Source organism: Oncorhynchus masou, unplaced genomic scaffold (genome assembly GCF_036934945.1).
Source record: "Oncorhynchus masou masou isolate Uvic2021 unplaced genomic scaffold, UVic_Omas_1.1 unplaced_scaffold_24___fragment_2___debris, whole genome shotgun sequence".
Taxonomy (NCBI): Eukaryota; Metazoa; Chordata; class Actinopteri; order Salmoniformes; family Salmonidae; genus Oncorhynchus; species Oncorhynchus masou.
Genome location: NW_027016552.1, coordinates 122,489 through 254,350, shown reverse-complemented (window position 1 = coordinate 254,350; position 131,862 = coordinate 122,489). Strand labels below are relative to the sequence as shown.

At 42.8% G+C, this 131,862-nt stretch overlaps 1 protein-coding gene across 2 annotated transcripts; it reads left to right on the top strand.

The window, feature by feature from the left end:
* The first annotated feature begins 35,059 nt into the window (after positions 1–35,059).
* On the top strand, positions 35,060–121,525 carry si:ch211-180a12.2 (uncharacterized). 2 transcript variants are annotated; one of them, XM_064964711.1, is made up of 13 exons: positions 35,060–35,167; positions 43,063–43,374; positions 43,731–44,033; positions 55,615–55,923; positions 56,407–56,517; positions 87,467–87,628; positions 89,226–89,459; positions 90,964–91,014; positions 91,302–91,556; positions 102,929–103,273; positions 103,525–103,803; positions 104,217–104,486; positions 121,186–121,525. In XM_064964711.1, the coding sequence occupies exons 1-13, from the start codon at positions 35,116–35,118 to the stop codon at positions 121,215–121,217; spliced, it is 2,715 nt and encodes a 904-aa protein (XP_064820783.1). In that variant the 5' UTR covers positions 35,060–35,115; the 3' UTR covers positions 121,218–121,525. The 2 variants fall into 2 exon arrangements, with proteins under 2 accessions (XP_064820783.1, XP_064820782.1); XM_064964710.1 differs by having other exon boundaries at positions 89,127–89,459.
* Positions 121,526–131,862: the final 10,337 nt, after the last annotated feature.

The window sequence follows — 131,862 nt, the reverse complement described above, 5'->3', positions numbered from 1 at the left end:
ATCATCATTGGAGTCTCATCATACAGCCCAACGTTTGTAGAACAAATAAAGTTACATGAATAACTCTAAAGTAAGAATATAGGAGTAGCCATTTCTTTGGTAACCGCTCAACACAGAATAGCTGCATGTGCGCACTCCCTCAAATCGTCTCAAGAAAATATGTATATTTTATGTTCAATTGTATTCTTCATACTATAAAATAACATGAAATGATGTCACGGAATTATAAGCAAATATTGTCTGCTAAATGAACTAGTGTAGCCCACAGCCATTTGGCATAGCCACATCAGCACAGAACATAAGGACAGCTTCTGCTGAAATAGACTACATTTTCTTCATATCATGCTTCTTTGGACCTGTCTAAAACAAATAATGGATTTATTGTGAAGGAGTAGGCTATATTACATTGATTTATTCGACTTTTGAAAATGACATACATAGCTTGTAGGCTATGTGTGTAAGCCAGGAGATGCTAAATGTGTTTATGTTAATTAACAGTCAATTACCATGAGACCGATTAGTTATTTGCTTGACAATCCCTGGCTGATGAAATTTAGTGACCGCCACAGCCCTAGTTATAACAATGTATTACTGATTCATAAAATGTTTTGTTCATTAGTTTCATAGAAAGATTATTCCTCTCCCGAGTGGCGCAGCGCTCTAAGGCACTGCATCGCCGTGCTTGAGGCGTCACTACAGCCCCTGGTTCAATCCCAAACTGTGTCACAGCTGGCCAGTGACCGGGAGACCCATGAGGCGGCGCACAATTGTTCAGCGTTGTTTATACAGAAAACCTTTTCTCATAATTTTTAAGTTGCCAAATTTAGTTTAGATACAGTATAAATCAGATCAAATTTGATTGGTCACATACACATGGTAAGCAGATGTTATTGCGAGTGTAGTGAAATGCTTGTGCTTGTAGTTCCAACAGTTCAGCAATAACTATCAAGTAATATCTAACAATTCTACAACAAATACCCAATACACACATCTAAGTAAAGGAATGGAGTGTGACTATATAAATATTATTATTATACCTTTATTTCAACAAGGAACACAGACTGAGACCAAGGTCTCTTTTACACTGGGCCCTGCGCATACATGTTTACACATACAGTTTAGCGACAATGATTAAGAAATTACACAAGACAAACAAAACAATCAAAAATACAACAGCAGATTGTTACATTCACACACAGGTTATTCCCCTGATAGCACACAAACTTGCATTACCCGAAGCAGTTACAAACAATACTAAAATAAAAATCCTCCAATAAATTTTTAAAATGGGTAAGGGGTGTCACAGCTTCAATAAGTAGTGAGTGCAGGAGTCGGGCGCAGAGAGCAGGGTAGTTCAAAAGATGTAGATCTGTAATATTCCCAAAAAAACAGAGAGACGGTCACACTACCCACACAAGGGCGCGTGAAGTCCCAGTCCAAACAAACAGGACGAAACTGATCGGAAAAAAGAAACCACAAGAATCATCATACACCATAAACAGAAAAACAAGCCCGCACAAAAGCCGACGGGCCTACTGGGTTTCAATAGCCCACAACCAAACCTAAACACGAAACAGGTGCAACAAATCAGACACAACTAAATGAAACAGAAAAGGGGATCGGTGGCAGCTAGTAGGCTGGCGACGACGACCGCCATCCGAACAAGAAGAGGCACCATCTTTGGCGGGATTCGTGACAGTACCCCCCCACCACCAACGCGCGGCTCCCGCAGCACGCCGACCCCGGCCTGGAGGGCGACCCGGAGGGCGGGGCGCAGGGCGATCCGGGTGGAGGCGGTGGAAGTCTTTCAAGAGGGAAGGATCCAAAATGTCCCCCACCGGTACCCAGCACCTCTCCTCCAGACCGTACCCCTCCTAGTCCACGAGGTACTGCAGGCCACTCACCCGGCATCTCGCGTCCAGAATAGCTCGTATCGTGTACGCCGGGGACCCCTCGATGTCCAGAGGGGGTGGAGGGCCCTCCGGCACCTCACCTTCTTGTAGGGGACCAGCTACCACCGGCCTGAGGAGAGACACATGAAACGAGGGGTTAATGCGATAGTAAGAGGGAAGTTGCAATCTACAACACACCTCGTTTATCCTCCTCAGGACTTTAAATGTCCCCAAACACTGCGGCCCCAGCTTCCGTCAGGGCAGGCGGAGGGGCAGGTTTCGGGTCGAGAGCCAGACCCTGTCCCCTGGTGCGAACACAGCGGTGGCGGTCAGCGCTCTTCTTCTGCAGTCCACCGGCCTGCGTAAGAGAGTCCTGGACTGCCCGCCAGGTCTCCCTAGAGCGCTGTACCCACTCCTCCACCGCAGGAGCTTCGGTCTGACTCTGATGCCAAGGGAGCCAGGACCGGCTGGTAGCCCACCACGCATTGGAATGGCGACATGTTTGTGGAGGAGTGACGGAGTGAGTTCTGGGCCAACTTCGCCCATGGGACGTACCTCGCCCATTCTCCTGGCCGGTCCTGGCAATATGACCTCAGAAACCTTCCCACTTCCTGGTTCACTCTTTCCACGTCCCCATTACTCTCGGGGTGATAACCAGGTCAGGCTGACCGAGACCCCCAGACGCTCCATAAACACCCTCCAAACACGGGATGTGAACTGGGGACCTCGATCAGATACGACGTCCTCCGGTACCCAGTAGTGCCAGAAGACGTGGGTAAATAGAGCCTCCGCAGTCTATAGGGCCGTAGGGAGACCAGGCAATGGGAGGAGACGGCAGGACTTAGAGAACCGATCCACAACGACCAGAATGGTAGTGTTCCCCTGAGATGGGGGAAGATCAGTAAGAAAGTCCACCGATAGATGAGACCAGGGCGGTTGTGGAACCGGGAGGGGCTGTAACTTCCCTCCTCTAGGCAGGTGCCTAAGAGCCATACTCTAGGTGCACACCGAACAGGAGGAGACATAGAGCCTCAAGTCCTTGGCCAAGGTGGTCCACCAGTATTTCCCCCTAAGACCCCGCACTGTCCTCGCAATCCCCGGATGACCTGAAGAAGGTAGTGTGTGAGCCCACCGAATCAATTGATCACGGACACCAAGCGGCACATACCTGAGACCGGTCTGACACTGTGAAGGCGCAGGTTCCAACCGCAACGCCCGCTCGATGTCCGCTTCCACCTCCCATACCACCGGAGCCACCACAAAAGCCGAGGGGCCCACTGGGTTTAAATAGCCCACAACCAAACCTAAACACGAAACAGGTGCAACAAATCAGATACAACTAAATGAAACAGAAAAGGGGATAAGTGGCAGCTAGTAGGCCGGCGACAACGACCGCCGAGCGCCGCACGAATAGGAAGAGGCATCACCTTCAGCGGGATTCGTGACAAGGGGGACAAGAGTCTCAAGTTAAAGTTTGGTCTGCAGGCTATTCCATAAGCAAGGAGCGAAACAGGAAAAGGCAGCCATACCCAACTCTGTGAAGATCGCAGGGGCCTCAAGGGCAATCCAGAATTATAATTCTAATGTTGATAAGTGATGAAAAATAAGAAGGTAGTTTATTCATAAGTGCTTTAGAGACAAACACGAAGGCATGCTGTTCTCGTCTCATGGACAGCGAAGTCCAACTCACATTTGGATATAAAACACAGTGGTGAGTCCTGTAGCTAGCACCCGTAATAAACTTAAGTGCGCAATGATAAGTATAATCCAGCGGTTTAAGTGTGAATGCCGTAGCATGCATGTAAATAATATCCCCATAATCTATAACAGACATAAAAGTAGCTTGCACAATTTGTCTTCTGTTTGTGGAGGACAAATATATCCTGTTTCTATAGATGAAGCCTAGCTTGGATTTTAGTAATTTACAAAGTTCGTAAAAATGCATTTTAAAAGACTGATTATCATCCAGCCATAACCCTAATCATTTACAGTGGGGCAAAAAATGATTTAGTCAGCTACCAATTTTGCAAGTTCTCCGACGTAAAAAATGATGGGGCGGCAGTGTAGACTAGTGGTTAGAGCATTGGACCAGTAGCCGAAATGTTGCAAGTTCAACTCCCTGAGCTGACAAGGTACAACATCTGTTGTTCTGCCCCTGAACAGGCAGTTAACCCACTGTTCCTAGGCCGTCATTGAAAATAAGAATTTGTTCTTAACTGACTTGCCTAGTAAAATAAAGGTAAAAAAAAAATGAGAGAGTCCTGTATCATAGGTACACTTCAACTATGACAGACAAAATTAGAAAAAAAAATCCAGAAAATTACATTGTAGGATTTTTAATTAATTTATTTGCAAATGATGGTGGAAAATAAGTATTTGGTCAATAACAAAAGTTTATCTCAATACTTTGTTATATACCCTTTGTTGGCAATGACAGAGGTCAAATGTTTTCTGTAAGTCTTCACAAGGTTTTCGCACACTGTTGCTGGTATTTTGGCCCATTTCTCCATGCAGATCTCCTCTAGAGCAGGGATGTTTTGGGACTGTTGCTGGGCAATACGGACTTTCAACTCCCTCCAAAGATTTTCTATGGGGTTGAGATCTGGAGACTGGCTAGGCCACTCCAGGACCTTGAAATGCTTCTTACGAAGCCACTCCTTTGTTGCCCGCGCGGTGTGTTTGGGATCCTTGTCATGCTGAAAGACCCAGCCACGTTTCATCTTCAATGCCCTTGCTGATGGAAGGAGGTTTTCACAAAAAATCTCACGATACATGGCCCCATTCATTCTTTCCTTTACACGGATTAGTCGTCCTGGTCCCTTTGCAGAAAAACAGCCCCAAAGCATCATGTTTCCACCCCCATGCTTCACAGTAAGTATGGTGTTCTTTGGATGCAACGCATTCTGTATCCTCCAAACACGACGAGTTGAGTTTTTACCAAAAAGTTATACTTAGGTTTCATCTGACCATATGGTATTCTCCAAATCTTCTTCTGGATCATCCAAATGCTCTCTAGGAAACTTCAGACGGGCCTGGACATGTACTGGCTTAAGCAGGGGGACACATCAGGCACTGCAGGATTTGAGTGCCTGGCGGCGTAGTGTATTACTCATGGTGGGCTTTGTTACTTTGGTCCCAGCTCTCTGCAGGTCATTCACTAGGTCCCCCCGTGTGGTCTTGGGATTTTTGCTCACTGTTCTTGTGATCATTTTGACCCCAAGGGGTGAGATCTGCGTGGAGCCCCAGATCGAGGGAGATTATCAGTGGTCTTGTATGTCTTCCATTTCCTAATAATTGCTCCCACAGTTGATTTCTTCAAACCAAGCTGCTTACCTATTGCAGATTCAGTCTTCCCAGCCTGGTGCAGGTCTACAATTTTGTTTCTGGTGTCCTTTGACAGCTCTCATTTTCTGGAATTTTCTGAGCTGTTTAAAGGCAAAGTCAACTTAGTGTATGTAAACTTCTGACCCACTGGAATTATAATACAGTGAATTATAAGTGAAATAATCTGTCTGTTAACAATTGTTGGAAAAAATTACTTGTGTCATGCACACAGTAGATGTCCTCACCGACTTGCCAAAACTATAGTTTGTGAACAAGACATTTGTGGAGTGGTTGAAAAATGAGTTTTTATGACTCCAACCTAAGTGCAAGTAAACTTCCCAACTTCAACTGTACATGACAGTGTCATCAGCATATAGATTAATTTATACTTTCTTACCTCATCACTGATATTGTTTTTGTTGAGAGTAAACAGTAATGAACCAAGTATAGAAACGTGTGGCACCCCTTTAACCAACTCCAATGGCTCTGACGAGATGCCGTAGACCCTAAACAGCCTGACTTCTATCCTTTAGCTAGTCATGAAACCAACTGCAGGCATCCGATCCCAGTCCTATTGAGGACAGCTTACGCTAAAGTATTGCATAGTCTACAGTGTCAAAAGCTTTAGACAAATCTATGAACAAAGGGGGCACAGTACTTTTAATTATCTAGGGCATTAGCAATATCATTTACAACACGTATAATGGCCGTCGTGGTACTGTGTTTAGGTCTGAAGCCAGATTGATTGCTGGAAAGAGTATTGTTAACAGTTAAAAATGATTGTAGTTGCCTATTCACCAATGGCTCTTGAAATTTTGCCAAACAGGAGAGCTTAGAGATGGGACAATAATTATCCAATTCACTACCATCACCTCCATTGAGGAGTGGTAAAACAAAATATGTTTTCCAAGCTTTAGGAATCTTTCCTACGACTGTTTGATTAAAGATGTGCGTCACTGCACTAGCAATGATAGGTGCCGCACACTTGAGTAAATATGGATCCAGATTGTCAGCGCCTAACGATTTACTTGAATCTATAGCAGATAGTGCAGATAAGACCTCATCTTCTGTGACTTTTTGGAAATTAAAAACCGTCTTACTGTTTTCCACATCAGCTGGGGACCGAGGGGCTGAAACAATAGACAGGTCAGGATCATATTGGCCATTTTTTCTTTTAAAAAACCCAGCAGAAATAAAGTGCCTATTAAAAACGTCACAAATTTCAGTCTAGTCGCTGACGATCCCAGATTCCGATATAATTTGCTTTGACAGGGACGTCGAGGAGTTTCCTCGCTTAAGTGAGTTAACGGTTTTCCAGAATTTAGAGGGATCACCAGCAGACTCTGTCATAGCACTAAGAATATACCTAGATTAGTCACGACTTCTACCGAAGGTAACTCCTCTCGGCGTCGCCGGTTTACTAGCCGCTACCGATCCCTTTTTCTTTTTCTGGTTGTTTTGTCTGTGTTCCTTTTCACACCTGGTTTCAATTGCTTTTATTTCTGTGGGTATATAGGGCACCTGTTACCTGCCGTAATTCGTGCAGGATTAAGTTTGTGAGTATTAGCGTTCAGTATTCTATGCTGTTTATTGTTTTCGCATTGACGTATGTGTAGGGAGTGTCGGAACTGTGGTTGTTCCTCCGTGTACTGACACGAGTTTGCATTCCTTCGAGCACGTTGTTTGGACATTCATCTGGGCCAATTTTGTATTGGTGGACTATGTGTACAGATCTCTACATTAAACACGCTTCTCAAAAAAATCCCTGCTCTCCTGCGCCTGACTCCTACACCTCTCACTCGAGATGCACTTTATCACAAGATTTTGTCTTTTTTTCCCCTCTGGTCAATTTATTTCTCAATTGCCTAAAAAGGAGCCAATCAGCTGTTTTACCAGTTTGCCTCGCCAAAGCCCATGCTTGATTCTTTTGCAGGAAAGGGATTTTCAAATCAGAGGAGAAACAAGGATTAGTTCGATTTTTTTACCCTAAGTCGCTTTAATGGGGCGTGTTTATCCACCATGGAGGTAAACATTTATGAAAAGAACATGTATTGCAATAAATCCACCTTTACCCACTCTGTAGATATTTTGTACCCAGCTAACAGAACATCTGAGTCTGGAACAGAGACACAGAGCCAGGATACAGATATAATCAATATGTCAGCATGTGATTGTGAGACCAGTATTTCAATAACATCTAACTTTTGGATCAAGCTTCTAGCATTCAAATGAATAATGTTTGGGGCTAGTAGTAGGGCTGTTTCGTTGTAAATTGTTTAGATGGCGGGGGATCCACTTGCTTCCGGGCAGAGTTGTTTGTTCCTTTGGGGCCAGCGGCAAAGACCTCCTACTCTTCCAATACCCGGTATCTGTTTCATCACATTGCCTTATCGTTTTCCTGCCAGGGTTTTTTGGTTTCCGTACAGTAATCCAATGACAGAGCGGCAGGCTAAGATGCAATAGATACTATAGAATACAGTATATACATATGAGATGAGTAATGCAAGCTACGTGAACATTATTAAAGTGGCATTTAACATTAGCTAGCTAGCTAAGATTGAGGGGATATCACCGGACTTTAGTTGCTAGCTATTTTTGAGGAACTTTAGTCATATCCTGCTAATATTTGGCTACATTAGCAATGTCACCGCATTTCCAGGGAGTGGCATCAGTTCAGCTAAACCTAGGGTATGCAAAAGTGCCATGCACTTGTGGCCGATACGAGGAGCTGGAATGTACCGCACAGGGCTATGCACACGCACCGGGAACACACGGTGCCTGCCCGGGCCCGGTCCCTCTCACTCTCCGGTAAGCACGGGGAGTTGGATCAGGTCTCCTACCTAACTTAGCCACAGTCCCCGTCTCCCCCCAAGAAATGTTTAGGGCTTCCTCTCGGGCTGCCAGCAGCACTGCCCTGCTGCCTCCTCATACCGACGCCTCTCCGCTTTCGCTGCCTCCAGCTCTGCTTTAGGGCGGCGATATTCCTCTGCTTGTGCCCAGAGTTGCCATCCAAAATCTCCTCCCAAGTCCAGGAGTCTTGTGTTTTCGGCCCCTGCTGCTGCTGCCCGTTACCACGCTGCTAGGTCCTCTTGTGGTGGGTGTTTCTGTAACGGATTTCCTCCTCTTCGTCTGAGGAGGAGTAAGGATCGGACCAAAGCGCAGCATGGTAAGTGTTCATGATGATTTTTAATTAAAACTCAGAACACTAAACAATAAATGACAACGTGAATTTACAAAACCGAAACAGTACTATGTGGCCCAAACACACACACGGAAACAAACACCCACAAACCAAAAGTGAAACCCAGGCTACCTAAGTATGATTCTCAATCAGAGACAACTAACGACACCTGCCTCTGATTGAAAACCATACTAGGCTGAACACAAAAACCAACATAGAAAAACAAACAGACTGCCCACCCCAACTCACGCCCTGACCATACTAAAACAAAGAATAAAATAACAGAATTTTGGTCAGAACGTGACAATTGGGTAACGGATTGGCTCTCAGGACTCAGCTTCTTTCTTCAATATAATCATTAATTCAGAAGGTTAAACCCATAGGCCTTAGGCCCACAGTAAATGAAATTTGATTACCAGGTTCATTTTTCATTAAGTTATAATAATCCACGCCTTCTGGGAATGTTATAAAGTCAAACAGTTATGGGGTTGAGTTAGAAAGTTGGCTGTCAGAAGCATTACAATGGAAATGTACTTTTAATCTGTCTGTTAGCATATTTCAAGACATGGCATATGAGGGTGCAGTGAGATACTTTTCTCGTCAATAATCTTTAAAGAACGTATACTTAAAAAAATGGAAATCAACTAATCCTCAGTCATTTACAAAATGGAAAGATAAAATGCTTTATTATCTAAACATTGAAAGTCCATGGGCAATGGAGAGAAACAAAATGGTGCAGTATGAGGCCATGTTGTGGAGAGTGATGCAGGAGCTGGAGATTTGGGTTTGAGCATGTGGGTTTTAGCAATTATGATGTAGTTGATGTTTGTGTGATGTTGTCGTTTGTGATGTAGTTGACGTTTGTGTGATGTTGTTGTATGTATGTGCATGTTTTGTATTGTAAAAAAAATTCAGCTCCGAACACGAATCAAATTATTAATTATGAATAGGATGTATTTATTTATGTCATTTACATTCTTCATTGTCACACAAAAATTAACACAACATGAGCAAATTAACTTGGTCAAAACATTTATTTCTTAAAGAATATCAGAAAGAATTTCGGTACTTGTTTATTTTGATCGAAAGCCACAAATGAGTGAGTCACTCAGCTTTATGCTGACAAATATAGCTTTATACTGCAACATAGACAAGTAAATAGGCCAAGCCTAAACAAATACATTACATTGCTAAATAACTAGTACATTTCATAAATAAAACAAATAAATTAAATAGCTCAGGTCTTGAAAATATGATAAACATTTTCTGTCCGTATCCTCACTGGACTCTCATTCAGTTTCTTCTTCACATCAGCAAAGAAGAACTCCATGTTTCAGAAACTCACTTCATATAGAGGGGCGATCAGTCTTTCCACAATGTGGTAAGTAAGCCAGTTACATTATGAAAATATTATCCAGTTCCAGTCCCTAGAGGGGAAAACTTTGTAGACAGAGACATAATAGCAACATGATATTCAGTGCTGTCTAATTTGAGTATTATCACGCTGATATCAATGATTCGGGAGACAGACTCAGAAATGCGTAATAGGGTTTTTATAATTATATCCAAATTACTGCAGGCCGTGTAAAGGCACGGGGACGAAGATCAAACAAACACGTAACAAAACAGGGTAGAAACCCAAAACAAAAGAGCAAAGAGTCCCTTGAATAAATTTCACACATGCACAATGATTAACACACAGGACAAGACCCGTAATCATCTGCGCAATCCACTATGGCACGAAAGTCAAAACACACAGCACAGGTACTCACATGCACCAAATGGTATAGTGGGGGGATTTGTTCCTCTTCACATGGGTATAGAATAGGCTACAACCTTTTAGTGTCAATTAAGGACCTCTTACACTGTAAGAATGTGCCCAGTCTGTCATTATTTTATGTTTGGACACTATGTACAGTCCCTTGAGAAAGTATCCACAGCCCTTGACTTTTTCACATTGTATTGTGTTACATCATGAATTTAAAATTGATTAAATTGAGACATTTTTCTCACTGGCCAACACACAATCCCCCATAATGTCAAAGTGGAATTATGTCTTTTGACATTTTTTACAAATTAATAAAAAATGAAGAGCTGAAATGTCTTGAGTCAATAAGAATTCAACCCCTTTGTTATAACAAGCCTAGATAAGTTCAGGAGTAGAACTGTGCTTACCAAGTCACATAATATGTTGCATAGACTCAGTCTGTGTGCAATAATAGTGTTTAACGTGATTTTTGAATGACTCATCCCTGTACACCACACATACAAATGATCTGTCGGTCCTTTCAGTTGAGCAGTGAATTTCAAACACAGATTCAAGCAAGGGAGGTTTTGCAATGCCTTTGAAAGAAGGGCACCTATTGGCAGATAGGTAAAAAATAAAAAATCAACAGACATTGAATATCCCTTTGAGCATGGTGAAGTTATTAATTACACTTTGGATGATGTATCAATATTCGCAGTCACTACAAAGATACAGGCCACCTTCCTAAATCAGGTGCCGGAGAGGAATGAAACCACTCAGGGATGTCACCACGAGGCCAACGGTGACTTTCAAAGTTACAGAGTTTAAGCTGTGATAGGAGAAACTAGCAATGATCAGCAACCTATCAGGTTTCAGGTATGAGTCAGATGCAGACAGTGTTAAAATAACAAAAGTTTATTTCTAGTACAGGGGCAGGCAAACAACAAGTCAAGGGCAGGCAGAGGTCTGTAATCCAAAAGGGTGCAACAGGTCCAGAACGGCAGGCAGTCTCAGGGTCGGGGCAGGCAGGGGTCAGTAATCCAGAGTAATCCACTCTCTCAGTAATCCAGAGAGGTGTGGCAAGGTATAAAACTGCAGGCAGGCGGGCAGGCAGGCAGGCGGGCAGGTAGGCAGGCGGGCAGGCTGGCAAGGGTCAGGGCAGGCAGAATGGTCAAAACCGGGAAAGACTAGAAAACAGGAACAAGAACAAGAACAGACAGGAGCAAGGGGACAACCACTGGTCGGTTTCACGAAACAAAATGAACTGGCAACAGACAAACAGAGAACACAGATATAAATACACTGGGGACAATTGGGAAGATTGGCGACACCTGGGGGGTGGAGACAAGCACAAAGACAAGTTTGACAACCAAGTTGAGAGCTTGAGGAATTGTATATTGTACACAATCCAGGTGTGCAAAGCTCTGAGAGACCTACCCAGAGAGACTCACAGTTGTAATCACTGACAAATATGATTATAACATGTTTTGACTCAGGGATGTGTAAATTATATATTTCTGTATTTCATTTTCAATAAATTGGACAAAATTTTTACAAATATGTTTCACTTTGTCATTATGGGGAATAGTGTGTACAGTAGATGGGTGAGAGAGAAAAAGGCAATTTAATAAATAAATAATAAATCAAATAAAGTGTTACCCTAAAATGCATAATTAATGTGTACCTGTAAGCATGTACTACAAGCTGGAGTAGCAGAGCAGCTTAGAATGAAACATGCAGCTCTGAGAAAACATCAAATATTTTCAGTTAAAATAAACAGTCATTGAATTCCGCAGGAAACGTCCCATTTATCTGTAACAGTCTGGATGATGTACAGTTGACGTCGGAAGTTTACATACACTTAGGTTGGAGTCATTAAAACTCGTTTTTAACAATTTCACACATTTCTTGTTAACAAACTATAGTTTTGGCAAGTCGGTTAGGACATCTACTTTGTGCATGACATGTAATCTTTCCAACAATTGTTTACAGACAGATTATTTCACTTTTAATTCACCGTGTCACAATTCCAGTGGGCTAACAAATGGTTAACACTGAGAAATTTATTCACCTCTGAATCTACAGATCCCTTGTGTAAGTGTATATATTTTTGATACTCACTCCTATTTATTATAACCTTTTGAATGAAGATTTTAGCTTTATTATGAGTCATTATAATGATGTAGTTAATGGAAGCATAACCTTTATTATGATTTAAGCTCAACTGTAATGCTTCCTTTAGAATGTTATTATTATTATCACACAAGTGATAAAAGGATGGAATGTAAAGGACATTTTGTGCATCTAATCTATGATGTCATGAACAATCCTTGGTTCCTGCCTGTGTCTGGTCAATATATGAGGGGAGTGGGGGGTCATGGCCCCCTCCAGAGGAACATCTGGCGGATCACCCAGTATATGTTCTTTAAGATAGGAGACGGAGCCAGTCACATGTAGGAACCATTACAATGAGTCAAGTTTCTGTAAATTTAGGTAGCCGAATATAATGCTCTATGAAAGGAACGCCCTTTGAGAGCTCACTTCAGACTTATGCATCTAAGTTTGACTGCAACCTCTCTAGCTTGCTGACCAAAAAGAGTGATTCATTTAAGATTGACTTTGAGTGTCCTATGTAAGAATTTCCATGTCAATTCAACACATAATACCCCATAATGACAAAGCGAAAACAGGTTTTTAGAAATGTAAAAATAACTGAAGTACATTATTTACATAAGTACTCATGACCCTTTGCTATGAGATTCAAAATTGAGATCAGGCACATCCTGTTTCCATTTATCATCCTTGAGATGTTTCTACAACTTGATTGGAGTCCACCGGTGGTACATTCAATTGATTGGACATGATTTGGAAAAGCACAACCTTGTCTATAAAAGGTCCCATAGTTGACAGTGCATGTCAGAGCAAAAACCAAGCCATGAGGTTGAAGGAATTGTCTGTAGAGCACAGAGACAGCATTGTGTCGAGGCACAGATCTGGGGAAGGGTACTCAAGCATTTCCGCAGCATTGAAGGTTCCCAAGAACACAGTGGCCTCCATCATTCTTAAATGGAAGAAGTTTGGAACCACAAGACTCTTCCTAGTAATGGCCTCCTGGCCAAACTGAGCAATCGGGGCAAAGGGCCTTGGTCAGGGAGGTGACCAAGAATCCGATGGTCGCTCTGATAGAGCGCCAGAGTTCCTCTGTGGAGATGGGAGAACCTTCCAGAAGGAAAACCATCTCTGCAGCACTCCAGACGGAAGACATTCCTCAGTAAAAGACACATGACAGCCAGGTTGGAGTTTGCCAAAAGGCACCTAAAGACTCTCAGACCATGAGAAACAAGATTCTCTGGTCTGATGAAACCAATATTGAACTCTTTGGCCTGAATGCCAAGCGTCATGTCTGGAGGAAACCTGGCACCATTCCTAAAGTGAAGCATGGTGGTAGCATTATCATGCTGTGGGGATGATTTTCTGTGGCAAGAACTGGGAGACTAGTCAAGATCGAGGGAAAGATGAATGGAGTAAAGAACAGAGATATCCTTGATGAAAACCTGCTCCAGAGCACTCAGGACCTCAGACTGGGGCGAAGGTTCACCTTCCAAAAGGGCAATGACCCTAAGCACACAGCCAAGACAATGCAAGAGTGGCTTTGGGACAAGTCTCTGATTGTCCTTGAGTTGCCCAGCCAGAGCCTGGACTTGAACCCGATCAAACATCTCTTGATGTAGCTGAAAATAGGTGTGCAGTGACACTCCCCATCAAACCTGACAGAGCTTGAGAGGATCTGCAGAGAATAATGGGAGAAGCTCCCCAAATATATAGTTGTTAGTTTACATACACTTAGGTTGGAGTCATTAAAACTTGTTTTTCAACAATTTCACATATTTCTTGTTAACAAACTATAGTTTTGGCAAGTCGGTTAGGACATCTACTTTGTGCATGACACAAGTAATTTTTCCAACAATTGTTTACAGACAGATTATTTCACTTATGATTCACTGATTCACTGTAGAGATGAACGTACTTTGGTGCAAAAAGTGCAAATCAATCCTGGAACAACAGCAAAGGACCTTGTGAAGATGCTGGAGGAAACAGATACAAAAGTATCTATATCCCCAATAAAACGAGTCCTATATCGACATAACCTGAAAGGCTGCTCAGCGAGGGGGAAAAAAGCCACTGCTCCAAAACCAGCATAAAAATGACAGACTACAGTTCGCAATTGCACATGGGGACAAAGATTGTACTTTTTGGAGAAATGTCCTCTGGTCTGATATAACAAATATAGAACTGTTTGGCCATAATGACAATCCTTATGTTTGGAGGAAAAAGGCGGAGGCTTTCAAGCCAAAGAACACCATCCCAGCCATGAAGCACAGGGGTGACAGCATCAGGGTGTGGGGGTGCTTTGCTGCAGGAGGGACTGGTGCAATTCACAAAATAGATGGCATCATGAGGTAGGAACATTATGTGGATATATTGAAGCAACATCTCAAGACATGAGTCAGGAAGTTAAAGCTTGGTCGTAAATGGGTCTTCCAAATGGACAATAACCCCAAGCGTACTTCCAAAGTTGTGGCAAAATGGCTTAAGGACAACAAAGTCAAGGTATTGAAGTGGCCATCAAAAAGCCCTGACCTCAATCCTATAGAAAATTTGTGGGCAGAAATGAAAAAGTGTGTGTGAGCAAGGATGCCTATAAACCTGACTCAGTTACACCAGCTCTGTCAGGAGGAATGCGCCAAGGGAGGAATGGGACAGAATTCACCCAACTTATTGTGGGAAGCATGTGGAAGGCTCCCCGAAACGTTTGACCCAAGTAAAACAATTTAAAGGCAATGCTACCATATACTAATTGAGTGTATGTAAACTTCTGACCCACTGGGAATGTGATGAAAGAAATAAAAGCTGAAATAAATCACTATTATTTTGACATTTCACATTCTTAAAATAAAGTGGTGATCCTATCTGACCTAAAACAGGGAATTTTTACTAGGATTAAATGTCAGGAATTGCGAAACACTGAGTTTAAAGGTATTTGGCTAAGGTGTATGTAAACTTCTGACTTCAACTGTAGGTGTGCCAAGCTTGTAGCGTCATACCCAGGAAGACTCAAGGCTATAATCGCTACCAAAGAAGCTTCAACAAAGTACTGAGTAAAGGGTCTGAATACTTATGCAAATATGATATTTCCGTTTTTATTTTTAATACATCTGCAAACATTTCCAAAAACGTTTTCTTGCTATCTCATTTTGGGGTACTGTATGTAAGTGATGAGGGGGAAAAAACAACGTAATACATTTTAGAATAAGGCTTTATCGTAACAAAATGTGGAAAAAGTCAAGCGATTTGAATACTTTCCGAATGCACTGTATATATATAGATTTTTAGCAGGACACAACATATCAAATCAAATGTTATTTGTAACATTTACATTACATTTACATTTACATTTAAGTCATTTAGCAGACGCTCTTATCCAGAGCGACTTACAAATCGGTGAATTCACCTTCTGACATCAGTGGAACAGCCACTTTACAATAGTGCATCTAAATCATTTAAGGGGGGTGAGAAGGATAGCTTTATCCTATCCTAGGTATTCCTTGAAGAGGTGGGGTTTCAGGTGTCTCCGGAAGGTGGTGATTGACTCCGCTGTCCTGGCGTCGTGAGGGAGTTTGTTCCACCATTGGGGGCCAGAGCAGCGAACAGTTTTGACTGGGCTGAGCGGGAACTGTACTTCCTCAGTGGTAGGGAGGCGAGCAGGCCAGAGGTGGATGAACGCAGTGCCCTTGTTTGGGTGTAGGGCCTGATCAGAGCCTGGAGGTACTGCGGTGCCGTTCCCCTCACAGCTCCGTAGGCAAGCACCATGGTCTTGTAGCGGATGCGAGCTTCAACTGGAAGCCAGTGGAGAGAGCGGAGGAGCGGGGTGACGTGAGAGAACTTGGGAAGGTTGAACACCAGACGGGCTGCGGCGTTCTGGATGAGTTGTAGGGGTTTAATGGCACAGGCAGGGAGCCCAGCCAACAGCGAGTTGCAGTAATCCAGACGGGAGATGACAAGTGCCTGGATTAGGACCTGCGCCGCTTCCTGTGTGAGGCAGGGCGTACTCTGCGGATGTTGTAGAGCATGAACCTACAGGAACGGGCCACCGCCTTGATGTTAGTTGAGAACGACAGGGTGTTGTCCAGGATCACGCCAAGGTTCTTAGCGCTCTGGGAGGAGGAAACAATGGAGTTGTCAACCGTGATGGCGAGATCATGGAACGGGCAGTCCTTCCCCGGGAGGAAGAGCAGCTCCGTCTTGCCGAGGTTCAGCTTGAGGTGGTGATCCGTCATCCACACTGATATGTCTGCCAGACATGCAGAGATGCGATTCGCCACCTGGTCATCAGAAGGGGGAAAGGAGAAGATTAATTGTGTGTCGTCTGCATAGCAATGATAGGAGAGACCATGTGAGGTTATGACAGAGCCAAGTGACTTGGTGTATAGCGAGAATAGGAGAGGGCCTAGAACAGAGCCCTGGGGGACACCAGTGGTGAGAGTGCGTGGCGAGGAGACAGATTCTCGCCACGCCACCTGGTAGGAGCGACCTGTCAGGTAGGACGCAATCCAAGCGTGGGCCGCACCGGAGATGCACAACTCGGAGAGGGTGGAGAGGAGGATCTGATGGTTCACAGTGTCGAAGGCAGCCGATAGGTCTAGAAGGATGAGAGCAGAGGAGAGAGAGTTAGCTTTAGCAGTGCGGAGCGCCTCCGTGATACAGAGAAGAGCAGTCTCAGTTGAATGACTAGTCTTGAAACCTGACTGATTTGGATCAAGAAGGTCATTCTGAGAGAGATAGCGGGAGAGCTGGCCAAGGACGGCACGTTCAAGAGTTTTGGAGAGAAAAGAAAGAAGGGATACTGGTCTGTAGTTGTTGACATCGGAGGGATCGAGTGTAGGTTTTTTCAGAAGGGGTGCAACTCTCGCTCTCTTGAAGACGGAAGGGACGTAGCCAGCGGTCAGGGATGAGTTGATGAGCGAGGTGAGGTAAGGGAGAAGGTCTCCGGAAATGGTCTGGAGAAGAGAGGAGGGGATAGGGTCAAGCGGGCAGGTTGTTGGGCGGCCGGCCGTCACAAGAAGCGAGATTTCATCTGGAGAGAGAGGGGAGAAAGAGGTCAGAGCACAGGGTAGGGCAGTGTGAGCAGAACCAGCGGTGTCGTTTGACTTAGCAAACGAGGATCGGATGTCGTCGACCTTCTTTTCAAAATGGTTGACGAAGTCATCTGCAGAGAGGGAGGAGGGGGAGGGGGAGGAGGATTCAGGAGGGAGGGGAAGGTGGCAAAGAGCTTCCTAGGGTTAGAGGCAGATGCTTGGAATTTAGAGTGGAAGAAAGTGGCTTTAGCAGCAGAGACAGAGAAGGAAAATGTAGAGAGGAGGGAGTGAAAGGATGCCAGGTCCGCAGGGAGGCGAGTTTTCCTCCATTTCCGCTCGGCTGCCCGGAGCACTGTTCTGTGAGCTCGCAATGAGTCGTCGAGCCACGGAGCGGGAGGGGAGGACCAAGCCGGCCTGGAGGATAGGGGACATAGAGAGTCAAAGGATGCAGAAAGGGAAGAGAGGAGGGTTGAGGAGGCAGAATCAGGAGATAGGTTGGAGAAGGTATGAGCAGAGGGAAGAGATGATAGGATGGAAGAGGAGAGAGTAGCGGGGGAGAGAGAGCGAAGGTTGGGACGGCGCGAGTAGGGGCAGTGTGGGAAGTGTTGGATGAGAGCGAGAGGGAAAAGGATACAAGGTAGTGGTCGGAGACTTGGAGGGGAGTTGCAATGAGGTTAGTGGAAGAACAGCATCTAGTAAAGATGAGGTCGAGCGTATTGCCTGCCTTGTGAGTAGGGGGGGAAGGTGAGAGGGTGAGGTCAAAAGAGGAGAGGAGTGGAAAGAAGGAGGCAGAGAGGAATGAGTCAAAGGTAGACGTGGGGAGGTTAAAGTCGCCCAGGACTGTGAGAGGTGAGCCGTCCTCAGGAAAGGAGCTTATCAAGGCATCAAGCTCATTGATGAACTCTCCGAGGGAACCTGGAGGGCGATAAATGATAAGGATGTTAAGCTTGAAAGGGCTGGTAACTGTGACAGCATGGAATTCAAAGGAGGCGATAGACAGATGGGTAAGGGGAGAAAGAGAGAATGACCACTTGGGAGAGATGAGGATCCCGGTGCCACCACCCCGCTGACCAGAAGCTCTCGGGGTGTGCGAGAACACGTGGGCGGACGAAGAGAGAGCAGTAGGAGTAGCAGTGTTGTCTGTGGTGATCCATGTTTCCGTCAGTGCCAAGAAGTCGAGGGACTGGAGGGAGGCATAGGCTGAGATGAACTCTGCCTTGTTGGCCGCAGATCGGCAGTTCCAGAGGCTACCGGAGACCTGGAACTCCACGTGGGTCGTGCGCGCTGGGACCACCAGATTAGGGTGGCCGCGGCCACGCGGTGTGGAGCGTTTGTATGGTCTGTGCAGAGAGGAGAGAACAGGGATAGATAGACACATAGTTGACAGGCTACAGAAGAGGCTACGCTAATGCAAAGGAGATTGGAATGACAAGTGGACTACACTTATCGAATGTTCAGAACGTTAAGCTTACGTAGCAAGAATCTTATTGACTAAAATGATTGAAATGATACAGTACTGCTGGAGTAGGCTAGCTGGCAGTGGCTACGTTGTTGACACTACACTAATCAAGTCGTTCCGTCGAGTGTAATAGTTTCTACAGTGCTGCTATTCGGGGGCTAGCTGGCTAGCTAGCAGTGTTGATTACGTAACGTTACGTTAAAAGAACGACAATAGCTGGCTAGCTAACCTAGAAAATCACTCCAGACTACACAATTGTCTTAGATACAAAGGCGGCTATGTAGCTAGCTAGCTACGATCAAACAAATCAAACCGTTGTACTGTAATGAAGTGAAATGAAAATGTGATACTACCTGTGGAGCGAGGCGGAATGTTGACCGGGTTGTTGAAGTTCAATTCGGAAGACGTTGGCTAGCTGTTGGCTAGCTAGCTAGCAGTGACTCCTACGTTAAGGACGACAAATAGCTGGCTAGCTAACCTCGGTAAATTAAGATAATCACTCTAAGTCTACACACTCTAAACTACACAATTACCTTGGATACGAAGACAGCAAAGACAACTATGTAGCTAGCTAACACTACACTAATCGAGTCGTTGAGTGTAATAGTTTCTACAGTGCTAGTGGACGTTAGCTAGCTGCTGTGCTAGTGGACGTTAGCTAGCTGCCGGGCAGAAAGCAGTGTAGACTACGTTAGGACGACGAAATACGATAATTACGCAATTATCTTTGATACAAAGACGGCTATGTAGCTAGCTAAGAAGAAATTGCTAAGATTAGACAAATCAAACCGTTGTACCAACCGTTGTACTATAATGAAATGTAATGAAAAGTTATACTACCTGCGGACCGAAGTGTAGATGCGACCGCTCGCTCCAACCCGGAACCGGAAACATTCTTTGTAAACAACAGGTGTAGACTAACAGTGAAATGCTTATTTATGGGCCCTTCTCAACAAGGCAGAAAGAAAAATGCAAAAATAATAACACAATGAATAAATTCACAATGAGTGGCTATATATCTTGGCTATATACACGGGGTACCATTATCGAGTCAATGTGAAGGGGTAAAGTGACCAGGCAACACGATAGATAATAAGCAGTATTAGCAGAGTATGTTATTAATCAAAAGTGGTGTCAATCCAGATAGTCCGGGTAGCTACTTAGTTAAGTATTTAGCAGTCTTACGGCTTGGGGTTAGAAGCTGTTCAGCTTCCTTTTGGTTCCTGGCTATTTTTAGGGCCTCCATCTGACACTGCCTGGTATCGAGGTCCTGGATGACAGGACTTTTGGCACCCGTGATGCACTGGTCTGTACGCACTACCCTCTGTAGAGCCTTGCGGTCGATTGCCAAGCAGTTGCCATACCAAGCCGTTAGGAATCCAGTCAAGATGCTCTCAATTGTGCAGCTGCCCATGCCAAATCCTTTCAGCCTCCTGATGGAGAAGCGGCGCTCTCATGCCTTCTTCACGACTGTGTTGGTGTGTGTGGACCATGTTAATTCCTTAGTGATATGGACACAGAGAAACTTGAAGTTCTTGAACAACTCCACTAAAGACCCGTCGATGTGGATGGCGGAGTGTTCAGACGTCCGTTTCCTGTAGCCAGCTCTTTTGTCTTGCTGAAGTTGAGGGAGAGGTTGTTGTCCTGTCATCACTGAAACATTTTCTTCTACTGTCAAGCAAAAGGCACACTGTATTTCTGAATAAGAAGTCCAGTTTTTATATCAATTTCTATGTTAGCTCATCTACATGTGTTTTAAATGCCAAAGTATTTCTTTGAGGGGAATCACTCAATTTGGGCACCATTCAATGTGCAGATATTAATGTCTGTGCACAAAGTCTGATTACACTGTGCTGTACTCTTCTGCCTACTCTGTGAAACAGGCTATAGCTGATATTTGTCATACAAAAAGCTATTGTTGACAAACCGGTACTGAATACAGATAAAACAATGTACAGTATATGCTATTCTCAATAGCCCACAACATTGACTCCACAGACATTAATATCTGCACGTTGAATGGTGCCCAACTTGACCGAGTCCTCTCATATACAGTGCCTCAGAAAGTATTCATACCCCTTGACTTATTCCACATTTTGGAATAGGTTGTTACAACCTGAATTCAAAACCGATTCAATATTTTTTTTCCTACACATAATACCCCATAATTGTGAAAACATGCTTTTGAAAATAAAATAGACATATATCATTTACATAAGTAGTCAATACTTTGTAGAATGACCTTTGGTGGTGATTACAGCTGGGAGTCTTTTTGGGTAAGATTCTAAGAGCTTTGCACACCTGGATTGTACGATATTTATCCATTATTCTTGAAAATATTCTTCAAACTCTGTCCTATAAGGAAAATTATACACAAGCACTGTTTGGTGTGGTGGTAACAAATTCACCTTTTGAGTAGACAACCGGAGCTCAAATTGCAGACAGCATTCATGAAATCTTGTTCTACTCAATATAAATACATTGTGATTTAGATTTGGTACCAGACTAACTTTTCTTATGATATTGTTTGCAGAGCATACAGGCTGGCAGCATATTGCCAGTTAACTCTATGGGGACAAGGGACATTTGGACAAAGTGTACGGGCATGTCATCCCTTTGTTTGTCGTCTCTTACATAAAGGTGCACATACCCAGAAGTAAGAGGAATTTACATAGGGTTTGAGTTTGTATCAGAACTCAGGATAAGACCCAGATGCAGACAGCTAGAGCCACAGATGTTTATTGACCCAAACAGGGGGCAGGCAAAAGACAGGTCAAAGTCAGGCAGAGGTCCGTAAATGGGTCAGAGTCAGGCAGGTACAGAAAAGCAGGCAGGCTCGGGTTCAGGGCAGGCAGAATGGTCAGAACCTGGGGAAACAGAAGTTGAGAAAGCAGGGAGATGGGAAACCATGCTGGTAAGACCTGACAAGACAAGACAAACTGGCAACAGACAAACAGAGAACACAGGTATAAATACACTGGGGATAATGAGGAAGATGGGCAACACCTGGAGGGGTGTGGAGACAAGCACAAAGACAGGTGAAACAGATCTAGGTGTGACAGTTTGAATAGAACAAGTTAATTTAGTAAATCTAGCCTTCTGTAATTTTTTCAAGATAGAGTGCCTGAGCCTTATGTAATAATATAATTAGTTAGCTTGCCCACTATAACAAGTTCAAGTGTAACCAGAGAAACTTGCTTTAAAAATGTGTTTGAGTCCATCAGTTGTGTTGTGACAAGGTAGGGTTGTATACAGAAGATAGCCCTATTTGGTAAAAGAACAACTCCATATTATGGCAAGAACAGCTCAAATAAGCAAAGAGAAATGACAATCCATCATTATTACTTTAAGACATGAAGATCAGTAAATACATTTCAAGAACTTTGTCAAGCAAATAACTGCTAGTCTCACAGTAATTTACCAACATAAACACATTTAGCATCTACTGGCTTCCATGCATAACCTACAAGCCACTAATGCAGACCTTTGGAACACATACATTTTAAAAAGTCTAATAAATCCATCAAATATAGCCTACACCATCACAATGAATCAATTTATTTTAGACAGGTCTAAAGAAACATTGTGTGAAGAAAATGTAGTCTATTTCAGAAGAACAGAATAGCATACGGCTATTCTGTGTTGAGCGGTGAACAAAGAAACAGGTACTCCTATATGCTTAATTTAGAGTTTTTTATGTATCTTTAGTTGTGATACAAATGTTGTGCTATATGTTTGGATTTTAAATACATTATAAGGCTGCATGATGGAACTTTAAACAACACAATGTAACTCCAAGTCAATCACACTTCTGTGAAATCAAACTTAGGAAGCAACACTGATTGACAATATATTTCACATGCTGTTGTGCAAATGGTATAGACAACAGGTGGAAATTATAGGCAATTAGCAAGTCACCCCCAATAAAGGAGTGGTTCTGCAAGTGGGGACCACAGACCGCTTTCTGGCTGATGTTTTGGTCACTATTTTAATGCTGCCGGTGCTTTCACTCTCGTGGTAGCATGAGACGGAGTCTACAACCCACACAAGTGGCTCAGGTAGTGCAGCTCATCCAGGATGGCACATCAATGCGAGCTGTGGCAAGAAGGTTTGCTATGTCTGTCAGCGTAGTGTCCAGAGCATGGAGGCGCTATCAGGAGACAGGCCAGTACATCAGGAGACGTGGAGGAGGCCGTAGGAGGGCAACAACCCAGCAGCAGGACCGCTACCTCCATCTTTGTGCAAGGAAGAGCACTGCCAGAGCCCTGCAAAATGACCTGCAGCAGGACACAAATGTGCATGTGTCTGCTCAAACGGTCAGAAACAGACTCCATGAGGGTGGTATTAGGGCCCGACGTCCACAGGTGGGGGATGTGCTTACAGCCCAACACCGTGCAGGACGTTTTTCATTTCCCAGAGAACACCAAGATTGGCAAATTCACCACTGGCGCCCTGAGCTCTTCACAAATGAAAGCAGGTTCACACTGAGCACATGTGACATACGTGACAGTCTGGAGATGCCGTGGAGAACGTTCTGCTGCCTGCAACATCCTCCAGCATGACCGGTTTGGCGGTGGGTCAGTCATGGTGTGGGGTGGGGTGGCATTTCTTTGGGGGGCCACACAACCCTCCATGTGCTCGCCAGAGGTAGCCTGACTGCCATTAGGTACCGAAATGAGATCCCCAGACCCCTTGTGAGACCATATGCTGGTGCGGTTGGCCCTGGGTTCCTCCTAATGCAAGACAATGCTAGACCTCATGTGGCCAGAGTGTGTCAGCAGTTCCTACAAGAGGAAGGCATTGATGCTATGGACTGGCCCGCCCGTTCCCCAGACCTGAATCCAATTGAGCACATCTGGGACATCATGTCTCGCTCCATCCACCAGCACCACATTGCACCACAGACTGTCCAGGAGTTGGCGGATGCCTTAGTCCAGGTCTGGGAAGAGATCCCCCAGGAGACCATCCGCCACCTCATCAGGAGCATGCCCAGGCATTGTAGGGAGGTCATACAGGCAAGTGGAGGCCACGTGGAGGCTTCATTTTTACTTGTTTTAAGGACATTACATCAAAGTTGGATCAGCCTGTAGTGTGGTTTTCCACTTTAATTTTGAGTGTGACCCCGAATCCAGACCTCCATGGGTTGATACATTTGATTTCCATTGATCATTTTTGTGTGATTTTGTTGTCAGCACATTCAACTATGTAAAGAAAAAAGTATTTAATAAGAATATTTCATTCATTCAGATCTAGGATGTGATATTTTAGTGTTCCCTTTATTTTTTTGAGCAGTGTATATCCAAAATATCTATCACGTTCTGACCTTTATTTCCTTTGTTTTGTCATTATTTAGTATGGTTAGGGCGTGAGTTGGGTGGGTAGTCTATGTTTGTTTTTCTATGATTTGGGTATTTCTATGTTTCGGCCAAGTATGGTTCTCAATCAGAGGCAGGTGTCATTAGTTGTCTCTGATTGAGAATCATACTTAGGTAGCCTGGGTTTCACTGTGTGTTTGTGAGTGATTGTTCCTGTCTCTGTGTTTGCACCAGATAGGGCTGGTTTGAGTTTTCACGTTTCTTGTTTTGTTAGTTTATTCATGTATAGTGTCTTTATATATTAAACATGAATAACCACCACGCTGCGTTTTGGTCCGCCTCTCCTTCACCTCAAGAAAACCGTTACAATATCCATTTATTTGGCACGTTTGATCCAGAAAAACACTGGTTCCAACTTGCGCAACATGACTACAAAACATCTCAAAAGTTACCTGTAAACTTTGCCAAAACATTTCAAACTACTTTTGTAATACACCTTTTTTTACGTAAATAATTGCTAAAATTGCAGACGGGATGATCTGTGTTCAATACAGGAGGAAAACAAACTTTAGCTATCTTTCTGGTCACGCGCCTCTATCTAACAGTACACTACAAGTTACCCTCGTTCTGAACAGTGCAACTTCTTCATTACACAAAGGAATAACCTCAACCAATTTCTAAAGACTGTTGACATCCAGTGGAAGCGGTAGGAACTGCAAGAAGGTCCCTTAGAAATCTGGATTCCCAATGAAATCCCATTGAAAAGAGAGTGACCAACAAAAATTGAGGTTCTTAACTGATTCTTAACTGAATTGGTTCTTAACTGATTCCATATGTATTTTTTCATATTTGTGATGTCTTCACTATTATTCTACAATGTAGAAAATAGTAAAAATAAAGAAAAATACTGGAATGAGTAGGTGTGTTAACTTTTAATTGTTACTTGCTTAATTAATTTGATACATTTTATGGTGTTTCTATTCCATGAAAAACCAAAGAACCTCTTGGTTTCTGTTAGAATGGAGCGGAAAATATGGCGCTGTACAACATGATGGTAGGCAGTACAGTACTGGGCTATTTAGCTAAAGAATCCCTGTGTTGTGCAGAGAACAGCGACGGAGAGGAAGGAGTAGGCTGTCTTTGTTCTTAACTGATTCCATATTTGTTATTTCATGGTTGTGATGTCTACTACAGAATGCGGGACAAGTGGGACACTGAGGTTCAAATTCCCGCTTGTTTTCATTTAACCGAGAGTGAGCGAGAAAAAGGCCATTCTTGAACATGGGGTGAGACATTCTCACTAATTTGTAAGTAAAGCCAGTACAACGTGATGGTCGGGAGTAGGCAACAGGATTGGAGGATTGTAAATTGTTTGCCTTCATTAGACATTACTCAACACAAATGAGACTCATTTCGCCTATGGTAGGTCTACAGTATATCAAAAAATATTTATTTCAAAGACGTGACTCTCCGAGGACTCTAAATAAATATCTAAGGGGCACTTTCCATTAGGATCTGTGAGAATATCTGAGAATATCTAAGGGGATTTTATATCATTCTAAATTAATTAATAATAATATTTTAGAGATTTAGTTTTCATTTAACCGAGAGTGAGCAAGAAAAAAGGCAAAAAAATCACACATCACTTGCTTATATTCAGTCAACACATACTGTATCTCAAGAATATAATGGCATATTTGAACAAGTTATTATAATTTTTTTATTGTATATCCTTTTCCAGAAAGGGGATGTATCTCAGTGGTAGAGTGCATGCTTTGCATGTATGAGGTCCTGGGTTCAATCCCCAGCTTCTCTTAAATGTTTTACATTTTCATTTACACAACTCCTGTTTCCAGAAATAACACGTAAAAAAACAAAAAACTGCATAGTTTCCTAGGAACGCGAAGCGAGGCGGCCATCTCTGTCGGCGCCGGAAATAAGGAGGGAACAGAGATGTGCTAAGTCATTTGGTCTTGTAATCTGAAGAACATGTGTTCAATCCCTGTTTGTATATTTATAGGACAGAAGTGGTATTGTTTGCTTTTTTAATTTTTTTATGTATTTTTATTGAATATCCGAAACATACAATATACTTGCAGTGAAGCCGCTCAACAACTACATCATGCCAGTCATCCAACAGACTCCCATTCAGAGAGACACACAGAAGCATCCAGGGTCAATGCCCTGCTCAAGGGCATGTTGACAAATCTACCACTAGGCTAAAAAACGTGAACCCAAACGCTCCAAGATCCCCCCACAGTTCCCCAATAGTTGTCCCTCAACCATTCGAGACCCTTCCCACAGTCCCCCCAAGAACAAAAATGAAAAAATACAATTAATTCCATTCACCACACCAATAACCCCCCCAACCCTCAGCTTCCCTCAGCCAATCCAATTGATCTCTGCTGGCCACCCACTTCGGGTTTCTACACAACCCATATCTTTCAACTATGTTTAATGTACAATTTCAATCTATCAAATTGAATAGAATCCACAGATTGCGAGTTGAAGATAAATCATTTTACTAAGAGTATTAGTATATTAGTAATTGACTGAACGGTCTCTCCAGATCTCCTAACATTACTATTTCTAGGGTCAATTTTAGATCAATGCTATGCATTTTCAGCCATCCCTGAACCTGAGACCAGAAGCAGGCTACCTGACGGCAATACCAAAATAAATGGTCTATTGATTCTGTATCCTCACAACAAAATCTGCAGAGCTTCGATGACTTCATTCCCCAAATATTCAACATTTTGTTGGTGGCAAGAATTCTATATAATCATTTTAGCTTAAAAGCACAAAGTCTTGAATCTTGCGTTGTTTAATATATCAACTCATACACCCTGTACCACAGTGGTGGGCCGTCAGGGCCAGCAAGGCCTTCTCTGCTGGCCTAAACATAATCAGAATATTATTTTTTTATATATATTTTCCCACAAATATGTATTAAATTATTCACCAGAGTAAGAGTTGCACTCTTCATTTCATAACCTTCCTCTTGGTTGCACTGCTTCCAGCCCCAGGTTGAGATTTGGAGGGCTGGTCTTTATGTTAGATATTTTATCCAATCATATTCAGCCATCATGTGTTGCCAGGGGTCTAAAATCTGCCCTCATGCCTTCAGAATCAACAGTGCGGGCGCTTGTAGCTTAAAGTGAATGGAAATTAAAATTTAGTGTCAACCAATCAGCTTTAGAGTTGGCTATTGTACGCCTGCTGGATGGCTCCAGTGTTACACAGGAGCCAGCTAGCAGGCGTAGTGCGTGCACGTCTTTTGATTGGATTACCAATATTGAAAGGCAGGTCCTATATGGGCAGGTCTCAGAACTAGGAAACTGAAATTGATCAACAAATTAATTTGCGTACTACTAAGCTGTTTTTTCAACCCACAATGGTGGAAGGAGAAGATATCGATTTGGTCGAGGATATAATTATAACGCCATTCTCAAGACAAACTTTTCAAGAAAAGTTAGACGTTGTCAGGAGAGGTAGACGCCAACGCTACAAAGCCTGTCACAGGCGGGAAAGGGGTTCGTTCGCCACTTTCAACTGTGGGCGCTATCAATGACTCACAGGCTCAGAGAAGCACTGCAAACTGTACTGCTGGGAATGCCTATTATTTGCAAGTGATCAATTTGGTGTTTGGAGCCACACTGGCTTTGCAAACCTGAGTTGTCTAACCAAGGCAGCAACGAGACACCAAAGTACGGCTGGGCACTTACAAGCAATGGTGCTTTTGAAAACTTTTGGGGACACCCGAGTGGATCTACAGCTCAACGAAAAAGCGCGCAGGGCAACGAAGCTGCACAATGAAAAGGTATTGTACTCTTCCCCTGCAATTCTCTGAATAAAAATGTCAAATTTCAAGGTGACGCAACGCCTGGTTATACTGCGTTTCTGTCTAAATGTATAGTGTCTAGAGCCATGGCATCATAATGATGGTAATAAGAGGTGGATTAATTCGGGTGGGACTGTGTAGGACTTCACTGAAGGCCTAGGCCCCATAACCACGGCACACTACTGCTGTACCATGGAATCTGTACATCAAAAATCTCTTCCCAACTATTTTGCAATCTGTATGGCACAGTTGTCAACATCCTGGTCCTCAAATGAAATTAGTATACTTTCCTATTTATGCTATTTTTATTCCTCCAACAGTTTTGATCCTTTATATTGGGCAGACAGACCAGTTCCCTACCTCCTCCCGCTGCCACATGCCTCTTCCATTTTTGGGGTAATGCTGTAATCAATTGGTTGTACTCTTGGATTGAGCAGACTTTCCAGTGCAATTCTGATAACTCCATGAAGGACATAACTCTACCATTCCAATGTACAATATCATTTAAGAACAAAATACCCTTTTCAGACATCTTTCCCACAAATACAGGTATTTTATCAACCAGCACATTTGAGGTTCGCCATAATATTTGTTCTATCTTTTCAGGGGGATGAAACTGAAATTGTAGCCAGCTCTACAATGCTTTTTTGAAAAAGAGAGATACTTTGAAAAAAATAATTTTCAATTAATTCAAAATGAGACATGGCAATCAGGCCATTTTTTAAACAATGGATGAGCTTTTGTTAGTAATCTACTTTAGGGTTAAAAAAAACTTTTGAATGATTGAAGCTTTTAGAGAGAGGATTAGTGCTTTTATATTTAATAATCTCAACCCACACAACTCAGGGCGGCAGGGTAGCCGAGTGGTTAGACCGTTGGGCTGGTAACCAAAAGGTTGCAAGTTCAAATCCCCAAGCTGACAAGGTACAAATCTGTCGTTCTGCCCCTGAACAGGCAGTTAACCCACTGTTCCTAGGCCATCATTGAAAATAAGAATTTGTTCTTAACTGACTTGCCTAGTAAAATAAAAAACTCATATTCATTACATAGATAGGCATGTTTTATTTTGTCTGGTTTAGCATCCCAGATAAAGTGAAATATTTTTTGCTCATATAATTTGTAAAGCAAATCATCAGGAATTAGGCAGCGCCATAAGTAAGTGAGTAAACTGAGATATGACTAAAGAGTTAATCAGGGCGATTTTTCAATAAATGTCTATTTTTACAAGTTATCTATTGAAATTCATTGTGGAGAGCTTATTTCTATCTTTTGTGATATGAATACCGAGTATGTCTACTTCACCATCAGTCCATTTTATAGGTAAACTGCATGGGTAATGTAAAAGTTGTATTTTTTAAAGATCCAATGTTCCAAAGTTATCTTGATCTTCAATGAGACATTGCAGGTATCTAGCTTGCGGACTTAATATAAAACTTGAGTCATCGGCATACATGGACACCTTTGTTTTTAAGCCGTGGATTTCCTCAGAGTTCTTTGCCATGAGGTGCCATGTTGAACTTCCAGTGACCAGTCAGTATGAGGGAGTGTGAGAGCGATGACACCAAATTTAACACACCTGCTCCCCATTCACACCTGAGACCTTGTAACACTAATGAGTCACATGACAGCGGGGAGGGAAAATGGCTAATTGGGCCCAATTTGGACATTTTCACTTAGGGGCGTACTCACTTTTGTTGCTAGCGGTTTAGTGTCATTTCTTCAGTGTTGTCACATGAAAAGATATACGCAAATATTTACAAAAATGTGAGGGGTGTACTCACTTTTGTGATATACGGTATATATATAGTTAAAGTCGGAAGTTTACCTACACCTTAGCCAAATACATTTAAACTCAGTTTTTCACAATTTCCAGAAATAAGTCTCACTGTTGCCGCCGGTTATAGACCCCCTCAGCTCCCAGCTTTGCCCTGGACACCATTTGTTAATTGATATGTGAATTGACGCCGCCATCTATCTTCAGAGTTTGTTCTGTTAGGTGACCTAAACTGGGATATGATTAACACCACAGCAGTCCTACAATCTAATTTAGGTGCTCTAAATCTCACACAAATTATTAAGGAACCGACTAGGTACAACACTAAATCAGTAAACATGGGCGCCCTCATAGATATTATCCTGACCAACTTGCCCTCCAAATACACCTCTGCTGTTTTCAATCAGGATCTCAGCGATCTCTGCCTCTTTGCTATGGATCCGCAGTCAAACGGCCACCCCTCATCACTGACAAATGCTCCCTAAAACACTTCTGTGAGCAGGCCTTTCTAATCGACCTGGCCCGGATATCCGGGTATTGACCTCATCCCGTCGGTAGAGGATGCCTGGTCGTTCTTTAAAAGTAATTCCCTCATCATCTTAAATAAGCATGCCCCTTTCAGAAAATGTAGAACTAAGAACAGATATAGCCCTTGGTTCACTCCAGACCTGACTGCCCTCGACCAGCACAAAAACATCCTGTGTGGGACTGCGCTAGCATCGAATAGTCCCCGCGCGATATGCAACTTTTCAGGGAAGTCAGGAACCAATACACGCAGTCAGTCAGGAAAGCGAAGGCTAGCTTTTTCAAACAGAAATTTGCATCCTGTAGCTCTAACTCCACAATGTTTTGGGACACAGTGAAGTCCATGGAGACTAAGAGCACCTCCTCCCAGCTTCCTACTGCACTGAGGCTAGGAAACACTATCACCACCGATAAATCCACAATCGAGAATTTCAATAAGCATTTCTCTACAGCTGGCCATGCTTTCCTCATGGCTACCCCAACCCCGGCCAACAGCTCCGCACCACCCACAGCAACTTGCCCAAGCCTCCCCAGCTTCTCCTTCACCCAAATCCAGATAGCAGATGTTCTGTAAGAGCTGCAAAACCAGGAGCCGTACAAATCAGCTGGGCTTGACAATTTGGAGCCTCTCTTTCTAAAATGATCCGCCAACATTGTCACAACCCCCTTTACCAGTCTATTCAACCTCTCTTTCATATCGTCTGAGATCCCTAAAGATTGGACAGCTGCAACGGTCATCCCCCTCTTCAAATGGGGTGACACTCTAGATCCAAACTGTTACAGACCTATATTCATCCTGCCCTGCGTTTCTAAAGTCTTCGAAATAATAATAACAGATCACTGACCATTTCGAATCCCACCGTACCATCTTCGCTGTGCAATCCGGTTTCTGAGCTCGTCACGGGTGCAACTCAGCCACGCTCAAGGTATTAAACGATATCATAATGGCCATCGATAAAAGGCAGTACTGTGCAAGGCTTTCAACTCTGTCAATCACCATATTCTTATCGGCAGATAACAGCCTTGGTTTCTCAAATGACTGCCTCTCCTGGTTCACCAACTACTTCTCAGGTAGAGTTCAGTGTGTCAAATCAGAGGGCCTGTTGTCTGGACCTCTGGCAGTCTACAGTATGGGGTTACCACAGGGTTCAATTCTTGGGCCGACTCTTTTCTTTGTAAATGTCAACGATGTCGCTCTTGCTGCGGATGATTCCCTGATCCACCCCTACACAGACAACACCATTCTGTATACATCTGGCCCTTTTTTGGACACTATGCTAACAAATCTCCAAACGAGCTTCAATGCCATACAACACTCCTTCCGTGGCCGCCAACTGCGCTAAAACACTAGTAAAACTAAATGCATACTTTTCAACCAATTGCTGCCCACACCCGCCCGCCCAACTAGCATCACTGCTCTGGACAGATCTGACTTAGAATATGTGGACAACTACAAATACCTAGGTGTCTGGCTAGACTGTAAACTCTCCTTCCAGACTCATATTAAACATCTCCAATCCAAAATTAAATCTAGAATCGGCTTCCTATTTCGCAACAAAGCCTCCTTCATTCATGCCGCCAAACATACCCTCGTAAAACTGACTATCCTACCGATCCTCAACTTCAGTGATGTCATTTACAAAATAGCCTCCAACACTCTACTCAGCAAACTGGTTGCAGTTTATCACAGTGCCATCTGTTTTGTCACCAAAGTCCCATACACCACCCACCACTGCGACCTGTATGCTCTTGTCGGCTGGCCCTCGCTACATATTTGTCGTGATAACAACACCCACACGTAGCACGCGCTCCAGCAGGTATATCTCACTGGTCATCCCCCAAAGCCAACACCTACTTTGGCCACCTTTCCTTCCAATTCTTTGCTGCCAATGACTGGAATGAATTGCAAAAATCGCTGAAGTTGGAGACTTATATCTCCCTCACTAACTTTAAACATCAGCTATCTGAGCAGCTAACAGATCGTTCCAGCTGTACACAGCCCATCTGTGACCCATCCAATCTACCTACCTCATCCCCATATTGTTTTTATTTACTTTTTGCTCCTCCAATAGTATTTCTACTTGCACATCTTCATCTGCACATCTATCACTCCAGTGTTAATTTGCTAAATTGTAATTACTTTACTACTATGGCCAATTTATTCCCTTACATCCTCACGCCATTTTCACACATTGTATATAGACTTATTTTTTTAAATTATATTTTGTTATTGACTGTACGTTTGTTTATTCCATGTGTAACTCTGTGTTGTTCTTTGTGTCGCACGGCTTTGCTTTATCTTGGCCAGGTTGCAGCTGTAAATGAAAACTTGTACTAACTGGCCTGCCTGGTTAAAAAAGGTGAAATAAAAAATAAAAATAAAAAGGTCTCAGAGCAAATAGCCTTGATTGTTACTCCCATCTCATTCCTCGCTCTCTTCCACGCATCACTCAGCATGCGCGTGGGTGTGCTGGCAGGATGTACTGTTTTTTAATCTGTATATATGAATTACAAAATCATGTTTCTAGTCTATTGCATAGTTACAATTGATGTCCCAGGAGCAGGAGTGTTAAACACCGTTGAAGTGTACATACATATATAGACACTGTATGTATACATACATGCCGACACAGCATCATTCACAGAATGGCGTTTGATACACCTGGTAAAAAACTTGCAAAATAGCGATCTTCGTGAATTAACTTTATGACAAAAAAATATGCTCAATCGTTTGTTTCTACATTAACTAACATATTAATCTAAGTTGTACATTTTTTGCTTGACTCGTTATGATGTTATTAACTACTTACATTTGCCTCCCCGTAATGTTTTGTCAGCCATCTTTGCTGGAGAAAGTCACCAGGGAGGGGTGGCTCGCATCAAATTCGTCATTGGAACCACTCGATATGATTTATCATATAAAAACCTTGTGACCCAAATGCATAATGAATGCTCTAACTCCCTCTTCTGGTGGTCTGGAGCAATGAAGCCGTGACGCTGGGTATCTCTAAGTCCCGTGATATAAGCTCGCAACATTTAAAGGAGGAACCACTGCATATCCCTTATTAAACAATGTATGTAAATTATGCTTTGGTCCTCTTATTGCTCACACAATTTCTATTTGGTGCAAAATGTTTAAACAACATAATTGGGAATCAAAATGGCATGCTTTCGATCTGGAGGGCAACCTTTTGCATCTCCCCAATGGTCCAACTGTGGAATCTGTACCCTGACTGATATCATGGTCAGTAAGTATGACCTTGGCATCCCATAATCTGAACCATTAATTATACATTTTAAGTTTGTTAACAGACTGTATTTAACGCCAATGAAATGTTTTACAATGAAATTGGCCCCAACTCCACACTGTTCACTGTGTCCCCTAAATCAGGTAGGAACATTCCTTCATATGATGTGGGAGTGCCCTGCAGTTGAATACTCCCGGGGAAAAGTTACGGAATTCATTTTGAAGTGCAAAATTTAAATATTCCATGCTTGCCATTATGTTACTTAACATTGGTATTGTTGTGTGGGTGGGCAGGGGGGATTTGGGGGAATCTAAGAGGAGACTCAGGGGATGGATGGGTGGGAGGTTAACTGATAAGGTTGGTTGATGGGTGGGATAGGAATGGGTGGGCGGCATGCGTTCTTCGGGGTGGTGAGAATGGGTCAGGGTTATCTTTGTATACATTTACTGTCAAATAGAACATTGAGTAAATTACATAGAGTAATTGAAAACACAAACTAGCTAGACTGATCATCGTATAATCTCCAAACAGGGATTAACACACAGTAATAATAACGACTGTCTAGTTACTGTCACAACCTGATCTGTTTCACCTGTCTTTGTGCTTGTCTCCACCCCCTCCAGGTGTCGCCGATCTTCCCATTATCCCCTGCGTACTTATACCTGTGCTCTCTGTTTGTCTGTTGCCAGTTTGTTTTGTTTCGTCAAGGCTACCAGCGGTTTTCCCATGTCCCTGTCTGTCTCTAGTTCCTGTTTTCTAGCCTTCCCGGTTTTTGACCATTCTGCCTGCCTTGACCCTGAGCCTGCCTGTCGTTCTGTACCTTGTTATACCACCCTGGATTACTGACCAAAGCCTGCCCTGACCCTGGGCCTGCCTGCCGTTCTGTACCTTTGGGACTCTGCTCTGGACTACTGACCTCTGCCTGCCCTTGACCTGTCGATTGCCTGCCCTCCTGTTTTTGTAATAAACTTTTGTTACTTCGAAACTATCTGCATCTGGGTCTTCTCCTGAACCTTGACAGTTACAGCTAATAAAGTTAATGAATAATTGGTGAGGGAGGTAGTAAATACTTTATTGTTAAAAATTCAAGCAGTGGGTCTGGCTAATGGATAACCACAATCAAAATGAAAGATCATTATATGGGCTGGCCAGATAGCTGAAACAGGGACGGATCAGGAAAGAAAGGTGTGAACTGCTCTCACTGATCTCTCCCTTTCTCCCCCATCAAATTGACAATACAGTCCTTTCCCTTCATTCAAATCCAAGGGTAGCCTTCCTTGGTTGTTTGCCTACATAAGCTCAGTGGGGTTACCCACCAGCATTTACCCACCAGCATTTGGCCATCGCCACGCAGCACCAATGTAAAGTAGCCCAAAAACCTTGGCCGTAGGCCCAAATGAATTTTAAGTGACTGCTATCCCATTTGTGTCTTTGCACATTACTCTCACTCTTCCTTTGCTTTTTCTCTCCATCTGTCAGTGTGACTGGGGGGGGGGTATTTAGCCAACTACAGCACAAACCCCCTCTTTTCTCTTCTGAGGGGCTTCGGGACAAAATGTCTTATCCCCCTGTGTCTCCTCATGGGTAAAAGCCCGCCCACTGCCCCCCACCCCCCATATAAGAGCCGATGAGGAAGAGATGATAAGAAGTTAGTCTTGGGACAAGCTCGGACCATGCAGTGTAAAGTCCTTCTCTGCCTCTACTTTCTGACAATCATAAAGCATGGTGAGTGTTGTGCCATTGCCCTCACACTCATGATAACAAACAAGCCACATTGATTTGCATGTTTGCCCTGGTTTCACATTAAATCCAGGTGACAATCTGCGAGTTTGGCGTTGTATGCGTTCAACTATCTCAGATAGCTGAATGATTGCTGTAATGTCATTTTCTGATAGTGTCAATAGCAGTAGTAATAGTTAAATGAGGATTGGGTAAGTGTTAGACCATTATTCTGGTAAGCATTGGATTTACATGATGTTATCATGCAGGTAAAACTTAAGTGTTGGTAATTTTGTTTATGGAGAATTCTAATGTTTATGTGTCAGACATTGTATTGTTTTTTCCGCAACACCTAATTTTGACAGTTGTCGGACTAGGATTCAGTATAGGCCTACAGTACGGTGGTGACTGAATATGCGTAGTTGCACATTATAGAGAATACATAAATTATTGCTTTTACTACTGTATATGAATATATAATTAATGTTTGTTGGTAACCATTTTCTTTTTCTTTAAATGTGATACATGTCCATGTAAAGAGTTGTTTTAAAACTAATTAAAGGGCACAATCTAACGTTTTTCAGCCAAAAGGCAGTCCTGCCACTTGGTTTGCTACAAAGCTAATGGATGGGGTTGGAGAAATGTAACCACTTTCTGATTAGAGCTATGATGCAAGGACTGACCACTGTCCATGAGATCAACATGTTTAAGCTAGACATTGTCAGTGGCGTGTATTCATGGAAAAAATGTACAAAGAAAGAAACGTAATACATTTTATTTTGTCTCTTTGTGCTCCATAATTTTCCTTCAATTTACAAGAGACTGAATATATCTCACTTAAGAAAACATCAGAGTGAACAAAATAGCGCCTCTCTGTCTCTTTATGTGTAGCCCCTCTATCTGATGCTATCTGGTCAAAAAGAGTATGATATTGTTGCTCTCCATAGCATTGAATACAAAGGAAGCCAGCATTTGGCCTCCCTTGATAAAACATTTTTATAACAATATTAGCCCATCAGCGTTGAACTAAACTGAGTGAGCTCAACTGTAAATGGTTCTGGCTTTGGATTCACACCAATCACATCACACCAAAAGCCAAACGGAATTTAGAGAAAAAACTTGAATTGTTGCATCTTGTTATGTTGTTGTCCTCCGGTGGCTATAGCTAGCTAGCTTAGCTAAAATTGACCCTTTCCTAAATTATCCAGGGATGGAGATAGGGATTTGAACTTGTGGTTTTACTGAATTCTCCGTACAGGCCAATGAATATATCCGCGATTCTGATCCAACCTTAAATACGTACATTGTTCCCCTTGCCTGAGAGGATGGAAGTTCAATATGTAGCTAGATGTAGCAGGCTGATGTCAACTAGCTGGTTCATCGTTGCACATGAAAGGAAGTTAGGCAAACAAGCATTTTAGCCAGGTAGCCTAGAACAACAAACTAAAATCATGTACTGTATGATAGTTATAGACCGTTTTGGCAACATGAAAGAGAGGAGGATGGCATTTGCACTTTTCTACAAGTAGGGCGAGTCAACATGTTACGGCCCTGGATCGCTATTGATTCACTTTGACTGAATGACCTGCAGAAGATCCTGAAACAAACTAATTGTGTTTCCATCTATGCTCAAAAGTGCTTAGGGTTAATAACAGACTCTTGAACTTGCCGAGTACAGTGTATTTGTAATGTCTTATCATCTTATCACTTGTCTTCCACTTCTTACCATGGTCATTCATCTGCATAGTTTGCTTGAATGCTTCTTGGGCTGTGTATAAGGCCTCTCACTATTGTTTTTACATTGCCAGAATGAGCTGCAAAATATTCTGAAACAAACTTAATTGGATTTCCATCTTGCCTGCGGGCAACCAACATCACACTGTGTTGAATGTACACTGATATTGTTTTGAATTATCAACTGAATAAATTCAATGTACACCCAACTAACAAAACACAACTAAATGTGCATGTTGAAACTCTTGTACTTGCCTGGTATTTGTTTTTTGCAATGCCTGATCATCTTCCATCATCTTATACTTTGTCACGACTTCCGCAGAGGTCAGCTCCTCTCCTTGTTCGGGCGGCGTTCGGCGGTTGTCGTCACCGGCTTTCTAGCCATCGCCGCTCCGTTTTCATTTACCCATTTGTTTTGTCTTGTTCCCTGCACACCTGGTTTTCATTCCCAATCACACATAATGTATGTATTACTCTGTTCCCCCTCATGTCTTTGTGTGAAATTGTTTGTTTGTTACGTGTGGCCCGTATTAGTCTGGTTAGCACCGGGTCTGTGTTTGGCCCGTGTGTGTTGGTTATTTTGTACCATTTCGTGTACTTTGGGTGTATATGGCTATTTTCATTGGATATGAATAAAGTGCGCCTATTATCACCCATGTCTGCTCTCCTGCACCTGACTTACCTTCAACCAGTAGCCCACACCGTGACACACTTCTTTACCTTGATCAAGCATTTGCATATCTTGTTTGAATTATTATTGTACTGTTTTATTGCATTGTTGTGTATTAGGCCAATATAAAGGCCAGGACATTACTGTAAATGAGTGCATTATTGCCTATTTTAAATTAATCAGAGAGCGAACAAAGAGACCAAAGATAACCCTGAAGGGGCTACAAAGCTCCACAGCGTGGATTGAAGTGACTGTCCATAGGACCACTTTAAGCCATACACTCCACAGAGCTCAGCTTTACGGAAGAGTGGCCAGAAAAAAGCCATTGCTTAAAGAAAAAAAGAAGCAAACACGTTTGGTGTTCGCCAAAATGCATGTGGGAGACTCCCCAAACATATGGAAGAAGGTACTCTAAAATTAATCTTTTTGGCCATCAAGGAAAATGCTATGTCTGGTGCAAACCCAACACCTTTCATCACCCCGAGAATACCATCCCCACAGTGAAGCATGGTGGTGGCAGAATCATGCTGTAGGGAAGTTTTCATCAGCACGAATTGGAAAACTTGTCAGAATTGAAGGAATGATGGATGGTGCTAAATACAGGGAAATTGTTGAGGGAAACCTTTATCAGTCTGCCATAGATTTGAGACTGGTAGGAGAATCACCTTCCAACATGACAATGACCGTAAGCGTACTGTTACAGCAACACTTGAGTGATTTAAGGGGAGATATTTACATTTCTTGGAATGGCCTAGTCAAAGTACAGACCTCAACCCAGTTCAGAATCTGTGGTATGATCTAAGGATCGGTCTCCCATCAACAGGACAGTTGTAAATCATGCCGCGCGTTATGTCAAGACCGCAAATTTTAGAGAAACGAAAAATGTCGGTACATATAAGTGTCTTATATCGGCTGAAAGCTTAAATTCTTCTTAATATACCAGCACCGTCCAATGTACAGTAGCTATTACGAAAAAATGCCACGCTATTGTTTGAGGAGAGCTCCTAACAACAAAACACTTTTTTCACCAAGGTTTGATAAGTTCACCTCTGAAGGTGAAATGTGTACTTACATTCTGAAATCTTGCTCTGATTTATCATCCAAAGGGTCCCAGAGATAATATGAAGTGTCGTTTTGTTAGATAAAATCATTTTTCATATCCTAAAAAGGTCCATGTAGCATGCACGATCAATTTTGTATTTCCACTCATTCAATTTGAAAAGAAAGGAATCTGTGAAAATCTCACCCTAAAAGTTGTTTCAACAAGTCAAATCGTGTTCGTATATATTCCTCAGAGATCTTAGAAGGTAACAAGACTTCACTATATCATTAGGGGTGTAGTATATCCTATAGGACACCATATTTGGTCAGAAAGCGACGCCTTCATGGCACGCCGATGACGCGGGCGGTCATCACTTATCTTTGTCAAATATGCACCAATCGGGGTCAAACAAAGCTAGCTAGATAGCCAATGTGCTAGGCTGTATGGGAGTTTATGACTTTATATGTCATAAAATGTAGCTATTAACCTTGTGCGACAGCATGCCTTTTCAATTTGGACAAAAATGATAAGGATATTCAGAGTTATGAAGTTATGAAACTGGTTGTTTTTCAAATGCTGAACTTATAATACTTGCTAATACTTGGAAAGCCAAATCAAAGTCCAAGTATATAGATTTGACTATATTCTTGCGGAAAAATGTTATATGAATGTGAATGTCTCCTTCACGATTTGCCCAAATGTACCTGGGAACTTCACACTAAAAGTATTGCAGTTCACTCATACTTCAAGTTATCCATCTGAAACTTTGCACACACACTTCTGCCATCTTGTGGACACTGTCGGAATTACAACCAGGGTGATGGCTTTAACTGTGACCTTTCTCATTTCAAAGAGGGTGGTAGAAAAAAAATGGTTGTTTTTTTTCTTTGTATTTTCTTCTAACAGATCTACTCCTACATTCAATTCACATCTCCACAAACTTAAAAGTGTTTCCTTTTAAATGCTACCAAGAATATGTATATCCATGTTCTCCTGGTCACTCCACCCATCATCCATCCATCATTCTGAAAGTTGTGCTAATATTAATACTTCACCTTCTCCTCAAGTATCAAACTTCACGGCTTGCCTTTAATCCTATCTACTAATATTTATAGCGCTTGTTATTTATTAATATAGGGAACCAGCCTTACCAGTGTTCCTGTAGTGGAACATTGTCTCCCAAGCCTTCCTATTGTATTTAGCTATATTTACCCTATATGTAGCATTCTGCGAAATTGAGGCTAAATTTACCTTTTGAGAGAGATGCTGGACAGAGGTGAGATGAAAGCCTGGAAAGAAAGTATGAAATGGAATTTCACCAACCCTCCTCCTTTTTAACTTGATGGTTTAGATTAAGTGTGTTGTGAAATTGCAGACATGCACTGTAGGCCTACTGTGTGTTCAAAGCCAATAGGAATGCATTTTTTTCACAACAAAAATTTGCTGTTGTAACATTTTGTTGTACGTTCTCTGTAGTTTGTGTTCCTCTTGATTGCTTTAATGACAATGGCTGTTATATGTATTTCTCAAGAAATTCCACTCGTGGAACAAGCAACAGTCAGGAATGTAGTTTGCCATAGGATACATACATCTGATACCATTCTGCAGATTAACGTTTTTCATCATGAATCTTGTTCTGGAAGCAGCTCTGCAGAGTGGTCAGTAGCTGGCACAGCCACAAAGTCATGAAATATCATTTTAAATCTAACTCTAACCTTAATCCTAACCTTAATTACACTGCTAACCCTAATGCCTAACCCTGAATTTTAAAAAAAGTATTACAAATATCTGTTGTTCTGCCCCTGAACAAGGCAGTTAGCCCACTGCTCCTAGGCTGTAATTGAAAACAAGAATTTGTTCTTAACTGACTTGCCTGGTAAAAACATTTAATCTATGAACATTTGAATGTCTTGAAAAATGATTTGGCCACATATAGTCTTAAATCTATACCTGGTACAGCCAGAAAAGGACCGGCCATCCCTTGGAGCCTGATTCTTCTTAGGTTCTTGCCTTTTAGGGAAATTTCCCTAGCCACTGTGCTCTGCATTGATTGCTCTTTGGGGTTTTAGGCTGTGAATCTGTAAAACACTTTGTGACAACTGCTGATGTAAAAAGGGCTTTATAAAATACATCTGATTGATTTATTGATTGATTGTGGTCTGCTGGGATAAGTAAATCTGCTCTAAACTCACTGAATTAACTCATGTTTCATCAACTAAGCTTTCAGTGAGTTGACCAAGATGTATATATAGCTATTGATCTTACAGGTTATGTTGAACTTTACATAACTTCATAATTAAGACGTTGCTGATACTCAGAGATGGTAGTATCTCTATTTCTAGTATTTCTATTATGGCAGTATTTCTATGTATTTGACATATGTATTTCAATTAATTTTGAGTATTTGGTCATTTGTATTTGAAATGTCTAAAAAAACATGTCATTGTAGTAAGATACTTCAGGGAATGGTATTTTGCATTTTCAAATTACTAAAAATACTTTTCTACCATTGTTTATAGCACTTCAAAATGTTGTGGCCCCCGTCATGCCAAATTTGCTGCATTGGTATCAGAGGTCTGATGGCACTGTCGTGTGAGGCCATGAGAGGTGTTGATGGATGAGTGGAGGTCCTTGAAATAAAGTTGTATGCACAGGGATGCACTTCCAGAGTGAGGATAATGGGGTGAATTTAGACCAAAAGTGGGAAGTGAACTCAACTTTGAAAGCAAACACACGCAATGTTATTGCCACACAATCACTACACTCACTCTCATTCGGGTAATGAGTGCCATGACTCTCATTTCTTTCAAACAGCTTTCTACCTGCACCTCTGATATCTCATTTCTGACATCAGTGCAGTGAATTTGGACTTAACCTGTTGTGACGAGCAATCCCGTATCTGGGTGCGTAATTATAGCCTCAAGCTCATTACCATAACGCAACGTTAACTATTCATGAAAATCGCAAATTAAATGAAATAAATACATTGGCTCACAAGCTTAGCCTTTTGTTAACAACACTGTCATCTCAGATTTTCAAAAAATGCTTTTCAACCATAGCTACACAAGCATTTGTGTAAGAGTATTGATAGCTAGCATAGCATTAAGCCTAGCATTCAGCAGGCAACATTTTCACAAAAACAAGAAAAGCATTCAAATAAAATCATTTACCTTTGAAGAACTTTGGATGTTTTCAATGAGGAGACTCTCAGTTAGATAGCAAATGTTCAGTTTTTCCCAAAATATTATTTGTGTAGGAGAAATAGCTCCGTTTTGTTCATCACGTTGGCTAAGAAAAAACCAGTCATTCAGTCACTACAACGTGAACTTTTTTCCAAATTAACTCCATAATATCGACAGAAACATGGCAAATGTTGTTTAGAATCAATCCTCAAGGTGCTTTTCACATATCTTTCGATGATAAATCATTCGGGGCAGTTGACTTTCTCTTCTGAACCAAATGGAAACGTGCATGCACCTGGAGATTACGCAATAGTTTTGACAGAGGACACTGAGTGGACACCTGGTAAATGTAGTCTCTTATGGTCAATTTTCCAATGATATGCCTACAAATATGTCACAATGCTGCAAACACCTTGGGAAAACGACAGAAAGTGTAGGCTCATTCCTTGCGCATAAGGAGACATTGGAACACAGCGCCTCCAAAATCTGGCTCACTTCCTGTATGAAATTTCATCTTGGTTTCGCCTGTAGCATTAGTTCTGGGGCACTCACAGACAATATATTTGCAGTTTTGGAAACATCAGAGTGTTTTCTTTCCAAAGCTGTCAATTATATGCATAGTCGAGCATCTTTTCGTGACAAAATATCTTGTTTAAAACGGGAACGTTTTTCATCCAAAAATGAAATACTGCACCTAGAGGTTCAAGAGGTTAAAGGGTGCCACAAAGAGCTGAAGATTAAGAGGCCATGAACTGTGCCAATTAACTGGACTTTTGGTACTGCTCATAGCGTGTTAGCCAAGGGTCTGGAAGTTTATTTATAACAAATTTAAAGCTGAAATCCGTCAAGTGGGAAACACCGCCACTGTTCGACCCAGCACCTTTGTTAGTGTCCAGCAGCATGGTAAAAATAATTATCGTACATATTCTGGTGTTCTATCGCTTATGCAATGATGTCCGAGGGGGAAAAAACAGTGTTTGTTGTTTGAAGTAACTTGTTTTTTTGTTGTAATATCCCAAAAGGGCATGGCAGTTTTCCCCTTTACGGATTAGAAAATATAAAAAACATTTATTTTAATTGCATAATTTTTTCGGCACCAGTATTTTGTATTTTACTTTGGTATGTTAGTCTTAAGCGCGTTTTGTAACTAGATACATTTTGATGTAACTTCATCCATCTCTGATGATACTTTTGTTTGTCAATAAGTACAAAACCTTTATGAACATGTATATAGACCACTGATATTTTCACATTTTTTCACTCTTTCTTTCAGTCTCCCCAACTGAAGTTTGGGTCCGGCCACATACGTCTGCCCTTCTCCCCTGTTCTATCTCAGTCCCTCCTGTAGGAGACTCTCTCCTGGGGATCAGTTGGACCTTCAACGGATCTCGTATAGCCTCCTTCGGGACGACAGACGACAACCATGTCGACAAAGGCTTCAGTTGGGACACCAGTTTATTTGTCAATGGGACCTTCTCTCTGACTGTGCTTAATGCCACTCTTGACCAACAGGGCGTGTATGAGTGTCAAGTCAGATACAACGTCTCCGAGCTACACTCCAGCAATGTCACATTGGACATCAAAGGTATGTCTTTCCTAGTCCTTTCAGTTTTAAATTAGGTCTAAGGCCCTGCTCAAATACCTCTCTTCCACACTTCCGTGATGTATTGAATGATCTACCATGTTTGGATAGGTAAAAACTTGAGGTCCTCTTCACAGCTTTCACCAATCCAATAACATTCACTAAAGGGAGAAAGGAAAGGATGCCATGAAGTAGTTTCTAATTTGTAGTTGTTCCCTCATGTGACATTCATGTATCCAGTTCTCTCAGACAAGTAAGGGCAACATGAAGTTAAGTAAAAAAAACATTGGACACAACTGGTCATGTGAATCTGAACGCTTCACCATGAAACAAATAAATGAATCTCTCTCATTTCTTAGTTCCACCCACTCTCTCCATTCCCTCCACTATGGTGCTACTGGATGTGAAGAGTGAGCTTCACTGTATTGCAGAGGGTTTTAGCCCTCCACTCATCTACTTCTCCTGGACCAGAGCTGGGGAGGTAGTCCAGCTAGAGCAAGCGGTCACAGCGGTCGACCGCACCCCAGAAGGGACCTACTGGGCGGTCAACATCTTGAAATTTATCCCTTTGGTGGATGACCAGAATGTGATCTATGGCTGTGTGGTCACTCACGCCGCCCTGGACAAACTGCTGAGCTTAGAGTTTCAACTCAGCTTCGTCTGTAAGTGTCAACTTTTCAATTAATTACTATCTTTTGATTAATACAATACATGGTTATCAACATGATACATGTCAAGTGACCATTTTCAGAATTTTTTATATGGTATAGAAGTTCATTGAAAAATATAGGATGTTTTTGTATGCTATTTTAAGACATGAGAATTAACCAATGATATCAGGCCACACCCGGCCATGAACACAGACAACTGTGTGTGTCTTTTGACACTATATAAATGAGTTATCCCACAGTGTTTGTCATTATACCCTGATGAAGACAACTTGTCTGTCGAAAAGTTGGACATAAATATTTTTGCATCTGAGCTCCTAGAGTGTGGGGCTCTCCTTTATGTTTTAAGTGTTCCACTCCACTAGCCAGCATCTCGCTTGAATACTGTAGGTGTGCGTTTCTTTCGCCTCTAGATTATAGAAATTCATTGAACATTAACAATTTCTCATTTAGAATTCTCACTATCCATTTCCATCCGCAGTTTGTGAGTAAAGTCATACCATATATAAAAAATGTATGACAGCTATGATGGGAACAGAACATTTCTGTGCAATTTTATAAATGCTGACAGATCATTTGTTCGTTCGACATGGTGGGATCTTTTTGTGCCAGTAAAGTTAATCATGCCAGAAATGTGTGGAAATGCCTTTATGCGCAAATAATGATATAACCATATTGAAGTAAGTCACGAGATGATATGGTTTGTGGTCCTCCCACTACAATTTCGGGAAACCATGCAATTTAAATTAGGCTACAGATTAAATAAGTGATGAATTTCACAGGGTGGTGAAAGTGCATGGTATGAGCTTGATGCTGCTTTCTGATAAATATCGAGGCTCTTATTCTGCTGACACGATCAATACTTGACTTCAGTTTTGACAAATAAAAACACCATTCCCACTTATTCATAATCCCATTATATAGACTAGCCTAACCACACAGCCTACAAGCACTGTATCTGAGAGCTGTTGCCTAGAGCACAAGTGCCAAGACCAGAGTAGGGCCATTTGATATTTAACGCAACAGTTTGACAAAACTAATCGGTAGAGTTGAAAAGGCACTGGAAACACAATGAACATTAGATTTTAGTCGGTACATGAAAACTTGAAGTGAATTGTGTGCACTATCACCACACTAATTTTTATCTGCAACAAGTCAGTTTGATGGAAACACCACTGGTGGAAAAATGTACATATTTTCTTTATGCGTGTTTGAATAGTCGCGTAAAAATGTTTCCAATTAGATGGAAACCTAGCTACTAACCAAGTTTCCAGCCAACCTTTGTGACTTAAGTAAATGTCAGATAAAATGGAAACAGAAAACATTTTGGTAAACTTTCCGAATGTTAAGAAACAAAATACACTACACAAGGTTAGATATTCTTGTGTCTGTAAAATTAATTATGTGAGAAAACATTTAGGTGGAAACACTTTTAACCAAATATTGATATAATATTGCTAGTAGAGGGGCAGGCAAAACGACAGGTCAAGGGCAGGCAGAGGTCAGTAATTCAGATAGAGTGCAAAAGGTTCAGAATGGCAGGCAGTCTCAGGGTCAGAGCAGGCAGGGGTGAATAATCCAGTCTGGTGTGGCAAGGTACAGAACGGCAGACAGGCAAACAGAATGGGTCTAAATACACTGGGGGTAATGGGGAAGATTGGCGACACTTGGAGGGTGGAGACAAGCACAAAGAACACTGACGGAGACCATGTCCATGGATCCGGAAGACGTGCTGGCAGAGGAATGTGGGCGGCTTTGGAAAACCGAACCACTATGGTCAGGAGGCCATCCAACGGGGGGGACCCATGACAATGTGAGACCAGGGACGGTGAGGGACAGGCAGAGGTTGAAGCAGAGCTTGCCGAAGAGTCTTGTTCTGTGGACAGATCGTACATGCGGTGATGAACACGGAGATGCCAGGAACCATGGTAGGCCACCAAAAGTATTGTTGCATAAAGGCCATGGTCCACCAGGAGCCCGGGAGTCAGGCAAGCCTGGAGAGTGGGCCCACTCCAGGACCAAGGAGCGGACCGCATCAGGAACGAACATCTGAGGCGCTTGGCGGTGTGAAGATATGTCAGATTCTTGTGGGCAGTCCACACAATGAACGGATGTTCCACCCCCTCCAACCAGTGCCTCCATGCCAACACCAAGCTCACGATTCCCCACATCGTAGTTCCTCTCTGGCATTGAGGCGGTGGGAGAAGACGTAGGAATGCAACTTGAGATCCAGGCCAGAACGCTGGGACAGGACAGCCGTCACCCGAAACAATCGGCCTCAACCATGGACTGGCAGGTCAGGATGAACCAAGATGGGAGCTGTGGTGAAACGGTGTTTGAGATCCCGGAATGCACGGTCAGCAGCTGGGGACCAAGTGAATGGAACCTTGGGAGAGGTGAGTGCAGACAGGCGGGAAGCCAGGGTGCTGTACCCTGGATAAAATATGGTGAATCCCAGGAAACATTGCAGTTGCACCCTGGATGGTAGGCTGGGGCCAATCCACCACCGATCCAGGAACCATCTGTACACTCCATGCAACGATGATGTAACCCAGAAATGGGATGGTGGAGCATTAGAATTCGCACTTCCCTGCTTTCTCCAGGAGGTGTTGGAGAACCTGTCGGAAGTGGAGCACATGTTCTTTGGCGAAGCGGGAGAACACGAGGATGTCATCAAGGTAGACAAAGACTAACCGGTTCAACATGTCCCGGATAGCATCATTAACCAGAGCCTGGAACAGAGCAGAGGCGTTGGTAGCCGCACCAGGTGGTAGGCATTCCGTAGGTCCAGCTTGGAGAACACTGGAGCGACTCGAAGTCCGAGGAGATAAGGGTTAGGGGGTAGCGGTTCTTCACCGTTTTGTTGAGACCTTGGTAGTTGATGCATGGGCACAGGGTTCTGTCTTTCTCCACAAAGGAGAACACAGCGTTGACAGGGGAAGGCAGAAGGATGGAGGACCACTGCAGCTAGGGAGTCCTCAATGTAGATTGCCATAACCTTGGTCTCCGGACCTGAAAGAGTACAGTAGTCCCAGGGCGGAGTGGTGCCTGGGAGAAGGTCTATCCCGCATTCATAGGGTCAGTGCGGCATAAACGAAGTAGCCTGGGCCTTACTGAAGACCTCCCGGCGGTCCTGGTACACTCTGGAATGGCAACTTCCAAGCCCCCAGGAAGAAGTCCTGGGGCAGGTTGTGCTGACTTCAGGCAATGGGCCCCAGCCCATGATGGCACCAGAAGACCAGTCAATGCGGGGATTGTGTCGCTGAAGCCAAGAGAATCTCAATACCACGGGAACCTGAGGAAATATAACTTGTTATGGCTGCAATCCCGTTAACGGGATAATTGTCATCAACAACCGCTGAATTGCATAGCGCCACATTCAAACAATATTACTAAAAATATTTATATTCATGAAATCACAAGTGCAATAAAGGAAAACACAGTTTAGCCTTTTGTTAATCCATCTGTCGTGTCAGATTTTGAAATTATGCTTTACAGCGAAAGCAATACAAGCGTTTGTGCAAGTTCACCGATCGCTCAACAAACAGTATGTACACTTACAATCAAGTAGCTTGGTCACGAAAATCAGAAAAGCAATCAAATTAATCGGTTACCTTTGATCTTCGGATGTTTTCACTCCCAATTACACAATAAATGTTCCTTTTGTTCCATAAAGATTATTTTTATATCCAAAATGCCTCCTTTTGTTTGGCGCGTTATGTTCAGAAATCCAAAGGAAAGAGCGGTCACGACAACGCAGACAAATTCCATAATTCCATAATATACATAATTCCATAATATCCACAGAAACATGTCAATCGTTTTTTATAATCAATCCTCGGGTTGTTTTTAAAATATATAATCGATAATATATCAACCGCAACTGTATTTTTCAGTAGGAGAGGGAAAGGCAATGGCTGCCCAAACTCTGTTGCGCGAGCAAAACTCATGCGAACACTTGACGTGATGTTATCTTTCTGGCTCATTTCTTCAAAATAAAAGCCTGGAACTATGTCTGAAGACTGTTGACACCTTGAGGAAGCGAAAGGAAAAGGAATCTCATTGATATCCCTTTAAATAGAGCAAAGGCAAGCTATGGAACATGGAGTTTTCAAAATAGAAGCCACTTCCTGGTTTGATTTTCCTCAGGGTTTCGCCTGCAATATCAGTTCTGTTATACTCACAGACAAGATTTTGACAGTTTTGGAAACTTTAGAGTGTTTTCTATCCAATACCAATAATAATATGCATATATTAGCAACTGAGACTGAGGAGCTGGCCGTTTACTCTGGGCACCTTTTCATCCAAGCTTCTCAATACTGCCCCTGCAGCCAAGAAGTTAATAAGCAGGAATTGGATCGTCTCACAGTGGTTCCCTGACACACGTAGGTTGATGAGGGTGGTATTGTGGGTGACCCGGCCTACAGAGCGGCCGTCCAGTGCTCTAACGGAATGGAGAGGGGCTGTAGGGATGTCCAGCTTAGCGTACATAAATCTCTCAGCCACATAGTTAATGAGTACCTTGAGAGATTGACTGATTCCCTCATAGCAAAATTGCATGAAAAGGGGTGCGAATAAGGGGAGAGGAAAAGTATGGCCCACCAGATTTCTCGCTCCTACCAGTGAGCCAAGTGTTTTAGTGGACAGGTGGAGACGAAATGACTGGTAGTCCTGCTGGAGACAGCCTAGCGCTGCCTATTTGAATTGGCGACTGGGCAGCCTTCGGGGACTCTCTTGGGAACTCAGGTAGCCTCGGGTTCTCTCGGCAACAGAGACTTCCGGGATGCCTTGGAGGCGAGGTGGAATCCTTGGATGGGCGGGTGAAATCTCCTCTCCTTCCCGTGGCCGCCCATCGAAACAAATGGTCAAGGCAATAAGCGAGTCGAGAGCCGTCAGTAGTTTCCGGTTTGCAAGCTCGTCCTTTACTTCCTCCGATACTCCGTGCAGGTACATGTCAAACAGCGCTTCCGGGTTCCAGGCACACAGTTGCAAATGTGCAGAAATCCACAGCATAGTCTGCCACATTGCGGGAGTCTTGCCGAAGCTGATGTAACTTCCGGGCAGCCTCTCTCCTGGACAATGGAGCATCAAAAGTTTCACCTCTGCCACGAACTCTTCCAGACTGAAGCATACGGCCGACTGTTGCTCCAGCAATGTGTTCAATGCTTGGTCATGGCGTTTGGCCAAGGTCTGGAAGCATTCCATAAGACCCCGAAGCACCTCCTCGTACCTTCCAATGGTGGCTCCTTGGGAGGAGATGCGGTTGCGTAGCTGGTCCGAGTTTGCTGGGTCAGTCATGGCCAGTTCGTACTATCACGTTTTAGGTAAGACCCAGATGCAGACAGTGTTGAAGTAACAAAAGTTTATTACTAGGTCAAGGGCAGGCAGAGGTCGGTAATCCAGATAGGGTGCAAAAGGTCCAGAACTGCAGGCACTCTCATAGTCAGAGCAGGCAGGGGTCAATAATCCAGTGTGGTGTGGCAAAGTACAGAACTGCAGGCAAACTCAGGGTAGGCAGACTGGTCAAAACTGGGATAAACTAGAAAACAGGCACTAGAACATACAGGCGCAAGGGGAATACTACTAGTAGGTTTCCTGAAACAAAACGAACTGGCAACAAACAAACAGAGAACACAGGTATAAATACACTGGGGATAATGGGGAAGATTGGCGACATCTGGAAGGGGGTGGAGACAAGCACAAAGACAGGTGAAACAGATCAGGGTGTGACACCATCATATCAATGTAAACTTGGAGTCATGCGATGACATGTTGTGTGGTTCTCCCATTACAACTTGTCGGGAAAGCATGCAGTTGATTAAAATCCACTAATTCCTTTAATTTGCCATGTTAAATAAAACTAATAGGTGAGAACAATATATTTTGTGAACAAATGTTTAATTTTGGCGTTATAAAGAGGTTGGTAGCAACATGGAAAATGATTGTGGAAATCTGTTGCAGGTCAAGTCGATTACAAAATCCACAATGCAATACTCTCTCTATGGTGTGGCTGCCAAGCTAGGTAGCAACAGTGGTCGAAAAAGTACTCAATTGTCATACTTGAGTAAAAGTAAAGATACCTTAATAGAAAATGACTCAAGTAAAAGTCACCCAGTAAAATATTACTTGAAAAGTCTAAAATTATTTGGTTTTAAATATACTTAAGTATCAAAAGTAAAAGTATAAACCATTTCAAATTCCTTATATTAAGCGAACCAGACAGCATGATTATTTTTTTATTGACGATAGCCAGGGGCACACTCCAACACTCAGACACAATTTACAAATGAAGCATTTGTGTTTAGTTTGTCCTCCAGATCAGAGGCAGTAGCGTAACTTGTTAGCTGTAAAATCGCCTAAACAAACTGCATTATCAGATTTTGGAGTCTACAATCTCACCATGTCCAACCTGCAGATTGATATGCCTCACAGACAGGAGTCTGACATTTGCAACGACATATACACTTTTGAGGAGATGGGAAATGTTGCCCATGCTACGTCAATGGGCCGTGTATTGCATTCTGGAAGATTCTGTGACAAGGAGCACTCTCCTTCATGATATGAATTTGAGTTTATTTCGTGCTAGTTCAAAAAACCTAAATTTGCACGAAGTACAAATTTGCAAATCTTTTCCCGAGATGTGAGATAATGAACTTGCTCTCTGTATTATCGTATAGCTCTGGAATCGTGGCGTTACATACATTCGAGGAAAATAAGAACTTTTCTATACATTTCCACTGACTTTGAGAAGGTACTGCACGATCACTAGCTTATAAACCGCGTGAAGGGGCATGACAAAGTGAACGCGATTGGTCAGCAGTATGTTGGGTGTGGTGTTTTACATGAATTGATTTGATTCCTATCCCGTTTCTATAATATCTCTGTCAACGGCACCATGCAATGCACCCTGGACTAAAGAGGCAGGCAAATGGCAAAAAATGTGCTAGACCCTCTTAAATTACACATTTTTCAAGCTAAGAATATCACAGAAGTATGATCAATGGCTCATTCGAGAGAAGATACCCTCCCGAGTTATGACATCGACCAGTATTGAAATCTGACATGTATGGTAGACGTTTTCACAATCTAAAAATCATATTCCTATTAACTTCCAGTGTAGTGAGACTTTATCACGGTGCTACCTCATACACAATGTATATAGATTATTTTTTTCCTACTTGTTTATTGTTTACTCCATGTGATTATTTTTTTCCTACTTGTTTATTGTTTACTCCATGTGTAACTCTGTGTTGTTGTCTGTTCACACTGCTATGCTTTATCTTGGCCAGGTCGCAGTTGCAAATGAGAACTTGTTCTCAACTAGCCTACCTGGTTAAATAAAAGGTGAAATTTAAAATAAATACAGGCCAGATTGCTGCCTGTTTGAACGCCAATAACTCATGAAACGACGCAGGGAGTGTGCAAAACTGTCATCAAAAGGCAAAGGGTGGCTATTTGAAGAATCTCCAATATGAAATATATTTTGATTTGTTTAACACTTCTTATGGTTACTACATGATTCCACATGTGTAATTTCATAGTTTTGATGTCTTCACTATTCTACAATGTAGAAAATAGTATAAATAAAGAAAAACCCTTGAATGAGTAGGTGTTCTTAAGCTTTTGACCGGTAGTGTAGATGGATCATTTCAAATATGTTATTGGACCATAAACAGATATGGCTCATTAACCTATACGGTCCAAATAATGATGATCCATGCTTTGAAAATATAATAATTTTTCAACCTTACAAGCAAACATTATTATTTTTATGGTGGAAGTTTATAATACGGTTTTAAATACCTCTATGGACCGTAAAGGAAATCACAATACAAACTATCACCCTCATGCACTTAAGGAAATCAGGAATCTCATGGATATGTTGGAACTAGTGGATATATGGAGGCTTAAATTTCCTGATGTCAGGTCTACTCCCGCTCGACGTCGCCAGTTTACTAATCACTGGCTCTGACAACCATTACACACACCTGGCACCATTGTTATGCGCACCTGTGACTCATTATCAGACTCACCTGGACTCCATCACTTCACTGATTACCTCACCTATATCTGTATCTATATCTATACACTTTGGTTCATTCCGCAGACAGTATTATGTTTCATGTCCAGACGCTGCTCTTGTTTTGTCTCGTTCCATGTCACCCCCTTGCTTCTTGATTCCCAGCATCTCCGTTACACCTGACCCAGGGAGATATACATGGCGGAGGCTCAATCAAGTTAGTCACCTTGACTACCTTCTATTGTCATTCTCTCTGGCACCAAAAGTTTAAAAAGTGTTGATTGGGGACAGAATGAGGTCAAACCATCAAATAATTGGCATATATATTACTCTGACAGAATTTCCACGTGCGAGAGGATATTGGAAATTTTATCAAAGCCTATTGGATGATAACTTGTTTTTAACTAGGGCAGAAGAATTTATAACTTTTTCCAACATAATATATGTACACAGATCCCCTTAATGTATGGGACACTTTTAAATGTGCCTTTGGAGGCCATGCAATTCAGTACTCATCTCAAAAGAAAAAGTAATTTAGGTCAAGAGTCCATATTAACAAAGGAAAGGGAAGAACAAACAGTACAGATAGCAATCAAAACTGTGCCATAGAGGCTCAGAATAAGTTAGAGGAAAAGCAAAAAGAAATGGAAGAACTTATTCAAGAAGGATCAAGTGTAATATATTATAAAAAATAAAGCAAACTGGAAAATGCAAAATGCACCAAATAATTATTTTATCTTTAACATAGACATGCATCCAAAAATAATTTTCTGAAAGTTGTTACAAATGACGGAGTCACCCATGATTCACCAAACAATATTTTGAAAGAGGAAGTCAAGTACTTTAAGCATATGTTTACATTTGTCTCCATCTCCACGTACCGAAGCTAATTGTATGGATTTCCTTTCTATTAATAATGTAAAATTGACAGCTCTACAGAAAGACTGATGTGAAGGCCAAATTACAGAGGAAGAACTTCTTGACGCAATTAATGCCTTTAAGTCCGGGAAAACTAGGGCTGGAAGGCATACCAGTGGAAGTATACCAAACCTTTTCATATACTCAGAGGGCCGTTATTAGCATGTTTTAACCACTCCTATAAAAATGGTACATTATTAGACACATACCAAAAAGGTCTGATTTCATTATAACTGAAACACGATCCAGGTGGTAAATATAAAGATCCAGTCCATTAAAACAATCGTAGGCCTCTTACACTTCAGCGTTGTGGTGCAAAAATGATAGGAAAATGCATAGAATTAAAAAACTATTGTCTGATGTTATACATTGTAGACAATATAAGACAAGTACTGGAAACAATAGTACACTATGAAAAATATGGGAAACCAGGCCAGGTATTCATAGCTGACATTAAAAAGGCTTTTGATAAAGTATGACTGGAGTATATACAGTGCCTTGCGAAAGTATTCGGCCCCCTTGAACTTTGCGACCTTTTGCCACATTTCAGGCTTCAAACATAAAGATATAAAACTGTATTTTTTTGTGAAGAATCAACAACAAGTGGGACACAATCATGAAGTGGAACGACATTTATTGGATATTTCAAACTTTTTTAACAAATCAAAAACTGAAAAATCTGGCCTGCAAAATTATTCAACCCCCTTAAGGTAATACTTTGTTGCGCCACCTTTTGCTGCGATTACAGCTGTAAGTCGCTTGGGGTATGTCTCTATCAGTTTTGCACATCGAGAGACTGAAATTTTTTCCCATTCCTCCTTGCAAAACAGCTCGAGCTCAGTGAGGTTGGATGGAGAGCATTTGTGAACAGCAGTTTTCAGTTCTTTCCACAGATTCTCGATTGGATTCAGGTCTGGACTTTGACTTGGCCATTCTAACACTTGGAAATGTTTATTTTTGAACCATTCCATTGTAGATTTTGCTTTATGTTTTGGATCATTGTCTTGTTGGAAGACAAATCTTCGTCCCAGTCTCAGGTCTTTTGCAGACTCCATCAGGGTTTCTTCCATTATGGTCCTGTATTTGGCTCCATCCATCTTCCCATCAATTTTAACCCTCTTCCCTGTCCCTGCTGAGGAAAAGCAGGCCCAAACCATGATGCTGCCACCACCATGTTTGACAGTGGGTATGGTGTGTTCAGGGTGATGAGCTGTGTTGCTTTTACGCCAAACATAACGTTTTGCATTGTTGCCAAAAAGTTCAATTTTGGTTTCATCTGACCAGAGCACCTTCTTCCACATGTTTGGTGTGTCTCCCAGGTGGCTTGTGGCAAACTTTAAACAACACTTTTTATGGATATCTTTAAGAAATGGCTTTCTTCTTGCCACTCTTCCATAAAGGCCAGATTTGTGCAATATACGACTGATTGTTGTCCTATGGACAGAGTCTCCCACCTCAGCTGTAGATCTCTGCAGTTCATCCAGAGTGATCAAGGGCCTCTTGGCTGCATCTCTGATCAGTCTTCTCCTTGTATGAGCTGAAAGTTTAGAGGGACGGCCAGGTCTTGGAAGATTTACAGTGGTCTGATACTCCTTCCATTTCAATATTATCGCTTGCACAGTGCTCCTTGGGATGTTTAAAGCTTGGGAAATCTTTTCGTATCCAAATCCGGCTTGAAACTTCTTCACAACAGTATCTCGGACCTGCCTGGTGTGTTCCTTGTTCTTCATGATGCTCTCTGCGCTTTTAACGGACCTCTGAGACTATCACAGTGCAGGTGCATTTATACGGAGACTTGAATACACACAGGTGGATTGTATTTATCATCATTAGTCATTTAGGTCAACATTGGATCATTCAGAGATCCTCACTGAACTTCTGGAGAGAGTTTGCTGCACTGAAAGTAAAGGGGCTGAATAATTTTGCACGCCCAAAAAGGTCGCAAAGTTCAAAAGGTCGCAAAGTTCAAGGGGGCCGAATACTTTCGCAAGGCACTATATATATATATATATATATATATATATAAATGATTGGAATATTTCAATTTTGGAGAATCTCTTATAAAATGGGTTTCACCTTAGGTGTAAAACAGTAAATAATGGCTACTAGAAATGAAGACTATTACAAGATCTTCAGTTTCTTGGCAATTTCTCACCACAAATAGTCTTCATTTCTCAGAACAAGAATAGACTGACCAGTTTCAGAAGAAAGTTATTTGTTTTTGGCCATTTGAGCCTGTAATCAAACCCAGAAATGCTGATGCTCCAGATACTCAACTAGTCTAAAGAAGGCCAGTTGTATTGCTTCTTTAATCAGGACAACCGTTTTCAGCTATGCTAACATAATTGCAAAAGGGTTTTCTAATGATCAATTAGCCTTTTAAAATGATCAACTTGGATGAGCTAACACGGCGTGCCATTGGAACACAGGAGTGATGGTTGCTAATAATCGGCCTCTGTACGCCTATGTAGATATTCCATTAAAAAATCTTCCGTTTCCAGCTTCAATAGTCATTTACAACATTAACAATGTCTACACTGTATTTCTGATCAATTTGATGTCATTTTAAAAACAAGGACTTTTCTAAGTGACCGCAAACTTTTGAACGGTAGTGTATAATTACTCTTTCCTCCCCAGACCTCCCGACTGTCACCCTCTCCGCAATGCCCTTGCCCTCCCGCGACTCCCCACTCACCCTCTCCTGCGACATCGAGGGCTTCTATCCGGAGGACGTCTCTGTTTCCTGGCTACAGAATGGCACGGAGCTCCCCGCACCTCTGCTGAGCGAGTCGGGCCCGGACGGCACCTTCAAAACCAGGCGCTACTACACCCTGAGCCCCGAGCAGAGGGAGCTAGCCGGGGAGGTGGAGTGTGTCGTCCATCTGCCCAGCGTCTCTGAACCTGTGGTCACCTCCGCAGCCCTAGCCGACATCGACCCCATCATAGGTAAGAAAGAGAGAGGGGAGTGGATAGGGAGAAAGAGAGAGAAGAGGGGAAGAGGACAGAGAGAATATTCACAAATTCAAGAAATCCCAACATTGAGTTTGATCAAATTCTTAGCTGGGTTTCCACCATAACCCGCTCTTAGAAACAGCAGAGGGTGGTAAGAGGTTAGAGAGACCAGTAACCAAAAGGACTACTTGATGAAAAAGCGTGAACTGAACTGGCCACAGGAGGGCTTCTGGTGTAAATCATTACTACCAATACTGTTGTTCCCTTGAGCTAGGCACTTAACCCCAAAACTAGCTCTCCATCCAGGGGAGCTGCAACACGGCTGACCCTGTGCCTCTCAACGTGTGTGTGTGTGTCTGAGGTTGGGGAAAAGAGAACAAATGTATGTCCTTACCAAATGGACAATAAAGTATATATTCTATTCAGCCTGGCCTCAAACATATTCTACCCTCCTCCCTTGTGTATCTCCTCTCCCAGAGACACAAACTGCGCTGACCAAGTCTGCCAAGGCATCTGTGGCTCTGATGTGCATCTCTCTGGTGCTGGTCTTTCTGCTCTGCTTTGGCTTCTCCTGGAGAAGGCGAGATGGTGAGTAAAACAGAATATTATTTCACTTTATTAATAATGTACATCATATTTAAATATTCATATATTTCCATATGTACATCTGAATATAAATACAGTATATAATGAATGATGTGTTCATGCACTGTGTACTGTAATACCTGCTAATGCCATCTTAATGAAAGTAGTATACACAGTATATAGATTGGTTGGTGCAACATATACCGCCGTTCAAAAGTTTGTTTTTAGTTAGAAATTCTTGTTTTTTAAAGAAATGCACATTTTTGTTGTCCATTAAAATAACATCAAATTGATCAGAAATAAGATGTTATTGTTGTAAATGATTATTGAAGCTGGAAATGGAATATCTACATAGGCGTACAGAGGCCTCCTGTGTTGTACAGAGGTCTCCTGTGTCGTACTCCTGTGTTGTAATGGCACGTTGGGTTAGCTAATCTAAGTTTATAATTTTAAAAGGCTAATTGATAATTAGAAAATCATTTTGCAATTATGTTAGCACGGCTGAAAACTGTTGTCCTGATTAAAGAAGCAATAAAACAGGCCTTCTTTAAACTTGAAGAGTATCTGGAGCATCAGGGTTCAATTCTTGGACCAACTCTCTTCTCTGTATACATCAATGATGTCGCTCTTGCTGCTGGTGAGTCTCTGATCCACCTCTAAACTCTCCTTCCAGACTCACATCAAACATCTCTAATCCAAAGTTAAATCTAGAATTGGCTTCCTATTTCGCAACAAAGCATCCTTCACTCATACTGCCAAACACCCTTGTCAAACTGACCATCCTACGGATGCTCGACTTCGGCGATGTCATTTACAAAATAGCCTCCAATACCCTACTCAATAAATTGGATGCAGTCTATCACAGTGCCATCCATTCTGTCACCAAAGCCCCATATACTACCCACCACTGCGACCTGTACGCTCTCGTTGGCTGGCCCTCGCTTCATACTCGTTGCCAAACCCACTGGCTCCAGGTCATCCAGACCCTGCTAGGTAAAGTCCCCCCTTATCTCAGCTCGCTGGTCACCATAGCAGCACCCACCTGTCGCACGCGCTCCAGCAGGTATATCTCTCTGGTCACCCCCAAAACCTATTCTTCCTTTGCCCGCCTCTCCTTCCAGTTCTCTGCTGCCAATGACTGGAACGAACTACAAAAATCTCTGATACTGGAAACACTTATCTCCCTCACTAGCTTTAAGGACCAGCTGTCAGAGCAGCTCACAGATTACTGCACCTGTACATAGCCCATCTATAATTTTGCCCAAATAACTACCTCTCCCCCTACTGTATTTATTTATTTTGCTACTTTGCACCCCATTATTTATATCTCTACTTTGCACATTCTTCCACTGCAAATCTACCATTCCAGTGTTTTACTTGCTATATTGTATTTACTTTGCCACCACTGCCTTTTTTTGCCTTTACCTCCCTTCTCACGTCATTTGCTCACATTGTATATAGACTTATTTTTCTACTGTTTTATTGACTGTATGTTTGTTTTACTCCATGTGTAACTCTGTTGTTGTATGTGTCGAACTGCTTTGCTTTATCTTGGCCAGGTTGCAATTATAAATGAGAATTTGTTCTCAATTTGCCTACCTGGTTACATAAAGGTGAAATAAAAAATTGAAAAATTAAAAAATCAGCAGAAACAGACGCCTAACAAGTCCTCAACTGGCTACTTCATTAAATAGTTCCCGCAAAACACCAGTCTCAACGTCAACAGTGAAGAGGCGACTCCGGGATGCTGGCCTTCTAGGCAGAGTTGCGAAGAAAAAGCCTGTGTTCTTTTGCCCATCTTAATCTTTTCTTTTTTTATTGGTCAGTCTGAGATATGGCTTTTTATTTGTGGGTACTATTTAATGAAGCTGCCAGTTGAGGACTTGAGGCGCCTGTTTCTCAAATTAGACACTCTAATGTACTTGTCCTCTTGCTCAGTTGTGCACCGGGGCCTCCCACTCCTTTTTCTATTCTGGTTAGAGCCAGTTTGCGCTGTTCTGTGAAGGGAGTAGTACACATTGTACGAGATCTTCAGTTTCTTGGCAATTTCTTGCATGGAATAGCCTTAATTTCTCAGAACAATAATAGACTGACAAGTTTCAGAAGGAAGTTATTTTTTTTCTGGTCATTTTGAGCCTGTAATCAAACTCACAAATGCTGATGCTCTAGATACACAACTAGCCCTTCTGCTGTATTCCAGTCGACTTGGACCAATTTACAAGTTTTATCTCTGTAAAATGTAGTTCATTTAATCTGATTGTCATGAGGTTCCATGACTTTGTCCACACAGGGCATCTGAACACACAAAATACATTTTGATTATTTTCATTACATTTTGTGTTTTATTTAACTTTTGTACACCTCTGGTGGTCCCGGTCAAAAATGACCGGTCATTAGAAATGAATGGGTGAGACTACAATTTGGGTATAAAATTGAGTTCAGGCACATGCCCATTCATCAGATGGACACACTTCCCAGACCCCCAGATGCATATGTGTTTGAGCGCACACACACACACACCTCACTCCCCTCCTTGACTTCCATGGCAACCCCCCACGGGGTTGCCAATATACAGTTGAAGTTGGAAGTTTACATACACTTCGGTTGGAGTCATTAAAACTTGTTTTTAACCGTTCCACAAATTTCTTGTTAACAAACTATAGTTTTGGCAAGTCGGTTAGGACATCTACTTTGTGCATGACACAAGTAATTTTTCCACAAATAATGTTTACAGACATTATTTCACTTATAATTCACTGTATCACAATTCCAGTGGTTCAGAAGTTTAGATACACTAAGTTGACTGTGCCTTTTAAACAGCTTGGAAAATTCCAGAAAATTATGTCATGGATTAGAAGCTTCTGATAGGCTAATTGACATCCTTTTAGTCAATTGGAGGTGTACCTGTGGATGTATTTCCAGGCCTACCTTCAAACGCGGTGCCTCTTTGCTTGACATCATGGGAAAATCAAAAGAAATCAGCAAAGACCTCTGGAAAAAAATTGTAGACCTCCACATGTCTGGTTTATCCTTGGGAGCAATTTCCAAACGCCTAAAGGTACCACGTTCATCTGTTCAAACAATAGTACGCAAGTATAAACACCATGGGACCACGCAGCCGCCATACCGCTCAAGAAGTAGATGCGTTCTGCTTCCTAGAGATGAACATACTTCGGTACGAAAGTGCAAATCAATCCCAGAACAACAGCAAATAACCTTGTGAAGATGCTGGAGGAAACAGGTACAAAAGTATCTACATCCACAGTAAAACGAGTCCTATATCGACATAACCTGAAAGGCCACTCAGCAAGGAAGAAGCCACTGCTTCAAAACCACCATAAAAAAGCCAGACTGCGGCTTGCAACTGATCATGGGGACAAAGATTGTACTTTTTGGAGAAATGTCCTCTGGTCTGATGAAACAAAAATAGAACTGTTTGGCCATAATGACCATCGTTATGTTTGGAGGAAAAAGAGGGAGGCTTGCAAGCAGAAGATCACCATCCCAACCGTGAAGCACAGGAGTGGCAGCATCATGTTGTTGGGGTGTTTTGCTGCAGGAGGGACTGGTGCACTTCACAAAATAGATGGCTTCATGAGGAAGGAACATTATGTGGATGGGAAAATGATGTGGATATATTGAAGCAACATCTCAAGACATTAGTCAGGAAGTTAAAGCTTGGTCGCAAATGGGTCTTCCAAATGGACAATGACCCCAAGCATTCTTCCAAAGTTGTGGCAAAATGGCTTAAGGACAACCAAGTCAAGGTATTGGAATGGCCATCACAAAGCCCTGACCTCAATCCTATAGAAAATTTGAACTGAAAATTTGAACTGAAAAAGCATGTGCGAGCAAAGAGGCCTCCAAACCTGACTCAGTCACACCAGCTCTGTCAGGAGGAATGGGCCAAAATTCACCCAGCTTATTGTGGGAAGGTTGTGGAAGGCTACCTGAAACATTTGCGCCAAGTTAAACAATTTAATGGCAATGCTACCAAATACTAAATGAGTGTATGTAAACTTCTGACCCACTGGGAATGTGATGAAAGAAATAAAAGCTGAAATAAATCATTCTCTCTACTATTATTCTGACATTTCACATTATTAAAATACAGTGGTGATCCTACCTGACCAAAGACAGGGAATTTTTACTAGGGTTAAATGTCTGGAATTGGGAAACTGAGTTTAAATCTATTTGGCTTAGGTGTACTGTATGTAAACTTCTGACTTCAACTGTAATCTTTCCCCCATTAGAACCACACCTGTTGGGATTCTCACAAACAATCACATCATTGTTTCAGTAATATATAGAACTTTTCTCGCATCTCTGGTATATAAAGCTTTTTTGAGGCCTTGCAAACAATTCATTCTGTGGCAGCACAATGACCAAATGATATACTGTATGTGAGGCGCTTGATCATATCTTTGATCACGACACTGGTGAGGAGGAAAGAAGCCAGGAAACAGTGAAGATGCATTAGAGGAGGAAGTGTCAATAGTTGATGACAACAAAGAATATGATCCAGACCAAGAGACATCCGATGTGGAACAATTTAGTGATGAGAAAGGGGCCCTGTTGAGGTTTTTGTTACATTCCGGTCAAATAATGGGAATTTGTCCTGGTCTTCATCCCCACCTGAGAGGACAGGTCGGCTGTCGGCTGAAATGTTATCTGGATGACCCCAGAGCCAACGAGATACGCCATATCCTGGGTTGATTACATAAAATCCTGCCACTATTTAAAAAATTGAAATGGTTTCGAAACAAATGTCCTTGTTAAACTTTGACACAAAGTAGTCTGTGATAAATAGCACAATATGTTTAATCTGAGTATTTGTTATAGTCAAAATAATCCATACATTATGCAACTCAAAAACGAGTTGTATGAGCTCAGGACAATGAGGCCTACAGGCCATAAATAGCAAATTGAAGTTCAAAACTTCTGTCATTTGAGACTGCCACCACTGGTGTTGCATATAGAGCCAGTTTCCCGGAAACAGATTAAGACTAGTCCTGGACTAAAAAGCATGTTCAATGGAAATTATTGGCACCCCTGTTTTCAATACCTCACCTTGCGAGGTTAACAGCATTGAGCCTTTCTCTAAAATGTTTTATGAGATTGGAGAACACTTGGGAGGGGTCTTAGACCATTCCTCCATACAGAATATTTCCAGATCCTTGATATATTATTTCTGTACTTATGGGCTGCCCTCTCCAATTCAAACCGCAATGGGCTTTAAGTCCAGAGGCAGAGATGGCCATTGAAAAATGATTATTTTGTGGTCAATTAAGCCATTTCTTTGTGGATTTGGATTTGTGCTTGGGGTTATTGTCTTACTAAAAGATATACTTGCGACCAAGTTTCAGCCTTCTGCCAGAGGCAACCAGATTTTTAGCTAACATGTCCTGGTGCTGGGTAGTTCATAATGCTGTTGACCTTGAAGGATATGTTTTACAATGAAATCTCAATTTTGGATGTAAACGACATGTTATAGAAAGGTTCAGACACATTGTTTTGGTGACTTGATTTTGAGAAGCTTACCCCAAACTGCAAATCAACTTCTCATCCTAATTGTGTAGTATGGGTGCCCTTAAAAACATGAACAAATACGTTATTTTAGAAAAAGCAAAGCTCTCATTATAGTGATGCAGGTCTGTAGTTGTACACATGAAATTTGCGAACTTTATGTCCAATGTCTTATTCCCTTTTGTGCAACTAGAGCCATTTCCTCAATACAGCTGTTCCATTCTCCGTGTAGCCTGCTACTACAGGTAACTGCCAAAATAAAGGAAACACCAACATAAAGTCTCTTAATAGGGTGTTACCCAAAATGAGCTGCCAGAACAGCATCAATGCGCCTTGGCATAGATTCTAGAAGTGTCTGGGACTTAATGTGTGGAAGCGCCCCATGCTTTCAATATACTTTTCCTTTATTTTGGCAGTTAACTGTAGAATAAGGGAGAGGTATAAAATGGAATTTAACGCTACGAATAAAGTTCGAAATTACACAATAAAAATGTAAAAAATTACGATTTGTTTTGATCTTTTATAAACAGTACAATACATACACATACAAATGACAACATCAACTACATCAAACCTGCTCAGACCCACTAACACACAGCCCATCTCCAGCGCCTGCGTCATTTTCTGCCACATGGCCTGAAACTGCACCATTTTTTGTTTCTCTAAGTAGCCTACACACTTTCAATATTTAAATAATAAATCATTTTATTTTTCCATTGTGTTAATGATGGCAGATTTATTGATTTCCATGTCTTTAGTATACGCTTTTTTAAAGATAAGTTATGAGAAGAGGATCGTCCAATCCATCGGGTATCTCACTACACCCCACTGTGCCACGTCTTGAAATATGCAGACCGATGGATTAAAAGTATGTTTACATTGTAATACTTCTGACAGCCAACTTTCTTATTCCGCCCACAACTTCTGGATGTTGAAGTATTCCTTGAAAGCATTGATTAATTAGTCATTATTAGTTTTACACTTAAGACATGACTCTGCCGTTGTGCTGTTGTGCTGTAGAATTTCTGAATTTTGTCTCTTGTATAATACATTCTTGGATATGATCTCTGCAAGGTGTTATATATCTTCCCTATCATATGATCATCCTTTTCTGACTCAAATAGGATTCCCTCAAGGTTGCACTGATGTCTGAATGATTTCAAAATTAAATGTAGTGACAGTATATGTAACATTTAAGTTGCATGTATTTTAAACCATCTACATTTGTCAGTCCAAAATTACTTTTTAATACTGTCTTGGAAATAAAGGTATTTCCTATTACCAAGTCATTTACAGTTTCTATGCCTTTAGTCTCCATGTGCACCAATTTATCAGTGAATTCTGAAAAGCTATCCAAGGATTGTTTTATACGTGTGTTTTTAGGAAGACATATTGGTTTTTGTAAAATACGTTTTATTTGATTCCATATTGTTATACCGTTCTTACCTATGAAGTTATTAATGTTCTTAGCTTAATCCTTTGAAAATAGACATGTAAAAATATTCTGGGGATGAGCATGCATGTCTAAGATATGTAACCGTCGCTCCTCTTTAGTGCATTTTATATATGTCGCAAGTAAAAGCCTTGGGTAGCGAGTTGATACAATTCCAAGGTTAAAACCACCCTCAGACTTAGGGAGATGTAAAATGTTCCTTTTTATTCTTCGAATTTTATTTGCCCACACGAACTCTGTTATGACAGAGTATACTTTTTTTAAAGGATGTCTTCGGTGGGGTAATTGGTATTACTGAAAATAAATACAAAAACTTTGGCTGCCATGCTGTTCGAAAAGAGGTTTATTATACCTGTAAGATTTATTGGAAGATGTATTCTATTTAATTTGATCTGCTTTCATGTTGTTGACTAATGGAATACAATGATCTTTATATATTTGTTGTTTGTTGTCACTTATTAAAGATCCTAAGTAGTTATCTATTTTTTTCCACCTAAATTTTATATCCAGATTTTTTGGGGTATTCAGATTAATTTATTTTTTAGCAAAGGGTGCATTGAGTTTTCAATATTGGTCAGGTATATCAAGACATCATCATCAAACAGGTTTAGTTTATAGGGACCTCCCGAGTGGCACAGTGGTCTATCTGTGCCACTAGAGATCCTGGTTCGAGTCCAGGCTCTGTCGCAGCCGGCTGCGACTAGGAGACCCATGGGGTGGTGCACGATTGGCCCAGCGTCATCCGAGTTAAAGGGGAGGGTTTGGCCGGCAGGGATGCTCCTGCCCCATTGCACACTAGCAACTCCTGTGGCGGGCCGGGTGCAATGCATGCTGACACGGTTGGCAGGTGTACGGTGTTTCCTTTGACACATTGGTGCGGCAGGCTTCTAGATTAAGCGGGCTTTGTGTCAAGAAGTTGTGTTTCGGAGGACTCTCCTGAGTCCATTCGGGAGTTGCAGCGATGGGACAAGAATACCAATTTAGATATCACGAAAAAGGGGTAAAAAAAAGTTTATTTTAATTCATGTTTAACAATACTGTCACGTTTGTATCCTGTCTAATTCTTTCTGCAAGTGTTTCAAGGAGGGGGGATAGGGGACATTCCAGCCTTGTGCCCCTTTCTAAAGCAATTTCATCAGATAATGTGTTCCAAAGTTTTGGCTTCCAAAGTTTTGAATAGAAAAGACCATTCAAGCCTTTTCGGCATTAACAACCATTATTGATAGATCAGTATCTTGTTTTTTGCGTATTGAATTAAACTGAAACATGTTCTTGTTTGTAAGTGTCTATTTTTAATAAACCGTGTTTGATTGTTATGTATCAAGTCTGGTAAGACATTTGCCATTGTATTGCTTATAAACTTTGTTATTTTATTTTCACAATTTATTGCATTTATGGGTCTATAATCAGTAAGGCACTCTCCAGATTTTCTTGTTTTAAAAATAACTGAAATTACTGTTTGATGCATGGAACTGGGAAGTACTCAATTGAGTGACGTGTTGTCATTTGTGTAAATAGGGGTGCCACTTTGTCCCAAAATGTTGAATAGAATTCTATAGGAAAGCAATCCATTCCTGGTGCTTTTCTCCATGTGAATGTTTTAACAGTATCTAATATTTCTTATTGGGTAAAGACTTTATTAAAGATAGTGATTTATTTTTCTTTCATTTTAATTTCTAAATCAGATTTAATTTTTGCAGAGCATGAGCTTGTAATCCCCCTAATGTTGTCAGGACCCGGTTTCGAACCTGGGTCTCTGGAGTGAGAAACAGTCACTTAACCAACTGAGCCACGAATAGTCAGCAGAACCCAGAAGATGAGGCAGACACAGCAATACTTAAGACGGTGTATTTAATAAAGTAAAAAACCTAAAATACAAAAAAGGCAAATCCAAAAGGTGGTAGGTAAAGCACAAAAAGGCCTCAAAAGAAACTCACAAAAAATAAACAAAAACAAAAAACAGAATTCCACAAGAGCGTCACCCGGAATCGACAAGAGCACACAGAACACTAGGGCTGGGTGCTAACATACAAACACAGAGCACAGAACTGAAGGAAACTAAGGGTTTAAATACAATTAGAGGAAACGAGGCACAGGTGCAAATAATAATGGGGATCAAGGGAAAAACATAAGGACAAAAAGCACAATGGGGGCATCTAGTGACCAACAACCGGAACAACCCTGGCCAAATCCTGACAGAATCCCCCCCCTAGGAACGGCTCCTGACGTTCCTACCAGCTCTCTCAGGGTGGAGGGCCCTGAACTGACGAATGAGGTCAGGGTCCAGTATGTCTTTGGCAGGAACCCAGGAGCGCTCATCAGGACCGTAGCCTTCCCAGTCCACCAGATACTGCCAGGACCGCTGCACCCGGCGGGAGTCCAGTATCCGATGGATGTATAAGCCGGCTGGCCTCCAATGACACGAGGCGGAGGGGGAGGTCTGTCTGCCGGGACAAGGGAGAAAAAACAACAGGTTTTAACAAGGAAATGTGAAATGTGGGATTAATCTTAAGGGATCTGGGTAAGTGTAGGCGATAAGAAACTGGGTTAACTCTCCTGGCAACCTTAAAGGGACCGATGTATTTTGGGAGAGCTTGCGAGACTCCACCCGTAGTGGTAAGTCTCTTGTGGAGAGCCAGACTCTCTGGCCGGGCGCAGGGTAGGCCTGGGACGGCGACGTCTGTTGGCTTGTTGTTGGTACCTCTGTGAGGAACGCATAAGATTAAGACGGGTCTTCCTCCACATAAGCCGACAGCGTCTGACGAACTTCAAGGCTGAAGGCACTCTGACTTCTGCCTCCTGGTCCGGGAACAATGGAGGAGCATAGCCAAACTGACACTCGTGCGGGGACATACCAGTGGAGGAGGAGCGCAAGGTGTTGTGCGCGTATTCGGCCCAAACAATAAAGGATGACCATGTGGACGGGTTGTCACGAGTCATACATCGGAGGGTGGTTTCCAGCTCTTGATTCATCCTCTCTGTTTGGCCGTTGGACTCCGGATGGTACCCTGAAGATAGACTGGCAGAAGCCCCCATGAGTTGGCAGAAGGCCTTCCAAAACCTTGAGGCGAACTGAGGACCTCTGTCAGAAACCACATCTTGAGGAATGCCGAAGACTCGGAACACATGATTAATTACCAACTCAGCCGTTTCCTTGGCAGAAGGTAACTTAGTCAGAGGGACGAACCTGGCCGCCTTTGAAAACCTGTCGATTATGACTAGGATAGTAGTATTGCCATGGGATGGAGGAAGTCCAGTAATAAAGTCCAATGAGATATGGGACCAGGGTCTGTGGGGAACAAGTAAAGGGTGAAGGAGTCCTTGAGGGCGGAGGTGAGAAGATTTGCCCTGGCAGCACACGGGGCAGGCATTGACGAAAGTGGCAACGTCTTCTCTTATGGTAGGCCACCAGAACTTACGCTGGATGAACTCCAAGGTGCGACCTACGCCCGGATGACAGGTGAGGCGAGAGGAGTGCCCCCACAGAAGGACCTGAGTCCTCACTGCCTTGGGGACAAACAACCGATTGGCAGGGCCTCCTTTCGGGTCCGGTTCGCTAGCTTGAGCACGTCTCACGGTATCCTCAACTTGCCACGAGATCGGAGCCACAATCTTAGCAGCAGGAAGGACAGGCATGTCCGTGTCATCTCGAATGGCAGGAGCGTAGACTCGGGACAGGGCATCCGGTTTGAGATTCTTCGACCCGGGCCGATAGGTGAGGATAAACTGGAATCGATTGAAGAAAAGAGACCATCTAGCTTGTCTAGAGTTCAACCGCTTCGCCTGCTGGATATACTCCAGATTTTTGTGGTCCGTAAGCACTTGAAACGGGTGAGAAGCCCCCTCGAGCCAGTGTCTCCATTCCTTCAATGCCATCTTAACCGCTAGGAGTTCACGATCCCCCACATCGTAGTTCCTCTCAGTCGGGGTAAGCCGGTGTGAGAAGAAAGCGCACGGATGAAGCTTCTTGTCTTCACCCCTCTGAGACAGGACAGCTCCAACACCAACCTCTGATGCGTCTACCTCCACCACAAATGGTTCATCCGTAGTCGGTAGTATCAGGATGGGAGCAGAGAGGACGCGCTGCTTGAGTCCTTGGAAGGCCGTCTCAGCTTCTCTTCCCCACAAAAACCTTGCATTGCCACCCTTGGTTAAAGCTGAGAGAGGAGCTGCCACCAAGCTGAAGTTCTTGATGAATTTGCGGTAAAAGTTTGTGAAGCCCAGGAAACGCTGAACTTCCTTAACGGATTTGGGGGTGGGCCAATCCGCTACCGCCCCTACCTCCCTGGGGTCCATTTGGACTCGACCGGGTTCCACTACAAATCCCAGGAATTGTACTCGGGATGAATGGAATTCACATTTTTCCGGCTTAACGTACAGATGGCTGTCTAGGAGGCGTTTGAGTACTTGTCTGACATGCTTAGTGTGTTCTTGAAGGGAGCTCGAAAAGATGAGGATGTCATCCAAGTAAACGAACACAAATATGTCAAGCATATCCCTAAGCACATCGTTTATGAGCGCTTGGAACACCGCTGGGGCGTTGGTCAGGCCGAAGGGCATCACCAAGTATTCATAGTGACCAGTAGGCGTGTTGAAAGCGGTCTTCCACTCGTCACCAGGTCTGATCCGCACAAGATGGTATGCGTTCCGCAGGTCAAGCTTAGTGAAAACAACCGCTTCCTGGAGTAGCTCGAAGGCTGTGGCCATAAGGGGTAGCGGGTAACGGTTACGGACGGTTATGGCATTGAGTCCCCGGTAGTCGATGCAGGACGTAATCCACCGTCTTTCTTGGCCACAAAGAAAAACCCTGCTCCCGCCGGGGAGGTGGATGGACGCATGAGGCCTGCTTCCAGAGCGTCCTTGATGTAGGTATCCATAGCAGCTCGTTCGGGTGGAGATAGGGAAAAGATCCGACCCCTGGGGGGCAAGTGCCCGGAAACAGGTCGATGGGGCAATCATAAGGTCTATGGGGTGGTAGCATGGTGGCCCTCTGTTTGCTAAACACCAGTTTGAGGTCATGGTAACACTCGGGAACTCGGGTCAGGTCGATGGATTCTAAAGACTCGGGAGTAGAACTCGGGAATTCTGGAAAATACAAGTAGCTTGGCACGTAGGACCCCACTGCTTGATAGTGCCCACAGACCAGTCGATGTGAGGGTTATGGCTGTGAAGCCAGGGGTAACCAAGGACGAGAGGGAACTCGGAACAGGAGATCAAATGAAAGTTCATCAATTCCTGGTGTTGTGAAACTGAAAGTCGCAAGGAGGTAGTGACATGAGTGACAAGTCCAGATCCCAAAGGGCTTCCATCCAATGTAGTAACCCTCATGGGGTCACTTAGAGGTTCAGAGGGAACGCCATTCTCCTTCGCCCAGACACCATCCATGAAGTTACCTGCGGCTCCAGAGTCTACCAAGGCTTGAAGGTGAAGCTTGTGGTTGTCCCAGGAGAGGGTGACTGGAATTAGCAGACAGGAGTTGGACGGATGGGAGGAGGTTATGTTTCCCGTTACAGTTCCCCCCGGTCTGTACGGGACAGAGCGTTTCCCTGGAGCCCGGGACACGTGGAACGGAAATGGCCCGGTTTGCCGCAATATAGACAGCGTCGCTCCCTCATCCGGCGGTCTCTCTCAGCCTGGGAGATGCGTCCAATCTGCATGGGTTCCGGTGGAGCCAGCGATGATAAAGGTGGGGACTCGTAGCTGGGACTGATAGGGGCTAGAGGTCTACGGTTGAGTTCTCTCTCTCTCAGACGCTGGTCAATGCGTGAGGCCAACTTGATCAGGGACTCGAGATTGTCCGGTGGTTCCCGGGTGGCCAGTTCATCTTGGATAGTGTCGGAAAGGCCTTTCAGAAAGCACACCGTGAGCGCCTCGTTGTTCCAGCCACTCGCTGCTGCCACCGTGCGGAACTGGATGGCATAGTCCGTCACGCTGCGCCAACCTTGATGGAGAGTCAGGAGCTGTTTGGCTGAGTCAGAACCACTGCTTGGGCCTTGAAACACTCGTTTGAATTCCTCAGCAAAGGCAGAGTAGCTGGCACAGCAGGAACTATGGGCATCCCACACAGCAGTAGCCCAGGCCAGGGCTTTTTCCGACAGCAGGGTGATGATATATGCGATCTTAGACCGGTCGGTGGGAAACGACGAGGGTTGCAGCTCAAAGGAGAGAGAACATTGAGTGAGAAACCCTTTACAAGCACTTGGATCACCTGAGAACCGTTGGGGAGGTGGAAGACGAGGTTCAGCCAGGGGGTTAACTGCCATGGGTACGTGAATCTGAGGTACTGGGACGGGAACTGTTGCCGGGGTAAGTCGATCAGATATTTGCTTAATGGAAGTCAGCATCTCCGACAGAAGATGAGAATGTCTAGCCATTAAGGCCTCTTGCTGAACCAGGGCGGCTTCGTGGCGTTGGACAGTCTCCTGGTGGTGGGACAGTGTGGCAAAAAGGTCCTGGGAACTGGCTGCCTCTGGGTTCATTTTTGGCTCTGTGTTTCTGTCAGGACCCGGTTTCGAACCTGGGTCTCCGGAGTGAGAAACAGTCACTTAACCAACTGGGCCACGAATAGTCAGCAGAACCCAGAAGATGAGGCAGACACAGCAGTACTTAAGACGGTGTATTTAATAAAGTAAAAAACCTAAAATACAAAAAAGGCAAATCCAAAAGGTGGTAGGTAAAGCACAAAAAGGCCTCAAAAGAAACTCACAAAAAATAAACAAAAACAAAAAACAGAATTCCACAAGAGCGTCACCCGGAATCGACAAGAGCACACAGAACACTAGGGCTGGGTGCTAACATACAAACACAGAGCACAGAACTGAAGGAAACTAAGGGTTTAAATACAATTAGAGGAAACGAGGCACAGGTGCAAATAATAATGGGGATCAAGGGAAAAACATAAGGACAAAAAGCACAATGGGGGCATCTAGTGACCAACAACCGGAACAACCCTGGCCAAATCCTGACAAATGTATGCCTTAAAGGCTTCCCAAATTATATCGGGGGTCTGCTTTTTTCTGTTCTCCATGTCTACATTTGTAATGGTAAAAGTGTAGATTTTTTTCTTTATGTATTTAATACATTTCGGGTCCAGAAGATGCGTTTTGTTCATTCTCCAAACTCAGTCGCTAAGTGTAAGTTCTATTGGTGTAATTAAACATGATACTGGAGAATGATCCGATCACTATATGATACATTTTTTTAATCTAGTAAATTGTTTAGTGCATTTTTGGAAATATAAATGTAGTCAATTCTTCAATAGCTTTTCTTACTTTGAGAAATAAAGGAATAGTATTTTGTAATTAAGTGATAATGTCTGAGAAGACCATTTTTGGAGGATATATTGGCATGGGTGTTGTTAGGCCCGAGGCGAAGTTGAGGGCTGGCAAACCGCGCCAATATATCCTCCAAACATCAGCTTCATCACTTTTATACAATGGGTCACCTAAATATTCAAATAATGATTGACATTTTCAATAAAAAAATGTATTTTTAATTTATTCATACTATTTAATCATTCCACAAGATATAGTCCCGATACAAATCTAGGGTTGCTACCCAAGCCGGCTGGTCGTTCGTTCGTTCTATCGGTTTGGTTGCTGGAGAAGCGACCCAGTCGTTCAGTCTTTTTGTTCTGTATCTATGAACCCGACCCAGTTGTTCATTCTAAATGTTCCACTGCCATACTGGCTGACAACATTCTTATCCCTTGCTTGCTAGCTAGCCAGCTATGGCTAATTTACAGTCACATCAAACATTGCAACCAGAATAGCAACAAAGTACAGTGCCTTGCGAAAGTATTCGGCCCCCTTGAACTTTGCGACCTTTTGCCACATTTCAGGCTTCAAACATAAAGATATAAAACTGTATTTTTTTGTGAAGAATCAACAACAAGTGGGACACAATCATGAAGTGGAACGACATTTATTGGATATTTCAAACTTTTTTAACAAATCAAAAACTGAAAAATTGGGCGTGCAAAATTATTCAGCCCCTTTACTTTCAGTGCAGCAAACTCTCTCCAGTTCAGTGAGGATCTCTGAATGATCCAATGTTGACCTAAATTACTAATGAGGATAAATACAATCCACCTGTGTGTAATCAAGTCTCCGTATAAATGCACCTGCACTGTGATAGTCTCAGAGGTCCGTTAAAAGCGCAGAGAGCATCATGAAGAACAAGGAACACACCAGGCAGGTCCGAGATACTGTTGTGAAGAAGTTTAAAGTCGGATTTGGATACAAAAAGATTTCCCAAGCTTTAAACATCCCAAGGAGCACTGTGCAAGAAATAATATTGAAATGGAAGGAGTATCAGACCACTGCAAATCTACCAAGACCTGGCCGTCCCTCTAAACTTTCAGCTCATACAAGGAGAAGACTGATCAGAGATGCAGCCAAGAGGCCCATGATCACTCTGGATGAACTGCAGAGATCTACAGCTGAGGTGGGAGACTCTGTCCATAGGACAACAATCAGTTGTATATTGCACAAATCTGGCCTTTATGGAAGAGTGGCAAGAAGAAAGCCATTTCTTAAAGATATCCATAAAAAGTGTTGTTTAAAGTTTGCCACAAGCCACCTGGGAGACACAGCAAACATGTGGAAGAAGGTGCTCTGGTCAGATGAAACCAAAATTGAACTTTTTGGCAACAATGCAAAACGTTATGTTTGGCGTAAAAGCAACACAGCACATCACTGACCACACCATCCCCACTGTCAAACATGGTGGTGGCAGCATCATGGTTTGGGCCTGCTTTTCTTCAGCAGGGACAGGGAAGATGGTTAAAATTGATGGGAAGATGGATGGAGCCAAATACAGGACCATTCTGGAAGAAAACCTGATGGAGTCTGCAAAAGACCTGAGACTGGGACGGAGATTTGTCTTCCAACAAGACAATGATCCAAAACATAAAGCAAAATCTACAATGGAATGGTTCAAAAATAAACATATCCAGGTGTTAGAATGGCCAAGTCAAAGTCCAGACTTGAATCTTTTCGAGAATCTGTGGAAAGAACTGAAAACTGCTGTTCACAAATGCTCTCCATCCAACCTCACTGAGCTCGAGCTGTTTTGCAAGGAGGAATGGGAAAAAAGTTCAGTCTCTCGATGTGCAAAACTGATAGAGACATACCCCAAGCGACTTACAGCTGTAATCGCAGCAAAAGGTGGCGCTACAAAGTATTAACTTAAGGGGGCTGAATAATTTTGCAAGCCCAATTTTTTAGTTTTTGATTTGTTAAAAAAGTTTGAAATATCCAATAAATGTCGTTCCACTTATGGATTGTGTCCCACTTGTTGTTGATTCTTCACAAAAAATACAGTTTTATATCTTTATGTTTGAAGCCTGAAATGTGGCAAAAGGTCGCAAAGTTCAAGGGGGCCGAATACTTTCGCAAGGCACTGTAACTGCATTTGAATTTTTTAAAGTGGTTTTCTAGTGACATTTAATTGGATACATCCATAACAATGAGCTAATGAGGCATGACATCGCCTGGCATAGAAAATGTGCTCGCTCGTCAGGACACTGTTGTTCCGAGGAGCTATCCAACAACACAGCTAACACAATCACTTCAAACTGAAGCTGAAAGATGGCAAACTAGCTGCACCTAGTTTCGTAATAAAAAATAATCAATTGACATTTCTTTGTATATATCCATAAAAAGGATGCCAGTTGATTCATGATTTCGACTGGTTAAGAAACGCTGTCTGCCTGTCTGTTTCGTCCCGACTCCCGACATGTTCATTACCACAGTATGGGACGGCTGGAGATCGAATTTTAATATTGAAACAATTTTGCAAATGTCAGAGAGACAGACAGCAAGGTTTATACAAATCTATGCGTTTAAAAGCAAAATATTAGTCTAAAAGAAATGAGATCATGTCTAGATGCTTTTAATAGTGGAGATCAAGTTTATTAATTGCTTGGCTGGGTTGATGAGAGAGTGGATTGCACAGTCAGATGGAACAAAGTAAACAGGCATTTTAACGTCATAGATTTAGCCGGTGGTAACTTGTGTAATAGACCGGCTGGAATGCGGTTTTAACCAATCAGCATTCAGGATCTCAATCCACTGCATCCGCCGATGTCGCACTTCTGCATCTGCCATGAAAGGTGACAGAGCTAGAGCGATATTTGTCAGACCATGAGACATCCTGAATTCGGTCTTCTCACAAAATTGTCTGTGGTGTCCGAACAGTCTGACCGAACACAATGATGCTCTCCATTTTGCTCTATGACCCCCACAAAGTCTTGGGACTGTCTGAAGTTGATACAGCCGATCTGCCAACTTCTGTCTGTATCATTCAAACAGTTTGGGCGACACACTAATATATTAGTGGAAAGGTGAGACTCTCACAAACACGTCAGTTGTTTTGGTCTAAGACGCCCACAGGCCTCACAGGATTCGTCTGAAGGTTCCTAGGTAGCAGTTGAAAAAATGTATGGAAGTAAAGACCGTTTAGTGCCAAAAATGAGGGGTTAAATACATGAAGAAAAAAATGTTTCCTGATCTTTCTTATATCTCTCAGATATAGGACAGACACATCAGAACAAACTTCCTTTAGGGGGGGGGGACTATCTGATCTTCCATGTAGTGAATCTGTTATTCAATGCGTTTGTATGGGATAATAGCAGTAAAGCAAAATGATCCTTGGTATGACCTTCTTAAAACAGTTTCATATAGCTTAGTACGACCAGATTTAAACAGGGCTTTGACTGTAATGGGATAATAATCTCCAGGGGTCCTGTAAATTATTTGTAGAAATTACATTTTTCAGCCTCTTTGGAGGCTCCCAAAATGTGCCTTTTTTATTATTACGTCTGTCAATCTAATTAAATGTATAATTTAGGTCACCTGCTAAAATAATATTTCCCATCTGGATTTGATCTAATATAGCTTAGATTTGCAATGAGAACAATGTCTATTTTCACCATTTTAAGGTAAAATTCAACATTCAAAAACATCCTTCTTGTTCAATGTGCTGGGATATAAGGGAAAATTGTATAGTCTTCTTTATCAGGATGCCTACACCTCTGCTGATACAACAGTAGGTGGCATCATAGGTCTCTCCAACCCAGCTCCTCTTTGAATGTTCATTTTCTGCGTTTTAAAATGTAATTCTTGCAAGAAAACCACATCTACTGAGAATATTTTTAAGTGTTTGAGACCCATATGCTTTCTTTTTTCATCATGGAGCCCGTGCACATTCCATGTGATAAATTGGATTTTGTTGGTCTTGTATCAAATCAAAGTTAACCTTATGTGTTCCATCTATCATTGAAAAACCAAGTGCAACATTTTAGCAGACGTCTGTCTATGAGCGTGGTCGGCATTCCATAAAATGGGAGGATAATAGAATAAAAACATAGTTATTGTAAACATTACATAAATAGAGCATGTGGGCTGAGAAGACATATTTTATGTCTTTGTACTTGAGGCGCCATGCCTTTTTTTAGGGCTTTTTAGCTTGGACTGACCACCTCAATTCGGTCTAATGTAGCAACATTTGAAATTGTGTTTTTTGCTTTGGATAAAAGTAGAGACTCAGAGCTAGAAAATTGTATATCATACACTGCAGTTGAGGAACAATTGGAAAGAAATTCTGCTTTGAAAGTTGATAAACTTGTAACCCCACTTTTGAGAAAATGGCCCTTGAATGTTTCAATACACCTACTGGAGAGCTCTTCTTTGTCTACACCCACTCAGCATCGCTCACACCCATCTCTTTAAGGATTCACATGTGAGGCCATGTGGTAAACACTAGCTATATGAAATAAAATCTGTTTATTTGTCAAATGCACAGTATACAGAATGTGTAAACGGTACAGTGAAGTGTTTACTTGCATAGTAGAAATATCAAATACAGAAAGTGTCCAGATAAAAATATTTTATTTATATTTTATCATTATTAGATGATTCTTGTCCGACAAACAGATATAGCCACTCTCCATTCTCATGAATAACCACCATTATTAACTCTTAGTTGTAAAGACAAACACGGAATAATAATAATTTGTTATCCTTTCCTAATCTGTCCAGAACTCTTATTCATTTTAGTCATGAACAAAATAAATACAATTACAATGTAGTATAATCAAGTCCTTCCTTTCTTCTCTCTCTTCCAAACCAAATCCATTGCTCTCCACCACCCCCTTCCTGTTCTACCCCCTTTACCCCTTCCAAGCCGAGCTCATCCCCACCAATCGTTAGTCCCCCTTGCCCCCCCTCCCCAAAGCCTTCCCACCCTTCCATCCTTACCCACACTTGCTCCCCCAAGCCAAGCTTATTTCCATCTCCCCTCCTTACCCATCTAGGCCAAGTTTTTCCCAAGTTTTTACTTACGACCCTCTACACATCTACTTACTCATCCATTCTCCTTCATTCACACACAACATATACCCTATGCCTCTGCACACCCATTCTCTCTCGCCCTCCTACACATAATCATATTCGCCCTCCTTCACTCTCCCATTTGTATGCAGAGGCACACACACAACACGTACAATTGAATTCTGAATTCTACATACACCTTAGCCAAATACATTTAAACTCCGTTTTTCACAAATCCTGACATATAATCCAAGTAAAAATTCCCTGTCTTAGGTCAGTTAGGATCACCACTTTATTTTAAGAATGTGAAATGTCAGAATAATACTAGAGATTTTTTTTATTTCACCATTTATTTTTCATCACATTCCCAGTGGGTCAGAAGATTACATACACTCAATTACTATTTGGAAGCATTGCCTTTAAATTTAAACTCGGGTCACATGTTTTGGGTAGCCTTCCACAAGCTTCCCGCAATAAGTTGGGTTTCATAAGTTGGGTTTTTCATGTGTTTTGAATTGTTTTTCCTCACACCTGGTTTCAATTCCTTCAATTACTTGTTGTATATTTAACCCTCTGTTCCCCCCATGTCTTTGTGTGGGATGGTTTATTGTAAGTGCACGTTTTCTCTGGTGCGCGACGGGTTTAGTACCCATTTGTTTGTTTTTCTGGATTCCAGTGGTTTTCTGAATAAAACTGCTCCGTTGATTACCCTGTTTTGCTCTCCTGCGCCTGACTTCCCTGCCACCAGTTACACACTCCCTTACATTTGGGTGAATTTTGGCCCATTCCTCCTGGCAGAGCTGGTGTAATTGATTCAGGTTTGTAGGCCTCCTTGCTCGCACACGCTTTTTCAGTTCTGCCCAAACAATTTCTATGGGATTGAGATCAGGGCTTTGGCCACTCCAAAACCTTGACTTTGTTGTCCTTTAGCCATTTTGCCACAACTTTGGAAGTATGCTTGGGGTCATTGGCCATTTGGAAGAACAATTTGCGACCAAGCTTTAACTTCCTGACTGATGTGTTGAGACCTTTCAATATATCCACATAAGGTTCCTACCTCATGATGCCATTTATTTTGAGAAGTGCACCAGGCCCTCCTGCAGCAAAGCAACCCCACAACATGATGCTGCCACTCCCGTGCTTCACGGTTGGGATGGTGTTCTTCGGCTTGCAAGCGTCCCCCTTTTTCCTCCAAACATAACGATGGTCATTATGGCCAAACAGTTCTATTTTTGTTTCATCAGACCAGAGGACATTTCTCCAAAAAGTACGATCTTTATACCCATGAGCAGTTGCAAACCGTAGTCTGGCTTTTTTATGCCGGTTTTGGAGCTGTGGCTTCTTCCTTGCTGAGCGGCCTTTCAGGTTATGTTGAAATAGGACTCATTTTACTGTGGATATAGATACATTTCTACCTGTTTCCTCCAGCATCTTCACAAGGTCCTTTGCTGTTGTTCTGGCATGGATTTGCACTTTTCGCACCAAAGTACGTTCATTTCTAGGAGACAGAACGCGTCTCCTTCCTGAGCGGTATGACGGCTGCGTGGTCCCATGGTGTTTATTCTTGCGTACTATTGTTTGTACCGATGAACGTGGTGCCTTCAGGCATTTGGAAATTGCTCTCAAGGATGAACCAGACTTGTGGAGGTCTACAAGTCTTTTTCTGAGGTCTTGGCTGATTTCTTTTGATTTTCCCATGATGTCAAGCAAGTTTGAAGGTAGGCCTTGAAATACATCTACAGGTACACCTCCAATTGACTCAAAGGATGTCATTTAGCTTATCAGAAGCTTCTGAAGCCATCACATCATTTTCTGGAATTTTCCAAGCTGTTTAAAGGCACAGTCAACTTAGTGTATGTAAACTTCTGACCCACTGGAATTGTGATAGTGAATAAAAAGTGAAATAATCTGTCTGTAAATAATTGTTGGAAAAATTACTCTACTACAAAATTACTCCACTACAAAGTAGATGTCCTAACCGACTTGCCAAAACTATAGTTTGTTAACAAGAAATTTGTGGAGTGGTTGAAACACGAGTTTTAATGACTCCAAACTAAGTGTATGTAAACTTCTGACTTCAACTGTACGTCAATCATATATTGACAATGAATGACATGCTATATTTCCTATTTTATACTGTATTTTCAGTGTCTGTGTATATCTCATTGGCCTTGGCTAATTCTATCGTTACATCCTAGAGAAGAACAGTTAGTTGGGGACAATATAGTTTAGATTGTATTAGGGGGAGAGGGAAGGAATATGGTCTCAATTAACGATAAGCTGGTTTTGGGCATCACTGTATGTAGCCTAGTGTTCTTATTATTTTTTTCCCACTTTTACCTCTCCTCAGGGTACTAGGCTCTCTCTCAACTTGCAAGGTTACCTGCAGCCTGTTCTAGGCTTCATCGGTTCTTGTGTACTCCATTCTCTGTTCCTTCGCCTTTGGGTATGCACAATATTTTCATATTATTTTGTCTTGATCAGTTCATCTTCTAAAGTTTGCACCTTTTGTTTCCAGAAGGCTAATTCTTGTTGTCTTGTTCGTCCACACGCCCACCCTGTATATGCATATCTGACACAATAGACTACTTTCTTTTCGAGCAAATCTTATTTTTTAACAACAGATTGTAACAATTTGTTTGTTTTGGTGAGCATTGACAGCATTTTAGCTATGCTTTCCTGGATATCCTTTATCTGTGTGTTGCTTTCATTTGCATCTGCAAGTTGTTCTTTGTCTTTTCCTCTAAGGGAAGCCATGGCTCATTGGGTTCGAGGCTCAGCGCCGCTTTAATTAAAGATTGGTTTGCTATTGTGTATAACTGACCACTCACTCTATCCTGTTGCAGTGACCATATTAACGCTGTAAAATTGTAAGAGTCATGACCGCTGTAAAATTGTACATGACGGTTGAGTTACAGTAATCTCCTCTTATGCACTCTGAACATGTTTTAGCAGTACTCAACTCGTTAATGATTATCAGGTCACTAATAGACTGGTACACTGGGCTCTATTGTCAAATCAAATCAAATCAAATTTTATTTGTCACATACACATGGTTAGCAGATGTTAATGCGAGTGTAGCGAAATGCTTGTGCTTCTAGTTCCGACAATGCAGTAATAACCAACAAGTAATCTAACTAACAATTCCAAAACTACTGTCTTATACACAGTGTAAGGGGATAAAGAATATGTACATAAAGATATATGAATGAGTTATGGTACAGAGCAGCATAGGCAAGATACAGTAGATGGTATCGATTACAGTATATACATATGAGATGAGTATGTAAACAAAGTGGCATAGTTAAAGTGGCTAGTGATACATGTATTACATAAGGATGCAGTAGATGATATAGAGTACAGTATATACGTAGGGTATGTAAACATTATATTAGGTAGCATTGTTTAAAGTGGCTAGTGATATATTTTACATCATTTCCCATCAATTCCCATTATTAAAGTGGCTGGAGTTGAGTCGGTGTGTTGGCAGCAGCCACTCAATATTAGTGGTTGCTGTTTAACAGTCTGATGGCCTTGAGATAGAAGCTGTTTTTCAGTCTCTCGATCCCAGCTTTGATGCACCTGTACTGACCTCGCCTTCTGGATGGTAGCGGGGTGAACAGGCAGTGGCTTGGGTGGTTGTTGTCCTTGATGATCTTTATGGCCTTCCTGTAACATCGGGTGGTGTAGGTGTCCTGGAGGGCAGGTAGTTTGCCCCCGGTGATGCATTGTGCAGACCTCACTACCCTCTGGAGAGCCTTACGGTTGTGGGCGGAGCAGTTGCCGTACCAGGCGGTGATACTGCCCGCCAGGATGCTCTCGATTGTGCATCTGTAGAAGTTTGTGAGTGCTTTTGGTGACAAGCCGAATTTCTTCAGCCTCCTGAGGTTGAAGAGGCGCTGCTGCGCCTTCTTCACGATGCTGTCTGTGTGAGTGGACCAATTCAGTTTGTCTGTGATGTGTATGCCGAGGAACTTAAAACTTACTACCCTCTCCACTACTGTTCCATCGATGTGGATAGGGGGGTGTTCCCTCTGCTGTTTCCTGAAGGCCACAATCATCTCCTTAGTTTTGTTGACGTTGAGTGTGAGGTTATTTTCATGACACCACACTCCGAGGGCCCTCACCTCCTCCCTGTAGGCCGTCTCGTCGTTGTTGGTAATCAAGCCTACCACTGTTGTGTCGTCCGCAAACTTGATGATTGAGTTGGAGGCGTGCGTGGCCACGCAGTCGTGGGTGAACAGGGAGTACAGGAGAGGGCTCAGAATGCACCCTTTTGGGGCCCAGTGTTGAGGATCAGCTGGGTGGAGATGTTGTTGCCTACCCTCACCACCTGGGGGCGGCCCGTCAGGAAGTCGAGTACCCAGTTGCACAGGGCGGGGTCAAGACCCAGGGTCTCGAGCTTGATGATGAGCTTGGAGGGTACTATGGTGTTAAATGCCGAGCTGTAGTCGATGAACAGCATTCTCACATAGGTATTCCTCTTGTCCAGATGGGTTAGGGCAGTGTGCAGTGTAGTTGAGATTGCATCGCCTGTGGACCTATTTGGGCGGTAAGCAAATTGGAGTGGGTCTAGGGTGTCAGGTAGGGTGGAGGTGATATGGTCCTTGACTAGTCTCTCAAAGCACTTCATGATGACGGAAGTGAGTGCTACGGGGCAGTAGTCGTTTAGCTCAGTTACCTTAGCTTTCTTGGGAACAGGAGCAATGGTGGCCCTCTTGAAGCATGTGGGAACAGCAGACTGGTATAGGGATTGATTGAATATGTCAATAAACACACCAGCCAGCTGGTCTGCGCATGCTCTGAGGGGGCGGCTGGGGATGCCGTCTGGGCCTGCAGCCTTGCGAGGGTTAACACGTTTAAATGTTTTACTCACCTCGGCTGCAGTGAAGGAGAGTCCGCATGTTATCGTTGCAGGCTGTGTCAGTGGCACAGTATTGTCCTCAAAGCGGGCAAAAATGTTATTTAGTCTGCCTGGGAGCAAGACATCCTGGTCCGTGACTGGGCTGGTTTTCTTCTTGTAGTCCATGATTGACTGTAGACCCTGCCACATACCTCTTGTGTCTGAGCCGTTGAATTGAGATTCTACTTTGTCTCTATACTGACGCTTAGCTTGTTTGATAGCCTTGCGGAGGGAATAGCTGCACTGTTTGTATTCGGTCATGTTACCAGTCACCTTGCCCTGATTAAAAGCAGTGGTTCGCGCTTTCAGTTTCACACGAATGCTGCCATCAATCCACGGTTTCTGGTTAGGGAATGTTTTAATCATTGCTGTGGGAACGACATCTTCAACGCACGTTCTAATGAACTCGCACACCGAATCAGCGTATTCGTCAATGTTGTTGTCTGACGCAATACGAAACATATCCCAGTCCACGTGATGGACGCAGTCTTGGAGTGTGGAATCAGCTTTGTCGGACCAGCATTGGACAGACCTCAGCGTGGGAGCTTCTTGTTTTAGTTTCTGTCTGTAGGCAGGGATCAGCAAAATGGAGTCGTGGTCAGCTTTTCCGAAAGGAGGGCGGGGCAGGGCCTTATATGCGTCGCGGAAGATAGAATAACAATGATCCAAGGTTTTGCCAGCCCTGGTTGCGCAATCGATATGCTGATACAATTTAGGGAGTCTTGTTTTCAGATTAGCCTTGTTAAAATCCCCAGCTACAATGAATGCAGCCTCAGGATGTATGGAGCCATTGATGTGTCTGCTTGGGGGGGAATATATACGGCTGTGATTATAATCGAAGAGAATTCTCTTGTTAGATAATACGGTCGACATTTGATTGTGAGGAATTCTAAATCAGGTGAACAGAAGGATTTGAGTTCCTGCATGTTTCTGTGATCACACCACGTCTCTTTAGCCATAAGGCATACGCCCCCGCCCCTCTTCTTACCAGAAAGATGTTTGTTTCTGTTGGCACGATGTGGAGAAACCGGCTGGCTGCACCGCCTCCGATAGCGTCTCTCCAGTGAGCCATGTTTCCGTGAAGCAAAGAACGTTACAGTCTCTGATATCCCTCTGGAATGCTACCCTTGCTCGGATTTCATCAACCTTGTTGTCAAGAGACTGGACATTGGCGAGAAGAATGCTAGGGAGTGGTGCACAATGTGCCCGTCTCCGGAGTCTGACTAGAAGACCGCCTCGTTTCCCTCTTTTACGGAGTCGTTTTTTGGGTCACCGGCCTCTAAGCACTCTGATATCTATGCAAATGAAATTGAAAATCACGTCAAACACTTATCATCAAAACGCTATGTGCTTTTAAAACTGACCTCACTGTGATTGATACATTTGAAGTAAGAAGTTCAACAACAGGTTGAAACGGTTTGGAAAAAGTAGGCTTTGAAACAACATCCACAAGGACTAACACAACGAAATGGACAGTGCTTTCTAAGGTGATGATTAATTCAAAAGACCCATATGCATTTTAGAGCGTAGGCATACACAGGCCTATAATTATTGTGCATTTGTATTTGATTTTGAATAGCCTAGTAATGGGGCATTTTTCTAAATATTTTCATGATTAATAGGCTGACACAGTTAACTTTAGCAACAGAATATCTCACAACTGTGCATTTCCATCCCCTCCCCTCTCTCCTTCATTTCTTTCTTCAGCGAGAGACAGTTAACAGTTTAATTAAATATGTTTCGTTGTTACTATTGATGTTCGGTCACCTACAAACAAGCAAGATTTCTGGCTCTCACAGACCTGTAACTTCTTCTTTAAGAGGCTCCTCTGTCCTCCACTTGTTACCTGTATTAATGGCACCTGTTTGAACTTGTTATCAGTATAAAAGCCACCTGTTCACAACCTCAAACAGTCACACTCCAAACTCCACTATGGCCAAGACCAAAGATCTGTCAAAGGACACCAGAAACAAAATTGTCGACCTGCACCAGGCTGGGAAGACTGAATCTGCACTAGGTAAACAGCTTGGTTTGAAGAAATCAACTGTGGGAGCAATTATTAGGAAATGGAAGACATACAAGACCACTGATAATCTCCCTCGATCTGGGGCTCCACGCAAAATCACACCCCGTGGGGTCAAAATGATCACAAGAACAGTGAGCAAAAATCCCAGAACCACACGGTGGGACCTAGTGAATGACCTGCAGAGAGCTGGGACCAAAGTAACAAAGCCTACCATGAGTAATACACTACGCCGCCAGGGACTCAAATCCTGCAGTGCCCGATGTGTCCCACTGCTTAAGCCAGTACATGTCCAGGCCCGTCTGAAGTTTCCTAGAGAGCATTTGGATTATCCAGAAGAAGATTGGGAGAATGTCATATGGTCAGATAAAACCAAAATAGACCAACTCGTCGTGTTTGGAGGACAAAGAATGCTGAGTTGCATCCAAAGAACACCATACCTACTGTGAAGCATGGGGGTGGAGACATCATGCTTTGGGGCTGTTTTTCTGCAAAGGGACCAGGACGACTGATCCGTGTAAAGGAAAGAATGAATGGGGCCATGTATCGTGAGATTTTGAGTGAAAACCTCCTTTCATCAGCTAGGGCATTTAAGATGAAACTTGGCTGGTTCTTTCAGTTTGACAATGATCCCAAACATACCGCCCGGGCATGAAGGAGTGACTTCGTAAGAAGCATTTCAAGGTCCTGGAGTGGCCTAGCCAGTCTCCAGATCTCAACCTCATAGAAAATCTTTGGAGGGAGTTGAAAGTCCGTGTTGAGCAGCCACAGCCCCAAAACATCACTGCTCTAGAGGAGATCTGCATGGAGGAATGGGCCAAAATACCAGCAACAGTGTGTGAAAACCTTGTGAAGACTTACAGAAAATGTTTGACCTCTGTCATTGCCAACAAAGAGTATATAACAAAGTATTGATATAAACTTTTGTTATTTGTTATTTTCCACCATAATTTGCAAATAAAATTAATTAAAAATCCTACAATGTGATTTTCTGGATTTATTTTTTCTCATTTGTCTGTCATAGTTGAAGTGTACATATGATGAAAATTACAGGCCTCTCTCATCTTTTTAAGTGGGAGAACTTGCACAATTGGTGGCTGACAAAATACTTTTTTGCCCCACTGTATGGTAGGCCAAGTCATGTTCTGTTCTTCTGAAATACATTTTCTTCATGTCATAATGTTTCTTTAGAGCTGCCTAAAAGGAATAATGGATTTATTGTGATGGTGTATATTATCAAATAGATTTATTCAAATATTTTAATGTAGATGTCCCAAAGGCGCCAATCAGCGGTTTTTATGCGTGGAGTGTTCATGTGTTCATGTTAATTAATGGTCAATTACGTTGAAACGGGCAGACCTTTGCATGACAGCCACAGCCGTAATCCCAGTTGCTCTGGGATATATTGTTCTATCGATTTTAAAGACATAAACTATGTTGTCTGGTTTCTACATATAATCATACTTTTGATGGTACAAAACAGAGATACTATCTCCCATGTGTCCTATCGGTACAACATCTTAAGACATGCATCACTATACTGAGAACTTTGCCGTTTCTTAAAGGACATATTTCACTGTGTAGTATGGAAAAACATGAATAAAGTCTCCAAAAACAATGAGGATGAGGAAGTGATTTCCTGTTTGGGGAAGTTTCTCCAAAAGTGAAATCACTCAAAGTTATCTGGACCCTTCTATAACATTCCAAAAATATTTTGTTGTATAAAAAAAAGAGAAGTTCTCCTTTAACAGTGGAACCGCCATAGGCCAACCCCCACGGAAGATTTTTTTTTTTTTTTACTTTTCCAAAATGTTTATTTTAAATTGAATTTTTTCAGGAGGACATTGGTACCCTAATTAGCATTGGTACCCTAATGCTGATGCCTCTTTCTCACCTCACTGAATGGATGAAAAAAATGGATGAATGGGTGATAATTATGCACATTACTTCACAATTGAATTTAAATGAGCCCTAAATGAATGATAAGGAGGGTGAAGAGGTTGGTTTTAATTTAGAAAGTGTAATGATGAGTTTGTTATGCCTATTTATCATCATTGGCGCTCATGTTAATAATTTGACCGCGCGTCTTGCAGGTTGATACCATTCTTTTTTACGTTGTACTTTGTAAAAAAAAAGAGGCTGTTACGGGACTCTTTTATTAACTATAAAGCCATTACAAATCACATTTATTGTAAAAGAAACTACAACATGCTACGTGTTTTTTCGGATTTTTGCTACATGCTACATTGTTTTTTGGTTTTCTAATATTACCTAAGACCTTTATAAAAACAACCAAATTATTATTCTTCCGATAGCATAAATTACATTTATTTATTAGACTGTTAGAATGTTGATGCGTCATTGGCTAGAAGAATTAGCTTTTTTTCACTAGGACTTTGTAGAATTATACAAATATATCAAATGTATTTATATAGCCCTTATTACATCAGCTCATATATCAAAGTGCTGTACAGAAACCCAGCCAAAAACCCCAAACAATAAGCAATGCAGGTGTAGAAGCACGGTGGCTAGGAAAAAAACTCCCTAGAAAGGCCAAAACCTAGGAAGAAACCAGGCTATGAGGGGTGGCCAGTCCTCTTCTGGCTGTGCCGGGTGGAGATTGTAACAGAACATGGCCAAGATGTTCAAATGTTCATAAATGACCAGCATGGTCAAATAATAAAAAAATAATAACAGTAGTTGTCGAGGGTGAAACAAGTCAGCACCTCAGGAGTAAATGTCAGTTGGCTTTTCATAGCCGATCATTCAAAGTGTCACGTTCGTTGTATGGATGAGACCAAGGTGCAGCGTGAGATGAATACATGTTCTTATTTAATGAAACGAAGAACACTTAAACAAACTTACAATACAACAAAACTAACGTGAAGCTATATATGATAAGTGCAGACACAGGCAACTAACACATAGACATAGATAATCACCCACAAAATACTCAAGGACTATGGCTGCCTAAATATGGTTCCCAATCAGAGACAACAATAAACAGCTGCCTCTAATTGAGAACCAATCTAGGCAACCATAGACATACAAAACCCCTAACCTGGTCCCAACCCCATAAACATACAAAAACCCTAGACAGAGACAACAATAAACAGCTGCTTCTAATTGAGAACCAATCTAGGCAACCATAGACATACAAAACCCCTAACCTGGTCCCAACCCCATAAACATACAAAAACCCTAGACAGGACAAAAAAAACTATATCACCCTTGTCACACCCTGACCTAACCAAAATAATAAAGAAAACAAAGAATACTAAGGTCAGGGCGTGACACAGAGTATCTCTACCGCTCCTGCTGTCTCTAGAGAGTTGAAAAGAGGAGGAACAGGGCATACAGGGGTCTGGAGACGCACAGGAAGCCTGGTGCGTGGTGTTGGCACTGGTGGTACTGGGCTGGGGACACGCACATCAGGGTGAGTGCGGGGAGCAGGCACAGGACGTACTGGGCTTTGGAGGCATACTGGAGGTCTGGAGTGTAGAGCTGACACAACCCTTCCTGGCTGGATGTTTATACTTGTCCTACAAATGCAGGGCGCTGGCACAGGACGCTCAGGGCTGTGCAGACTCACAGTACGCAGAGCCGGCGCAGGATTTCCTGGTCCAAGGAGGTACACTGGAGACCAGGAGCGCTGAGCCGGCACCCTCTTTTCTGGCTGGATGCCCATTCTATCCCGGCCAATGCGGGGAGCTGGAATAGAGCGCACCGGGCTAGAAATGTGCACTGGAGACACCGTGCGTTCCACTGCATAACACGGTGCCTGACCAGTAAGGTGCCTGACCAGTAACACGCTCCCCAAGGTAAGCACGAGGAGTTGGCTCAGGTCTCCTCCCTGACTTAGCCAATCTCCTCGTGTACCCCCCCCCCCCCCAAAAAAAAAAAATATTGGAGCTGCCTCTCGGGCTTCCGTGCTAGCCGTATACACTTATATCGCCATTCCTCCATTCTCCTGTATCCATCCTCGCACTGAACCAAAGAATCCCATGCAGACTCTGGCACTCTCCCTGGATCGATCGACCACCTCTCAATCTCCTCCCAGATTGTTACCCACTCGTCCTTCTCCCGGGTCCATTTCTCCATTAAGCGCTGTTCCTCTCATTCACGCTGCTTGGTCCTTTTATGGTGGGTGATTCTGTCACGTTCGTTGTATGGATGAGACAAAGGTGCAGTGTGAGATGAATACATCTACTTATTTAATTAAATGAAGAACACTTAAACATACTTACAAAACAACAAAACTAACGTGAAGCTATATATGATAAGTGCAGACACAGGCAACTAACACATAGACATAGATAATCAACCACAAAATACTCAAGGAATAAGCTAAAGCGTGGCCTCAAGTGGATCTTCCAGCAAGACAATAACTCCAAGCACACGTCAAAATCCACAAATAAATTGTTAATTAACCACAAAATCAACATTTTGCAATGGTCATTTCAATCTCTTGACTTGTAGTTTGAACCTGTAGTTTGAGTTGAAGAGAGCAGTCCATAAACGCAGACGCAGGATAGTCTTTTTTTCCCTCATCTTTATCAAGGGTGCCATAATTTCAGACCCAACTGTATGTATATAATTGCACTTTTATTATGAAGTTTTGTAACATGACTAGTCTCAGAAAATTGTGTTTATATCACCACTGACATATATCTCCCCCTCTCTCTCTCTGTCCCTCTCCCTCATTCCCTCCCCAGAGAAGCAGAAGTTTCTAAATGTATCGGGGATCATTCTGCCTCCCCGGGTCATTGTTGGTCAGAAGGGCAGGGTGACCATCAGTGTGGAGGGGAGGAGGGTGGACAGGGTCCAGACCACCTGGTTTCTCAATGACACCCCCATTTCAGACACCTCACACACAGGTAGAGCCAAACCACAATATGTTACGTAACATATTGTAAGCTTTATTCTAAGACATTTTAGAGGCCCATTCATGATTATAATATGTTATAAAGCATTATACTATTATAAAGCATCATAGCATTATATACACTCTATAACATGTATTTGGACAGTTAAGTTACATGTTTTAATGTGGCTTTAATGTGGCTATGTATATTAAGTAGTCAAAAGTTTAGCATTTGGTCCCATATTCCTTCCACACAATGACTACATCAAGCTTGTTGGATGCATTTGCAGTTTGATTTGAATGTGTTTCAGATTATGTCTTGTGTCATTTTGGAGCCACTTTTATAGTTAGAGTAAGAATAAGAAATGTTTCTGAACACTTACATTCATGTGGATGCTACTATGATTATGGAAAATCATGACTGCATCATGAAAAATGATGAGTGAGAAAGTTAGAGTCACAAATATCATACTGTACCCCCCCCAAAAAAAATTGCGAACCTCCCCTGTTGTTAGTAATAGTGAGAGGTTAGCATGTTTTGTTGTAGCCTCTTTAACATTATCCCTCATCGTTATTCACGATTCATTCATGAGTTTTCCTAATTATGGCATAAGCGGGATTAATTTAGATGTGTTCAGAAACATTTCATCTACTCACTTAGAAAGAATATTACTGCTTATTCACCCTTCAGTTACTATTGGGCAAAATGTAAACCAAACCAAAACACAACCAAAACAAACTGCAAATGCATCCAACTAGATTGTAAAGTCACAAGCCTCATGTAGTTATTTGCTTGCAAGGAATATGGTACCAACTACAAAACGTTGGACTATTTTAATGCACTTTAAGTGAATTTGTCCAAATACTTATGACTTCTTTAAGTAGAGGGGGGGGGGGGGTAGATGCATAAAATAAGTGCTTTCATTTTAAAATGGTAAACGGATATGTATGAAAATATCTTCAAATTAATGGTGACACTCTGTACCGTTGCCTCATATGAAACAATTGATTTCAAATACAAAATGCTGGAGAAAAGAGACAAATTGAAAATGCTTCACTGTCCAAATGCATATTGTGTTGAGTGTATATACACATAGAGCCAGACCACAATGTCTCTTTCGGTAACACTTTAATTACAGCCTACAGGTATAAAACATTATTACACAGTTAGAATGTATTGTAAGACATGTCATAAGCATGTATTATGTCTTATTATAATCTCATAATGACCCTGACTGAATAACTGACAGAATTTGTATATAATTTTCAGCCAGATTATAATGTCCTACATAGAGAGACAGCAGTAGGCACCATAAAGGCTCATACAAGTTATAAAGTATTATACAAGTAATTATACAAGGACATTTAATTAAGTGAAGTATTACTTTATTTTGTCATTTATTTAGCATTTTGCCTTTGTTCAGTACATTATCTTAAGTAACTCGTTGCCTTTTGTCTTTTTCATGTCTCATAATTCTACTAACAAATATTGTCCAACATCAAATGACCAGAATCCCGTCCCACATACAAAGCGTACGCTAACACTAACTTTCTCCGTAACCAACTAAGCACCATGCTTCTACCCTACGGTCTCACTTTCACCTCCCCAGTCTCGGAGAAGAGTCCTCTGCTGCTCTCTGGTGGCGACGTGGGCTATTACAAGCTGCACACCCAGGGCCCGCTGCACTCAACGGGGGACAGCAGCAAGCAGCGACTGCTGTCCTCGCTCTCCTTCATCCCCCTGATCTCCATCCACAAGGGTGCGGTGTTCAAGTGCCAGGTGTCTTATGTGGGGAAAGACCAGGTTGTGGTGGAGAGGGTGTCAGACAAGTTCACCATATTAGGTAAGGGACAGCTCTCGCAACAGGTGTTGTGTCAATTTTCTTCAATTCAGGAAATTTTATTGAATTAAAATGGAATTGAATACAACCCTGTCTCTTTTACAGAAACACTGTATTTTACTTTTTCTCTTCCTTCTGTCTCAGTCTACAGAGCCTTCAGAAAGTTTTCATACCCCTGGACTTATTCCACATTATAGCCTGAATTCAAAATGGATTAAATAAAATAAAAATGGCACCCATATACACACAATACCCCATAATGAGAAAGTGAAAACATGTTTTTATATATTTTTGCAAATGATTGATCGAGAAATACCTCATTTACATATTAAAATCACCTTTGGCAGTGATTACAGCTGTGAATCTTTCTGGTTAAGTCTCTAAGAGCTTTCCACTCCCGGATTGTACAATATTAGCATATTATTATTTTAAAAATTCTTCAGGCTCTCTCAAGTTGGTTGTTGATCATTGCTAGAAAGCCATTTTCAAATCTTGCCATAGATTTTCAAGTAGATTTAAGTAAAAACTGTAACTAAGCCACTCAGGAACATTCAATGTTGTCTTTCTTGGTAAGCAACCCCAGTGTATATTTGACATTGTGTTTTAGGTTATTGTCCTGCTGAAATAATAATTTGTCTCACAGTGTCTGCACACTGAACCAGGCTTTCCTCTAGGATTTTGCCTGTGCTTAGCTCTATTCCATTTATTTTTTATCCCCCCAAAAAACGATGATAAGCATACCCATAACATGATGCAGCCACCACAATGCTTGAAAATATGATGTTGTGTTGGATTTGCCCCAAATTAATGTTTTGTATTCAGGACCAAGTTAATTTCTTTGGCACATTTTTTTGCAGTTCTACTTTAGTGCCTTATTGCAAATAGGATGCATGTTTTGGAATATTTTTATTCTGTACAGGCTTCATTCTTTTCACTCAGTCATTTAGGTTGCTATTGTGGAGAAACTACAATGTTGTTGATCCATCCTCAGTTTTCTCCTATCACAGCCATTAAACTGTAACTGTTTTAAAGTCACCATTGGCCTCTTGGTGAAATCCCTAAGTGGTTTCCTTACTCTCCGGCAGCTGAGGTAGGAAGGATGCCTGTATCTTTGCAGTGACTGTGTATTGATGTACCATCCAAAGTGTAATTAATAACTTCACCATGCTCATGTGTCTTTGAATCTGTCTTTGAAATTCACTGCTCGACTGTGGGACCTTAAAATTATCTGTATGTGTGGGGTACAGAGATGAGGTAGCCATTCAAAAATCATGTTAAACACTATTATTGTCGATGTTACTATGTTACTTGTTAAGCACATTTTTACTCCTGAACTTCATTTTTTTCTTCTAAGAAACATAATTCCACTTTGACATTATTGGGTATTGTGTGTAGTCCAGAGACGACAAATCTCAATTTCATCCATCTTAATTTCAGATTGTAACACAACAAAATGTGAAAAAATACTTTCAAATGACTTGTCCTGTCCCCTCTTACTTTTCTTCAGCTCCCCCCAAGGTCTCAGAGATTCAGCTCACAGAGGCAGGTGATGACTCCAGTAAGATGAACTTAAGTTAATTTTAAATACAAATTAAAGTACATTGCATATCAGGATTGGAGTCAATTCCATTTCAACTTTACCAATTACGTTTTTTACAGTTTTGACAATATAGCAGACATTTTTATCCAAAACAACTTACAATTCAGTCCGTGCAAAAAAGTGTTTTGTGTGTATGATCCCTGTGGTAATTGAACACACAACCTTGGCTTTGCCAGTGCTGCACTGGTACCAACTGAACCACACAAGTCTATACGCTGCATGTCTCTTTCCACTCTCTCCTCCAGGTGTGGTCACCCTGACAACCCAGGCCTCGTGCTTCCATCCAGACATCATCACCTTCCGTTGGTTCTGCCAGGGGGGCGAACTGAGCCCCGTGGCTTCCCAGGCCCTATCTGCCCCACGGCCCGACACCCAGGGCTTCTTCTCGGCCATGAGCCAGTGCAAGCTGCCCCGCGCCGAGCTGGAGCATGGCGGCACCAAGGTGTGGGTGAGCGTCCATCACATCGCCCTCAAGCACCCCGTCACCCGCGAGACCCGAGGTGAGAGGAAGGTGGTGTTTGTGAGGGTTAAAGGTTTATTATTTGTTATCTATATAGTTTATGGAAAAGGAAAGACTGCAATCCAAGCTTTGGTTTTATTTACCTAAGAGTCCACAGACTGCTTTTAGGCTAAGGAAACAAATATATAATTTCATAATTTGGGTCAACTACCCCTTTAAGGGAGGAGGGGCAGGAGTAATGACATATTTGTGTCTTTTTCCACAGAACATAAATAGGTGTGAGAAATGACCAATGTTCCCTCTAAACTGCCAACATGCGCGCATACAGTAGCCTTAAGATTGTTGCACAGCTCCTTTGGACTGCCACCCAGAAATAGACCTATCAGCCCAAAGATTGTAATTCACTCAACTTTCTGGAGCTGTGGTCACCAATCGGTCGATCTCCAAGGCATTCCTAGTCAATCTGCAAACATTCCTGCAAAAAAAACTATGATAAAGCCTTCTGTTCCTATTTTCCTTTTCTTTTTTTCTCTCGAGCTGTTGGTAGTAGGTGCACCCGATTCAGCTGCACTGCAGTGCTGGGTAGGTGAACTGTTGCCATTTTGAACAATTTAATTTGTCTGAAGGTACAAAGTCTACCTTTCCCGCAGGCCCAGAGAGCAAATCAACTGCACTACAGGCCTACCGCTGACCAATTTGTTGGCTCAGATGACCTGTCTGCAGTAATGTAGCAGGCATAAAAGAAAGCTACAAAACGTTTCAAACCATGACTAGAGAGAGAATGTCAACGAATACAGCAAAGAGATGCTGTTTTTAATTTGAATTCAACACTGTTATAAGCCATAAAATCGCTTTCTTCCTATTTCCTCTCAGCGCTACAACAAGTACTGCAGCAGTAACATGCTGAAGATTTTACAATATAGAATTATCTTTGAAAGGCAGGGTCCTGAAAAAGGAACGTTTCTTTTTTAGTTTATATTAATTTGGGGACAGATCGAAACGTGTCACGTGTAACTGACCACAACGCTCGCGTTACGTGTGCGAGCATTGAAAAATAAATGTACACATTCATGTTACTCAATCATTTCATCCAAACTGCTAGCGGCATTTTGATTTAGTCCATTCACACCAGACGCGATCAGGACATGCAGGTTGAAATATCAAAACGAACTCTGAACCAAATATATTAATTTGTCGACAGGTCTAAACGCATGAAACATACGTGGCAATTTAGCTAGCAAGCTTGCTTTTGCTAGCTAATTTGTTCTTGGATGGAAACATTGGGTTCTTATTTTACCTGACAAGGTCCTCTACTCTGACAATTAATTCACAGATAAAAGGGTAAAACAAGTTAGTTTCTAGTAATCTGTCCTCCTTCAGTCTTCTTCTTTGGATTTTTTATGGCGGTTGGCAATCAACTTTAAGGTGCATTACCACTACTAACTGGACTGGAGTGTGGACCTCTGTTCATCTGTCTATAACGCACGTGGGTATATGCTCCTATGCTCCAGTTACATATTTTGAAATTAATATAAACTCAGCAACAACATAAAAATGTTCCTTTTTCAGGACCCTGTCTTTCAAAGAGAAATTCGCAAAAATCCAAATAACTTCAAAGATCTATATTGTAAAATCTTCACTGTTTCCCATGCTTGTTCAATGAACCATAAACAATTAATAAACATGCACCTGTGGAACGGTCATTAAGACACTAACAGCTTGCAGACTGTAGGCAACTAAGGTCACAATTATGAAAACTTAGGATAATAAAAGAGGCCTTTCTACTGACTCTGAAAAACACCAAATGAAAGATGCCCAGGGTCCCTGCTCATCTGCGTGATTAGGCATGCTGGAAGGAGGCATGAGGACTGCAAATGTGGCCAGGGCAATACATTTCAATGTCCGTACTGTGAGACGCCTAAGACAGTGCAACAGTGGCAGTGGCAGACCACGTGTAACAACACCTGCACAGGATCGGTACATCCGAACATCACACCTCCAGGACAGGTACAGGATGGCAACAACAACTTCCCGAGTTACACCAGGAACGCACAATCCCATCAGTGCTCAGACTGTTTACAATAGGCTGAGAGAGGCCTCACTGAGGGCGTGTAGGCCTGATGTAAGGCAGGTCCTCACCAGACATCACCAGCAACAACGTCGCCTATGGGCACAAACCCATCGTCGCTGGACCAGACAGTGCTCTTCACTGACGAATCGCGGTTTTGTCTCACCGGGGGTGATGGTCGGATTCGTGTTTACCATCAAAGGAATGAGCGTTACACCGAGGCCTGTACTCTGGAGCGGGATCGATTTGGAGGTGGAGGATCCATCATAGTCTGGGGCGGTGTGTCACAGCATCATCGGACGGAACTTGTTGTCATTACAGGCAATCTCAACGCTGTGCGTTACAGGGAAGACATCCTCCTCCTTCATGTGGTACCCTTCCTGCAGGCTCATCCTGACATGACCCTCCAGCATGACAATTCCACCAGCCATACTGCTCGTTCAGTGTTCTGCCATGGGCAGCGAAGAGCCCGGATCTCAATTCCATTGAGCACGTCTGGGACCTGTTGGATCAGAGAGTGAGGGCTAGGGCCATTCCCCCCAGAAATGTCCTGGAACTTGCAGGTGCCTTGGTGGAAGAGTGGGGTAACATTTCACAGCATGAACTGGCAAATCTGCTGCAGTCCATGAGGAGCAGATGCACTGCAGTACATAATGCAGCTGGTGGCCACACCAGACGTTCACTTTTACTTTTGACATCCCCCATCAGACAATAAGCCAAAGTATGAGGTCAAAGGAATAGTCCGTAGAGCTCCGAGACAGGATTGTGTCGAGGCACAGATCTGGGGACGGGTACCAAAAAATGTCTGCAGCATTGAAAGTCCCCAAGAACATAGTGGCCTCCATCATTTTTAAATGGAAGAAGTTGGGAGCCACCAAGAATCTTGCTAGAGCTAGTGATGTTGCACCTTCCTGAGCAATCAGGGGAGAAGGGCCTTGGTCAGGGAGGTGGCCAAGAACCCAATGGTCACTCTTACAGAGATCCTGAGTTCCTCTGTGGAGATGGGAGAACCTTCCAGAAGGACAACCATCTCTGCAGCACTCCACCAACCAGGCCTTTATGGTAAAGTGGCCAGACGGAAGCCACTGCTCAGTAAAAGGCACGTAGCTAAAAGGCTCCTAAAGGACTCTCAGACCATGAGAAACAAGATTCTCTGGCCTGATGAAACCAAGATGGAACTCTTTGTCCTGAATGCCAAGATTCACATCTGGAGGAAACCTTGCACCATCCCTACGGTGAAGCATGGTGGTGGCAGCATCATGCTGTTGGGATGTTTTTCAGCGGCAAGGACCGGGAGCCTAGTCAGGATTGAGAGAAAGATGAACGGAGCATAGTACAGAGAGATCCTTGATGAAAACCTGCTCCAGAGCTCTCAGGACCTCAGACTGGGGTGAAGGTTCACCTTCCAAAAGGACAACAACCCTAAGCACACAGCCAAGAAAACACAGAAGTGGCTTTGGGACAAATCTCTGAATGTCCTTGAACCCGATCGAACATCTCTGGAGAGACCTGAAAATAGCTGTGCACAGACACTCCCCATCCAACCTGACAGAGCTTGAGAGAATCTGCGGAGAAGAATGGGAGAAACTCCCCAAATACAGGTGTGCTAAGCTTGTAGAATCATACGCAAGAAGACTCTAGGCTCTAATCGCTGCCAAAGATGCTTTTTTATTTTACCTTTTATTTAACTAGGCAAGTCAGTTATTTACAATGACGGCCTACCAAAAGGCAAATGGCCTCCTGAAGGGACGAGGGCTGGGATTTACAAATAATAATAATAATAATAATAATAATAAAATCAAAATATAGGACAAAACACACATCACGACAAGAGACAACACAAAACTACATAGAGACCTAAGACGACAATATAGCATGGCAGCAACACATGACAACACAGCATGGTAGCAAAACAACATGGTAGCAACACAACATGACAACACAATAACATGGTAGCAGCACAAATCATGGTACAAACATTATTGGGCACAGACAACAGCACAAAGGGCAAGAAGGTAGAGACAACAATGCATCATGCAAAGCAGCCACAACTGTCAGTAAGAGTGTCCATGATTGAGTCTGAATGAAGAGATAAAACTGTCAAGTTTGAGTGTTTGTTGTAGCTCGTTCCAGTCGCTAGTTGCAGCGAACTGAAAAGATGAGCAACCCAGGGATATGTGTGCTTTGGGAACCTTTAACAGAATGTGACTGGCAGAACGGGTGTTGTATGTGGTGGATGAGGGCTGCAGTAGATATGTCAGATAGTGGGGAGTGAGGCCTAAGAGGGTTTTGTAAAATAAGCATCAACCAGTGGGTCTTGTGATGGGTATACAGAGATGACCAGTTTACAGAAGAGTATGGAGTGCAGTGATGTGTCCTATAAGGAGCATTGGTGGCAAATCTGATGGCCGAATGGTAAAGTTCATCTAGCCTTTTGAGAGCACCCTTACCTGCCGATCTATAAATTTCGACTCCATAATCTAGCATGGGTAGGATGGTCATCTGAATCAGGATTCGTTTGGCAACTAGGGTGAAAGAGGAGCGATTACGATAAAGGAAACCAAGTCGAGATTTAACTTTAGCCTGCTGCTTTGATATGTGCAGAGAGAAGGACAGTGTGCCATCTAGCCAAGTACTTGTATGAGGTGGCTACCTCAAGCTCTAAACCATCAGAGGTAGTAATCACACCTGTGAACACACCACATGACCTTTGTTTTGGATGTGTTCAGAACAAGGTTAATTAAAGGCAGAGAAAGCTTGTTGGACACTAAGAAAGCTTTGTTGTGGAGCGTTTAACACAAAATACAGGGAGGGCCAGCTGAGTATAAGACTGTATCATCTGCATATAAATGGATGTGAGAGAGCTTCCTACTGGCTGAGCTATGTTGTGATGTAAATTGAGAAAAGCGTGGGGCCTAGGATGGAGCCTTGGGGTACACCCTTGGTAACAGGCAGTGGCTGAAACAGCAGATGTTCTGACATTATACACTGCACTCTTTGGCCTAGTTTGGTAACGACCTTTCTCAAAGACCCTCAGAGACACCAATACTCCTTAGCCGGCCCACAAGAATGGAATGGTCTACCGCAGGTATTCCCAAACTGGGGAATGCCGTCGGGGTACGCCAAATAAAAATATATTATATTTTCCAATGGGGCTATACATTTGGGTGAGGTTTCTTTCTCGCCTGAGTAGCCTGGTTTCACTGCCAAAAATAAAAATTTGACCACCTAGTGTTCAGCGAAATAAAAACACAATGTCAAATACAGGTAGCCTAGTCAAATAAATAACAACCAATCACATTAACCGTTACTCTCTCGCGGGAATTCCACTAACGGTCCGTATATAGCCAAACGTAGCTTCTGCTCATTCCGTTTGCCCGAAAATTGATAAATGGTTAAAAAAAAGTAAGGCCCGCGTCCATAGAGACACATACCAGCTCTACTGGTAGTACTGCTACTACCAGCAGTACTACACCTGCACCTGTCGACGACACAAGTTGTTCTGCTTCTACGAGCACATCCAATGCTAGCATCAGTAATTCTACATTTGTTGTTAGCCTGTTAGCATGGACACTGACAGTTGTCAATCTGATGGAGCCGAAGAGCTACTACCAACTTACCCGGGAAATCATCAAACAACAGACAGGGACGTTGGACCATCGAAGAGGTGCAAATATGATGAGAACTACATTGATTTGGGGTTCACTTATATTTGGAGTAGTGCCTTTCCTCAGCCAGAGTGTGTTTATATGTGCAAAAGTACTATCTCACAACTCGATGAAACCTTCACTCTTGTGCAGACATTTAGAAATAAAACATGCCACTTTGAAAAATAAGCCACAGGAGTTGTTTGAGTGAGAACTAAGACTACTTTTGAGTAGTAAGACATGTATAAAAGCAACAGATACCATTAAGAAGGGCTAGAAGCATTTTGTATGATGAGCAACTGAGTGGCTAGGACAGGCAAGACTCATACTATTGTGGAGGACTTAATTATTCCTGCTGCCGTGGATATGGCTGGGACAATGCTGGGGGAAAAGGCCCCAAAAACTATACAGACAATGTCTTCATCAAACAACTGTTTCACGACTCATCAGTGACATGGCAGGAGATGCTGTGAAACAATTACTTGTATAATTTCTGCACTATGGAATGATACAGGCAGCTACCATGTAACACTTTTACAACATACCGTGTGCTGGCAATCAAGAGGCAAAGTATTGACACATTTTTTTTAAATTGAGAGACGAGCTTAAAGTTTTCTTCACTGACCATCGTTTTCACTTGTCTGACCGCTTGCATGATGACGAGTTCCTCACACGACTGGCCTATCTGGATGATGTTTTTTCTCGCCTGAATGTTCTGAATCTAGGATTACAGGGACTCTCCGCAACTACAGTTGAAGCTGGAAGTTTACATACACTTTGGTTGGAGTCATTAAAACTAGTTTTTCAACCACTCCACAAATTTCTTGTAAACAAACTATAGTTTTGGCAAGTCGGTTGGGACATCTACTTTGTGCATGACACAACTAATTTTTCCAACAATTGTTTACAGATTATTTCATTTATAATTCACTGTATCACAATTCCAGTGGGTCAGAAGTCTACATACACAAAGTTGACTTTGCCTTTAAACAGCTTGGAACATTCCAGAAAATTATGTCATGGCTTTAGAAGCTTCTGATAGGCTAAATGACATAATTTGAGCCAACTGGAGGTGTACCTGTGGATGTATTTCAAGGCCTACCTTCAAACTCAGTGCCTCTTTGCTTGACATCATGGGTAAATCAAAAGAAATCAGCCAAGACCTCAAAAAATTTGTAGACCTCCTCAAGTCTGGTTTATCCTTGGGAGCAATTTCCAAATGCCTGAAGGTACCACCTTCATCTATACAAACAATAGTATGCAAGTGTTAACACAATGGGACCACGCAGCCGTCATACCGCTTAGGAAAGAGACGCGTTCTGTCTCATCGAGATGAACGTACTTTGGTGCGAAAAGTGCAAATCAATGCCAGAACAACATGGCATCGTGAGGTAAGGAACATTATGTGGATATATTGAAGCAACATCTCAAGGCATCAGTCAGGAAGTTAAAGCTTGGTTGCAAATGGGTCTTCAAAATGGACAATGACCCCAAGCATACTTCCAAAGTTGTGGCAAAATGGCTTAAGGACAACAAAGTCAAGGTATTGGAGTGGCCATCACAAAGCCCTGACCTCAAATCCTATGGAACAGGCCTACAAACCTGACTCAGTTACAGCTTTGTCAGGAGGAATGGGCCAAAATTCAGCCAACTTATTGTGGGAAGCTTGTGGAAGGATACCCAAAACATTTGACTCAAGTTAAATAATTTAAAGGCAATGCTACCAAATACTAATTGAGTGGATGTAAACTTCTGACCCACTGGGAATGTGGTGAAATAAATAAATGCTGAAATAAATCACTCCCTCCTACTATTATTCTGACCTTTCACATTCTTAAAATAAAGTGGTGATCCTAACTGACCAAAGACGGGGAATTTTTATTAGGATTAAATGTCAGGAATTGTGAAACTGAGTTTAAATGTATTTCGCTAAGGTGTATGTAAACTTCCAACTTCAGCTGTATATTCAATGTGCGGAACAAATTTCTATAAAATGCTAATTAATTACTTAAAAATCATACAATGTGATTTTCTGGATTTTTGTTTTAGATTCCGTCTCTCACAGTTGAAGTGTACCTATGATAAAAAATGACAGACCTCTACATGCTTTGTAAGTAGGAAAACCTGCAACATCGGCAGTGTACTGTATCAAATACTTGTTCTCCCCACTGTATGTGACAGTAGATTATCGCCCCTCACTAGCATGAAAACTAAATACAGGCCCAGACTGTGTGTGGAAAATGATTTTAAGACTAAGATTCCCTCCAATACCGCCCCAACTTTGCAGTTACATGCATCCTTTCAAGCATACCCTTCTCATTAACCTGTGGTGAGTTATTCACAGTTTTCAACGAATAAGGTTTAATATGTAAGATGGTTAAATAAAGAGCAAGATTATTGATTATTATTATATTATTATTTGTGCCCTGGTCCTATAAGAGCTATTTGTCACTTCCCATGAGCCAGGTTGTGACAAACTCACACTCATTCTTACGTTTAATAACTGTGTCGTATAGTGTGTGTGGCAGGCTTACAATGAAGGCAAAAAAAAAAAAAACATTTGACGGTGTGCTGACCCTGGTTGAATGTTTGAAGGGGTACGGGACTATAAAATGTTTTGGAACCACTGCTCTACCGTATCAAAAGCTTTGGCCAAGCAAATTAAAATGACGCCACATTGCTTAGAATCCAGGGCAATGGTGACCTCATTGATGACATTTTAAGATTGCAGTGACACAGAGCGGAATCCAGATTGCATACCAGAGAGAATACTATAGACATCAAGAAAGCCAGTCAGTTGATTATTGACAAGCTTTTCAAACACTTTTGATGAACATGGCAAAATAGGCCTATAACAGCTAGGATCAGCCCCTTATAATAAAAGACGAACCGTGGCTGCCCTCCAAGCAATGGGAACTTCACCAGAGAAAAGAGACAGGCTTGGCGATTATAGGGGCAGCAGAAAGGGTCTAAACCATCTGACCCAGAAGTTCTTTGGGGGTCAAGTTTAAGGAACTCCTTTAGCACCTCAGACTCAGTGACTGCCTGCATGGAGAAACTTTGTAGTGTGACAGAGGGAGGATCATCAGGGCTAGTCGCCTTAGAAGGGGTGGAAGATGAGGAAATGTTAGATGGGCAAGGAGGTGTGGCTGAGTCAAATAGGAATCCTGACTTAATGAAGTGGTGATTTAAAAGCTCAGCCATGTGCTTCTTGTCAGTAACAACAACCACATCATCAACTTTAAGGGATATGGGCAGCTGTGAGGAGGAGGGTTTATTCTCCAGGTCTTTAACCATTTTCCAGAACTTATTGGGGTTAGACCCACAGAGAGAGAACTGCTCCTTAAAGTAACTAACTTTGGTCTTCCAGATAGACTGAGTGCACTTATTTCTCATTTGCCTGAAAGAGAGCCAGTCAGCCTGAGTATGTGTGTGCCGAGCCTTTCGCCAAATGAAATTCTTGAGGTGGAGTAATTCTGCAAGATCACCATCGAACCAGGGGCTGAACCTGTTTTTAATTCTCATTTTCTTTATGGGGATGTGTTTGTTAACAATGTCAGTGAACATATTTTTTTTAAAGGTCCAAGCCTCTTCGACAGACGGGATCAAGCTGATTCTATACCAATTTAAAGAGGCCAGGTCATGAAGGATGGCTTGCTCATTAAAGTTTTTTAGAAAGCATCTATGACAAATCAGGGCATGTTGTTTCACTGAGCAGCCATTATGAACACAGGCTGTAAAATAGTGATCACTAAGGTCATTACAGAAAACACTAGACTAATACCTATCAGGATTATTTGTGAGGATAACATCGATGAGAAAGTCAAAATTGGGGCTAGTAACAGTAAATGGGCCAGGGTGTAAATGCACATTTCCAGATATCATCAACACTAATACAATCAATGCACAGCAGAGGACAGGGAGAGCTCTGCAGTGCTGATTTATGACATTTGAATGTTCATTAGATGGAAACGATCATATTATACAGCAATTTCATCAGGTAACATGAATGCAAAGCCGGCGAGACGTGGTCCGAATAGGATGGGATGCCAAGAGTAGATGTAACCAATAGAGAGTCAGAGTACCGAGTGTGGGAACAAACAATCTGTCCCACAGTTGGGTAAACAAGAAAGTTCATAGTCAACAAAGCATGCAGGAGTCATGAGGCAAATAGCCAAATACACAAGAAAAAAAATATAACGACTTGGGGCTAGCCATTGTAAGTTCAGTGCCTGTGTGCTGGAGGCGAGCGAAAGCTCGGGAAAGAGGGGGGAGGGTGGTGGGGGTACCTGTACCAGACGGGGGGAGGCAACCAGGGCAGACGGAGAACAGATCGCCAGGTGGAATCCAAGCAGCAGTGCAGCAGGCAATGGGAGAAGCTTTTTTCTGGAGGCAGATTTCTTGAAGAAAATTTGCTGAGTAGAGTGTTGGCGGCTATTTTGCAAATGATATCGCCGAAGTCAAGGATCGGTAGGATGGTCAGTTTTACGAGGGTATGTTTGGCAGCATGAGTGAAAGATGCTTTGTTGCGAAATAGGAAGCCGATTCTACATTTAATTTTGTATTGGAGATTCTTAATGTGAGTCTGGAAGGAGAGTTTACAGTCTAGCCAGACACCTAGGTATTTGTAGTTGTCCACATATTCTAAGTCGGAACCGTCCAGAGTAGTGATGCTGCACGGGCAGGCAGGTGCGGGCAAGGATCGGTTGAAGAGCATGCATTTAGTTTTACTTGCATTTAGGAGCCGTTGGAGGCCACGGAAGGAGAGTTGTATGGCATTGAAGCTCATCTGGAGGTTAGTTAACAGTGTCCATTGAAGGGCCAGAAGTATACAGAATGGTGTTGTCTGCGTAGAAGTGGATCAGAGAATCACCAGCAGTAAGAGCGACAACATTGATGTATACAAAGAAAAGAGTCGGCCCAAGAATAGAACCCTGTGGCACCCCCATAGAGACTGCCAGAGGTCCGGACAACAGGCCCTCCGATTTGACACACTGAACTTTATCTGAGAAGTAGTTGGTGAACCAGATCATTTGTAGTCAGCAGTAGGGGAGTGATTGCTTCCTGCAAGAGCACAAAACAAATACATTTCTGGACATCTTTGAAAAGCTTTGTCTTAATGGGGTACTGTTGTATTTTGAGGTGGTCTTGAATAAGCTAAGCAGCCAATAGGCAGAGGGTAGCATCATTTGTCTGATTCTCTGTAGTAATGGTATCAGAATAATAATGCATTTTATTTGGTAAAGTGGTTTCTTCCAAAAAAACAACACAACATTTTCAGTCGCCTCCTTGTCTGAAGGACAAGTGGATAAACAGGTTAATGTCAACCCCTGCATGTTTTTTTCAAAAGTTTCATTGAATGTCTGCCTAAATTGAACACCACACATTGGCTGCTACTGTAGGCTGAATGATAGAACAGCTATTTCCATGTTAAAATGTTATGGGAAGCATTTATTCCATTGTTTTTGATGGTAAGCCACACTGGTTAGACGTACATTATGATCAAATAGCCACAGTAGCCTACATGGCTGTTAAAACTGTAATTTAAAGCGGGTACAGCCTCAGTGGTCACAGTAAAGGTGCGCTGGAAGTTGCACAGAATGTTCAATTTTGGGCTCAACAGGCCTGAAATTTGCTCAGTGTAGAATTTTTTGAACATTGGTCCACTCATCTTTAATTACATCTTGTTCCTTGCAGGTTTCATAAAGAGGCCCAATGTGTCCGAGATCATCAGCTCTGCCTCCTTTCCTGGTCAACATTTGACATTGGGCTGTGACATGACTGGGTTCTACCCTCCAGGCATCTCAGTCACCTGGCTCCATCTGAGAGAAGGAGAGGTGGATGACCGAGAGGAAGAGGTGATAGAAGGAGGAGAAGTCTGGGGGCCACTGCTGAGCGGTCCCAGTACCTACCGTGCCAACGCCACTCTGAGGAAGAGGGGAACAAATGAAGAGAAGGAGAGCGCAGGAGGGGTGGTGTGCCGAGTGGAGCACTGTTCGCTGGAGGAGCCCATCGAGAGACGGTGGAGAAATATTCTTATCGGTACCTGTCTCTCTTTAGTCTACATTCATGTAATGTGAACATTGTTAGTATAGACTTCATTTAAATGTTGTTTAGCAGTACACCAACTGTTTTAAGACTGTAACTGGTCGCATGCACTTTCTTATATAAATTATCAAACAGGGTATATATATATTTGAAAGTATATGTTATATTCAAGGAATTCTATCTACTATACATTTTCAAAATACTTTGACTTTAATCCTCCCTCTTTCTCTCTCTCTCTTTCCCAGCTGCTCCCTCCATCCCCTCCTCTCTTACTGTCCATTGGACCAGCGAGGGTGTTGGGGTTTTCAATCTCCTGTTGACGGGAGGCCACCCAAAAGCTAAAGTGCTCTGGGCAGCAGGGGGCACCACCCTCATACCGCTGGTGTCCAACGAGACAGGCGGGAAAGGAGTGGACGGACAGAGAGAGTTTAGGAGCGTGTGCGCTTTGGAGAAATCCACTTGCTGGATCAGTCAGACAGACGGAAATGGTCAGATGGACAGTCGGAAAAACGGACACACACTTAGTGGGTTTTTATTAACACTAGTGAAACAGTACCTGTCCATGTTAGAACTGGATTGTGTTCATTAAGCATCAAATGGAAGAAAAAGGACTGAAAAGGGAGGGACTACAAGCATTTGTCTAATAAGAAACGCTCATTTAGTTTTCAGTTTCAAAACTATTTGCAATGATTTGCCTTATTGAACATCTCCCTGTTTCGACCCAAGCTAATGCTATTGTGGCTAATTAAGTCAAGGTTATGTGTGCTTATGCAAACTCATTGCACCTATGATTTAAGTTTAAACATTAGCTGGAAGTGTGCAACATTTCATAAGCATATTCATTAGTAATACAAATCCTATGCAGTACTTGTACATGCATTTACATTTTATCCAGTAAAGTGACTAAATATCTCTTTATATCTATTAATGTCTGTAGAAACAAAAGCCGCAGTCGCTGACCCCGAAACGGAAGGAATAGAGTACATTGACGAAAGAGACGGAGACAACAACAACGTGGAAAGGAAGGTGACGCAGATGGAGGTGGAGGATGAGAGTAGGGAAGAGGAAGAAGAAGGAGTGGAAACGTTGCACATAAATAGGGTGAACGTGAGAAAGGGGCCCAGAGGGGAGGAGAGAGCACGACTGAGAGTGAGCGTGGAGATCACCCACCCCGCCCTTAAGCTACCTGTGCACCGAACATGGACAGGTACTGTATTACACTGCTTATCCTATAAAATCATTCAAATGTAATATTTCTATACCATATCACATACAGGCCTATCCAATGAAACTTATGCTATAACATTGCATATGCTGTCAAAGTAACAGCATATATGAACTAAATGGTAACTTTAAAAGTAAAGTTGTTGGGCTTGCTTTAGCTCTTTACAAGTATTTTTGTGGTTATGGAAGAAGTTTAAAAAGTTTCACTTTACTATTTAAAGCCAATCATACATATAGACAAAGTAAAATATTTGGTCTAATTATTTTTGATAGACTACTATATCAACCTTTATTTCTTTCGATTGTGTGGCAGTTAGATCGCAAAAATGGCTAAACTACAGTTGATGCGTGTGAAAACTGATACAAGAAAGATACAGAACAAAGTGATCTTCTGTCAGAAGATGGGAATAAAAGGCAGGATCATGTGGACAACACTCTTAGGAAAGCAAAGCAACTCAATCATTCATGCTGTGGGTTTCAGATAAATAGATGCGCGATTTACTTTTGTGAAACGTTTAGTGTAAATTAAATTTGATTTTAGTGGAATGATGATGTAATGAAAATAGAGTGTTACGCTATTTGTGGAAAGAAATATATATATTTTTTTTCACCTTTATTTAACCAGGTAGGCTCATTGAGAACAAGTTCTCATTTGCAACTGCGACCTGGCCAAGATAAAGCATAGCAGTGTGAACAGACAACAACACAGAGTTACACATCGAGTAAACAATTAACAAGTCAATAACATAGTAGAAAAAATAAAAAAGAGTCTATATATATTGTGTGCAAAAGGCATGAGGAGGTAGGCGAATAATTACAATTTTACAGATTAACACTGGAGTGATAAATGATCAGATGGTCATGTACAGGTAGAGATATAGGTGTGCAAAAGAGCAGGAGAGTAAATAAATAAAAACAGTATGGGGATGAGGTAGGTAAAAATGGGTGGGCTATTTACCGATAGATGTTTGAAGTTGGTGAGGGAGATAAAAGTCTCCAACTTCAGCGATTTTTGCAATTCGTTCCAGTCACAGGCAGCAGAGAACTGGAACGAAAGGCGGCCAAATGAGGTGTTGATGGTGCATCTAGTGATGGCAGCTCTTTAAAAGTATTTTTGTGGTAGTTGAAGAACTATGTAGAATAGGTTTGTACATTGCATTCGGAAAGTATTCAGACCCCTTGACGTTTTCCACATTTTGTTACATTACAGCCTTGTTGGTTTTTTCGTCATCAATCTACAAACAAAACACCACATAATGACAAAGCAAAATCATTAAAATAAAAACTGAAATATCACATTTACATAATGTGATTTACACCCTTTACTCAGTACTTTGTTGAAGCACCTTTGGCAGTTATTACAGCCTTGAGTCTTCTTGGGTATGACGCTACAAGTTGGCATGCCTGTATTTGGGTAGTTTCTCCCAGGCTTTCCTGCAGATCCTCTCAAGCTCTGTCAGGTTGGATGGAGAGCGTCACAGCACAGCGATTTTCAGTTCTCTCTAGAGATGTAAGATAGGATTCAAGTCCGGGCTCTGGCTGGGCCACTCAATGACATTCAGAGACTTGTCCCGAAGCCACTCCTGCATTGTCTTGACTGTGCTTAGGGTCGTTGTCCTGTTGGAAGTTGAACCTTCTGGAGCTCTGTCAGAGTGACCATCGGGTTCTTGATCACTCCCCTGACCAAGACCCTTCTCCCCTGATTGCTCTGTTTGGCCTGGCAGCCAGCTCTAGGAAGAGTCTTGGTGATTCCCAACTTCTTCCATTTCAGAATGATGGAGGCCACTGTGTTCATGGGGACCTTCAATACTTCAAGATACCCTTCCCCAGATCTGTGCCTCGACACAATCCTGTCTCAGAGCTCTACGGACAATTCCTTTGACATCATGGCTTGGTTTTTGCTCTGACATGCACGCTGTGGGACCTTATATAGACAGATGTAGGTGTGTGCCTTTCCAAATCATGTCCAATCAATTAAATTTACCACAGGCGGACACCAAGAAATTTGTAGAAACATCTCAAGGATGATTGATGGAAACATGCTGCAACTGAGCTCAATTTTGAGACTCAGCAAAAGATCTGAATCAAATTAAATCAAAGTGTATTTGTCACGTGCGCCGAATACAACAGGTGTAGACCTTACAGTGAAATGCTTACTTACAGGCTCTAACCAATAGTGCAAAAAAAGGTATTAGGTGAACAATAAGTAAGTAAAGAAATAAAAGAAACAGTAGAAAGACAGTGAAAGACAGTAGCGAGGCTATATACAGTAGCGAAGCTATAAAAGTAGCGAGGCTACATACAGACACCGGTTAGTCAGGCTGATTGAGGTAGTATGTACATGTAGATATGGTTAAAGTGTCTATGCATATATGATGAACAGAGAGTATCAGTAGCGTTAAGAGGGGTTGGCGGGACACAATGAAGATAGCCCGGTTAGCCAATGTGCAGGAGCACTGGTAGTATGTACATATGTACATGAATGTATAGTTAAAGTGACTATGCATATATAATAAACAGAGAGTAGCAGCAGCGTGAGGCACACAATGCAAATAGTCCATTAAGCCATTTGATTACCTGTTCAGGAGTCTATGGCTTGGTGGTAAAAACTGTTGAGAAGCCTTTTTGTCCTAGACTTGGCACTCCGGTACCGCTTGCCATGCGGTAGTAGAGAGAACAGTCTATGACTGGGGTGGCTGGGGTCTTTGACAATTTTTAGAGCCTTCCTCTGACACCGCTTGCTGTAGAGGTCCTGGATGGCAGGCAGCTTTGCCCCAGTGATGTACTGGGCCGTATGCACTACCCTATGTAGTGCCTTGCGGTCAGAGGCCGAGCAATTGCCGTACCAGGCAGTGATGCAACCAGTTCAACCATGCTCTCGATGTTGCAGCTGTAGAACCTTTTGAGGATCTCAGGACCCATGCCAAATCTTTTTGTTTCCTGAGGGGGAATATGCTTTCTTGGTGTGTTTGGACCATTCTAGTTTGTTGGTGATGTGGACACCAAGGAACTTGAAGCTCTCAACCTGTTCCACTACAGCCCCGTCGATGAGAATGGGGGCGTGCTCGGTCCTCCTTTTCCTGTAGTCCACAATCATCTCCTTAGTCTTGGTTACGTTGAGGGATAGGTTGTTTTTCTGGCACCAGCCGGCCAGGTCTCTGACCTCCTCCCTATAGGCTGTCTCATCGTTGTCGGTGATTAGGCCTACCACTGAATAAGGTATGTATTTTTTAATTTTAATAAATTAGCAAAAAAAACAGTTTTTTTGCTTTGTCATGGATATTGTGTGTAGATTGATGTGGACAATTGTTTAAATATATTTTAGAATAACGTAACAAAATGTGGAAAAAGTCAAGGGATCTGAATACTTTCCGAATGCACTGTATGTATACCTACTGATATCTAGCTGTAGTTCTAGCTAATAAATACAATTTTCAGGATAACAGTCATCACTGAAAAGTACATTTCCTGAAGAAAATGTGGTGTGCTTGCTAGTTTGTTTTAAATTATTTATGGTTTTGAAATCAGTTATAGTAGTTTTGGCAGATTATACTTGAAAAAGTAGGCAGATGAAAATATTGATTGATTGATATGATAGGATAGCCTGAACTTGTGGAAGTTGGTTTGGTGTCTCTAGCTTGAATGGTTCAAAGGTTACATTTAATCTTAGTGGGTATTATATGCTAATTTATGCACATTTAAGTAGTTTTAATTCATAGTGCAAAACAGAACTTGACCAGAGCTAGAGTGAACCAGAGCTAGCTAGCTATGCCCAGGACCAGTGGTGGACCAGAGCTAGTGTAGACTAGAGCAGTAGTTATGGTCAGTAATTTTGTGGATGTGGTCAATATTTGTGGTTTTGTCGTTGTCTTTCAGTAGTTGTGTGGTTGTGGTCAGTTTTGTGGTTGTGGTCAGTAGTTGCGGTCAATAGTTGTGTGGTTGTGATCATTATTTGTGTGGTTCAGTAGTTGTGTGTCTAGTAGTTATGTAGTTATGTGATTGTGGTCAGTAATTGTGGTCAGAGGTTTTGGTAAGTAAGTGTGTGGTCAGTAGCTGTGGTCAGTGTAATATTCATATGTGTAAACATACTGAATTGTAATTGGATGCATTTTACCACCATAAGATCACCCAGATGGTTAGGTCATGGTCAGTTGATCATGGTTGGAGATACATGAACATTCCAGTTGCAGCTAGCTAATAAAGAGATAAGAAATATCCTGTAGTACTGCATTTTATTATTTTGTGCAAAACAAGACAGTCAGTAGTTGTGGTCAATAGTATTGTGATTGTTGTTAGTCGTCGTGCTCAAAAATTGTGTGGTTGGATGTCACGTGACCAACTGGCGTTATGGTTGCAGTCACTAGAGCGCTTCAAACCCAATACCTTTCTTTTCCATATTTTATTACATTATTTTGATAAGGAACTCTTAAAAAACAAACCCGACCGACTAACAATGCCGACTACCCAAGGAGGCAAGAAAAACGGCGCTACTTGGAATTCTTCCCCTGTAGTTAAGCGTCAGAAGACAGCCCTCAGCACTGAAACTGAGGCCTTCATAGCTGGTGTGATTTCTGAGGCATTAGCCAAGCAACAGAACTCTCTCAAGGATATGCTACAACAGGTGTTAGCTGAGGCGGTGGAACCACTCAACAGAAAACATCAAGACTTTAGCGGCTGTTGAAGCTCTTACAATCGACATTGAGAGAAGGATGAAAGTGATTGACAACCTGTCTGCTAAAGTGGACAATCTGCAAGCTGAAAATAGGGAAAGCAAATGGAAAATCAACGACTGTTCGTCACAACTGGAGAAGATGCAGCTCAAGATGGCCGAAATGGAGGACCGTTCACGTCGCTCAAATGTAAAATTAATATCTTTAAAAGGAGGAGACAAGACTGACGATCCCATCAAATTCCTACAGAGAATGAGCCCATCCATATCTCACAAGGTTGAGATTAGAAAGAGCCCATCGCAGCTACTCGGGACCTGGGACTAGTAATGCTTCAGACAGACAAAGAATTCTGATCTTCAAGGTCCTCCGGTACATCGACTGCCAAGCCATTCTACAAGGAGCCAGAGCAGCAGAGCTCATTTACCACGCTGGTAATGTACTGATGTGAGGAGGAAGACTCAACAACGGGACCATGCAAGCACCAGGGAACCTATGGAATAAGTAAACTGGTCAGGAGGATTTATCCACTACTCCAAGGAGTTTTGACAAACATTGTATCTAAAATACTTGGGATCATTGTGAACTTTGACAATGGAGCATCAGCAAGCTAGCTAGCTAGTGAACTAGCTTTCCAGCCAGCAGGGTGATTAGGACAGTAACTGGGACAGCTTGGGACAGGTAGCTAAGTAAGTCATCATCACAACTGTTAGCTAGCTAACTGATTATCTATTCAGTATTGTTCAGTTTTACCTAAATGTATTTGAAAGTTTATCTAGTTTCTATAAAAGAAAATGGTATTTTATAGCTAAGTTACGTTTACAACGTTTGTGTGATTACTTGTCTCATGTTGGTGTGACAACGACAGCGTAGCTAGAGAAGTCAACTATCACTACTGAATTATTTAGCAAATTAGTTCTCCATGTTTGTGCTACGTTAAGCCTTAATCATTCAGTCAATTGAGCATTTCTTGCAAGATATTTAGGAAATGGAGTGAGACGTACAGGGGTATTTGGGGGGGGGGGGTTTAGTGATAGACACCGCTGCATTCAGTCATAGGTCTTAACATTGAGTGGAGAGGGAGGACTTTTGTGTCCTAACCTGTCAGGGAGGGGAGGGATTCTTTGTTTCAACTGTTTTGATACATTTGTCAGGGTTTTGGGGTGGAATGGCAATCTGAAGGGTTTTGTCATTTTATCCAACAATGGATATGTTTACAGTTTTTTTTCAGGAATATCTGGTATACAGTTCTTTTAGTTGGAAACTAAATAGTCATTTTATAGTTATCATAAATTACTTTTCTCCCCTTTTATCCATCAAACTGGTATTCACATTACCACAGATGGATCATGGCTAATTTTGTGATAATTTCTTGTAATCTGAGGGGTTCTACTGAGGCAAATAAGCGAATGTCTAGGAATAAAGTTGACATTGCTCTATTGCAAGAGACACATCTTTTAGAGGCTGATGTCCATTGACTTCAAAACAAATATGACAAACAGGCAGCTGTTTCCTGCTTTAAATCTAAAGGGGCACTTATTCTACATAAACGCAATCTAACCCTTACAATTTAAAAAAGTGGAAATTATAAACAGGGCTGCTTTACTAACATATGTTCCACTCTGTATGTGTTTAAATAGTGTTTGTATCTATTTATGCTCCTATAACAAAGATTTTCTCCCTTGAGATTATATGCATATTATTGGAGCTGACATGAATGCAATTATTGATTCTAAGCTAGATAGATCTGGACCTTCTCATAGCTCATCACAAGTGATGGCTTCCAATGCACTTAAACCATTTCTTAAAGATCTTAGTTTTAGTAATGGATGGAAATGTCATAATCCCAAAACAAAGTACTATACATGCTTTTCTGATAGATTTAAGACTTTCTAGAAAATTAATTGTTTTGTACTGTTTTAACATCTACTGATATTACAGGTAACATGGAATTTATAAAAACATTACTGGCCATTCTATCTGATCATAATTCCATTCTTTGTAAATTAAAAATCTTACCAATGAATATGTGTGCACTGAGATGGAGGTTTAATAATACTTTACTACACAACTCTGATTTCATCTCCAAGTTTAGATCTTTAAAAAAATGTTTTTTTTTTAAATATGTTACCACTCAGTGGAGGACTCAACTATGGTATGGTTAGCTGTAAAAGGTTTCATAAGAGGAAACACTACACATCTTCCCTCTAATTTACAGAAATTAAGACTTTAGAAGATCAGTGAATTGGAAAATCATTGGGAAATGCTGGAAGACTCTTAAAAACAACCATTCAACAGAGAGAAAAATGTATCTAAAAAAAACATGTAGACTGGAACTTAATGACTTGTTGTGGCGTAGAGCAGAATTCATTAAGCAGAGGATGCGACAAAAATACTATTTTCAAGGAAGTAGGCCGAGCCACTTACTGGCGCTGCAGCTTAAACATGCTTTAACAAGACTATCAATACAGCTGATCAGACCTCCTACTAAGGGACTGTTATCTTATCCTACAGAAATAAATACAACTTTTACAGCATATTATTCAGATTTATACAGTTCCTCACATAGCTTTGATACTTCTGCTTGTTCGGCAGTTCCCGGAGAACCTTACGTTGCCCAAACTTTCTTAAGAAGAAACAGTTAAATTAGAGGACCCTGTCACTATCTCAACTGAAAGCTCCTCTTTTAAATATGAAGAAAGATAAAATGCCTGGTATTGATGGAATACCCACTGAACTCATTCTCCTTTTTGGGATGACCTAGGACCAGTTATTCTTGAATTGCTTAACAACAACTCCACAGAGACATCAATACAGCTATTATATCCTTAATCCCTAAGAAAGGAAAAGACCTCACAAATTGTGCAAATTTTCGGCCAATCAGTTTAAATCGGAAGAGAAATGAAGATGGATGCCAAAGTTCTAGCCAGGCTTCTAGACAAAGTTATTAACAAGATCGTACATCCTTACCAAACAGGGTTTATTAAGGGTCGTCATGCAGCCGATAACATGCGCCACCTGTGCTGTGTTATTTTTAGATGCAAAGAAAGCATTTGACCTCTTAGAGTGGGAATATTTATGGCTTGCATATTTTGGTTTTGGGGCTAAATTTATACATATGATTCGCACCATGGATGTGAATCCTTCTATTATATCTACAGGCACTACCCATTCTAATCCATTTATCATACAACGAGGATGTAAACAACGTTGTCCCGCCTCCCCTATGCTATTTGCTTTCTCCCTTGAACCGCTGGCACTAAGCATATATCAAAATTCGGCTTCCTCACATATCAAACAAACTGAACAAGCAATTTCTCTGTATGCAGATGGCATACTGCTCTACATCGCAAACTATGTCCCAGGTTCATCATTTTGTCTTTACCTTCAACTCTGCCTATCCATGCGAGCCTATGGGGTCCCTTGGGGAGCAGAACTAGCAGTACACCCAGTGGTCATTAGTTATGTGGTTTAGTAGTTGTGTGGTCAGTAGTTGTCTGGTTGTGGTCAATAGTTTTGGTAAGTAGGTGTGTGGTTCACTGGTTGTCTTCAGTAGTTGTGTGGTTGAGGTCAAGCTAGTTGTGGTCAGTAGTTTTGTGGTTGTGGTCATTAGTTATCATTCAGTAGTTGTGTGGTGTGGTCAGTCTAAACTACAATTGTTGTGTGTGAAAACTGAAAAGTGTGATGAGAAGTGCTCGGGTGAAATATGAAGCGAGTGAATGGAGACCGCTTTGCTCTATCTAATCAGAGCAGCAGGATCAACGTACATCCCACCCTTAACTTTACAGACAGGCAAACTTGCCAGTTGAGTTACTTAGAGGACAGGGCACGATCCTGAGAAGGAGGATGAAGCTAGTGAGCATTAGAAATCTTGTCTTTATCGTTCCAGGTCGTCCAGACTGGAAAGCATTTGAAATATTCTCTGTATAATTTCAGGTAATGCCATAATGTACTTATTTTGGTAGATACTTCCCCATAATAGCTGAAATCGGGGGGCCATTTTAGCTGTCACGCTATGCACAGAACCAGAGCTAGTGCATAACAGACCAGTAGTTGTGTGGTCAGTAGTTGTGTGATTGTGTTGCAGGTTCTTTGGGCCCTACAGTATGGACATGGCAGTAGTTGTGGCCTTACGTTGTGTGGTTGTGGTCAGTATTTTGGTCAGTAGTGGTCAGTCATTTTGGTAAGTAGTTGTGTAATTCATTAGTTGTGGTCAGTAGTTGTGTAGTTTTGATCAGTAGTTTTGTTAAGTAGTGTTGTGGTCATTATTGGTCAGTAATTATGTGGTCAGTAGGTGTTTAGTTGTGCATAAGTTGTGTGGTTCCGTAGTTTTGTAGTTAGTAGTTGTGTGGTTGTGGTCTGTCGTTTTGGTACGTAGTTGTGTAGTTCATTAGTTGTGGTCAGTAGGTGTGTGGTTCTGGTCAGTAGTTTTGGTACGTAGTTGTGTGGTTCATTCGTTGTAGTCAGTAGGTGTGTGGTTGTGGTCAGTATTTTTGTGGTTGTGGTAAGTGGTTGTGGTCAGTAGTTGTGTGGTTGTGGTCAATAGTGGCCAGTAGCTTTGATACATAGGTGTGTGGTTCAGTTGTGTGGTTGTGGTCAGTAGCTAATTGTGGTCAGTAGTTTTGTGGTTTTAGTCAGTAGTTGTGGTAGTTTTTTTACGTTTTTTTATTTCACCTTTATTTAACCAGGTAAGCTAGTTGAGAACAAGTTCTCATTTACAACTGCGACCTGGCCAAGATAAAGCAAAGCAGTGCGACAGAAACAACAACACGGAGTTACATGGAATATACAAGTGTACAGTCAACAGAATAGGTGAAAAAAAAGAGTCTATATACAGTGTGTGCAAATGGTATGAGGAGGTATGGCAATAAATAGGCCATAGTAGCAAAGTAATTACAATTTAGCAGATTAACACTGGAGTGAAAGATGAGCAGATGATGATGAGCAGATGATGGTGAGTAAGTAGTGATACTGATGTGCTAAAGAACAGCAAAGTTAATAAAAACAATATGGCGATGAAGTAGGTAGATCGGGTGGGCTATTTACAGATGGACTATGTACAGCTACAGTATTCCAGGTTTAGTAGTTATGGTCATTAGTTGTGTGGTTCAGTAGTTGTGTTGTCCCTAGTTATGGTCAGTAGTTGTGGTCAGTATTTGAGGTTTAGTAATTGTGGGCAGTAGTTGTGTCGTTATGGTCAGTAGTTGTGGTCAATAGTTGAGTGGTTGTGTTGCAGGTTATTTGGGCCCTATAGTGTCAGGACCCGGTTACGAACCTGGGTCTCCGGAGTGAGAAACAGTCGCTTAACCAACTGAGCCACGAATAGTCTGCAGACGAATAGTCAGCAGAACCCAGAAGATGAGGCAGACACAGCAGTACTTAAGACGGTGTATTTAATAAAGTAAAAAAGGAGAAGTCCTTCAATACAAAATGGCAAATCCAAAAGGTGGTAGGTATAGCACAAAAAAGCCTCAAGAGATACTCAAAAACAAAAACAGAATTCCACAAGAGCGTCCACCGGAATCGACAAGAGTACACAGAACACTAGGGCTGGGTGCTAACATACAAACACAGAGCACAGAACTGAGGGAAACTAAGGGTTTAAATACAATCAGGAGAAACGAGGCACAGGTGCAAATAATAATGGGGAACAAGGGAAAAAACATAAGGTCAAAAAGCACAATGGGGGCATCTAGTGACCAAAACCCGGAACAACCCTGGCCAAATCCTGACAGAATCCCCCCCCCCCCTAGGAACGGCTCCTGACGTTCCTACCAGCTCTCTCAGGGTGGAGGGCCCTGAACTGACGAATGAGGTCAGGGTCCAGGATGTCTTTGGCAGGAACCCAGGAGCGCTCCTCGGGACCGTAGCCTTCCCAGTCCACCAGATACTGCCAGGACCGCTGCACCCATGGAATCCAGTATCCGATGGGGTATAAGCCGGCTGGCCTCCAATGACACGAGGCGGAGGGGGAGGTCTGTCTGCGGGACAAGGGGAGAAAAAAACAGGTTTTAACAATGAAATGTGAAATGTGGGATTAATCTTAAGGGATCTGGGTAAGTGTAGGCGATAAGAAACTGGGTTAACTCTCCTGGCAACCTTGAAGGGACCGATGTATTTTTGGGACAGCTTGCGAGACTCCACCCGTAGAGGTAAGTCTCTTGTGGAGAGCCAGACTCTCTGGCCGGGGCGCAGGGTAGGCCCGGGACGGCGACGTCTGCTGGCTTGTTGTTGGTACCTCTGTGAGGAACGCATAAGATTAAGACGGGTCTTCCTCCACATAAGCCGACAGCGTCTGACGAACTTCAAGGCTGAAGGCACTCTGACTTCTGCCTCCTGGTCCGGGAACAATGGAGGAGCATAGCCAAACTGACACTGTATGGGGACATACCAGTGGAGGAGGAGCGCAAGGTGTTGTGCGCGTATTCGGCCCAAACAATAAAGGATGACCATGTGGACGGATTGTCACGAGTCATACATCGGAGGGTGGTTTCCAGCTCTTGATTCATCCTCTCTGTTTGGCCGTTGGACTCCGGATGGTACCCTGAAGATAGACTGGCAGAAGCCCCCATGAGTTGGCAGAAGGCCTTCCAAAACCTTGAGGCGAACTGGGGACCTCTGTCAGAAACCATATCTTGAGGAATGCCGAAGACTGGAACACATGATTAATTACCAACTCAGCCGTTTCCTTGGCAGAAGGTAACTTAGTCAGAGGGACGAACCTGGCCGCCTTTGAAAACCTGTCGATTATGACTAGGATAGTAGTATTGCCATGGGATGGAGGAAGTCCAGTAATAAAGTCCAATGAGATATGGGACCAGGGTCTGTGGGGAACAGGTAAAGGGTGAAGGAGTCCTTGAGGGCGGAGGTGAGAAGATTTGCCCTGGCAGCACACGGGACAGGCATTGACGAAAGTGGCAACGTCTTCTCTTATGGTAGGCCACCAGAACTTACGCTGGATGAACTCCAAGGTGCGACCTACGCCCGGATGACAGGTGAGGCGAGAGGAGTGCCCCCACAGAAGGACCTGAGTCCTCACTGCCTTGGGGACAAACAACCGATTGGCAGGACCTTTTCGGGTCCGGTTCGCTAGCTTGAGCACGTCTCACGGTATCCTCAACTTGCCACGAGATCGGAGCCACAATCTTAGCAGCAGGAAGGACAGGCATGTCCGTGTCATCTCGAATGGCAGGAGCGTAGACTCGGGACAGGGCATCCGGTTTGAGATTCTTCGACCCGGGCCGATAGGTGAGGATAAACTGGAATCGATTGAAGAAAAGAGACCATCTAGCTTGTCTAGAGTTCAACCGCTTCGCCTGCTGGATATACTCCAGATTTTTGTGGTCCGTAAGCACTTGAAACGGGTGAGAAGCCCCCTCGAGCCAGTGTCTCCATTCCTTCAATGCCATCTTAACCGCTAGGAGTTCACGATCCCCCACATCGTAGTTCCTCTCAGTCGGGGTAAGCCGGTGTGAGAAGAAAGAGCACAGATGAAGCTTCTTGTCTTCACCCCTCTGAGACAGGACAGCTCCAACACCAACCTCTGATGCGTCTACCTCCACCACAAATGGTTCATCCGTAGTCGGTAGTATCAGGATGGGAGCAGAGAGAACGCGCTGCTTGAGTCCTTGGAAGGCAGTCTCAGCTTCTCTTCCCCACAAAAACCTTGCATTGCCACCCTTGGTTAAAGCTGAGAGAGGGGCTGCCACCAAGCTGAAGTTCTTGATGAACTTGCGGTAAAAGTTTGTGAAGCCCAGGAAACGCTGAACTTCCTTAACGGATTTGGGGGTGGGCCAAATACCGCCCCTACCTTCCTGGGGTCCATTTGGACTCGACCGGGTTCCACTACAAATCCCAGGAATTGTACTCGGGATGAATGGAATTCACATTTTTCCGGCTTAACGTACAGATGGCTGTCTAGGAGGCGTTTGAGTACTTGTCTGACATGCTTAGTGTGTTCTTGAAGGGAGCTCGAAAAGATGAGGATGTCATCCAAGTAAACGAACACAAATATGTTAAGCATATCCCTAAGCACATCGTTTATGAGCGCTTGGAACACCGCTGGGGCGTTGGTCAGGCCGAAGGGCATTACCAAGTATTCATAGTGACCAGTAGGCGTGTTGAAAGCGGTCTTCCACTCGTCACCAGGTCTGAACCGCACAAGATGGTATGCGTTCCGCAGGTCAAGCTTAGTGAAAACAACTGCTTCCTGGAGCAGCTCGAAGGCTGTGGCCATAAGGGGTAGCGGGTAACGGTTACGGACGGTTATGGCATTGAGTCCCCGGTAGTCGATGCAAGGACGTAATCCACCGTCTTTCTTGGCCACAAAGAAAAACCCTGCTCCCGCCGGGGAGGTGGATGGACGCATGAGGCCTGCTTCCAGAGCGTCCTTGATGTAGGTATCCATAGCAGCTCGTTCGGGTGGAGATAGGGAAAAGATCCGACCCCTGGGGGGCAAGTGCCCGGAAACAGGTCGATGGGGCAATCGTAAGGTCTATGGGGTGGTAGCATGGTGGCCCTCTGTTTGCTAAACACCAGTTTGAGGTCATGGTAACACTCGGGAACTCGGGTCAGGTCGATGGATTCTAAAGACTCGGGAGTAGAACTCGGGAATTCTGGAAAATACAAGTAGCTTGGCACGTAGGACCCCACTGCTTGATAGTGCCCATAGACCAGTCGATGTGAGGGTTATGGCTGTGAAGCCAGGGGTATCCAAGGACGAGAGGGAACTCGGAACAGGAGATCAAATGAAAGTTCATCAATTCCTGGTGTTGTGAAACTGAAAGTCGCAAGGAGGTAGTGACATGAGTGACAAGTCCAGATCCCAAAGGGCTTCCATCCAATGTAGTGACCCTCATGGGTTCACTTAGAGGTTCAGAGGGAACGCCATTCTCCTTCGCCCAGACACCATCCATGAAGTTACCTGCGGCTCCAGAGTCTACCAAGGCTTGAAGGTGAAGCTTGTGGTTGTCCCAGGAGAGGGTGACTGGAATGAGCAGACGGGAGTTGGACGGATGGGAGGAGGTTATGTTTCCCGTTACAGTTCCCCCGGTCTGTACGGGACAGAGCGTTTCCCTGGAGCCCGGGACACGTGGAACGGAAATGGCCCGGTTTGCCGCAATATAGACAGCGTCGCTCCCTCATCCGGCGGTCTCTCTCAGCCTGGGAGATGCGTCCAATCTGCATGGGTTCCGATGGAGCCAGCGAGGATAAAGGTGGGGACTCGGAGCTGGGACTGATAGGGGCTAGAGGTCTACGGTTGAGTTCTCTCTCTCTCAGACGCTGGTCAATGCGTGAGGCCAACTTGATCAGGGACTCGAGATTGTCCGGTGGTTCCCGAGTGGCCAGTTCATCTTGGATAGTGTCGGAAAGGCCTTTCAGAAAGCACACCGTGAGCGCCTCGTTGTTCCAGCCACTTGCTGCTGCCACCGTGCGGAACTGGATGGCATAGTCCGTCACGCTGCGCCAACCTTGGTGGAGAGTCAGGAGCTGTTTGGCTGAGTCAGAACCACTGCTTGGGCCTTGAAACACTCGTTTGAATTCCTCATCAAAGGCAGAGTAGCTGGCACAGCAGGAACTATGGGCATCCCACACAGCAGTAGCCCAGGCCAGGGCTTTTTCCGACAGCAGGGTGATGATATAAGCGATCTTAGACCGGTCGGTGGGAAACGACGAGGGTTGTAGCTCAAAGGAGAGAGAACATTGGGTGAGAAACCCTTTACAAGCACTTGGATCACCTGAGAACCGTTGGGGAGGTGGAAGACGAGGTTCAGCCAGGGGGTTAACTGCCATGGGTACGTGAATCTGAGGTACTGGGACGGGAACTGTTGCCGGGGTAAGACGATCAGATATTTGCTTAATGGAAGTCAGCATCTCCGACAGAAGATGAGAATGTCTAGCCATTAAGGCCTCTTGCTGAACCAGGGCGGCTTCATGGCGTTGGACAGTCTCCTGGTGGTGGGACAGCATGGCAAAAAGGTACTGGGAACTGGCTGCCTCTGGGTTCATTTTTGGCTCTGTGTTTCTGTCAGGACCCGGTTACGAACCTGGGTCTCCAGAGTGAGAAACAGTCACTTAACCAACTGAGCCACGAATAGTCAGCAGAACCCAGAAGATGAGGCAGACACAGCAGTACTTAAGACGGTGTATTTAATAAAGTAAAAAAGGAGAAGTCCTTCAATACAAAATGGCAAATCCAAAAGGTGGTAGGTATAGCACAAAAAAGCCTCAAGAGATACTCAAAAACAAAAACAGAATTCCACAAGAGCGTCCACCGGAATCGACAAGAGTACACAGAACACTAGGGCTGGGTGCTAACATACAAACACAGAGCACAGAACTGAGGGAAACTAAGGGTTTAAATACAATCAGGAGAAACGAGGCACAGGTGCAAATAATAATGGGGAACAAGGGAAAAAACATAAGGTCAAAAAGCACAATGGGGGCATCTAGTGACCAAAACCTGGAACAACCCTGGCCAAATCCTGACATATAGTGCCCTATAGTGTGTTTAGTAGTTGTGCCGTTGTGATCATAAGTTGTGTGGTTCAGTAGTTTTGTTGTTAGTAGTTGTGTGGTTCATTAGTTGTGGTCAGTAGGTGTGTGGTTGTGGTCAGTAGTTTTAGTATGTAGAGGTGGTCAGTAGTTTTGTGGTTGTGGTCAGTATTTGTGGTTTAGTAGTTGTGGTCAATAGTGGCCAGTAGGTGTGTGGTTGTGCTCAGCAGTGGTGGTCAGTAGTTTTGTGGTTTTAGTCAGTATTCCAGGTTTAGTAGTTGTGGTGAGTAGTTGTGTGGTTGTGGTCAGTAGTTTTGTGGTTGTTGTCATTAGTTGTGTGGTTCAGTAGTTGCTGTGGTCAGTAGTGATGGTCCGTAGTTTTGTGGTTGCAGTCAGTATTTGAGGTTTAGTAGTTGTGGTCAGTAGTTGTGTGGTTGCTGTCAGTAGTTGTGGTCATTACTTTTGGTAAGTCAAAACGTATTTGCTAATTTTATGACAAAGCAAAGAGAACATCAAAATGTCATGTACTTGCATTGGAATTTGCAGCTGTTTTTGGTAAGTAATGAATCTTCTAGTTTCTGACATGACTTACTGCATCTTTAATGAAAGCAGTTGGTGGTTTACTGAAACAGCTCTACGTATTGATTGGTAGAAGCTATTCCTGTTCTGATTTCAGATTTGAAAAGCAGACAAGTAGAGGAACATTTCATACACTAAGTTTTTGTCTGCTTTTTTGGGGGAGTAGTCAAAATGGCAGTTTGGAAGAATTTGGGAAAAAAATGTGTCAATGCAGTTACTAAAACAGCTGTATTGTTGGATTGGTAACAGATATATTTTTTGTTACGATGACAGATTTGAATAACAGAAGTAGACGAAGATGTTCTGACCTCTACATTTTTGTTTAACTTGTTGGGAAAGTGGCCAAAATGCCAGTTGTTTATAAAAAGTTAGAAGAAAATGTCTTTGACATTACTACTGAGTTCAGATTCGAAAAGCAGATAAGTAGAGGAAGATTTTACATGTTCTAACCTTTTGTCTAAGAAGTAGTTGGCAAAGTGGTCAAAGTAGCTGATTTTGTGTTAAGAGTTGCATCATAGCATTTACAGTGAATGGAATTTTGAAAGTGATTATGTCACAATGGGGCGTTTAGAATGCTGAGGAAATCCCAGGAAAAGTAAAAAGATATCAAAGTTCTACAAGCACACTATTCCAGACCGATCTGCATGTCTTGAAGTTTGAATGACGTTTCTAGCTTAAACAGTGTAGGAGGAATCATGTTCCAAAGAAAAATAAGAAATATGTCAAAGATTTAAAATGGGGGTTGTGCGTCACACACCCCACTAATAATACAGTGTAACTACAGTATAATAAGTCAGAAGTTTGTCAAAGATTTAAAGTTGGCGCTTTCGCAAGCCCCATTAATTAATTAATATAATGCATCACAAGAAATACACTTAACTTATATGCAACATATAGTATATCACAGGACATAACTCTAACTCCTGTCTTTTTTTGTTGCAGAGCCCAAGGAAGAGGTTTCATCTTCACTGTGAATGGGGCCTACAAAATGTGTTTATTTTTTATAACATAGATATAAAATACTTATGGTATACGACTCCTCAGGGTGTCACACTTTATCCTATAAGTAAGCATTTCACTGTTAGTCTACACCTGTTATTTACAAAGCTTATGACGAATACATTTGAGTTGATGCTTGTTCCCGCATAATGTCATTTGTAATTGTATGATTCATACATTTCATATTCAAGTCATATTTCGTTTCACGTGTGTCGCATAATCTTCTAAAAACATATACATTTTTGAAAATGTAATTTTGTCAATAAAATCTTGGTTCACTTTTTGTGCAGAATCTCATTTAAGTTGGGGGGACAAAACAGTTCTATCTTCCTTTACACTGACATTGTACTGTGTTCATTGTTTTTACATCGGGACAAAATGTGTGAGCCTGATGCGTTTCAAAAGTAGACGTGGTTCTCTGTCTCTTGATTTCACCTCAACCACAATTGAAACAAGGGGAGTGCATTTCACATGCCTTCACATTGCACATTTCACACACTTCTGCCTTGATCTCAGTGTTAATAGTCAAGTATTAACTTTTTAATTATTTATAAGCCCGTAGAGCTCTGAGACTTTTTGTTTATTTTATTTCCCCTTTATTTAACTAGGTAGGCCAGTTGAGAACAAGTTCTCATTCACAACTGCGACCTGGCCAAGATAAAGCAAAGGAGTGCGACACAAACAACAGAGTTACACATGGAAAAAACAAACGTACAGTCAATAACACAATAGAAAAAGTCTATATACAGTGTGTGCAAAGGAGGTAAGATTAGGGAGGTAAGGCAAAAAAAATAGGCTGTAGTGGCAAAGTAATTACAATTTAGCAATTAAACACTGGAGTGATAGATGTGCAGAAGACAAATGTGCAAGTAGAGATACTGGGGTGCAAAGGAGCAAAAATAAATAACAAAATGGGGATGAGGTAGTTGTATGAGCTATTTACAGATGGGCTATGTACAGGTGCAATGATCTGTGCGCTGCTCTGACAGCTGATGCTTAAAGTTAGTGAGGGAGATATGAGTCTCCAGCTTCGGTGACTTTTGCAATTTGTTCCAGTCATTGGCAGCAGAGAAGTGGAAGGAAAGGTGGCCAAAGGAGGAATAGGCTTTGGGGGTGACCAGTGATGTATACCTGCTGGAGCACGTGCTACGGGTGTGTGCTGCTATGGTGACCAGTGAGCTGCGACTCTATCTTATAAGTAGTTGGTGAACCAGGCGAGGCAGTCATTTCAGAAACCAAGGCTGTTGAGTCTGCCGATAAGAATGTGGTGATTGACAGAGTCGAAAGCCTTGGCCAGGTCAATGAATACGGCTGAACAGTATTGTCTTTTATCGATGGTGGTTATGATATCATTTAGGACCTTGAGCGTGGCTGAGATGCACCCATGACAAGCTTGGAAACAAGATTATATAGCGGAGAAGGTATGGTGGGATTTGAAAAGGTCGGTGATCTGTTTGTTAACTTGGCTTTCAAAGACCTTAGACTTGGGCGAGTTGCTGTGGGGGGTGCAGGACTGTTGACCGGGGTAGGGGTAGCCAGGTGGAAAGCATGGCCAGCCATAGAAAAATGCTTGTTGAAATTCTCAATTATCGTGGATTTATCGGTGGTGTCAGCGGTTGCTAGCCTCGGTGCAGTGGGCAGCTTGGAGGAGGTGCTCTTATTCTCCATGGCCCTTACAGTTTCCCAGAACCTTTTGGAGTTAGTGCTACTGGATGCAAATTTCTGTTAGGAAAGCAAAGGCTAGTTTTTTCAAACTGCCTGTGTATATTGGTTCCTAACTTCCCAGAAAAGTTGCATATCGCAGGGGCTATTTGATGCTAATGCAGAACGCCACAGGATGTTTTTGTGCTGGTCAAGGGCAGTCAGTTCTGGAGTGAACCAAGGGCTATATCTGTTCCTGGTTCTACATTTTTTTCAATGGGGCTTGCTTATTTAAGCTGGTGAGGAAAGCACTTTTAAAGAATAACCCAGCATCCTCTACTGCCGGGATGAGTACAATATCCTTCCAGGATACCCGGGCCAGGTCAATTATAAAGGCCTGCTCGCTGAAGTGTTTTAGGAAGTGTTTGACAGTGATGAGGGGTGGTCGTTTGACCGCAGACCCATTACGGACACATGCAATGAATCAGTGATCGCTGAGATCCTGGTTGAAGACAGCAGAGGTGTATCTCCTTCCTGTTTTGGCCCTGTCCGGGGGTATCATCGGATGGGGCCACAGTGTCTCCTGACCCCTCCTGTCTCAGCCTCCAGTATTTATGCTGCAGTAGTTTGTGTCGGGGGGCTAGGGTCAGTTTGTTATATCTGGAGTACTTCTCCTGTCCTATCCAGTGTCCTGTGTGAATTTAAGTATGCTCTCTCTAATTCTCTCTTTCTCTCTTTTTCTTTCTCTCTCTCGGAGGACCTGAGCCCTAGGACCATGCCTCAGGACTACCTGACATGATGACTCCTTGCTGTCCCCAGTCCACCTGGCCGTGCTGCTGCTCCAGTTTCGACTGTTCTGCCTGTGATTATTATTTGACCATGCTGGTCTTTTATGAAAATTTGAACATCTTGGCCATGTTCTGTTATAATCTCCACCTGGCACAGCCAGAAGAGGACTGGCCACCCCACATAGCCTGGTTCCTCTCTAGGTTTCTTTCTAGGTTTTGGCCTTTCTAGGGAGTTTTTCCTAGCCACTGTGCTTCTACACCTGCCTTGCTTGCTGTTTGGGGTTTTCGGCTGGGTTTCTGTACAGCACTTTGAGATATCAGCTGATGTACGAAGTGCTATATAAAATAATTTGATTGGTCAGGATGATATCTATGAGGGTGCCTGTGTTTACAGATTTGGGGTTGTACCTAGAAGGTTCATTGATCATTTGTGTGAGTTTGAGGGCATCTAGCTTAGATTGTAGGACAGCCGGGGTGTTAAGCATGTCCCAGTTTAGGTCACCTAACAGCACAAGCTCTGAAGATGGGGGGGGGGGGCAAATCAATTCACATATGGTGTCCAGGGAACAGTTGGGGACAGAAGGTGGTCTATAACAAGCGACAACTGTGAGAGACTTGTTTTTTGGAAAGGTGGATTTTTAGAAGTAGAAGCTCAAATTGTTTGGGCACAGACCTGGGTAGTATGACAGAACTCTGCAGGCTATCTCTGCAGTAGATTACAACTCCGCCCCCTTTGGCAGTTCTATCTTGTCGGAAAATGTTATAGTTAGGGATGGAAATTTCATGATTTTTGGTTCCCTTCCTAAGCCAGGATCAGACATGACTAGGACATCCGGGTTGGCAGAGTGTGCTAAAGCAGTGAGTAACATAAACTTAGGGAGGAGGCTTCTAATGTTGACATGCATGAAACCAAGTCTTTTACGGTTACAGAAGTCAAGAAATGAGAGCGCCTGGGGAATGGGAGTGGAGCTAGGCGCTGCAGGGCCTGGATTTACATCTACATCACCAGAGGAACAAAGCAGGAGTAGGATAAGGGTACAACTAAAGGCTATAAGAACTGGTTGTCTAGTGTGTTCGGAACAGAGAGTAAAAGGAGGAGGTTTCTGGGCGTGGAAGAATAGATTCAAGGCATAATGTACAGACAAAGGTATGGTAGGGTGTGAATACATTGGAGGTAAACCTAGGCATTGAATGACGATGAGAGAAGTTTTGTCTCTGAAGACATCATTTAGACCAGGTGAGGTCACCGCAAGTGTGGAAGGTGAAACAAATGGGCTAGCTAAGGCATATATATTAAGCAGGGCTGGAGGCTCTACAGTGAAATAAGACAATAATCATTAACCAAAACAGCAATGGACACAACATATTGACATTAGGGAGAGGCAAGCGTAGCCGAGTGATCATAGGGACCAGTGGGAAGCTAAACGAGCTGGAGACATGGCGATTCAGACAGTTAGCGGGCCGGGGCTAGCAGAAGGGCCTTAGGAGGACGTTGCGACTGAAGAAGTCTGTTGTAACCCCTTCAGACGGTTACGTCGGCAGACCAGACATGTTGGATCGGCAGGGCTCTGTGTAAGCGGTAAAAGGGTCCAGGCCAATTGGCAAAATAGGTATTGTAGCCCAAGAAATTGGCTGATGGTCCTCTCCGATATGCTCTAGACAGCTAGCGGGCCGTGGCTAGCAGGCTAGTAGATGGGCATTCAGGAGACATTGCGACGGAGGAGCCTGTTGAAACCCCTCGGGTGGATTATGTCGGTAGACCAGTCGTGATGGAATCGGCGGGGCTCCGTGTCGGCAGTAAAAGGGTTCCAGGCCAATTGGCAAAATATGTATTGTAGCCCAAGGAGTGGCTGATGGACGTCTTCAGCTACCCGGAAGATGGGCCTAGCACTCCAGGCTCATGGTGCTTGCTTCAGGACAGAGACGTTATCTAGGGGGCCACTCGGATAACAGCTAGCTAGCTGCGATGATCCAGGTGAAAAGTTTCAGAGCTTGCGGTAGGAAACCGCACTACTGACTACTAGCTAATAGCTAGTTAGCTGGCTAGCTTCTGTTGGAAGATCCGGTTATAAAGTATAAAAAAATTGCAGATCCATACGACATTGGGTGAGGTGGGTTGCAGGAGAATATGTTGAAACTGAGGTTAAAAAATATATATATACATACATACATACATACATACATACATACATACATACATACATACATACATACATACATACATACATACATACATACATACATACATACATACATACAGTGCCTTGCGAAAGTATTCGGCCCCCTTGAACTTTGCGACCTTTTGCCACATTTCAGGCTTCAAACATAAAGATATAAAACTGTATTTTTTTGTGAAGAATCAACAACAAGTGGGACACAATCATGAAGTGGAACGACATTTATTGGATATTTCAAACTTTTTTAACAAATCAAAAACTGAAAAATTGGGCGCGATTCATGATTGTGTCCCACTTGTTCCCACATCTTGCAATCTGTCAATTATCGCCCATTCATCCATTTGTCATTCATTCAGTGAGGAGAGAGAGTTGCATTAGTGCCTGGCTGGGTACCAACGTGAAGAAAAAAAACAAAAGGCTCAAAATATTTTCTATTAGTGATTTCAAAGTTTTGACAAATGAGCACTGTAAAATACAAACATTTAGGAAATGTCAGGAAGGAGCAGGACACAGCTTTTTTGGAGGCTGATATTTTACAAAATCAAACATCAATGGCCGTTGGCTTATGGCAGATTCTAGTGTTAAAAATGGTAAAAAGGCCCCTATTGTTGGAACTACTTCAGAGGTGTCCTTTATCTTCTTTAACTGCCCCGAATATGAAAAGGATCCCTCACAGATGTTACACTAACTTAAATTTTATGAGTCGGACAAGTTACAACATATCAAGCTGAGACTCAGCTGAGAAAAGATGTGTTGAACAAGATAAAGCTACACAGAATGTTATATGAGAATCCCATGTAGGCCTGTCCCTGACAACAACAACAAAAAATCTTGGTTGACCGACAGTAGTCTTGCAGAATCTACAAAAGACAGCAGGAGCGGGAGGATTGTTCGAAATTGATTGTCCCAACATTTTTATAGTGTATTTTTCCATATGTGATCATCGGCTCAAATCGGTCTTATGTAGCAAAATTTGAAATTGTGTTTTTAACATTGGATAAAAGTAGAGACACAGAGATACAAAATGTTATTGAGGGCAGTAGCAACATATTTGCAGTTCTCCATGATTAATGTTATATCTTTCGAAACTGCAGTAGAAAGGATTATCTACGTATAACAAGCAGTTGATTTTATAGATACAAGATAATACACTGCAGACCAATCTCAAACACATCTCTCGGCATATCCAGCCCACTCATTATCTCAGTAAATCATGGCTAGTGGGAAGGTTCCTGACTTTTTCTTTGGCTGAACCAACTAGGCTCGTAATTTAACAAATGTATCCGTATTTGCAGATGGCATTAAGGTTTGTTATTAAGTCACATGAAAGTTCACATGTTCGAGAATGCATTTCTGCCCCAAAAAAATAAAATAACTTTCAAACAGTTCTCCTGTGAAGTCGTGACTTGCGACATGCGCCTGGTTTCCTGAAACGGGTCACACATATACACAACCTATGTGTTTTAATAAAATCAACTATATTCATTGAGCTTGTCTGAAGATTTAAGCTTATGGTTTGATGAAATAAGACAAATGCCTGAAGAGGGTGCCAGAGATGTTGATAACCAGAAGGAAAAAAACATATTTTTAACCTTTATTTAACTAGGCAAGTCAGTTAAGAACAAATTCTTATTTACAAGGACGACCTACCCCTGCCAAATCCTCCCCTAACCCGGATAACGCTGGGCCAATTGTGCGCCGCCCTATGGGACTCCCAATCACGGCCGGTTGTGATACAGCCCAGAATCGAACCAGGGTCTGTAGTGACACCTCTAGCACAGAGATGCAGTGCCTTCGACCGCTGCACCACTCAGGAACCTTAACCTGACCCAGCTATTCTCCTCCCGCTCCTGCTGGCTTTTGCAGATTCTACCATTACTCTCCTGAAGTTGCCGGTAATAGGCTACAGGAGGAGTCGACAACCTTGCTCATGTGGAATGCATATTTATCTTAACATTTCTACCGATCTGCGTGCCAGTTATGGTTTCATATGCACATTTTGGAGAAAGTTTCATTTAATTTATAATAACGTCTTCATATCTCAATCATTGTCATGTTGTTAATCAAAATTCTATCCAAAAATAAAAAATAAAAAATAAAATTATACAATCCTAAAAAGTAATTTCCATTGCCATTGCCAAATATGCAAAAACAGCCTACATAAAGCCAACAAATGAAAACATTGCAGCCTACAGGTAGAAAATATCCTGATTTTAAAAATAAGTATCCTATTTGTCCGGCCCAAAGCTTGTGCTAGAGAACTTGCAACATTGTATAAAATATTCTGGGCCCTCTAAGTTCCAGTGCCAGTGAGCTTGAGACAGACACAGCTGTAGGCTATTTGCGCAAAGGATAAGAAGCAGTGCTCGATTTGGGCAGGAGCTCACCAAAGTGGAGTACCTGAAATGTCCTATTACTTGAGCTCCTGTTCCTCTAATACAGTGGTTCCCAAACTTTTTATAGTCCTGTACCCCTTCAAACATTCAACCTCCAGCTGCGTGTCCCCTCTAGCCCCAGGGTCAGCGCACTCTCAAATGTTGTTTTTTGCCATGATTGTAAGCCTGCCACACACACATTGTGAGTTTCTGTCACAACCTGGCTCGTGGGAAGTGACAAAGAGCTCTTATCGGACCAGGGCACATATAATAATATAGCAATAATCAATCATTTTTCTCTTTTATTTAGCCATCTTACATATAAAACCTTATTTGTTCATCAATAATTGTGAATAACTCACCACAGATTCATGAGAAAGGTGTGCTTGAAAGGATGCACATAACTCTGCAATGTTGGGCTGTATTGGAGAGAGTCTGTCTTTTAAATAATTTTCTACACACAGTCTGTGCCTATATTTAGTTTGTATGCTAGTGAGGGCCGAGAATCCACTCACATGCAGTTGAAGTCAGAAATGTACATACACCTAAGCCAAATACATTTAAACTCTGTTTTTTTTACAATTCCTGACATTTAATCCTAGTAAAAATTCCCAGTTTTATTTTAAGAATGTGAAATGTCCGAATAATAGTAGAGAATTATTTCTTTCAGATTTGATTTCTTTCATCACATTCCCAGTGGATCAGAAGTTTACATACATTCAACTAGCATTGCCTTTAAATTGTTTAACTTGAGTCAAACATTTCAGGTAGTCTTCCACAAGCTTCCCACAATAAGTTGGGTGAATTTTGGCCCATTCCCATGGGAAGGTGTTCTTCGGCTTGCAAGCCTCCCCCTTTTTCCTCCAAACATAACGATGGTCATTATGCCCAAACAGTTCTATTTTTGCTTCATCAGACCAGAGGACATTTCTCCAGAAAGTCTTTATCCCCATGTGCAGTTGCCAACCATAGTCTGACTTTTTTATAGCGGTTTTGGGAGCAGTGGCTTCTTCCTTGCTGAGTGGCCTTTCAAGTTGTGTTGATATAGGACTCGTTTTACTGTGGATATAGATACTTTTGTACCTGTTTCCTCCAGGATTATCACAATGTCATTTGCTGCTGTTCTGGGATTGATTTGCACTTTTCGCACCAAAGTACCTTAATCTCTAGGAGACAGAACACGTCTCCCTCCTGAGCGATATTACCGGCTGCCCGGTCCCATGGTGTTTATATTTGCGTACTGTTGTTTGTACAGATGAACATGGTACCTTCAGGCGTTTGGAAATTGCTCCCAAGGATGAACCAGACTTGTGGAGGTATACCATTTTTTCTGAGGTCTTGGCTTATTTCTTTTGATTTCCCACAATGTCAAGCAAAGAGGCACTGAGTTTGAAGGGAGGCCTTGAAATACATCCATAGGTGTTGTCAGGCATTGTCAGGCATAGGTGGCAGGGAAGTCAGGCGCAGGAGAGTCAAACGGAGTGTAAAATGGAGTCTTTTAATAAAGTCCACGTAACATGCTCCATAACACTAAAAGGTACATACATAAACAAACATGGGTACGAGGACCCGACGCGCACCTATACAACATAAAACTACACTGACAATAAAACAATCTCTGACAAAGACATGAGGGGAAACAGAGGGTTAAATACACAACAGGTAATGAATGGGATTGAAAACAGGTGTGTGGGAAGACAAAACCAATGGAAAATGAAAAATGGATCAATGATGGCTAGAAGACCGGTGACGTCGAACGCCGAGCACCGCCCGAACAAGGAGAGGCAACGACTTCGGCAGAAGTCGTGACAGTACCCCCCTCCCCCTGACACCGGCCTCAGGCACGACCCGGAGGGCGAGGTGCAGGGCGATCCGGATGGAGACGGTGGAATTCTGATAACATGGAAGGATCTAACACGTCCTCCACCGGAACCCAGCATCTCTCCTCCGGCCTGTACCCCTCCCAGTCCACGAGGTACTGAAGGGCCCTCGCCCGACGTCACGAATCCAAAATGGATCGAACAGAGTACGCCAGAACCCCCTCGATGTCTCGAGGAGGCGGAGGAAAATCAAGCACTTCAGCCTCCTGGAGCGGGCCAGCCACCATCGGCCTGAGGAGAGACACATGGAACGAGGGGTTAATACGGTAATGAATGGGCAGTTGTAACCTATAACATACCTCGTTCACTCTCCTCAGGACTTTAAACGGCCCCACAAACCGCGGACCCAGCATCCGGCAGAGCAGGCGAAGGGGCAGGTTTCGGGTCGAGAGCCAGACCCTGTCCCCTGGTGCGAACACTGGGGCCTCACTGCGGCGACGGTCTGCGCCAATTTTATGGCACCTTATGGCACGCTGTAGGTGGACGTGGGCTGCCTCCCAGGTTTCCTCAGCATGCCGAACCCAATTGTCCACCGCAGGGGCCTCGGTCTGGCTCTGATGCCAAGGAGCCAGAACCGGCTGATACCCTAATACACATTGAAAAGGAGTAAGGTTAGTGGAGGAGTGACGTAGCGAGTTCTGAGCCATCTCTGCCCAGGGCACGAACTTCGCCCACTCCCCTGGCCGATCCTGCCAATAAGACCGCAGAAACCTACCCACATCCTGGTTAACTCTCTCCACCTGCCCATTACTCTCGGGGTGAAAACCTGAGGTAAGACTAACCGAGATCCCGAGACGCTCCATGAACGCCTTCCAGACCCTTGATGTGAACTGGGGACCCCGATCAGACACTATATCCTCAGGCACCCCATAGTGCCGGAAAACGTGTAAACAGGGCCTCTGCAGTTTGTAAGGCCGTAGGGAGACCGGGCAAAGGGAGGAGACGACAGGACTTTGAAAACCGATCCACAACGACCAGGATCATGGTGTAACCCTGTGAAGGTGGAAGATCAGTCAAAAAATCCACCGACAGGTGTGACCACGGCCGTTGAGGAACGGGTAGAGGTTGTAGCTTACCTCTGGGCAGGTGGCTAGGAGCCTTGCACTGGGCGCACACCGAGCAGGAAGAAACATAAATCCTCATGTCCTTAGCTAAAGTGGGCCACCAGTACCTCCGTTCAAGACAGCGCATCGTCCGACCTATCCCAGGATGACCAGAGGAGGGTGACGTGTGAGCCCAATAGATCAATCGGTCGCGGACAGCAGACGGAACGTACAGATGACCAGCTGGACACTCAGGGGGAGAGGGCTCTGCACGTGACGCCCGCTCAATGTCCGCGTCCAGCTCCCACACTACAGGCGCCATCAGACACGAAGCTGGGAGTATGGGAGTGGGATCCATGGATGCTCCTCTGTGTCATACAGCCGAGACAATGTGTCTGCCTTAACGTTCTGGGAGCCTGGTCTGTAAGAAAGCGTAAACCCAAAACAAGTGAAAAACATGGCCCACCTGCCTGGTGAGGATTCAATCTCTTCGCCTGCCGGATGTACTCCAGATTGCGGTGGTCAGTCCAGATGAGAAAAGGGTGTTTAGCCCCCTCAAGCCAATGCCTCCACACCTTCTACGACAGCTAACAGCTCTCGGTTCCCCACATCATAGTTTCGCTCCGCCGGGCTGAGCTTCTTCGAAAAGAAAGCACAGGGGCGAAGCTTCAGTGGCGTACCCGAACGCTGAGAGAGCACTGCTCCTATCCCAGCTT

Bases quoted from the DNA above. Each gene is read 5' to 3' on its own strand.
- si:ch211-180a12.2 (XM_064964710.1), top strand. From the start codon at position 35,116: ATGCAGTGTAAAGTCCTTCTCTGCCTCTACTTTCTGACAATCATAAAG. The intron at 44,034-55,614 runs GTAAGTGTCAAC...TTTCCTCCCCAG, and splicing joins GTTTCAACTCAGCTTCGTCT to ACCTCCCGACTGTCACCCTC. The intron at 87,629-89,126 runs GTAGAGCCAAAC...TCAAATGACCAG, and splicing joins TTCAGACACCTCACACACAG to AATCCCGTCCCACATACAAA.